This window comes from Schistocerca americana, chromosome 7, assembly GCF_021461395.2.
Source record: "Schistocerca americana isolate TAMUIC-IGC-003095 chromosome 7, iqSchAmer2.1, whole genome shotgun sequence".
Classification (NCBI taxonomy): Eukaryota; Metazoa; Arthropoda; class Insecta; order Orthoptera; family Acrididae; genus Schistocerca; species Schistocerca americana.
In genome coordinates this window covers 573,332,906-573,477,084 of record NC_060125.1, presented here as the reverse complement: position 1 = coordinate 573,477,084, position 144,179 = coordinate 573,332,906, and the positions used below count along the sequence as shown (strand labels likewise).

The window sequence follows — 144,179 nt, the reverse complement described above, 5'->3', positions numbered from 1 at the left end:
AGCTATTTGGGGTTTCTGTAGTATGTTTGTAAATATGGCTTCAAAGTTGGTGTGCTCTTCCACTCCTTTTCTTATTTTTTTGAATGAACTTGCCCCATCGAAGGTGGGGCTGAGCAAGAAGCGCAGTGCATGCTATTAATTATGCGTTGATGGGCAAGTGGAATATGCTGAGGCGACTTCATGTCCACAATCACAGCTACAGCCATCCACCTCTACATCTGGAAACATCCAGACAGTTTTTCAGCAAGCCAAAATACAGGGTATGGTCACACTATAAATTAAAGTATTCTTTCTTAGCTTTCCATTATACTTCGTTTATTCTTGAACTCTAGATGCCATAAGGCGAAAAGCACTTCATGTTTCGTACATTTTACTAATTTTGTAGTTGTTGGAACACTAATTCCATTAATGAAATTATTCAAAATAAAAATAGTTCTTATTGCCCATATCGTGTACTAAAATATTATTTAGATTCACATTTCGCCTTTCAGTGCTTTATAAATCGCTTCACACGTTTCTGGAATTATTTTGGTTAATGTGTAATGTAGTATTAGAGTGCTGCTTTGACAAACTAGAGTAGCGCTCTCACGTATCAAGAAGTCCCAGTGTCAGAGTTTGCCTGACTTCTGCACACATAGCATTTCTCAGGAGAGTATTCTCTTTTGTAACACATGGTGCAATTGTGGTACTAGCAACTGCAGAGTATGATAAGAAGTTGTTGTCTGCCATCTGGAAATTTGAAGAATAATATGACGAAATTGTAATACCCCTTATCTTTGTCAATGAAATTTGACGATAGTGCAGTACCGGCCTATGAAATGTCTTAACTTTAGTTGGCTGTAATTTAGTATGATAGGTAGTTTCGTCACTCGACTGCTGCTGTGAACAGCCATGTCACGTCACGTAACATCGTTGCATTCACTGTTTTCACGTTACTGCCTTTTGATGCAATATTTGTACGTTACATGTCAAGTTGCCATACCACAGATCGTAAATATTCTCTGGAAATGAAATAAATAATCTGTAATCTGCTGTAACAAGGGTTGAAAATGCATGTTATAAATATGCCACATTGGCCAATAAGTAATATAGTTGTGGATGAATCCCAAATTATATATTTTCATGAAACAGTGGAATTTATGGTAGTTAAACTGATAATGCCTCTTTATCGTTTTTGTAGCTACCCACTAAAGATATACTATCTCTTCTGGAGGAGCCTGATGTCAGTGACATAGAAGATTTCAGACTTAGATGAAACAGTTGCAGTTATGACAAGAGACTTGTCAGGAAGTGAACAAGTATCCCCTAATATTCCTTATTAAGCTGAAAATGAAGCTGATCATTGTCTAGCTGAAGACAGAAGAGTCCGTACAGTGGGACGACAGTTTTGCTGAAAATTTTGATAGACTTGTGAGGTAATGGGCGAATTGTGACTCCCTGAAAATATTTTAAGTTCAGAGTTGGCATGGTCACCTTGGCTGCTCGGCCAGCTGGGGCCCGACAGCAAACACGTGGTGCCAAACGTTAGCCATACGAGAGGGGTAGCCCCAGCACACGGTCCAGCCGCGTGGCTGGGAATTCCATTGTGACTCTGTGTCGATGAAAGAGACACGCTGGGAGTGCCAAAGATGGCGGACTTTGTGAAACCTGAATGGCAGAGATTTCACAGTTCGTATAGAAATTAATAGTAGACAGATGAATCGTTATACCTCAAAAAGGAACATGTACAGTACCATTATTTGCACGATGATTCTGACGGTGGTAAACTGATTTTCAATATATTTATTAGTTTAAAGTTTAGTATCTCACGATAAATTACACAAGTAACACCCAGCCACGAATCTCCAAAATCTAAACGGTTCATCCGATTTAGTAGACTTACGTGTCTTTAGAAAGCTGTTAGTGTAAACCTAAATTGGTATGAATTACAGGCATGTAATTTAAATATTACATGAGTTACTGGAGGTCAAAGTGGCCGATTACTATCGATTCCATGAGGCCATAAGTACTCCACACTTACACGAAGAAACGGTAGCAGCATCCTTATAAATACACTCCTGGAAATGGAAAAAAGAACACATTGACACCGGTGTGTCAGACCCACCATACTTGCTCCGGACACTGCGAGAGGGCTGTACAAGCGATGATCACACGCACGGCACAACGGACACACCAGGAACCGCGGTGTTGGCCGTCGAATGGCGCTAGCTGCGCAGCATTCTAGCACCGCCGCCGTCAGTGTCAGCCAGTTTGCCGTGGCATACGGAGCTCCATCGCAGTCTTTAACACTGGTAGCATGCCGCGACAGCGTGGACGTGAACCGTATGTGCAGTTGACGGACTTTGAGCGAGGGCGTATAGTGGGCATGCGGGAGGCCGGGTGGACGTACCGCCGAATTGCTCAACACGTGGGGCGTGAGGTCTCCGCAGTACATCGATGTTGTCGCCAGTGGTCGGCGGAAGGTGCACGTGCCCGTCGACCTGGGACCGGACCGCAGCGACGCACGGATGCACGCCAAGACCGTAGGATCCTACGCAGTGCCGTAGGGGACCGCACCGCCACTTCCCAGCAAATTAGGGACACTGTTGCTCCTGGGGTATCGGCGAGGACCATTCGCAACCGTCCCCATGAAGCTGGGCTACGGTCCCGCACACCGTTAGGCCGTCTTCCGCTCACGTCCCAACATCGTGCAGCCCGCATCCAGTGGTGTCGCGACAGGCGTGAATGGAGCGACGAATGGAGACGTGTCGTCTTCAGCGATGAGAGTCGCTTCTGCCTTGGTGCCAATGATGGTCGTATGCGTGTTTGGCGCCGTGCAGATGAGCGCCACATTCAGGACTGCATACGACCGAGGCACACAGGGCCAACACCTGGCATCATGGTGTGGGGAGCGATCTCCTACACTGGCCGTACACCACTGGTGATCGTCGAGGGGACACTGAATAGTGCACGGTACATCCAAACCGTCATCGAACCCATCGTTCGCCCTAGACCGGCAAGGGAACTTGCTGTTCCAACAGGACAATGCACGTCCGCATGTATCCCGTGCCACCCAACGTCCTCTAGAAGGTGTAAGTCAACTACCCTGGCCAGCAAGATCTCCGGATCTGTCCCCCATTGAGCATGTTTGGGACTGGATGAAGCGTCGTCTCACGCGGTCTGCACGTCCAGCACGAACGCTGGTCCAACTGAGACGCCAGGTGGAAATGGCATGGCAAGCCGTTCCACAGGACTACATCCAGCATCTCTACGATCGTCTCCATGGGAGAATAGCAGCCTGCATTGCTGCGAAAGGTGGATATACACTGTACTAGTGCCGACATTGTGCATGCTCTGTTGCCTGTGTCTATGTGCCTGTGGTTCTGTCAGTGTGATCATGTGATGTATATGACCCCAGGAATGTGTCAATAAAGTTTCCCCTTCCTGGGACAATGAATTCACGGTGTTCTTATTTCAATTTCCAGGAGTGTATATTTATTCAACTATGTTTTTGCTTATATTTGATGCATACTATTCATGAAGAAATTGGTTAAATATTTACTGTTCCTTAGAAAGCACAGAGACATTAGGATGCTGGCCTACCTTTTGTTGCTGTTCCTTTGACATATGTTTATTTAATTTGCTTATGTATATAATAATGTGTGTTAGAGCGTGTTTATGGTCCAGTCATAGGAATATTTATTTAATTTCAAGTTATTTAAATGTAAATGCGGTATTTCGAAAGTGTTTCAGTATGTTTGTGAGTGTACGTTGCCTTGGAGACAAGGAGGGAGCGCTCTAGCCAATCACAGCACTCGTTGCTAAGAGAGACGTATGGAGGTTGGGGAGGAGCATCGTTTCCGGAGAGGACAGGAAGTATGGGACAGGACACGGAAAGTGCTGGACGTGAAGGCGCGACGTACAGTCACCGGAAAGACTAGGAGTGGAGCAGTTTGCGCGTGATCGCGAGAGATAGAAATACTTCAGAGTACCGACTTGTGTACTTGTGAGATTTTCGTGGCTTCTGCAGTGAAGACGTAGTACGTGATTGGAACTGAATATCTCGCGAGCTATGTTGTCGTTCATAACTAATTACGGGCAGTAGGAATCTATTGTTTCCCTGTTACTAAACTTACGCTTTATATAATTGCTGAACCATCGACACCAATACGTGTTCGGCCGAAATATACCGCATTCTCAAAAGTACTTTTACTATCGTACTCATCCTTTAAAGTCATTAGCATAGTACCTGCAAATTTTATTTAACTGCAATCTTTCATTTATAAATTTCTATATTAATCCAAAATCCGCAATTGCTGAATGATAGGAACCTTCGATCATTCGATTCATGTGTGTATTATTATCGTATACAGTAGAATCAGCTGTATTTCGCCTGTAATGCGGCAACTACGAATCCCAGCCCTTAGACAACGAAACCAGCCAAAACTTTGAATGTTTCAACTCTGAGTCGAAAGGTACGTAGTTGAGGGCCACCACTCAGCCCATCACATCACAAGTTATTTGAAAGCCCACAGACTACAGTGGAAGAAAGAGAATTCCGCTACAGTCATTGAGCCATTTGTTCCTCATCCTGTATCGGCTCCTAAAGGAATAGTGAATCCTCTGGAATCCTCTCGTAAATTTACTAGGTGTTTGTCAAATAGGTGTAACTGGTTTAAGGTGTTTGCTAGAAACTGGTCAAACAGTTACTCCTTACCTGAAGTGTCTGGAAGTCATTGAAATTGTAATGTTGGTGTGAGAGGGAGCAATCACCTATTGGCTAAAATCACTGACAGTTAAATCTAAAGGTGGAAATTAAATGGATTTGTGGCGTTTGGCGTTTGTGTGCATGTGTGTTTTGTGAGTGGGGGGGGGGGGGGGGGGGGGAGCGTGGGGGGTCAGGGAGCTACACATGTTTGTTGCCGTCATTAAGCATCTTAATTAAGAGTTGTGACTTCCTGTCTCTGCCTGGTGGTAATAGGTTAATGTTGCACGTATCGTAAGTTATTATAAGCAGAAGGGCCAAGAGACGGACTATTGTAAAGAGGAAGGCCACCAATTGTACTGAAGGACCTACTATTTATAAAATTAATACCAACATTGTGGCGCATAACCCTCCCCCCCCCCCCCCCCCCCGTCCCTAGAAGTTAATTATTGCTGTTTATACCTTGATTGACAATATATTCACAAGGGTCGTATCTGCTGTTTAATTGATTGTCTTGAATGATTTCTGGAGCCAGCGGATGGTTAAATTCTGAGTTGAAATTATTTATTTTAAGGGGAAAAAGTCATGTAGATTTTCGCATTTCTTTGTACATTTGGTTTATTGTCAATATTACTTTACTGTCAGCAATGAAAGCTGTAAAGTTAATAGTGTTGGCTAATATTGGTTATCAGAGTTTGTATAAGGTTTTCTGAACTTATCATCTGTGTTCAAGTGTTTTAAAGTTGAGAACAGAGTAACAATAAATCAGTTTTTAAGGCGTGTCTGTAAAGTGGCTTGGCACCTTACCCCTCCCCTCCCGCTCCTACCATTGCATAGTCTCTGGGCGAACTGTAACCACTGTTGCGATGTCACGTCCAGTCCCTCGTGAATTTAACAGAGGCTTATGTGCCGTAGGTGCTGCATTGTGACTGAGGCCGCACGCCTGCCTGGCCCTCGTTTCGAACGTCACTTTCTATGCAGCCGAGCGGGCGCAATGTGGCGCGGACACGAGAGGTCGCGCGCGAACCAAACATGCAAACAGGGATCTCTTTTCTCACGGTCATGCTGCAATAACGCCAGCTTTCACGCAAGGATTAAGGGCATGTAGCATGAAAACTCCATATTCAAACAAAACATGTATAAAATCTGTGAGTGTGACGGTCTCAACAGAGCAACGCGTTATCATACAAAACGTATGTTCAGAAAACACTTAACATAGTCTGTAGCTGAGTGTACATAAGTTTAACAATTTATTGATAAAATAATTTTTAATTACACACATAATTCGTTGCAGTCTGAATACTTTCAGTACCACTGTAGTGATTAAGCTGATTAGACAAATAAACAAAACAGTGTACATAAACAATAACATTGCGGGGCATTAAACGCCTCTTTTCAGTCTAATGATAACGTCAACTAGCAGTAGATTACTTATCGCTCTTATACATCACTGGATTCTACTCAAATTCCGAAGCTCTAGATCGTCATTTCACTCATACTACGTAGCACATGATGGGCTCTCAATCACCTGTGCCCACGTCTTTCTTTTGTGCACATCTTTCTCAGCGGGCGGGGGTCTCAGTGCAGCCAACGTTGCTGGATCACCGTTCTCTCATACCAGCCAGAACATTCACTAGCAGTGAAACGAAAACTGCACATAAGCCACTCCAATAAAGATCCAATTGCATTCCCATCTTTGGTAGTGCAAACTAGTGCAACGAGTAAACCACAAGGCAATCGGATAATGTACTCGTAACCACCGTGCAGAGAACAAAACATGCAGTAACAGTTTATTACCTTTTCTGTCGTGACCTTGGTCTTAACAGCGAAAGAACACAAACCACACTGTCAACTCCATAAACTGATGCTCGTAGGTGACGTTTTCCGCCTTCTGTGTCAGAAAATCTGTTGTTGATGTTGTTGTTGTTATGGTTTTAAGTCCTCAGACTGGTTTGATGCAGCTCTCCATGCTACTCTATCCTGTGCAAGCTTCTTCTTCTCCCAGTACCTACTGCAACCTACATCCTTCTCAATCTGCTTAATGTATTCGTCTCTTGGTCTCACTCTACGATTTTTACCCTCCACACTGCCCTCCAAAACTAAACTGGTAATCCCTTGATGCCTCAGAAGATGTCCTACCAACCGATCCCTTCTTCTAGTCAAGTTGTACCACAAGCTTCTCTTCTCCCCAATCCTATTCACCACTTCCTCATTAGTTATGTGATCTACCCATCTTCAGAATTCTTCTGTAGCACCACATTTCGAAAGATTCTAATCTCTTCTTGTCCAAAATATTTATCGTCCATGTTTCACTTCCATACTTGGCTACACTCCATACCAATACTTTGAGAAACGACTTCCTGACAAATCTATACTCGATGTTAACAAATTTCTATTCCTCAGGAATGCTTTCCTTGCCATTGCCAGTCAACATTTTATATCATCTCTTCTATCATCATCAGTTATTTTGATCCCCGAAAAGCAAAACTCCTTTACTACTTTCAGTGCTTCATTTCCTAATCTAAGTCCGCAGCTAGTGGTCGTGCGGTAGCGTTCTCGCTTCCCACGCCCGGGTTCCCGGGTTCGATTCCCGGCGGGGAGGGATTTTCTCTGCCTCGTGATGACTGAGTGTTGTGTGCTGTCCTTAGGTTAGTTATGTTTAAGTAGTTCTAAGTTCTAGGGGACTGATGTCCAAGGATGTTAAGTCCCATAGTGCTCAGAGGCATTTGAAGCATTTTTGAATCCTAATCTAATTCCCTCAGCATCACCTGACTTAATTCGACTACATTCCATTATCCTCGTTTTGCTTTTGTTGATGTTCATCTTATATCCTCCTTTCAAGACATTATCCATTCCGTTCAACTGCTCTTCCAAGTCCTTTGCGGTCTCTGACAGAATTACAATGTCATCGGAGAACCTCAAAGTTTTTATTTCTTCTCCATGGATTTTAATACCTACTCCGAATTTTATTTTGTTTCCTTCACTGCTTGCTCAATATACAGATTGAATAACATCGGGGAGAGGCTACAACCCTGTCTCACTCCCTTCCCAACCACTGCTTCCCTTTCATGTCCCTCGACTCTTATAACTGCAATCTGTACAAATTGTAAATAGCTTTTCACTCCCTGTATTTTACCCCTGCCACCTTTAGAATTTGAAAGAGAGTATTCCAGTCAACATTGTCAAAAGCTTTCTCTAAGTCTACAAATGCTAGAAACGTAGGTTTCCCTTTCCTTAATCTAGCTTCTAAGATAAGTCGTAGGGTCAGTATTGCCTCACGTTTTCCGATATTTCTACGGAATTCAAACTGATCTTCCCCGAGGTCGACTTCTACTTCTTTTTCCATCCGTCTGTAAAGAATTCGCGTTAGTATATTGCAGCCGTGACTTATTAAACTGATTGTTCGGTAATTTCACATCTGTCAACTCCTGCTTTCTTTGGGATTGGAATTATTATATTCTTCTTGAAGTCTGTGGGTATTTCGCCTGTCTCATACATCTTGCTCACCAGATGGTAGAGTTTCGTCAGGACTGGTTCTCCCAAGGCTGTCAGTAGTTCTAATGGAATGTTGTCTACTTCCGCGGCTTTGTTTCGACTCAGCTCTTTCAGTGCTCTGTCGAACTCTTCACGTAGTACCATATCTCCCATTTCATCTTCATCTACATCCTATTCCATTTCCAAAATATTGTCCTCAAGTACATCGCCCTTGTATACACCCTCCATATACTCCTCCCACCTTTTTGCTTTCCCTCCTTTGGTTAGAACTGGGTTTCCATCTGAGCTCTTGATATTCATACAAGTGGTTCTCTTTTCTCCAAAGGTCTCTCTAATTTTCCTGTAGGCAGTATCTACCTGACACCTAGTGAGACGAGCTTCTGCATCCATAAATTTGTCCTGTAGCCATCACTGCTTTGTCATTTTGCACTTCCTGTCGATCTCATTTCTGAGACGTTTGTATTCCTTTTTGCCTGCTTCATTTACTGCATTTTTATATTTTCTCTTTTCATCAATTAAATTCAATATTTCTTCTGTTACCCAAGGATTTATACTAGCCCTCGTCTTTTTTCCTACTTGATCCTCTGCTGCCTTCACTACTTCATCCCTCAAAGCTACCCATCCTGCTTCTATTTATTTCCCCCATTCTAGTCAATTGTTCCCTTATGGTCTCCCTGAAACTCTCTACAACCTGTGGTTCTTTCAGTTTATCTAGGTCCCATCTCCTTAAATTCCCAACTTTTTGCAGTTTCTTTAGTTTTAATCTACAGTTCATAACCAATAGATTGAGGTCAGAGTCCACATCTGCCCCTGGAAATGTCTTACAATTTAAAACCTGGTTCCTAAATCTCTGTCTTACCATTATATTATCTATCTGATATCTTTTAGTATCTCCAGGCTTCTTCCATGTATACAGTCTTCTTTTATGATTCTTGAACCAAGTGTTAGCTATGATTAAGTTGTGCTCTGCGCAAAATTCTACCAGGCGGCTTCCTCTTCCGTTTCTTGCCCCCAATCCATATTCACCTACTACGTTTCCTTCTCTCCTTTTTCCTACTGCGAATTCCATTCTCCCATGACTATTAAATTTTCGTCTCCTTTCACTATCTGATTAATTTCTTTTATTTCTGTACCTATTAAAATACTGGTACACAAATTTGGCGTGGGAAACCATCTATACACGTACATCAGCCTGTTAATCGTAACTTAAACAATAATGTCACTCTTTACTTATCTGCTATAGCTTCTGCTTGCATTTTTTTTTTTTTAAATTTGACAGTTGTCACAGAATAAATTTCACTCTTCTTATTCATTGTACGACTGAAAAAGAATTCATGTGGACCACACACAACTAGCTGTGTCTGCCAAGCCGTCCACCTCACAGTCGTTAACTGCAACATTTACTGTGGGCGGAACTTTCACTTCCTGATTCTTTTCCCTTTCTGTTTTGGTAGGATGATCTCTTGCAGTTTCGTTAAAACTGTCGACAACACTTGATATTTACAAAGACATAATTAAGGGACTCAATCCCACGATCCTCGTAGAAAATAGTATTAGAAGTTCCTCTAAACTTAATCTGAATTTCTCTCTCACTACTTGGCTTCCTAGCTGCTCTAAAATTTTCTGTTGCCCACCTAGTGGTACCAGTGTTCTTTCCATTTTTGTCCCCACAATGTAATCGGCAGTGTCTCAGATAGATTCATCTTTGCTAAGGCGAACAATCTGAATATCGACGTCAATAACGAACTACTCTTTCTCGTCTATAGTAACAAACGTTTTAATTTTGCCACGGCAGCCTGCAGCCTTTACATCTAAGTCATGGCGAACAGATACCAGAGTGTCACTCGCTGATTCCGCAACGACATCCCCTGTTGCAATGTGTTGTACAGCGCTAACATTTTCGTCTGCAACTCCATTACTTGCTCAACCTTTGTATTTGCTGCCACAGATTCCACGTCTTGTGCAAGTCAAATTACAAATCTCGACTCTGGAACAACCTCTCTCCATGTCACATCAATAAAATGAACATTGCATTCGCCAATCGTAATTGCTACCAATTTGGTAGTCTGATTGTATAGCTGTAACACCGCCAAACCAACCAAATCACATTCATCACTATCTTCGAGATAACAGACGATTCTATATCTGCCTACATTTTTCGTCTCTCCCACGTTCTGTTGCTTCTGCGCTCCAGCTTTCACCACCGTTTCCACATATCCTCTGTGTCCATTACGACTCCATTGCAAATATCTGCCCCTAATTTCCTTTCTTGTTGGGTCCTGGTGGCTGTTTTTCGCATTTATTTGCCGGTCCTTTTCTTCGCCAAATTAGCCCTTCTCCCTTCTCGGACTGTTGTTGGGAGAACACTTTCCCAGCTGCGGCCTCAATTAGGTATCATTTTGTTGCCCACTGCCCTTGCGGCTATCGTCGAGGGCAGTTCTCATCCACTGCTGATATTTGGGACCGTCGATTGATAATCGTTACTGAAGTAACGCTGGAGACGCTCACTATCGGGATTTGGCACTTCCTTCTAGTTCCTCTCTGCTCGACTGTTCCCATTAGTCTTTTGCGAAACGTTATTTTATTTCGGTGGTACTCTGCATTATCCACGCGCTCCGCGATATCAAGGAGCTCTTCCACCGACTCAGTGGGGATATGCGTAAAATCCCCCTGCAGATATTCTGCTAAGTGCTTCTTCAGTGAGGATATCTTTTCAGCGTTCCTAGACGCTTATAGAAATGCTCTAATTTCTGCAGTGAGACCTGACAAAACTTGTATTTGCTTCCACTACTGCTGTGACAGAATGGCTATTTAGGAGCACATTTCGCAACTGATGTTGTATTCCTAACCCCAACGACTTGCTTAATAGTTGCGCTTCGAATTCTACGTAGTCGAAAAGCAACAAAGAGTTCTGGTTTTCCGCTCCAGTCAACGAACTTTTTTTTGTGGTTCGTCGATCATTCCTTCAGCAAAACACGAGGCAACAAAGTCCACCACATGATACTTCTTTTCACAACTGAAGTACTTTAGCTTAGCTCTGTATTGATATTGCCCCCGTTGGTTCATCACAAAGTTTTTTTTTTTTTACCATAGTTATTCTTTTCTCACTTACCTGTGCCACTATTTAGTGTCCAGTTTTCTTAGCGTCTCTGCCTGACACTGTACCACGTAACCCACATCTTTGGACATTTTATCAAGAGGCTCTTTTTTCTCCTTCCTTTTGTGACCACATTCCACTTGCAAAACCCTCCTCCCCCTCCCATTTCTTTCTCTAACACAATTATCCGATCATGCAGCTTATTTTTAACTTTATTAACTTGAGTATTAATTCCACTTAGCGAGTCCTTTACATGGACTTTTTTCATAATCTCCTGATTTTGACGTTTTAAATAATCTGATGGACTCTATATCCCTTCACTCTGACCTTTTAATCGTTCATTTTGACTTTTCTGTGTCTGAAATCAACTGCTGCACCCGAAAGTTTACTTTGCGTCCCCTTATTTTGACTTTCTATCGCTGGCAGTTGCTGCATAAAAATATACACATGCTGCTTGTATATTTTCCTTCCCCATAGACCTCCTCGGGCTCTAAAGTCATCTTCCTACATGATCAGATTCACATTCGCTGGGGGACTGTTTAATAGCGTCGGATACGGCTACAAAGCATCCAGAGTTCCACAAGAACAATCGCTAATGTTTCTTGCACTTCTGCCTGAAACCTCCGTCTGCTGATGACGGCCCTGAACGTTGCGTGGCCGTTGGTTCGACGCGATCGTGCCTCATACGTCTGCATGTTCTTGTACACGCTGAGCTACCATGTGTATCGCTGTTTCGCTTTCCGTGGCCGTTGCTGTGACGTGATGGAGCTGCAATTCGGTGTGTGTGTATGTCCGCGCAGCGTTGGCGTGATATACCAGCGACATTTTTGAGTCTGAGGAGGCAAAAAAGAAAAGTGGAGGCCCTACTCTCCTAGACATCACTTGCTACTCACGCTTGTTCCAACCTAGCCTTCTGGACTAGTTGCTGCGTGTATTTAATGCTAGACCAAGGCACACAATTGCGACGGTGCGCTAATAAAATTTGTTTATTCCAAGTCAATGCGGTCACTTCTTATCACACGTTGAAGTAATTCTGCATCGTTTTTGACTTCATCTATCACCTGAGAAATTTGTGTTCGACACTATGTTTGTTCAAAATTGTACAATTTTCGAACAAATATTGGTGACTCACGTTTTATAAGTGAAACACTAGAAAAAGGATGGTAGCGTGAGTCACCTTTTATGCCACCGCTATCAGATATTTCTGTGCCTGTAGTTCGACATTGCTTCAGAATAATTCCCTTCACGTTTTCTACGATATCTTCGAATGATGTTGCGCTGTGGTATTCGTGACTTCATCATCTTCAACGTATTTACTGTCTTCTTCGAAACATTAACACCACTTATAAACTCTGTGTTACTCGTAGCACACCCAGTAAAAGCAGTGTTTAAGAATTCTAAGTCTTTTCAGTACTTCATTCCGATTTTATATCAAAATTTAATACAAATTCTTCGATCCTACATGATAAATAGCCGCAGACAATGTCAGAACACATGTAACCATTTTGATAACTAACGATTGGTGGGCATATCCGAAAATTTTTTTCCGAATATAATGCAGAATCATATCTGAACTGCAAAATATACTTCTACATCTGTTCTTGCCTCTGAGTAGATTCCTTAAGTGCCTCTGGAACAGTCTTCTGACTTGCGCGTGTCATTTATCTCTGGTATTAATACAATGATAGTCCTCAGTCTCATTACACGCAAAGGTGTTGACGAAAATCTGTGGATTGCTGCAGTCACATTCCATGCGTCCTTCGTTGGTTATTGGCACATTCTGTGTCTCATCAGCGAAGAAAACCTGCCTGAGGTGGCTAATATCGCGAGATTATTGACTCAGTTAGTGTATCAAAAGTTTAAACACCGAATACATAATCATTCAATGTGAGAGTAGTTTTCATGTGGCGGTTAGTATTTTTCAGAAACCGAATGTCTCGAACTGTCTCGAGTTTCAGTAATTAACTGCTGCGCGTCCAGTCACACAGATAAAGCCGTCAGCTTCAAACTCACATCAATTATGAATGTTACTGTAATTTCCCAGTGGGATATACAGTGTTCTGTTTAATTACTGACGGCTATATCACTGACCATTCTCCAGTCCCAGGTGTTGTATATCCAGTAGTAAAAACCTCCGTGTTTTATTTCATTTCAGTATAACATGGTGACGGAGAGGTAGTAATGGTTGCACGAACCAATATGCTATGCAGTAAACAGTCTCTCTCTTTAAGGACCGCAGTATCGACACGACCATGAATTACAATCACCCGCCATATCATCATCTCCCATGAACTTTGCGATGCTTTCTACAAGTGACAGGAGCCTACTTCTTCAGAACAACAGCTTTAGCGTCTTCTTTGTGGAGTATGTGCAATTAAAAAGAACTAAATGCTCCTGTCACTATACTGAATCTTTTCTATATGCGACGAAGACTTTAACAATAATACCGAAGTGAAGAACAGTGGAATTTCATCAAGAACATCAGTGTGAAAATACAGAGACAAATGTAATATATTTAATTTCTACAGCCAGCTAGATAAGGGGGCGGAGGGGGGGGGGGGGTGAACGGGTGGAGTGACGACAGCCAGACAGTAATCAGTGTGAGAGGTGACAACGTTGCCGAGAGTTTTTTAATGGAGCCGTGTCCGATTTTTCCTATACTGAGCAAATCCACACATCTGAATGAACTTACTACACCCACCATCTGTATTCCAATAAGTGTACCTACTGTGTTGCATCAAGCAGCAATTTAACTATTCTTGGGCAGAGGCGTCCTCTTAGTATCCTGATTCCCTTAGTAAGATCTTCAATTAACTAAATCTTTAGTTCGTACTTAATAAGTTTTATTGGCTGAATATTTGAGTGTATGGTGGAGCTGGTAAGGGAGGATGGAGGAAGAATTAAGGGTTAGTACAGGTCAACGTGACAGTGAGAACTGGCGAGTTTTGCACACAATGTGTGTGTACATTAAGAGCCTAACACTACAGTACAAAACGATAGGTGCAATGATATAGTAATTGCTGGAATTTTAACTGCCGTATTAGTTAACTGACGACTCAATGACAGAGATACGGAGGTTAGAGATTATAAGTAGTCAGGAACATAAATATATCCAGTACGTACACCGTATCTCCAAAGTTTACAGAAATAGAGGCTATTACTATCACAAAACAGTTTGTCAAATAAACTCTTCCAAATAAAGTTCATTCAGGAACATCAGTAAATGTGGCGACAAGCAACTGAATGTCTCATGGTAATCTGATGCTGCTGGTTTAAAACGGAGTCTGTAAACACGATGGGTAGTAAACTTAATTTCATTATCTGTAACAGCAGATACAATGAGAAAACACAAAGGGTAGAGCAGTAGTCGTAAAATCCGTAGAGAATTTTGTCAAAACTGTCCACCTATTTCTACAGCAGGGGATATATTACCAATATTCTTCGAAGAGTCATGCTCAGCAGCATTCTGTCTTCGCAAAATTGTTAGTTTTCGACACACACAAATAACAATGAGCAGTGTCTCCATGGGCACTCCACCACTTACTTCAGGTTTCCGCCACTAGTCATTCCGCAGCAGCGGCTGAAAATCCTAAGAAGATGCTGGTGGAAATTAAAAAATGCAAGATGGCGCTTAGGGGAATTTAAAAAGGGCAAGGTGGTATGTTGGCGGAAAATTTTACAAACGCAAGACGGCGTACGTGGGAAATTTAAAAATGCAAGATGGCGGTGACAGGAAAGTTAGAAATCCAAGTTGTTGGAAATACTCTAGCTGTGATATGCACTCCATCTCACTACCACCTCCCTTTTTGACCTCCCCTTCCTTCTGCACACAATAACTGCATAGTCCTTTAGTATGGATTAAAATGGGGCAGCCATTCACAATGTAGCTGTCAGATTACTTAATCTTCAACCGAATCACTTATGTTCAAAGATATACAGTATATCCGGGTCGAAAAAGTACATATGCCTTTGGTGATGACAATAATGGTCAGCTGACTGGGTGACTACCATTACCCCTGCATACAATGGCTGGGGAAATGACAGTTGCAGACAACGTACCTTTGGCCGCACAGGTGCTGCTCTCTCCCTCTCTCCCGTCCCCCCCCCCCCTCCCTCTCTCTCACCCTCCCTTTCTATCTTTTGCACACTCACACACACACACACACACATACACACACACACACGGCATAACGTTCTTAGTCCATAAATAAAAATTATACGTACTGCCATAACAATTAAATACCATCTGGTTAATGATACACAACAGCACTTCCCTATCTCTATGCAGTACTTTAACGAAGCAACACCATTATAGTACATTACAGAGCACACAAAAAGGAAAAAGAAAATAAAAAACGTTAAAACAAATTGATACAAGTTTCAGTTTTTTTTTTTTTTACATTTTCATATAATAAATCACAGTTAATCTTAACGAGATGATTCAGTGATTTGTAAGGTAGGATACCAGGGAACGAGAAGATAATATAATCCATTGGTTAAAATTAATCCCCCTATAACGAGTTACACAACACCAGATACCAAAATTCTGGTCGATTTCTAAACGCGACCAATGATCATGAGGAAAGTTATTTCTCTGCAAACTATTAAGTTCAAAGGAAGCCTAAAATATACCCGTATCATTAAGCATGCGTTAAATAAAGGCGGTGGTGACTCATTATTGAGAGATGTGACATCCGTACTGATATGGGAGAGCACGAAAATGCCCTTGACGTTCATAGCTGTAAGTATCGAAATGAATTTTTGGTGGAATTAATTTTCTTCCTAGCTTGCAAATTTGTGGGTAATAATTTACATGGTAATGAAATTATACCTGATGAAGCGAAAATTCGCAAACGATTGTTGCTCTAAGTTTACATGGGTTGTCGAAAACGATAAAGTGAAAGACTCAACTGCAAAATGGGAAGCAGCACATGAGAATATTCGCCTCTAGCCACACATATTGAGCACCAATAACAGCAGAACGAATTTTAAACAAATAGCTCTTCTCCAACGTAAATCTGAGGAAAATCACTTTCCTACCAACGACGATGGCCCACCAACGGCAGCCACATGAGTTTTAGGCAACAATCCACTTCTTTAGCATTAGCGCTGGAGTACTTCTCTTACAATCCACTGACGATAGCCCACCAACGGTAGTCCAAGGTTTTTTACCCAATAGTCCCACTTCTTCAGCACAAGCGTGGAGAAACTCCCCTTTACAAGAGGAAGGGACACTGGTCTCTCACAGTGCTCAATCTACAGTGGACATCAGAAGATCCTGAAGAAAATCCCAACGGAAGGGTCGAAACGTCGATCGTTTGAGGAGGAATGAAGCGGCGTAACATCCTAGAAGATATTAACTTCAATTCCTTCAGTTGAGAGATATTCACAAAAATCGTGTTCGCAGATTCAGAAATGGTTCATATATTTATTTCTAGCGATTTTGCAAACTGAGCTACACACATGGGATCTTGGGCTAAGATCGCTGTGGATACCATTCTATTTCAGAGAATAAACGAACATACAGGCGTAACTATAGTTCCAAAATAACGTGTGCACCTGGGCATCCAACTCAGTGGACAATGTAAGGTGCCGCTCAGCGGAGTGTCTTTTTCCCACTCTCCCCCACGGGGAGGCAGTTAGCGACTCCTTGCAGCTGTTTTGACACTTGCGGTCCAACGGCTTGGCTAATCTTGTAACACTTTAGCAGTAGTGGTTAATTCTAGCATTAAATTGTGATTACTGTTGCAAAATATAATCTATGCAACAGGGAGATGCAGAGAGGCAACGTTTGCATTTCAGTTCCTTGAATATACACAATATTTGTTTTTGTCTCGTAAGAAATTTATTCATTATTAGATTGATAATTTTTGATGTTATGTACGTGCATGTGAAACGAAATTTCATTACAAGTTAGTACAATATTTACTGAGTTGGAACATTGCGCACTGTGTGTGTGTGTGTGTGTGTGTGTGTGTGTGTGTGCGTGTGTGTGCTTATACCAATGAAAGCCATTCAGAGGTAAATGCTTTCATCATGGTGTCAATTCGACATGGAAACATCATACTTCTCAAAACATCCAGCTCTTTTTACGCAGTTCCTCTGAAACTCACGTAATATGTGTGTTTTATGGCGATTTGCTCCCTCATTTTGAAACCCACTAAAATGCTACGCAGTTATAGATGGGGGAGAGTGTGATGAGGGGGAAGGGACAGAAAGAGGTGGACGGTTTGGGCTGGACTACAAATCACAGATGGACGAGTCCCAGATTCTAGGATTTTTAGAATTCCTACTACCTCTGTCTTGATTCTTTTTAAATTTCTCGCCAATACTGTAAGTAGACTGTTTATGTTTTCTTATTGGCAACGTTACGTAGCGCTCTGTATGAATATCACTGGCTGTGCTGTGTGCAGTCTGTGGCTGGTTTGCATTGTTGTCTGCCATTGTAGTGTTGGGCAGCTGGATGTGAACAGCGCGTAGCGTTGCACAGTTGGAGGTGAGCCGCCAGCAGTGGTGGATGTGGGGAGAGAAATGGCGGAGTTTTGAAATTTGTAAGACTGGATGTCATGAACTGCCATGTATATTTTGATTTTTCAACACTATTAAGGTAAATACATTGTTTGTTCTCTATTAAAATCTTTCATTTGCTAACTATGCCTATCAGTAGTTAGTGCCTTCCGTAGTTTGAATCTTTTATTTAGCTGGCAGTAGTGGCGCTCGCTGTATTGCAGTCGTTCGAGTAACGAAGATTTTTGTGAGGTAAGTGATTTGTGAAAAGTATAGGTTAATGTTAGTCAGGGCCATTCATTTGTAGGGATTATTGAAAGTCAGATTGCGTTGCACTAAAAATATTGTGTGTCAGTATAAGGACAGTCATCTATAATTGTTCAATGGGGACGTTTCATATGGCCACCGTTCCAGGATACCTCACTGGAATCTTCTGATTTTTTTCTTGTAGTTTGTGTAATTAGTGTAACTATTATTTAGTGCTAGCGCGTAATTGTAGAGAGAATCCCCTTTGTAGTTGCAGTCTTTCATTGTTGTTGTGGCATGCATGTAGATTTGCACCAAGTATTTCGCAGCTGCGCTTGCAATTAACTAGAAATTATTTTCAGTGCTATGTTAATGTGTTTTCTTATTTTGCTCTTCAAATTGTGCTTCTCTGTGTTGTCGTGTGAAAAATTGTGACAATAATGGCGTGTGAAAAACGTAATACTAGGCTCCAAAGTAAACTGAGAAATGACAATGAAGACGAAAGCAGTGTGTTAGCGCCACTGTGTAATGAATTAACTAATGTTCAAACTAGTGATTTGGTAATTGTGCATAGGGAAATGGAGCGGGCGGCAAATAATGGCGTAGACAGTGAAACAATTAGTGAACAGGGAAGCATTATCGATCGATCGGTTGGCAATAGCTCGCCTCAGGAATCCGAAATGACAGGACACAATCTCGCAAATACTGTAGATTCAGGTTTTGGGTCCTCACCGTTTTCTCAAATAAGTCAAGACACATTTGCTGCTTGTCAAAATGTGAATGTTGCCGGTGCAAATTCACTGCTGAAAAGCACTGAGGAACATGTTTCAGACACCAGTGCATTGTTATTACAATTAATATAACAAATGGGACAAACACAGCAAAAGCTTCAAAAGTTAGGCACAATGGGACAAAATCTTCGAAAGTTAGACATAGTGGAACAAAATCAGAGACAAACACAGCAAAAGCTTCAAAAGTTAGACACAATGGAACAAAATCTTCGGAAGTTAGACACCACGCTTCAACAAACACATGAAGATTTTCAACCTATTTTTTCGCGACATGAAAATGCATTACAGAATCACGAAGCAACCATAAAAGAACTGCAAACTATTGTTCATGAAAATCATGAGACCTTGCAAGCTAAAATTGACTCAGGTGCATCTACCGATTCGGTTACGCAACTTGCAAAAACTCAGGAAAACTTGAAGGACTCAGTAGATACTCTGAAAATTGGTTCAGAAAGACACATGGAGGAAATTAGTTCATTATCAGAGAAAGTAGTTGAACTTTCGGATCAGCTAAATAATTTATCTACGAAGGTAGATGATAATCTGAATGATACAAAACTGATAGTCTTTAATGACACAGAAGAGTGCGAACAAATTAGGAAATTCAAACAAAATCAGAGTCAAATTAATACGCAACACCAAAGAGATATCCGGGAAGTACAAGATCAGCTGACACAGGTAATGCAAGAATTACGTATTTCAGAGGACACTCGCGCCCCAATACGGGAAGAGGGACATAGAAATACGGAACAGCCACAAAATAATAACAGAGCGCATTTCGGAAATTATGAAAGATATTTGCAAGGCGCACCGAATTTTGAAATGGAACTCGCCGACATGACGATTTTGACTATAAGCTGTTCATTGCTACATGTAAATTTAAAACATTTAAGAATTCAGGCAACGACATTCATCCACAAGCGTGGCTCCATCAATTCTCTCATTGTTTTCCTCCCAACTGGTCATTAGAGCACAGATTAGAATTTATGTGTGGCTATTTAGAGAATGAACCAGCTGTAAGAATGCGATCGGTCATTCACGATTGTCACAGTGAAGGAATATTTTACCATGCCTTCCTCTCAGCATATTGGTCTCAAGCTACACAAGACCGAGTAAAACATAGCATCATAATGATGAAACATTTTGAACAATCTGAATTTTCCAGTCTTGTGAAATATTTTGTAGACATGTTTCACAAGAATCAGTACCTTTCAAACACACACAGCCCCTCAGAACTCATCCGCATTTGCTTAATCAAATTACCTGAACATTTACGACATATTATTTTGGCAGGACGTTGCAAAGACGACATAGAAGCTTTTCAGGGACTATTACAAGAATTAGAAATTGACACAGACAGTCGCAGGATGCGAAAACAGGAAAACAATCACTACAGGACTCATCCGTCACAATTCCGTGACGACAGAAACAATAACTGGACACGACAAGTCTATTCTTACAACGCAAATCGTAAACAAAACAGACACCACCCATATGACAACCACTGGCAGAGTAATAGTTACAGAGAAAGATCGCATTTCCGTAGTAATGAAAATGACAAAGATAACCATAGAAACAGACAATATGGGAACGAAAATAATAATTATCAAGGGAGATAGAATAACTTCAGGGCCAACGGTCCACCACACAGTTACGACTCCGGGAGAAATTCTCCACCACATGAGCGACAAATAAGAAACTATGCAAACAACCGACTAAACGACAGACCTGAATTGCATCAGAACTGGCGAAATTCAAACAGGGCGGGGCCCTCTCGACAAGGTGAATTTGTAGAAGTTAGGTCTCCAAATCCCAATAATGACGCGCGCCGAACAGAGAGACAATAGGCAATGACTCATACCGCACGCAGCCACAAAACGTACTTCTGAAACTGACGACGCAGCTGCCGTAGCTAGTAATTACGTAAAAGTGGAAGACATTAGGGACATCTTACTCCTGGAACACGACGTAAAACATAACAACATTGCATATCCTGTGATTCACATTACAGTAAATGACGTAAAAGTTACGGCAGTACTTGACTCTGGCAGTCCCATTTCAGTAATTAGTGAAACAGCCTTTAGCAAACGCAACAAATCGAACGATTGCCCTACACATCCGTTACGTAACATTAAATTACAAGGTGCAATCTTTGGGAAAAGTGTAGATGTACGTCAACAAACCAACTTAGAATTCTTTTGTCAAAGCCACAGCTTCCCTACGAACTTTCTAATTGTTCCATCATTGTCGACGGAAATTATATTGGGAGTAAACTTTTTGAATGAATACAAAGGAATCTTAAACTTTTACAATGCTGAAATAAGTTTAAAGAAAGAAAGTAAGTCAATAGCTTTGAAATTAGGAGATTAGCTCTCAAACCATGACGAAGAAATTAATCGGCTTTACCTCCTATTAGACAACAGTTCGGAATTTTCGACGGAACTTGACACTAACAATCACTCTGCAAGTACTCACAGGGATGATATCGACAGCGCACTTGATACTAATGAGTTAATTCAGAATAAAATTCAACCAATTGAGAATTGTAATGACAGTGATAGGCAAGACCTTTTTGAGAGATTCCACAGTTTTTACTCAAAAAACAGGAACAATCAAGGGATTTCAATACCAATTTCGTGTTCGTGAGCACACAAAATTTTGTGTTAGACCATATATAATTCCCGCACATTATAGGGACCGTGTTAGAACAGAAATATAATCTATGCTTGACGAGGGCATTATTGAGCCTGCAGTAAGCTCATACAATAATCCATTACATGTTGTTGAGAAGAAAAATGGATCGATCAGGCTTGTCTTAGATTCGAGACAAATCAATACTATCATCATTCCTGAAACAGACAGGCCGCAAACGTTAGAAGAAATTCTTCAAAATTTTAATGGTGTAGAAGTGTTGTCTTCTATTGCTCTCAGATCCAGCTTTTATCAGATCGAACTTCATCCAGAATGTAGAAAATACACAGCTTTCATTTGTTTCGGCGTTTGTTATCAGTTTCGGAAACTTCCTTTTGGTTTGAACATTTCTTCGGCAGCTTTCATTCGCGGGCTAAATTCCATATTACCTGAGTCTTAAAACGTCACATCACCTTATTTGTGGACAATATTCTGATAGCAGAAGCCTCATGGGAACAACATAATCGCATCCTCAACAGTTTGTTACGTATTTTTGCAGAATCTGGAATTACAGTTAACTTGGGAAAGTCTGAATTCGGTTGGACAAAGGTGACGTTTTTGGGACATATTATTTCTTCTGAAGGCATTCAGCCTGATCCTGAAAAGTTAGAAGCAATTAGAGCCATTCCAGTTCCATCCACAAAAAAAAACCAGCCCACAGTTTTCTAGGTCTCGTAAATTTTTACCGTCGTTTTCTGAATATGCAAATTCCAGTTACACCAAAACTTTGTTGTCTCACTGGAAAAAATACTATTTGGAACTGGGACGAACAAGCACAGTTGGAATTCAATTCTTTGAAAGAATGGCTACTTAACGCGCCAATACTAGCTCATCCAGATCTGTCACAAGATTTCTGCCTTAGCACAGGTTCTTTTAAAGTCGGTCTTGGTGCCCATTTATTTCAAGAAGCCACAGAAAATGACACTACTGCTCAGAAAACCATTGCTTTTGCTAGCCGAGTGCTAACAAAATCTGAAAAAAATTATTCCGTTACTGAATTAGAAGCTTTAGCTATCGTTTGGGCATTTAAGAAATTCCGTTTCTTTCTTTCTGGTAAGCACGTAAAAGTATACAGTGATCATCGTGCATTACTATTTCTTATGTCTTCAAAATTAAATCATGGCAGGTTAAAACGTTGGGCATTTTTCTGCAAGAATTCCACTTCACAACAGTTAACATTCCCGGCAAGGAGAACATTGTTGCGGGCGCACTGTCACGCGCACCGGCTGGGCTTGAGAAAAGTAACACAGAAGGCAACCTCGAGAAAAATTTCAGTGTTCTTTACATTCAGAAAGTCGCCTTTGAAATCTTCATCACCACATCTTTAAAGTACATTGCTCATGAACAAGATAAAGATCCGATTTGGAAAGACATCAAAAGTAAATGGCATGAAAAGACCCACACCCAGATTCGGCATTATTACCTGGTTAGAAACAACACACTCTTCAAACGCTGCACTGTTGATGACAACCTATGGGTACTTTGCATTCCAGACGATTTTGTTAATAGGCTCATTTGGTACATTCATTTCAGCTAGGTACATTTTGGTCCACGGAAATGTTATCATATTCTTCGAACGACTTGTCATTTTAACAATATGGAAATGAGAATTCGAAGAGTCTTGTCTATTTGTAAACTTTGTCAAAAGGCGAAACCATCTACTACCTCACATCGTGCTCCGTTGTTTCCTATTATTCCTTCTAAATTAAAAGAATTTGCTGCTGTTGATCTCTTGGGACCCCTTGTCAGAACATCGAATGGATTTTCGTACATTCTAGTCGCTGTTGAACTTACTTCGGAATTTGTTTCTTTCACTCCGTTACGTAAAGTCACTAGACGGTCTGTATCGAACGCCTTTGTTAAAAATTTCTTACGTGAAGTTGGCCACGTTGCTAAAGTCATTTCAGATAACGGGCCGCAATTGAGATCTGCTGTTTGGTCACGCATGCTTCGGAATCATAAAATCAAACCTGTTTTTATTTCATTGTACTCACCACATTGTAACCCGTCTGAACGGATTATGAAAGAAATCAATAAGCTTTGCAGACTTTATTGTCACAAAAAACATCAGCATTGGGACAGATATTTACACTTATTTCAAAATGTGCTGAATGAAATGTCTCATGATTCCACTGCTTTACCCCCTACTCTTGTACTGAAGAATGAAGAACCATTGAACAGAATCAGAGAGCTTGTACCTTTCCCGAATACACGTAAACTTCGACACAAACACATAATTGATTTGGCTCTTAAAAATATAAAATGTGCAGCAGACAAAAGGAGAAAACTACACGGTAAAGGAAATGCAAAGAAATTATATATTGGTCAGAAAGTTCTCATTAAAGCTCATTCATTGTCACATAAGAAGAAACACTTGAGTCACAAATTCTTTCTAGTTTACAATGGACCTTACAGAATCCGACGTATACCACATGATTATTGCGTTGAAGCTGAAACTCTGTGTACTAGGAAGAGTAAAGGTTTACAACACATTTCACATGCAAAACCGTTTATTGAAAGATAATCTGCTTTTCAACTTTGTCTTTGCCATAAAACTTTTCACTTCACATTTCTAGTATGCATTGTCAGACTTAGAAACTGTTAACATGCAACAATGTTTGAGGTTAAATATCCAATCAAGAACCAAGAGACCTTATTTAAACAGAAATTACGAATGCATTGTTATAGTGGACAGACGTCACAGTGTTATTGTGTGTGTACATTCTTGCTTGTTAGCTGCACGATTACATAACGACTATAAGGCCTACATACATAGAACATATACTGGTACTGCTAATGAGATTTTAATGCAACATTTTGGTTTATTTGAAAATACATTCAGGATTTAAAGTACTTTCTGTGAGATACCAGATGACACAGTGGTTAGTTTATGTGATAGCTACACGATTTTATCACGATGCTACTAATGAGTGACAATTTACAATGTTGCTTTTGCAGTATTTCTGTTTTATATCTGCACAGTTTTCTGTATTATTCTGGAAAGTGAAACATGTTTTAGTAGTAACTTTTGTGGTATAGCTACAATGAGACTGCCTTTTCCATAGCACAACAATACGTTACAGCACAGTACTTTCTTCATCACAGCAATAAGCGTAATAACTAAGATATCTATACCGAAAGCATTTCACTTTTGTTTATCATGAGGTAAGTACATTGGCTTCTGCAGATCTTAGCTTTCGGAGGACAATAACTACAACACTTCCACAGAGATTATCTTACAGCAAGACGCACATTTAGCGCTACAGGACACGTATTTGAGTGATTAATTTTGTACTTAAATCATTTTTTTAAAGATATTTGAAGTACAATGATACAAAGGTTTTCCGTGATACATTTCATTCCTTTGTTATAATCTGTAACACCTGAGGGTATAATTACATTAATCCTAAGGGGGGTACACGCTTACTTTGTGTTCCACGTGTTTGGCAAGCACAAGGAGCCCTAGCTAATATGGTATTTGCTTATACAACTTTACACATCGGTACCGTATTTCTCTAACACATAAATTACACAGCTATCTGATCATTTAACTGGATGAGAAAAACATTTATTTTACTACATCTGTGACAGATGTTTACATAATTACACAGTTGGATAACTTCACACTTATGAAATTGTATTTTGTCTCTACTTTGTGAAGTGTTCATATTTTTTCAGAGCCTTTGTGATACTATGAGAGCTTTGAATGATATATTTGATATGGGATCATGATTTTTATAGTACGTTTTAGGTAGATGACACTATTTAAATTAGCAGAGAATTTTTTTTAGGCTTTGAAATTATTGCAGAAAGCTACGACGTTTTTGAGATTTGACTGAGGTGTTATGATGTTATTTTTACGATGACGATGTGTATTATGCCGGTGAGGTACGTTTATGAACAATAAGCTGATGCTATATGAGAAATTTGGTTATGCTACATTTTTATTATGATGAAATTTTGAAGAAGTGTCGACGAATATGTATATGTGTAATAAGGTAAGGAATAATGAGTAGTGGTTAGGGAATCTGACTTGTGAAAAAGGATGTTGGAAACCAAGAATCGTACTTTAAGAGTTATGAAATGTGTGTATATGCGTAATGTATCACAATGCCGGCAAAAAGTTTTGGACGGTGCTATATTTATAGAATTTTGTTTCTACACATTCTTAACGTAAATTCTCGACCTCTGAAATTTTTTTTATGTGAGACTGTCACTGTAGCGCAAACTGCTGTCGTAAATATTTCGGTAAGGAAGCTAAGTGACCCAGGTGGCGCCCAGATGTGCCAGTCGCCTGGAGAAAAAGCCATTAGTGTGTGCCTTTCAGAGGCACAGGTGGAGAAAAAAAGGAGGTCATTATCCTCGCTATTGACATTCCTTTGTAGAAAGCATTGCAAATACGACACGCTCATTACTTGGAAAGATACTTACATCTGCACACCTGATTATGACAAGCGTCTTTCTACGAGAGTTGAGAGAATTTCTACTAACTTATGAAATGTCACATGACTATAGAATGATATTTTATGCTTTTCTTTTCATAGTTGCTTATTTCATTTGATATCTAGTTTCCAGCTGTGTTGCAGAATTGGTTTTACAAAATAAACTTAAATGCATTTGCTAATGTGAACACTTTCTGCCAACAGATCTATTAAATAATTATTTTATGATCCACATTCCTCGAAAAAGGAGCTCTTGGAATGGAAAGAACAATAAGAAGGGACTAATAACAGTAAATGCATATATAATTTTCTTTTCAAGTACTTGGTAATTTTTTTGTAGAATTAGTTTTTGTGGTGCACCATTTTGATTACGTAGACATTAAGATGTGATTATACATTTCCCTTATCTACATTGTTGTCTTTAGTGTGCTATTTTTTCTGCTTGAGCTTTGTCATGTTTAGGTATAAGTTATTTCATTTGCTGCTGCTGTTTGCCAGGCATAATGTTACTGAATTTGACTTTGTATTACTCTGTTAAACAAGTTTTACTACGGATTTATTTTTCTTGTTTGCTGCACATTGCCTTATATTAGTTGTAATGTTGCAATTGCTTTGCTAATTTATATATACTGCAGCTTGGTTTGCCAATTTGAATTTTTTGCCATTGCTGTTTGTTGTAATTGTTTTGTGCTGCTGCATTGCCTCGTCCCTTAGTTTAGCATCTGAGGTCAGTAGATTTAAGTTAACTTAAGAGGGGGTAGACTATATAAGAAACTAACTATGATGAATTGGAAGAAATGTATTGAGAAGCTATAAGAAAATGGTTTCGCCAAAAAAGTAGTGCACAATGGAGAAAAACTATTTTTGAAAGAGGATGTGAACAGAATACAGAAAGCATACTTGGATAGGATTTTTTTTTATGGAAACAAATGTTGAAATAAGAGGAAAGATCTACAGAATGAAGTTTTGGGTTGGACTGCAGTACCAAATGTCACACTGAAAACAAACCCTGTCCTGTCCTTTTGTATTATTCTGTTATGTGTTTGTATACCCTTGTGTATTTGTGTTCGTCCTGTCTTCATGTGATTATCTGATAAGACTTATGTTGTAGAATTTTTCTAATACTCAGCTGCATTCACTATCATGAGGAATACTGTTATCCTTAAACATAATTTGCATTTATATATTTGTTATTTACTTTGTAAAGATGTTTAGACATTATTTATTCTATTTTGTTGGAAGTCGACATGTTAAGAAACGTGGCTGTTGTACTTCAGGTTTATAATTTATATAAAAAACAGCTACCAGCCACATGTATGGTTTAAAAAGGTTTATTATCTTCAGACCATGACCGGTTTCGGATTTTTCTTTACAAATCCATCTTAAGATGGCAGATTACAAGCATTCTTAGTTGGACCTAGTTTTGTTTGTGTTATTCGTTTGCTGTACTGGGAAAGAACAGAAATACTTTTGTTGTCATATCGGTAATGGTATTTTTACAAAAGATTTACTTCTTTTACAAAATCTAATTGCTCAGGAAATGGTTTTTATAAACATTAGTAAACTTGCAGGTTAGTGTACTTACGAGCTGTGTAGTTCTGCTTGACGCAATATTCGTGCGTTTATGTTTTCGAACGCAAGCTTAATACACTTTTCAATATGCACTATGTGAGTGCTGTTCCAATCAATGGACGTCACTTTATTCTGTTTTGTTTTTATGCTCATGTGTGAAGTTGATGTTTAAAATTTATTCTGATCTTTTATGTATGTACTTGTGTCATAATTCTTGTAACACCGATGTACATGTTTATTTCTATTCTTTTGTAAATCCTGTTTTACTACAAACGTTATCTGTATTGTTATGTTCTTTAACGATGTATTTTGTACCTATGTTATTGTATTCTCATGTTGTAAATTTATAATTGTATAGACACCAGTTCTTCAAATTAAGTTACATTTCACTGCACACATTTCTGTTGGTCATAGCAATGCACAATATGTGAGAAGATGGGACTGTTAGTGTTTGCACGTGTGTTAATAATTCAGCAAGGGACTGGATAACAGCATTGCTGGTTCTAAGGACATTTTTAAAAAAATCTTCGTGAGTGCACAAGTGATGGTTTATGGACTTGCTATATTGTCCGCAAGACTCTACAATGGTGATTGTGCACCTGCACAGTCACAACAGATGGCTGCTGGCCATCTCTACACGGACTACAGTGGGTCTGCATCTTTGATGACCCACCAATACCATTATTTCTACAAGGACTACAGTGGGTCGACACCTTTGCTGACTCACCAGTACCATTATTTCTACAAGGAGTGCAGTGGGTCTTCACCTCTGGTGGCCCACCAATACCATACTCTCTACCAAGACTATACTGGGTCTGCTCTGTGATGACCTACCTACCAATATTCTTCAAAACGTCGAATGACTCTGCTGTGGGTTTTCTCTGTTGTTGCCCATTACCTGTCTGCATGTCGAGAGTCAGCACTCTCTTTCTGTTGGAAGGACAACATTGCTTCTTCTAGACTGCATGGAAATCCACTACTTCCTTGTGCATTTTCTTTTACTGCTCAGCCTTTGAGAAAAACATTGCAATTTTACTGTGATGAATGATCAGGACTGTCTTTATGGACTGTGGGAAAATTTTAGCTTTTGACCAACTTTGTGTCAATAAGTGTGTGCATTTGATATCTTTGTTATTGTAATTATGAAAAATTTTATCAAATCATTATTGTCCACTGCCCAAAACAATTTGTAAAATTTTTTGTGGGGAGCATGGGGGCTATGTAAGTAGACTGTTTATGTTTTCTTATTGGCAACATTACGTAGTGCTCTGAATGATAATCACTGGCTGTGCTGTGTGCAGTCTGTGGCTAGTTTGCATTGTTGTCTGCCATTGTAGTGTTGGGCAGCTGGATGTGAACAGCGCGTAGCGTTGCACAGTTGGAGGTGAGCCACCAGCAGTGGTGGATGTGGGGAGATAAATTGCGGAGTTTTGAAATTTGTAAGACTGGATGTCATGAACTGCTATGTATATTATGACTTTTCAACACTATTAAGGTAAATACATTGTTTGTTCTCTATTAAAATCTTTGGTTTGCTAACTATGCCTATCAGTAGTTTGTGCCTTCCGTAGTTTGAATCTTTTATTTAGCTGGCAGTAGTGGCGTTCGCTGTATTGCAGTAGTTCGAGTAACGAAGATTTTTGTGAGGTAAGTGATTAGTGAAAGGTATAGGTTAATGTTAGTCAGGGCCATTCATTTGTAGGGATTATTGAAATTCAGATTGCGTTGCGCAAAAAATATTGTGTCAGTTTAAGGACAGTCATGTATAATTGTTCAAAGGGGATGTTTCAATACCATCATTCAATTTTAAAATTTCCTACCTGTCAACATCTTGTTTTTCTAAATTTCTGACCAGCGCTATCTTCGATTGTTATTCGACTGAAGCAGCATCTAGAGGCAAAAAAGGGTACTATCTGCTGGCGTGCCATTGATGAGCTGCTCACATCTTATTATAATTACCATATTTCCTCACATTGACGTCTTCTGCTCTATGGGAACATAAAAGATAATATTAACGCAAGCTGTGAGAACAATGTAGTGTTTACTTAAAGACATCTTGAAGGTTCTAATGCAGGGAGCCACAATTCCTAACTACAGTTTCATGATAAATGAAATTTTTCATTAAAAACCGTTACTCTCTGAAACACCAAATCCTTGAATGCCATGCGCTCCGCTTCCCCTTCCATATCCGCCTTGCTTCCCCCACACAGCTCCTGTATGAACTGATCGCCTTCCCCCACCTCCTCCTGTTTCTCCAACATCTCCGCATCCTTTACATCATCTACAGGCTTGATCACCCCCCACCCCCACCCACTGGTTTTCGCCTTCCTCTCCACCCCCCGCTCGTTGCTGTGCCTCTATCGCTGTATGCCTCCCTCTCTCCACCTCCACATCCCCCATCTCCTTCATCAGGGCAATTTCCAGCGCTTCCCCCTCCCGGATGATGAACTTCGCGGTGACATCTACCCTTCCTTCCAACTATAACCTGGTCTTGTTCCCCCCCCCCTTCCCCAGGGCCAACTGTTTCCTCTCCTCTCCTTCTCCCAGAGCGGATTTTTCTCCTCCACCCCACTCCCTGAGACCCTGCAACCCATACTTGCCTCTTTCCTTCCCACCTCCCTACCTACCTTCTTCAGCGCACCCCCCACTCATCTCCCCCCTCTCTTCCCCTCCCTCCTCCCTCCCTTCTTCCGATCTCCCTCATCTCCTTGCATCTGCAGATCCTCTGTTTTGATCATCATCAGTGTGCCATGTCAGTGTTGTTTTTAGTGCTGTTTCTCCTGTGGGTCATGAGGTGTTATTTTAACTGTATACTGTCTTGAGGTTCGCTGTCAGTGTTTGTTATGTGCTACGCCATCCGTTGATACTTTTTATGCTCCGGTCATGCTCTGCCTTGTCTTCTTTTAATTGCCAAAGTGTGTGGCTTTATGTGTGCACTACTTTTTTACAGTTTTTATCTCTATTTTACAGTCGCCCCTATTTTCGTCTATTGCCTTCCATGATGTTCCCCCTTTCCTATATCAATGTTCACCATATTCTCTCCTTTGTATATTTTTCACTGTCTTCTATTGTTTGTTCTATGTCTCTTGGCTGATGAGCAGCGCATATGCTGCTGCCAGCCCACCCCGATGGGGAGCTGAAATACAATAAAGAAAAAAAAAAGCTCTGAAACAACAGTAATTCGATAGGTGCTACATAGGAAGATAAATTATCTCTCAATATGATTCAGAAATACGTTTCATATACAATCAATAACGCCTCATCATTTGCTATTAATATAAAGTGCCGGATAGATAGCAGAGAAATTCTGAATTTGCGCTGAAATCGTTCCTCCTGCCCAACGTCTGTTGTATAGACAAGTCGTCCGTAGCATATGTAATACGGAAGACAGCATGTTAACTTCTATTGTTCAATTTAAGTAATCGTCACTATCAGTGTCAGTTGTGTCAAGCACTAGTACGTCACCGATGTTTTTTTTTTATGGATAACTTTTTCAGTTGCTAAATGGATCACTGTTTAACTTCACGACTGGTTTCCGCTTTTTTTCTGAAGCGATTTTCTAGCGGAATTTGAAATTGACACTGAAAATGTTGCCGAACGAAGTACAAAATTATAAAGAGAATATTTAAATAATTTTTCTCATAGGATTGTAAGAATATCGATATGAAAAAGCATTATGTTTACATATGCAGAGCGTATGTTTAGAAAAAAGTGAAATATAGGCTAGATCGTGCTGTGCCGTATTTAAGTCAAACGATAAGGAAAGTGGAAGTCTTGTAGACTGAAAAGAGATGTGTTCAATAACATCGTAGGAAAGTGGGCGTGACGTGATTATGAAACACCTACATTTTGAAAAATTAAATATTGCCATTGAACTGACTTGTTCAACATAAGTTCGACGGAAAGGTGCTAGTAAGCTATGAAAAACAGAATTAATAACCTAATCAATTTCACCATTAGACAATAATCCAAAGTGGACAGTATTTCATCAGAAGTATGTTTATCGACATCTTTGTGATGCAGTCCAAGGTAAAGTTCATTCATATAATGTAGCAAACTTGCTTGACCCTGAGGTTCTCAGTTCTGTAATCAGTTCTCTACGTTTCCTTTTGGTATAGATTTTGATAAATGTATTCATATCATGTTTGTGAACACAGTTTCTTTTCTTAAATATGAGAAAATTGCATCACTCATTCCATTACTTCTTTCTATCGTCGGATAAATAAATCGGAAGAGTTATTTACAATGTTGTGCTGAAATTTTCGACTAGCAGCTGTCAAAGGATAATGAAGACCACATACAAACAAATGAGTTAAGAATTTTATATTTAAGATGTATAGTACATTGTCTGTCTTACTGTTCTACTGTCATATACTTCCGTCATAATAACGCAATTTTTACCAGTAAGATTTAAGTTCTAAATATTTACAACTATTTAAAACAAGTCGGTGGCATATTAATTATTTCGTTCTTAACTTTACCATCAGAGTTTTCGACATTTCAGTTGGTGTAATGATGGCATCCCTCGCTTACCTAACACACACAGCTGTCTGCACAGTGTGCTCTACCTATTATAATCTTCGAATGTCTCCATCCCCTCCCCTTACACTGTCAAGCTAAGGTTTACGAAATGCTGTCACAGATGTTCCGCAATTCCGTCATTTTTATTGAGTTTCGTCTGCCTACCACGTATCTTTTTTGGTGTTATTAACGTAACAGTTCTTGCACTTTTCCTAGATAGTCTTACTGTCACACAAAGGACATAGTCTTAAAAGAACGTGGCTATTCAGTTGCAGATGTACTCAAAGCTTGCAACAATGAAAAATGTCACCTTCGACGTATTAAGCTAATTTTTTTTTTCTTTTTTTTTTTTTTTTTTTTTTTTTTTTCAGATGGCAAGTTCCAAATCTTCTCCACAGCCTGCTGCCATCCTCGCCCTCCTCCCCTGTCCAAACATTTTCCACTCACTGCCACTTCAACACTTCAAGGCCGTTTTCTTCTTCATTGTGTCTTTCCTTAATTGTTCAAGTGTCATATTCATCTGCCTTTAAAGCAAAATCATTCACTTCTTGCTTCTGCAGTCGTTCACCTACCCAGTGCTCGGAATTATTTTACGTAAATAGTCAATGAAATAATGAAATACTGTATTATATTTGTGGTCAAACTTATTGGTATCGTTCAACATTGTATCCATCTTGTGCAAAACGAGTAGCAATGTCCACATTGAAAAATAACTAGATACAACAATTTAACTTCCTTTACACTTTCTAGAGTGATAGATAGAAGGGTCATAACTGGACTAAGAGTTCATATTTACATTCAATTTGATACAGCCACTCTGTCAAAATTTATTTAATGCATTAGTAGTTATGGTACCTTTCACGTATCACATATAAAAATGCTATGCCTGAAATAACAACATCCAGTTGCAGTGACAAATAATTCTTCGATTATATCTCTTAACGATAGGAAATTCATTTGGAAATAAAAAGTTATTATTCCTATGTTACGTAACTTATGAGAGCAGCGTGGTCGAGTAGTAATAAGACTTAGAGTAAATCCTTTGCCATTATTTTCGAGATTTGCTTAATAGCTGTATACTCGGGTTAGGAATTTAAAGAAGTTTTCTGAAATATCCTTCTGTCTACATGTAGACAGCTGGAAAAATCCACAGGAGTACAACGTAATGTCTTTCTTTTGTATGCTAATTCGGAAAGCACAGCTATCACGCTTTCGCACTAACTTTTATTGTCAGATACTTCTTACCGGGAAGGGATTTAATTCAGTTACTTCGGCCTTCGGAGACAGGGAGAGAGAGAGACCGTAAAATTTTCCCGCCGGCTGCATATTGCATTAGCAGGCGTGCGAAGCCAGACTAAGAAGAACAACTTCTGCAACAGCACTGTGGGAAATCTGGCGTGCGGCGAAGAAGTAAGGCCGGGGGCGGAGTAAGGGGGGCGTGGCTAGGCTGGCCTTGCAGGCCATGCCTCCGCCCGCACGGCCCCTCATGAATAATTGCAGTGGCGGACCGGGGGTGGCAAGGGGGTGGCAGTGCCTCGTGGGCCGGCATGGGCGTCGCAGCGGGCGGCAGCGGCGGCGGGCGCTACCAGGTGAGACCGTGTGGTCTGCCTGCTCTCTGCTTCTGCGTCACCTTTCCTCCAGACGAGCAGTGCAGGGTGCACAGAGGATGGCTCTTAGGGTGGCCTTAGTCACAGGCCAAAGTGACGGAATATTTCCTTGTTACATCGCCATTCAGATCGTTTGCCAAATATGCCATGTAGCATTGCAGAACAAGAGTGGTGGAATAAAGATCATCTTAATCGACAGGCAGTGGAGGCGAGGGTCACGTGTCTAGAATTTGTAAGGGCAAGCAAGTGAAAACGAAACCGATGGAAGAAAAGTAAGGAAACTGTCAATTATTTCAAAAATAATCGCCACAACCTACAACATATTCTTTATCCGCTGTGAAACAAGACGGTCAATCCCTTCACGGAAAAATGTTTGTGGTTGTCCAGCGAATCATGATTGTACTCAGGAATGCACATCTTCGCGGTGGGAGCCCCACTTGTTTCCAAGATTGTTTCGACTACATTACAAAACTTTCGTTGGGAAACAATTACACTTCCTCCATACAATCCAGACCTTCCCTATGCGAATTTTATATTTTTGGAGCCAGGAGAAAAGGCTTTCATGGTGTCGATTTGCTTCGGACGAGGAGGTGCAATCCTGGGTATAATAACGAGACTTTAACATACAGAGTATAGACTGCGAAGTCTATGGATTCATTCCAGGGGATGCAGAGAGAGAGTCATACGAAGTACTTTTGAACATGTCTTCCGAGAACGGTCTTCAGGAGGTAGCTCGGTAGCCCACACGCCAAGGAAATATACCTTGTAGTTACAAACAGCCGGACTTTATCGATGACGTCTGTGTACAAACGGAGATTAGTCATCATGGTGTCATCACGGCCACCATGGTTACAAAAGTTAATAAATCAGTCTAGAAGATTAAGTGAGTATTACTGCTACAAAGAGTGAATAAGCACGTTAAGCATCTCACTTAGACAAACGAATTTCAGTGGTTTAGTTCCAGTATACTGGACATAGAGGAATAGTTTAATGACGCTGTAAATCGTGCTCTGAACAAGTATGTGCCCTGTTAGTGCACTAAGGACGGAAAAGATCCACCGTGGCTTAGGAACGAAATTCTAAAAATGCTTTAGACGCAATGGCTGTAGTACTCTCGGTTGGAAAGAGAACGCGCAAATGACAACAGGCAAAGTGTAGCACAGATTCGTGCGTCTGTAAAGAAGCACACAACAGGTACCACCGTCATACCTTACCAAAACATCTGCTAGAGAACAAGATAAAATTCTGGTCCTATGTAAAATCGCTGAGCCGATCTAAGGGCTCCACACAGACACTCATTAACCAGTCTGGTGTGGCAGCTGAAGACAGCGCGTACGAAATCGTAGAAACATAACGTCTTTTGACCATCGCGCAGAGTCCCATTTGGATGAGAAAGTATTAAGCATCCATGGCGAAGAAAATACCTCAAAGAGTTCAAAACAAGTATGTCGACTGTTCTGGCTCGAATACCATTTCGGTTTGACAAAGAGTACTCTAAAGCACTGGCCCCTTACTTAGCTTGTAATCGTGAATCTCTCGTCCAGTGAAAAGTTCCACGCGGCTTGAATAAAGCGGAGGTGACTCTGAAACATCGCCTTAGAAAATTAATGAATTACTGTGCTGATAAACCTCTTACGTTATTTGATTTTCAAACAGCTGAGCAAAACTGAACGTACTCAGACATTTCTCTCTTTACTTATTCTGATCAACACTTAACTGACACACAATTTTTTTTTTTAGCGCAACGCAATCTGACTTTCAATAATCCCTACAAACAAATGGCCCTGACTAACAATGACCTATACCTTTCATGAATCACTTACCTCACAAAAATCTTCGTTACTCGAACTACTGCAACACAGCGAGCGCTACTACTGGCAGCTAAATAAAAGATTCTAAGTACTGAAGGCACCAACTACTGATAGGCATAGTTAGCAAATTAAAGATTTTGATAGAGAACAAACAATGGCCCGCATCTCGTGGTCGTGCGGTAGCGTTCTCGCTTCCCACGCCCGGGTTCCCGGGTTCGATTCCCGGCGGGGTCAGGGATTTTCTCTGCCTCGTGATGGCTGGGTGTTGTGTGATGTCCTTAGGTTGGTTAGGTTTAAGTAGTTCTAAGTTCTAGGGGACTGATGACCATTGATGTTATGTCCCATAGTGCTCAGAGCCATTTGAACAAACAATGTATTTACCTTAATGATATTCAAAAGTTATCATATATATGATATACAGTATTACAAATTTACTCTTTCTGATGGACACACGTGCAGATTGTCCGCTCACCTCCAACTGCGCAACGCTACACGCTGTTCACATCCAACTGCCCAACACTACAATAGCAAAAATTCCAACAATGCAAACACAGACTGCACACACCACAGTCAGTGATTTTCATACAGAGCGCTACGTGGCGTTACCAACATAAAAACCTAAAGAACCTACCTACAACTCATGTACATAAGAAGAGTGAAGAAAATAGGACCAGGCAAAATTATAGACAAATATCCTTAGCATTGGTTTACTGGAGAATTCTAGAACATATTCTGAGTTCGAAAATAAAAAATTTCCTATAAACCGAAAAGTTCATGTCCACGAATCGGCACGGATTTAGAAAGCATTCCTAGTGTGACCTTCTGCTTGCACTTTATTCACACGATATACTGCGCACTATGGATGAAGGGTAACAGGCAGATTCCATATTTGTAGATTTCTGATATACATTTGATACAGTACGCCGCTTTCCACTTGTAACGATGCTGTGAGCATACTGAATAGTTTCCAGAAATCTGAGTTGCTCATGGACTTTTTAACTAATAGAGCCCAGTTGTTGTCCTCGACGGGGAGTGTTCATCAGAGACAGATGCGTCGTCAGGAGTGACCCAGGAAAGTGTGATAGGACCCTTATTATTTTCTATATACATAAAATTTTTGACAGACAGGGTGGGCAGTAATCTGCTGTTGATCGATGAAGATTCTGTGGCGTACGGAAAGCTGTCGAAGATGAGTTACCGTAGGATGATACAAGATGACGTGTACAAAATTTGAACTTAGTGTGACGAACGGTAGCTAGCTCTAAAAGTAAAAAAAAAAAAAAAGTATGTTAATGAGAATCAGTAGGACAAACAAACCCGTAATGTTCGCATAAAGCATTAGTAGTTGCGTGCTTGACAGATACACGCCGTTTTAATATCTGGAAGTAACCCTGCAAAGCGATAAAAAAGGGAATGAGCATGTGAGGATTCTGCTTGGCAAGGCGAATGTTCGACTTCGGTTGATGGAGAGCGTTTTTGGAAAGTGTATTTCATCTATAAAGGTGACCGCATATAGGACACCGTGCGAGCTGTTCTTGAGTACAAGTCTAATGTTTCGGGTCCTAACCAGATATGATTTAGGGAAAACATGTAAGTGATTCAATAGGGGGCTGTTAGATTTGCTGCCGGTTCGTTCGAACTACACACAGGTGTTACGGAGATGCTCCAGGAACTCAAAAGTGAAGGCGACGTGCTTCTCGAGGAACACTACCGAGAAAATTTGGAGAACCAGCATTTGAAGCTGACATCAAATCCATTCTACTGCCGGCAACATGCATTTCTTCTAAGGACAACCAAGGTAATATAAGAGAAATCAGGGCCAATGCGAGTGGAATAGGAAACTATAGGAATCCTAGTATTACAGGATTGAATACATATGTACAGTGAAGCGCCAAAGAAACTGGCGTATACATGCGTACTCAAACACAGAGTCCGCAGCTCGTGGTCGTGCGGTAGCGTTCTCGCTTCCCACGCCCGGGTTCGATTCCCGGCGGGATCAGGGATTTTCTCTGTCTCGTGATGACTGGGTGTTGTGTGATGTCCTTAGGTTAGTTAGGTTTAAGTAGTTCTAAGTTCTAGGGGACTGATTACCATAGATGTTAAGTCCCATAGTGCTCTGAGCCATTTGAACCAATCAAATATAGAGAGATGTAAACAAGCAGAATATGGCGGTGCGATCGGCAACGCCTATATAAGAAAAGCGTCTGGCGCAGTTGTCAGATCGGTTACTGCTGCTACAATGACAGTTTATCAAGATTTAGATGAGTTTGAACGTGATGTCATAGTCGGCGCACGAGCGAAGGGACACAGCATCTCCGAGGTAGCAATGAAGTGGGGAGTTTCTCGTACGACCAAGTCACGAGTGTACCGTCAATATTAGGAATCGGGCAAAACATCAAATCTCCGACGTCGCTGAGGCCGGAAACTGGTCCTGCAGGAACGGAACCAACAATGACTCAAGAGAATCGTTCAGCGTGACAGAAGTGCAACGCTCCCGCAAATTGCCGCAGATTCAAATGCCGGGCCATCTACTAGTGTCAGCGTGCGAGCCATTCGACGGAACATCATCGGTCTGTGCTTTCGGTGCCGAACGCCCACTCGTGCACCCTTGATGACTGCACGACACAAAGCTTTACGCCTCATCTGCGCTCATCATCACCGACATGCGACTGTTGATGACTGGAAACATGTTGCCTGGTCGTACGAGTCTCGTTTCTAACTGAATCGAATCAATGGACGTGTACGGCTATGGAAACAGCTTCGTGAATCCATGGAACTTGGATTTCAACAGAGCACTGTTCAACGTGGTGATGGCTCTGTAGTGGTGTGGGGCGTGTGCAGCCGGAGAGCTATGATACCTCTGTTACGTCTAGATACAGGTGACACGTACATAAGCCTACTGTCTGATCACCTCCATCCATCCATGTCCATTGTGCATTCCGACGGACTCGGGCAATTCTAGCAGGACAATGCGGCATCCTAAACGTCCAGAATTGCTACTGAGTAGCTCCAGCAACACTGTTACATGCTTAAACACTTCCGCTGCCCACCAAACTCCCCAAACAAAAACATTATCATGCATATATGGGATGCCTTGCAACGTGCTGTCCAGAAGAGATGTACAACCCCACATAGTCTTACGGATTTATGGACAGCCATGCAGGATTGAAAGTGCCAGATTCCTCCAGCTCTACTTCAGACGTTAGTCGAGTCCATGCCACGTCGTGTTACGGCACTTCTGCAGGCTCGCGAGGGCCCTACACGGTATTAGGCAGGTGTACCAGTATCTTTTGCTCTTCATTGTAGATGTAAATGGTTCCATAGGTGACCGCAAACATCACTCCATGAAGGCATTCACCGTCTCGTCTCACAGTGGCATAAATGTATTAACAGGCAACGATCTGCCTCGTGATGACTGGGTGTTGTGTGATGTCCTTAGGTTAGTTAGGTTTAAGTAGTTCTAAGTTCTAGGGGACTGATGACCATAGATGTTAAGTCCCATAGTGCTCAGAGCCATTTTTTTGAACAGGCAACGACGATTGCTGTTGATACATTTAATGGTTTACTTACTTACATTCCATTTGTCACATCACTGCCCCTGTACAGCCAATCCAGGTCAGGTTGGGTAACGGTTACCACGCCCTGTAAAAGTTTGATATTCAACATTTCATACAGTTAAACATTTTAGGTACCTTGTTCAGCGATCTAATAACATTATATTTTTGTTAGTAAACACTGTCGTGACCGTATATAAATAAAATCTTATGTGTGACCACGGTTGAGTTTACTAACTACACCGAGCGAGGTGGCGCAGTGGTTAGACACTGTACTCGCATTCGGAAGGACGACGGTTCAATCCCGCGTCCGGCCAGCCTGATTTAGGTTTTCCGTGATTTCCCTAAATCGCTCCAGGCAAATGCTGGGATGGTTCCTGTTGTGTCTAGGCAAGACAGCCTAGACACAATGAGAGGAAGCCGAAAGGCACACGCTTAAACTCACGCAGGCTGGCGTGAGGTCTGAAACAGGATACGTAATGAATGCTATAAAGAAAAGTACGTAGCTGCTGGAATACTTAACTTTAACCCACAATTGGTGAACATTGGTCTTGTTGATACATTATTATCATCTCAATATAAACTTGGTGATGGCGCCTTGCTAGGTCGTAGCAATTGACTTAGCTGAAGGCTATGCTAACTATCGTCTCGGCAAATGAGAGCGTATTTGTCAGTGTGGCGTCGCTAGCAAAGTCGGCTGTACAACTGGGGCGAGTGCTAGTACGTCTCTCTAGATCTGCCGTGTGGTGGCGCTCGGTCTGCAATCACTGACAGAGGCGACACGCGGGTCCGACGTATACTACCGGACCGCGGCCGATTTAAAAGCTACCACCTAGCAAGTGTGGTGTCTGGCGGTGACACCACAGTTCCTTTCATAGGGCACGGCCGACTTCCTTCCCCGTCCTTCCCTAATCCGATGAGACCGATGACCTCGCTGTCTGGTCTCCTTCCCCAAAACAACCAACCAACCAACTAACTGCATTTCATACAGTTATTGACCGAATGTAAAAATTTAAATTGCTGTCATAATCTGTGTAAATTATAGGCCTAATCTTACGTTAAAGATTTATCACAATAAGTGGTACAACGAGAAATTGTGCGTGCAAATAACCCAGACTATACTTACCGAGTATTTCAAAAGGAGAGCACTTTGCATCTTCCACTAAGTTTTGCACACACTTTAAAACCTTCACGAAATATTTTCTCTCTAAGAACGCACACAAAACGTTGAAAGGAGAAAAATTTATCGCTTATTACCTTTTCGCTGTTCATACAGTAAAATTGTAGCATCAGCAACGACATTTTAATTTATTGCTTCTTTAGAACTGACTGTATTGCCGAAAAATATTACAGACGCTCTCCGCGTATACCACTGCAGGTACCTGCTAAGCTATATCGTTCTGCGACTTATAGCTCATGAGAAAGGACGCCTTTAGCATTAAGATGCGTGAAAAATATGATTCTGCTTAAAACAGAAGGCAGATTCCTCAAACTATACCCATTCAGTGCTTGATAGTTCAAATTTTACGCATGATTTGAAATCTTTAAGTAATTTTTTCTCACTTCCATGCCTATTGTCAGATACTTTACTTAAAACATTACCTCATTCGTAAAATAATCACATGTGAATCTGTTTTACACATGGCCGTTCGTCAAGGAATGGGGTGTTTACTGGTCGATATCAAAGCGGACATGTGTTACCGCTGTCATTGAAAAAAAACCTGTCGAAATCAGTTCCCGGGCGAACATAGTACACAGAACCTTGCGAAAGATACTTGGGGTGTCCGCGAAAGGTCATTGATAACTGTCGCACATGAAGCAGAACGTCTTCAGGTAACACAGTAATTGAAGTGGTTGGAGCCGTGTAGTGTGCTTCGTCAAGTCACATTGTTACCTCTTTTCAAGTTATGCAAAGCGTCGTTTGTATCGAAAGTGTAATGGGACGTTTAACGAGAAGTGCTTGAGAGGTGCCTGGAGGTGATTCTGTGGTGTTTTTTGTATCATGACTTTCTCCCTCCGCATTCACGTCACTGTGGGTATGAACCAAGATGTTTCTTTCATCATTCTTGGTGACCTTCCATCTACGTCTTCGTGATGAGTGTGATGCTCCCATCTTGTCAAAAGTCGTGTTCGCAGGGCTGTACGCATATAGTTCCCGCTCAGATGCCAAGCTGAACCTCGACTGGCCCCCTAAATATCATTACCTTAATCTCATACAAAACGTCTGGGGCTGTTGGGAAGAGCGAGTGGAACATAACTGTTACCTTGCCAGCAGTTTGGTGACACTGTGGGATCTGATTAACAACGTCAGGATTTGGCTGCATGAGACGCCCCTGAAACTTACGGACTCTCATTTTCTCCAACTAAGGGTACATCGCAGCTAGAGGCCGTATTAAACTTTCTGAGGTTGATGCCTCCTGTGGTTGAATTAACGTTTGTGTGATTTGCGAACAGTCATTCGGATACTTGTTTGTCTGTACTATAAACCACTAAAAATTTATGTTACATAGGTGTATGTGGGAAGAAGTATGGCTCTAAATGCGATTGAAGTACGGATTAAAAAATAGTGCAGGTAACTTGGTGTGTGGGGCAACTACAGTTGTGAAGATATTCGTACATTTGAACTGACTGAAAAACAAACAGTTGCGGCAGAAATAACATAACGAATAGTCTCGTGGCATTATAGCTACGGCGCCGATGCTCAGTGTTTCTTGGATGTGGATTGCTAATTGTGCTTATGTGACACCAGTATAAATGACTGGTGCCTGTACAGATGTCTCACGTATGTGTGGGCTATGCCTTTTTCCTGTTATTTTATTCATGACGGTTGTTTGCCATGTGACGTCAATTTCGTGTTGGAAGATTGGGGACTTCATCGGTTACCCTTATGCAGTCTGAAGGACATTATGTAATGAAAGATCAACAGCTTCTTACCTGAAGATGTGACTATAACATCACGAAACTGACAGTAAAAGGCAGCCTGGGTGGCTGACTAGTGCGATAAAAATGGTTCAAATGGCTCTAAGCACTATGGCCTTAACATCTGAGGTCATCAGCCCCTAGACTTACAAACTACTAAAACCTAACTAACCTAAGGACATCACACACATCCATGCCCGAGGCAGAATTCGGACCTGCGACAGTAGCAGCAGTCCGGTTCAGGACTGAAACTACTGGGATAATAATATTATATAGAACAAAGCTGGAATTACTTCAAAATGATAAAATTAGTCACAATGAAGCTACAGTAGCCCATTACAAACGGTATTATAAGATGCTTAAAAATGTTATTAGGAAAGCAAAGCGTAAGTGGTATGCAAATTGAATAGCTAAATCACTGGATGAAATTCGAACCGTATCGTCAGTTGTGAAGGAAGTGTCTGGTCAGCAGCACAAGGTCGCTGATACTAAGCCAGTTCGTAGTAAAAATATGTTTGTTACTAATAAGTCAGATATATGTACAGTATTTAACAATCATTTTCTGAGCATTTCTGGTGGATCAAATAAGAACCTAGTTTCTACAGGGAATCATTTATCTTACTTGGCAAATGCCTTTCCGAGATTGATGTCTGGAATACTACTCTGTGATACAGACAAGGGGGAGACTGAGTCAATAATTAAACCACTGATGACTAAGGACTCTCAAGGATATGATGGAGTGCCTAGCAGAATATTAAAGTAATTTTCTGCACATGTTAGCCCTGTACTTAGTCATATTTGTGATGATTCCTTTAAGAATGGTCAGTTTCCTGAAACTCACTTTACTCAGTAGCAAAGCCGCATTATAAAAGGGGAGATTGGGATAATGTAGAAAATTTTAGACCTATTTCTATGCCGTCACTGTTTGTTCAGTTTTTTGAATAGGCTGTGTATGTAAGGATAATTGATCATTTTAGTCACACCTAATTTGTTATTAAATGTACAGTTCGACTTTAGAAGTTGTTTAACAACAGAAAATGCTATACTCTATTTCCTCTGTCAGATATTGGGTGGATGAAACAAAATGTTTTGAACGCTAGGCATAATTTAGGATTGAACGAAGCCATTTGATTGTGTTGACCACAAAACAGTGCTCCAGAGGGTTGACGATTATAGAATATGGGGAGCAGCTCGCAAATATGCCCCTTCTACGTTAACAGCAAAGGGTCATTATTCACTGTGTTGAGAATGGCTGCGATGTGGGGTCTAAATCGGGTGCGGTCAAATTGGGGTGCCCCATGGATCAGTGCTGGGGCCATTCCTGTTCGTTATTTGTATAAAAGATGTGTCCTCTAGTATTATAGGTAATTCTAAAATATTTTTATTTGCTTATGCCACTAGCTTGGTAGTAAAAGGTTGTTTGTGCAACATTGACCCTGTTTCAAACAGTGCAGTTCATGACATACGTTCATGGCTTTTATAAAATAAACTAACGCTAAATCATGGTAAGACTGAGTTTTTACGGTTTATAACACACAATTCAACAAAATCAGACGTTTTAATTTCATTAATGGGCGTATGATTAGTGAAACTGAACAGTTCAAATTTCTAGGTGTTCAGATAGAAAACCGTCGTCGAAAGCTCACATTCAGGATCTTGTTGAGAGACATAATGCTTCCAATTGTACTATTCGAACGGTGTCTGAAGTAAGTGATCGTTCGACACGAAAATTAATCTACTTCGCTTAGTTTCATTCGCTTATGTCGTATAGCTTTATACTTTGGGGTAGCTCTTTCCATTTTCAAAGGATATTTTGGGCACAGAAACGAGCAGCTCGGACAGTTAGTGATGTAACTTCGCGAACCTCTTGCTGACACCTGTTTGTTAGGCTGGGTATTCTGACATTGGCCTCCCAATATATATATATTCTTTGCTGTCGTTACTTGTTAACAATATCAGATTAATCAGATTATTGCCGAGAATCAGCAGCTTTCACTCAGTTAATACCACTCAGGAAGCCAATCTGTATTTGCATCACATTTCCTTAATTCTTGCGCAGAAAGGTGTGCAGTATACCGCTGCATCTATTATCAGTAAGCTGACGCAGGAACTCAAAAACCTTAGCAGTAATCCATTCGCTTTCAAATCGACACTGAAGACTTTCCTCATGGGTGACTCCTTCTGTTCTATTTAACAGTTCCTTGAAAAACTGAGTTGTTTCCTATGTTATATTGTTGACTGCATTTGCTTAATCTTATTGCTTGACTTCTTTGGGTTCATAAACATTCTATTTTATCTTTTATTACTTCTATGATGTGATTTCATATACAGAAACGATCCATGATCTTGGAGATTTGATCCTAAATTTGGTCTTACGGAACTAGATGTGTAAATAAATAAACAAATAAATGATTTTGACGCAGCTGTTGTGGTTTTCTCCCATCCACTTACAAGAATAGGAAAGGTTCCAATTCTAGTCCGATTCTAGTCTGGTTATGTCGACCGTCCTGTCAGCCGCGCGGTGTGGCCACGCGGTTTGAGGCTCCATGTCGCGGATTCAGTGGCCTCTCCCGCCAGAGGCTCGAGTCCTCCATCGGGCATGGGTGTATGTGTCGTTTAAGTTTAAGCAGTTTGTAAGTCTAGGGACAGTTTGGTACCTTAGGAGTCCACACAATTTTGTCCGTCCAATTATCTTCCGCCAACGGCGTCATCGGATGCGGTATGGAGGGGTGTATCATCACCACACCGTTCTTCCTGTCTTTTTCAGGTTTCTTGAACTTGGAACCACTACTAACCGGTTGAGCACCTCCCCAGTTGTTCTCGCGAGGCTTAGTGCTCCCTGTACAAGTCCTCACACCAAGTAAAAGTCCCTGGTAGTACCGAGATTCGAACCCAGGTCTCCCGCATGGCAGTCAGCCTCGGTGACGACACTGCTACGGAGGAGGGAAATTAAAGAATAAGAATTATGAAATTAAAAATAAATAAATAAATAATATTGCTGTGAAATGAAAAGTTTTGAGGGACGGAAATCTTCTCTACAAAAATCAACAAGGATTCTGCACACAAAGATCTCTGGAACTCAACTCGCTATATTCATTCCTAGGTATGAGGGTTGAATGAAAAGTTACGCCTCCACTTTCGTTAACTGTGTTTGGATGGGAATATTTTAATAATAAATGCAGAAATAATCCTCAGAATGTAATCTTTAGTTACCAATATTCGTTTTTCCACGTAATCATAAACGAGTTGGATACATTTCTGCCAACGATGAACAAGTTTCCTGAAGGCGTCACGGAAGAAGTTGACACCTTGCTTCCACAACCACAGTCTCTCAGTTCTCTCAACGTCTTCTTGAGAAGCATAATGATGTCCCCGCAGATCATCTTTCATTATCTGCTGTCACATTTGAATGGAGAAAGGCGTCACCTTCATTCTCGTTACACGAGAGGAGTTCCTGGAAAATCTCAGGTCTGTGCGCATTCATTTCAGGAGTCAGCATCCAGGGTGTCCATCATGCACAGATCCTCCGATGGCCAAGCAAACCCATAATGTGACACACACGTTCTTGTGAAATGCCAGTTGTGCTTACAATTTCTCTCTTAGTGATAGATCGATCGTCCTGAATCAATCTGTCAAAATTTTGCTTGTGAAATTCAGTGGCTGCTGTCACAGGACGTCCAACTCTTTGTTTGTTACGCAGATCAGATGTTCTCGCCTCAACATCGTTCAACTTACTTGCCCACTGACGCACAGTAGTCACATCAACACAATCACCATAAACTGCTTTCATTCTCTGATGGATCTCCTTTGGGCTGACACCTTCTGCTGTCAAAAATTCAGTGACTGCACGTTGCTTAAATCTCATTGACCGACCGTCTGCGCAGGGTTCCATACTTTACACTGTAACAGCACAAATGTTTGACGCTAAGACTTACAGCCAACTGAAGCTGTAGAGAAGAGGCTACGGAACAAGGGAGTACCTGCCTCATACCAATTCTGCCAACTGTTGAAAAGAGTTACGAAGGTGGAGGAATTACGTTTCAGTTAACCCAATAAGCGCAGGCGTCGACATTGAAGTAGTTTTACTTAGCTTCCGGAATGCAATCTTTTCGCTTCTTCTCGACCATGTTCTGAAGAAAACGTGGGCTAACAGAGCGTCGTTCAGTATTTTCGCCTGCATTTACTTCTCTGCAGATAGAATTCTGCACTTCCTACGTAGAGGCAGGAAATCGACAGATGTAAAGTTCATATCGGGAGGGGAGTGTTATACAGACATTACTATAAGAGCAGCAAAACGCAAACGAGTCAGATGAAAAGAAACTAAGTAAACTATTTATTTTTTTCAAAAGTAATCTCCATATTTGTTAACACATTGTTTCCACTGACATACAAGACGGTCAGTGTCTGCGATTGCCTATGGAACCATGATTATATCCAGACATGCACACATTCGGCCGAAGCTAATTGGGTGTCTTTTTCAGGGCTCAAAAAATATGGAAACTGAATGGAGAGAGATCGAGAGTGTAAAGAGTATGAGTGACTACTTCCAATGGAAACGTCTGCAGCGTTTTCAGAACAACCTGGGGAACGTCTACATCGTTTTCGGAACAATCTGCCAACAAAATGCCCGCCCAGATGTTGCCAAGATTGTTTCCATTACGCTGCATAACTTTAATAGGGAAGCATTTATACATGCTCTGTATATCCCCGATCTGTCCTCGTGAGCCGTATTTTGTAAGCCCTCCATATTTCCATATTTTGGGAGCCCTGAAGGAAGGCATACGTTGGAGCCCTGAAGAAATCCATTGATCTGGTCCGGACGAAGAAGTGCACGCCTGGGAACAATCATGGGTTACGTATGGAACCGCAAGTAGTCTCCATGAAGGCACTAACCGTCTTGTCTCACAGCGTGCGATAGGTGTTTCGAGTTATGGCGATTACATTTGAAATGATAAACAGTCTATTTGCCTTGTTTCCACCTCCCTCGTTTTCATTTGACAGACATCGTGACCACTGCCCACCACGAGACTGAATGCCACGTGGTAATGTTACGATCACTTGACGCGATAAAGAAAGTGCACACATCTGCATCTTCATCGATGCCCCACCGTCGCCTCACCCCGCGTGTCGGAGGGTGCACCGCACCACTACTAGTAATTTCCTTTGCTGTTCCACTCACAGACAGAACGACGGAAAAATGGCTATCATTATTCCTACGTGTGAGCCATAATTTCTCTTATCTTACCTTCGTGATTATTATACGCAATGTATGTTGGAGGCAACTCAATCGTTCTGCAGTCAGCCTTAAATCAGGCTTTCTAAATTTTCTCAACAGTGTTCCTCGAAAAGAACTTTACATTCTCTCCATGTATTCGCATTTTTAAGTTCCCGAAGCATCTGCGTAAGCGTGAAGTTCGAATCTACCGGTAGCAAATCTAGCAATCCGCTTCTGAATTGCTTCGATGTCTCCCTTTAATCCGACCTGGTACGGATCCCAAACACTCGAGCAGTACTCAAGAATATATCCCACTAACGTCCTGTTTTCGGTCTCCTTTACAGATGAATCAGATTTACCAAAATTCTCCCAATAAATAGAAGTCGACCAATCGCCTTCCCTACTACAATCCTCAAATGCTCGTTCCGTTTCACATTGCTTTGCAACGCTACGTCGAGATATTTAAACGATGTGACTACATCAAGAATGGCACTACTAATGCTGTATCCGAAAATTTAATGGTTTGTTTTTTCCTACTAATCCGCATTAACTTACATTTCTCTACATTTAGAACTAGCTGCCATTCATCACACCAACTAGCAATTTTATCTAAGTGATCTTGCATCCTCGTTGAGTCACTCAACTTCGACATCTTGCGTACACCACAGCATCCCCGCATCCCCAGCAAGCAACCTCAAATTGTTGCCCATCTTGTCCGCCAAGTCGTTAATGTATATAGAGAACATCAGTGGTGGTTAAACACTTCCCTGGGGCAATGCTGACGATCAGATATCTGGGAAGCTATTCCGTATGCTCACATCATCGTTAATAGTGGAAAGTGGCGTACAGTGCCAAATGCATTTCGGAAACCTGTAAATATAGAATCTCTTGTTGCCCTTCATACACAGTTTGTAGTATATATTGCGAGAAAAGGTTCAAATGGTTCAAATGGCTCTGAGCACTATGGGACTTAACTTCTGAGGTCATCAGTCCCCTAGAACTTAGAACTACTTAAACCTAACTAACCTAAGAACATCACACACATCCATGCCCGAGGCAGGAGTCGAACCTGCGACCGTAGCAGTAGCGCGGTTCCAGACTGTAGCGCCTAAAACCGCTGGGCCACTCAGGCCGGCGTGAGAAAAGGGTAAGCTGAGTTTCGCACTTTCTGAAACCATGCCGATTCGTGGACATAATGTTCTCGGTCTCAAGTGAATTTAGTATATTCGAACTGAGAATATGTTAATAGATTCTGCAGTAAAGAGATGTCAGGAATACTCGTCCGTAGTTCCGTGGATCCGTTCTTTTCCCCTCTTATATATAGGAGTCACCTGCGCTTTTTTCCCAGCCGCTTGGGACCTTGCTCTGGGTGACCGATTCACGATAAATGTAAGCTACGTAAGTGGGCAATGACGTAGAGTACTCTATGAAAGACCGAATGGGGTTTCCTTCAGGTCCTGGTGACCTATTTGTTTCTACGATTCTCCTGCGTGAACGATTTCTTGAACGTGAAATTTAAATGTTTCGCTTTCGTTTTGCTATCATCACCAGCCATTACAGACTGATCAAGATGGGACTGATAGGATGCCTTAAGCCCACTTACTGATTTCGCTTAGAACCAGAGTTTTCTCGAATTCTCTGGCAGATGTTTCGGTAAGATGTATCGATGGTTGTAATGACCAAGGTTAGTAGAGGTTCGTGCGTCTGTGTAAAGATCTAAGGGCGAAGCAGTGCTTAGATCTTTACACAAACGCACGAACCTCTACTAACCTTCTCTAATCGTCATTTGCACGTTCTCCTTTGAACCGAGAGTGTAGCAGCCTCTGCGTCCTCCGCATTTTTCGAATCTCGTTTATGAAACCGTGCTGGGTCTTTTCTGTCCTTAATCCACTTACTAGGCACATAATACTACAGACCACGATTTACAGTCTCGTTAAAGTTTGCACATAATTCCTCTACGTCCATCGTACTGGAACTATGTTATGTAACTTCACTATCTATGTGAGACGCTTTGTTGATTTGGGGGGGCACAAAACAATGAGGTCATCGCTCCCATCGGATTAAGGAAGGATAGGGAAGGAAGTCAGCAGTGCCCTTTCGCAGGAATCATGTCTCCATTTTGCCTGAAGCAATTTAGGGAAATCATGGAAAACCTAAACCGGAATGACCGGAGGAGGGTTTGAATCGTCGTCCAATGTGCAATCGACTGCGCCACCTCGCTCGGTATATGAGATGCAAACAACTGTTTATCTGGCCTTTTTAGCAGAAACACTCCCCTAGTCTGCTTAACTGATTTATTAACTTTCACAAGCATAGTTGCTATAATGACATCATGATCGGCTAATCACCTTTCCCATACTGACGTTATCGGTAAGGTCCGGCCTCTTTGTGGCTGTAAGATCTACATATCTGAGATGTTTCCGTTGCATGTGGGCTGTCGAATTAACTTCTCAAGACAGTTTTCAGCAAATATGTTCAACAGTACTTCGCATGACTGCCTGTCTGTGTTTCCTGCTACAGGGTGTTTCAAAAATGACCGGTATATTTGAAACGGCAATAAAAACTAAACGAGCAGCGATAGAAATACGCCGTTTGTTGCAATATGCTTGGGACAACAGTACATTTTCAGGCAGGCAAACTTTCGAAATTACAGTAGTTACAATTTTCAACAACAGATGGCGCTGCGGTCTGGGAAACCCTATAGTACGATATTTTCCACATATCCACCATGCGTAGCAATAATATGGCGTAGTCTCTGAATGAAATTACCCGAAACCTTTGACAACGTGTCTGGCGGAATGGCTTCACATGCAGATGAGATGTACTGCTTCAGCTGTTCAATTATTTCTGGATTCTGGCGGTACACCTGGTCTTTCAAGTGTCCCCACAGAAAGAAGTCACAGGGGTTCATGTCTGGCGAATAGGGAGGCCAATCCACGCCGCCTCCTGTATGTTTCGGATAGCCCAAAGCAATCACACGATCATCGAAATATTCATTCAGGAAGTTAAAGACATCGGCCATGCTATGTAGCCGGGCACCAACTTGCATAAACCACGAGGTGTTCGCAGTGTCGTCTAAGGCAGTTTGTACCGCCACAAATTCACGAAGAATGTCCAGATAGCGTGATGCAGTAATCGTTTCGGATCTGAAAAATGGGCCAATGATTCCTTTGGAAGAAATGGGGGCCCAGACCAGTACTTTTTGAGGATGCAGGGACGATGGGACTGCAACATGGGGCTTTTCGGTTCCCCATATGCGCCAGTTCTGTTTCTTGACGAAGCCGTCCAGGTAAAAATAAGCTTCGTCAGTAAACCAAATGCTGCCCACATGCATATCGCCGTCATCAATCCTGTGCACTATATCGTTAGCGAATGTCTCTCGTGCAGCAATGGTAGCGGCGCTGAGGGGTTGCCGCGTTTGAATTTTGTGTGGATAGAGGTGTAAACTCTGGCGCATGAGACGATACGTGGACGTTGGCGTCATTTGGACCGCAGCTGCAACACGGCGAACGGAAACCCGAGGCCGCTGTTGGATCACCTGCTGCACTAGCTGCGCGTTGCCCTCTGTGGTTGCCGTACGCGGTCGCCCTACCCTTCCAGCACGTTCATCCGTCACGTTCCCAGTCCGTTGAAATTTTTCGAGCAGATCCTTTATTGTATCGCTTTTCGGTCCTTAGGTTACATTAAACCTCCGTTGAAAACTTCGTCTTGTTGCTACAACACTGTGTTCTAGGCGGTGGAATTCCAACACCAGAAAAATCCTCTGTTCTAAGGAATAAACCATGTTGTCTACAGCACACTTGCACGTTGTGAACAGCACACGCTTACAGCAGAAAGACGACGTACAGAATGGCGCGCCCACAGACTGCGTTGTCTTTTATATCTTTCACATCACTTGCAGCGCCATCTGTTGTTGAAAATTGTAACTACTGTAATTTCGAAAGTTTGTCCGCCTGAATATGTACTGTTGTCCCAAGCATATTGCAACAATCGGTATATTTCTATCGCTGCTCGTTTAGTTTTTATTGCCGTTTCAAATATACCGGTCATTTTTGAAACACCTTGTATGAATCCATAGACATCCCATTCTACAATCGCTAGTTTAAAGTCACCTCCAACCAGTAACGCATAATCTGGGTATTTACGTGCTACTGACCATAGACATTCTTTGAATACTCTGGAACTGGAAGAGCAGAATCTCATGGCGGGTAAAAACATCCACTAAATTAGCGTGGTCTCACCGACATGTGTCACACGCGACTTCACTGTCACACTCAACTTCGACCTCAATGGAGACAATATTTTTGTCAACTGGGATGTACATTCACCCTCCTATGGCCTCCAATCTGTCTGTCCGATATACGTTCCATGTTTCGCTAAATATCTCAGAGAATCCCACTTCGGGTTTCAGCTAGCTCTCAGACCCAAGAATAATTTAAGTGCGAGAACTTTCTGGATGTCAGTAAATTCGGAAACTTTTTTACGAGTAGAAAATATTCTTCTCCGGTGTGCAGCCGGATCATACCGTCATCTTGACACGATATTTCATCGGTCCACCTGGCCGCCATCTTCAGATGAGAGCGCTGGTACACGATCTAGCCGGAACTGACTTCCCACCGCAAGCGGCGGCCCCTATATAGGGGAACGTGGACGATACATTTATGGTGTGACCTCATGGGAGAGAAGCTCTTGACCGCCTCCTAGATCATTTTAACTCCCTGCATCCTAACATAAAGTTTACCATGGAGGTGGAAAGTGGTGGAATGCTTCCGTTTCTGAATATTCTGGTGCACAGAAAGGATGATGAGACACTGGGACACTGTGTTCATCAAAAGCCTACGCACACGGACCGTTATCTGCATGTTTCTAGCTGTCATCCATCGTTCCAGCGTAAGTGGGTCCTGCGGACGTTGGCAAGAAGAACTTATGGCATTTCAGACGGAGAAAGCTTGACACAAAAAGTGGACCATCACATGGTTGTGTTGAAGCAGAATGGCTATACAGATAAACAGATACGTCGTGCTTTCCAGTTTGGACCTTCGCCTGAACCACCTGGAGATACCTGCAGATCGGTGGCATTTCTACCTTTTGTTGGGAGCATTTCCTCGAAAATAGGAAGAATTCTAAAAAGATATCATATCAAAAGTATTTTTCTTCCGCCAGCCAAGATTAGAGCGCTTCTTGGCTCAGTTAAGGTTTACTTGGGTTTGAGGAAGCCCGGTGTGTACAAGATCCCTTGCCACTGTGGGAAGGCTTATATTGGTCAGACAATCCGGACCATTCAGCACCGATGTGTTGATCACCAGCGGTACACACGGTTCCTTCAGTCTGAGAAATCTGCAGTGGCGGAGCACTGTCTCACCGAGGGACATAGAATGCTGTATGACGAAACACAAATGGTTATCCCTGCATCTCACTATTGGGACTGTGTTTTAAAAGAATCCATGGAGATTCGACTATCTGATAATCTTATTAATAGAGACAAGGGTTACCTTTAAAGTAAAACTTGGAACCCGGTGTTATCAGACATTAAAAAACAACGGTCAGTGTTCCGATCGTCGGAATAATTTTTAATTTTTGATAGCGACATCTCGATTTCCCCTGTTTCAACCACTGGGGCGCTGTATGTTTACTTGCGCTAGAGGGCAGTTACGGCACCTTCTCGCTCACACGTTGTGGGCCTTCTGCGACCTATATAGGAGCGGCCGCTTTCGTTGAGAAGTCAGTTACGGCTAGATCGTGCACCAGCACTCTCACCTGAAGATGGCGGCCAGGTGGACCGCTGAATTATTGTGTTAAGATGACGTTATGATCCGGCTGCACACCCGAGAAGAACATTATCAATTATTACACCGGGAAAGCCTTTGTAGTCATACTTCTTTACGAGTACTTCGACATTATACTGATAAAATTATAACAGTCGAAGCGCTTTCACTCTGATCGCGGTCACACTTCCCTGGCTCCTTATCGATTGGCGAGTGTTCATCAGATTGCCTCAAACCACCGTCTAGCTTAAAAAAAAACCTGTGGGCTCCTCAAGTACTCTGCTACCAGAGTAGCTGGATCCTTTGCGCAGTACACCCCTGACCTATCAAGGGGAGCCTTTCAAATACCCAACCGATAACGCAGGTCATGACATCTGCAGCCAAGGCCGTTACAGAGACGACGAATCCTTCAGCCGAGCCCCTAAATTCGGCTCCAAACAAATGGCCCCGAATGAAATCTGAGAACAATGCTGCAAACTACGAGCTCTGGTTACACCCCATGAGTCAGGCCTTCAGCACGCTCGCCAGCCGCCTGTATGAACTGTAAGGCCTCAGGTACGATGCGACAGACGTCGCTGGTGCCGATGTGAGCCACAACTTGCAGACGACTGCACCCTGCACGCTCAATAGCTGCAGGCAAGGCCGCCTCCACGTCTCGAATGGGGCCCCCTGGCAGACTCATCGAGTGCATAGCCCTGAACGCTATCTGCCTAAGGGGCTCCATGACCCGATTACGTCGGACCTCCTGATAGCTAGTAAACTCCTCATCCCGTGTGCCTGCTCGGACCCTGCTGAAGGAGCGGCTACGTGACCACGCACAGGGTCCATGGGCGAGGCCAGACGGCCAGTCTCCATTGGCTCTCCAATTCTAGCGACGCGGATGGATTACCACCGCAACTCACTGTGCTGTGAGGGCGGATCCACTGCGTCGGGTACGTTAGGTGCCTCGATATCTGAGCTTGAGGGGGAAACAAGCTACACCGGAAGTGTCCCATGCGACCCGCTGCATTCTCGGTCACCGCTACATCCTAAGGAAACAGCCTGAAGGCGTCTGATCGTAGCCAAAAGCGCATTCAGCTGTTCGCGAACTACGGCCCGCTCCTTCTGCATCCACACACAGCATGCACACATCCTAACCATCGTAGTAAGATTAACTGAAAAGTAAACTATAAAAGCAGACAGAATCCTCGATACGCTACCTGCTACCCTACTAATGCGTCACAAATGGACGCTGATGTCTCAGTGAGCTAAGTTGCTGGCTGTTCAGATCAAAAGAAATTTGACCTACGAAACGCCCGAATTTACACTTACAAAATGAGAGCTTACACATCTATACGGAAACACGCACTAAATTTAATAAACATACTACGAGAAAAAGAAAGGCAAAGATAAACACTCGAAACTCAGATGGGTGCGAAAACACGCTTGTCCTCTTAGCAACAAGTAATGCTGAACTAATAAAGAGCATCAAAACAGGTACAGGGGCTAGTGAACACAGGGCTGCCGTAGCGAGACTGAACACCCAAATCCTTCAAAAAGAAACAAAAATATATCTATTCAAGAAAATCAGATAAAAATTCACTTGACGCCTTCCTGAGAGACAATCTCCACTCCTTTCAAATTAAAAATCTATCGGTAAGTGTAGATCAGACGAGGCTTCATTTCAAAGAAATAGTATCGTCAGTAATTCAGCGATTTATACAAAATACAGTAACAAACGACGGAGGTGGCCCAATTGGTACACAAAATAGGTCAGAACACTGCTGCAGAAACGGCGAAAGAAGCATGCCTAATTTTAAGAACCCAAAATCTCGAAGATTGGCGAACTTTCACAGAAGCTCGAAACGTAGTGCTGACTTCAATGCGAGACGCATGCAATAGTTTCTACAATGAAACTTTGTCTCGAAACCGGGCAGAAAATCTAAAGAGATTCTGATCGTATGTAAATGACTCCTGCCGTCTGGGTTCAGAGGTCATCCTCAGTTCATACAGGCGGTTGGCGGAGTTGGTGAAGCGGAAAGCCTCGCTCGCGGGGTGGAATCAGAGCTAACTATTTGTAGTGTCGTTCCCAGAACCGATCGCGGTCCTCTGGTTTGGAGCCAAGTGGAAGGCTTAAACCAGAGGCTCAGACGACCCTGCGGATATCTGGGATGCTAATTTCTCGACCTGCGCTATCGGGTGGAGAAATTTAGGGTCGCCCTGAATATGTCAGGCGTGCACTACACGCAGGAAGCGGCTACAAGGGTAGCGGAATTCGTGTGGAGTGCACGTGTGGGTTGTTTAGGTTAGAGAATTCCCTCCCTAGGTCCGACAAGACGCCTCTTTAGACTCAACATGGTAGCAGTAGGTAAAACGCAACAGGGAATGACAACATTAATGTGGTAATAGTAAACTGCAGGAACGTCTATAGAAAGGTCCCAGAACTGCTCTCATTAATAAACAGCCACAATGCCCACATACACTAGGGACGGAAAGTTGGCTGAAACCAGATGTAAACAGTAATGAAATTCTAAACACACGCTGGAATACATACCGCACAGACAGGCTGGACAGTGAATGGGGAGTCGTGTTTCTAGCGGTAAAAAGTGCAATAGTATCGATGGAAATTGACGGAGATCCGAGATGTGAAATAATTTGGGTGAAGGTCACGGTTAAAGCACGCTCAAATATGGTAATTGGATGTCTGTATAGACCACCTGGCTCAGCAGCGGTTGTGGCAGAACACCTGAAGGAAAATTTGGAAAATATTTCTAGTAGATATCCCGACCAGGTTGTACTTGTGGGTGGAGATTTTAATTTACCAGATATAGACTGGGAGACTCAAACGTTTATAACGGGTGGCAGGGACAAGGAACCCAGTGAAATTTTTTTAAGTGCATTATCTGAAAACTACCTTGAGCAGTTAAACAGAAAACCGACTCGTGGGGATAACATATTAGACCTTCTGGTGAGAAACAGACCCGAACTATTTTAAACATTTGCGTATAGCCCAGGGAATCAGCGATCATAAAGCGGTTACAGCGTAAGTGATTTCAGCCGTAAATAGAGATATTAAAAAAGGTAGGAAGATTTTTCTGTTTAGCAAAAGTGACAAAAAGCAGATTTGAGAGTACTTGACGGCTCAACATAAAAGTTTTATCTCAAGTACAGATAGTGCTGAGGATCAGTGGGCAAAGTTCAAAACCATCGTACAATATGCATTAGATGAGTATGTGACAAGCAAGATGGTAAGATATGGAAAACAGCCACCGTGGTACAGCAACCGAGTAAGAAAACTGCTACGGAAGCAAAGGGAACTTAACAGCAAACATAAACATAGCCAAAACATTGTAACAACAAAAATTACACGAAGCGAAATGTAGTGTGAGGAGGGCTATGCGAGAGGCGTTCAACGAATTCGTAAAGAAAGTTCTACCTACTGACTTGGCAGAAAATCCTGCGAAATTTTGGTCTTATATCAAAACAAAATGTCCAGACACTCTATTACCAAAATGGTACTGAAACAGAGGATGACAGACTAAAGGCCGAAATGCTAAATGTCTTTTTCCAAAGCTGTTTCGCAGAGGAAGACTGCACTGCATTTCCTCCTCTAGATTGTTGCACAGATTTCAAAATGGTAGATATAGAAATAGATGACAGAGAGATAGAAAAACAATAACAATCGCTAGAAAGAGGAAAGGCCTGATGGGATACCAGTTCGATTTTACACAGAGTACGCGAAGGAACTTGCCCCCTTCTTGCAGCGTACCGTTCCAAAGGATTGGAAAAGGGCACAGGTCAACCCCGTTTTCAAGAAGGTACGCCGGACAGATGTGTAGAACTATAGACCTATATCTCTAACGTCGATCAGGTGTAGAATTTTGGAACACGTATTATGTTCGGGTATAATGATTTTTCTGGAGACTAGAGATCTACTCTGTACTAATCAGCAGGGGTTTCGAAAAAGACGATCGTGTGAAACCCAGTTCGAACTATTCGTCCACGGGACTCAGAGGGCCATAGACACGGGTTCCCAGGTAGATGCCGTGTTTCTTGACTTCCGCAAGGCGTTTGATACAGTCCCCCACAGTCTACTGTAGTTGAAGGTTTGTGTCTTTACTATTTGACGTGCTAATCATAACAAGCAAAGCTATACACGTTATTCTCTATTGTGTTGATATTATATGCCCCTACCGAGAGAAGAAGGATTTAGAATTCCATAAAAACCATACATGATCTGTATTTATCCATTCCGAGAAGGCAGGAATTATTTTTGTATCCCAACGGTTTTCCTTCACCATATTATGGATGGTAATGTGTTGTACCAGTGGTGAACCCATCATTTTGTTTGCCCATGTATGCAAATACTGACGAAATTTTCCATGACTATTTCGTGTCTCAAATGGCTCTGTTCCTTCAAAATAAAATCGGTATGTTTCGTTAGTAATAAGGAAACTTCTCATTTCTTCCAAAATATTTTGCAGACCATCTTCCACTATGGTGTGCCAGTTTTGACAGACATTATGTTATTACACGGGCGGTGCCTTTTCGTTCGTTCGGGAGTAAGGTAAATGAAAACAGGATTACGTCATTGAGATTTAGATGTTCTCTGAATCTCGTCATAAAATTTGTTCCTGTCCGTCTTATGTGCACTATCCCATCAGTAAGCAAATAAATAAATAAATCTCTGATTGAGCGTTCCCAAATCGGTATAGTGAGATATTAGATTTATCGACACGCATTAACGGGGACACTGAAATCGTTCTCATGTACCGCATTGCCACGCTCTGCGCTGTCTGCTATCGCAATGCAGCGGCACTACTCGTTCATTTCGGGGCTACAAAACTGGGGTTTTATAGAGTCGTTATTGATCACAATCTACAGGTACGATGTAGGATAACGTTGGATGTTCAACGCATAGGAAAGTCACAAACGTTTGAGAACGGAATAAAAATGTAGGAAGGCATACAGAGGGTCGTTTATCGTTCAGTTACAGGCAGTTGACACTCAGCGCAAGTAAATGCGACGTGTTGCACAAAAATTGGTGAAAAAATCAATCATTCCTCGATTATACTACAGGTGGTAAATTACAGGAAACAGTAGTACCGGAACATATCTGGAAGTGTTTGCAGGGAGTGATCTGAAGCAGAACGAAAATGAAATTCAGATTTTTTTTCGTTTTGAGAAGACCGATGGAACGCACTGTTTTAGTTTCTAAATACATTCAACAACCTAGGTCGCTAAAATGCTTCTTTATTTAAAACAACCGGTTTCAACAGGCTTTGCCGTCATTTTCAGCTCTTACAAAATGGTTCTAATGGCTCTGAGCACTATGGGACTTAACTTCTTAGGTCATCAGTCCCCTAGAACTTAGAACTACTTAAACGTAACTAACCTAAGGACATCATACACATCCATGCCCAAGGCAGGATTCGAACCTGCGACCGTAGCGATTGCGCGGATCCAAACTGTAGCGCCTAGAACCGCTCTGCCACTCCGGCCGGCTCAGCTTTTACAAACTCTTTCGTTGTAAAACCTGTTCATTTTACGTTGGCCCGCACGCCAAGTTGCCATGCGGACAATAAAAGGTTTGTAATAACTAAAATACTAAAAAAAACATAAAGCACCTTGTGCAAATGGCCATGTCCATATATCCAACTCAACACGTCGCGCTTAACAGAACTAAATCGACAGATGTAAAATTAATCTCCGGAGTAGTACAACTTGCTGTTTAGAATATACACTCCTGGAAATGGGAAAAAGAACACATTGACACCGGTGTGTCAGACCCACCATACTTGCTCCGGACACTGCGAGAGGGCTGTACAAGCAATGATCACACACACGGCACAGCGGACACACCAGGAACCGCGGTGTTGGCCGTCGAATGGCGCTAGCTGCGCAGCATTTGTGCACCGCCGCCGTCAGTGTCAGCCAGTTTGCCGTGGCATACGGAGCTCCATCGCAGTCTTTAACACTGGTAGCATGCCGCGACAGCGTGGACGTGAACCGTATGTTCAGTTGACGGACTTTGAGCGAGGGCGTATAGTGGGCATGCGGGAGGCCGGGTGGACGTACCGCCGAATTGCTCAACACGTGGGGCGTGAGGTCTCCACAGTACATCGATGTTGTCGCCAGTGGTCGGCGGAAGGTGCACGTGCCCGTCGACCTGGGACCTGACCGCAGCGACGCACGGATGCACGCCAAGACCGTAGGATCCTACGCAGTGCCGTAGGGGACCGCACCGCCACTTCCCAGCAAATTAGGGACACTGTTGCTCCTGGGGTATCGGCGAGGACCATTCGCAACCGTCTCCATGAAGCTGGGCTACGGTCCCGCACACTGGTAGGCCCTCTTCCACTCACGCCCCAACATCGTGCAGCCCGCCTCCAGTGGTGTCGCGACAGGCGTGAATGGAGAACGAATGGAGACGTGTCGTCTTCAGCAGTGAGAGTCGCATCTGCCTTGGTGCCAATGATGGTCGTATGCGTGTTTGGCGCCGTGCAGGTGAGCGCCACAATCAGGACTGCATACGACCGAGGCACACAGGGCCAACACCCGGCAGCATGGTGTGGGGAGCGATCTCCTACACTGGCCGTACACCACTGGTGATCGTCGAGGGGACACTGAATAGTGCACGGTACATCCAAACCGTCATCGAACCCATCGTTCTACCATTCCTAGACCGGCAAGGGAACTTGCTGTTCCAACAGGACAATGCACGTCCGCATGTATCCCGTGCCACCCAACGCGCTCTAGAAGGTGAAAGTCAACTACCCTGGCCAGCAAGATCTCCGGATCTGTCCCCCATTGAGCATGTTTGGGACTGGATGAAGCGTCGTCTCACGCGGTCTGCACGTCCAGCACGAACGCTGGTCCAACTGTGGCGCCAGGTGGAAATGGCATGGCAAGCCGTTCCACAGGACTACATCCAGCATCTCTACGATCGTCTCCATGGGAGAATAGCAGCCTGCATTGCTGCGAAAGGTGGATATACACTGTACTAGTGCCGACATTGTGCATGCTCTGTTGCCTGTGTCTATGTGCCTGTGGTTCTGTCAGTGTGATCATGTGATGTATCTGACCCCAGGAATGTGTCAATAAAGTTTCCCCTTCCTGGGACAATGAATTCACTGTGTTCTTATTTCAATTTCCAGGAGTGTATGTCGCTAACACATGCTTGGTACGACACAAAACGCAGTACACAGTAGTACTTCTGTTTACATAAGCCGTTTCGTAACAACAAGATACAGCCATGGCAAAAGCACCACAGGCGCAAAGATGCGAGCTCGTGCCTGTGTCATAGAGACTCCCCACTTGGGCGAGTTCCACCAACGCCACAGGCGGCGCGGAGGACGAAGATATCGACTTCGCCTTGGCCTACTGTCGGCCGACTACAATCTGTCAATGACGGGATGACAACGAAAAGAAACCTACTCGAAAGACAGATGAGCAGCTCTCGCCCAACTCGTTAGAGATCATCGTCCAGGGCTGACTTGCACACGAAACGTCGTTTAGTCAACTCTTAGAAGTGAACAGACAGTTGTAAACAGCATTTGGTATCGTTGTTGTTGATGTTGTTGTGGTCTTCAGTCCTGAGACTAGTTTGATGCAGCTCTCCATGCTACTCTATCCTGTGCAAGCTTCTTCATCTCCAAGTACCTACTGCATTCTACATCCTACTGAATCGGCTTAGTGTATCCATCTCTTGGTCTCCCTCTACGATTTTTACCCTCCACGCTGCCCTACAATACTACCAGTACTAGATTGGAGATCCCTTGATGCCTCAGAATATGTCCTAGCAACCGATCCCTTCTTCTAGTCAAGTTGTCCCACAAATTTCTCTTCTTCCCAATTCTATTCACAACCTCTTCATGCCCCTCGACTCCTAAACTGCCATCTGGTTTCTGTACATAGCCTTTCACTCCCTGTATTTTACCCCTGCAGCCTTCAGAATTTAAAAGAGAGTATTCCAGTCAACATTGTAATAAGCTTTCTCGAAGCCTAGAAATGCTAGAAATGTAGGTTTGCTTTTCCTTAATCTATCTTCTAAAATACGTCGTTGGGTCAGTATTGCCCCACGTGTTCCATTATTTCTACGGAATCGAAACTGATCTTCCCCCAGGGTCGGCTTCAACCAGTTTTTCCATTCGTCTGTAAAGAATTCGTGTTAGTATTTTGCAGTTGTGATTTATTAAACATCTGGAAACACCTGCTTTCTTTGGGATATGAATTATTGTATTCTCCTTGAAGTCGGAGGGTATTTCGCTGTCTCTTACATCTTGCTCACCTGAAGGTAAAGTTTAGTCAGGACTGGCTCTTCCAAGGTTGTCATTAGTTCTAAAGGAATGTTGTCTACTCCCGGGGCCTTGTTTCGACTTAGGTCATTCAGTGCACTATCAAACTCTTCACGCAGTATCATATCTCCCATTTCATCTTCATCTATATCCTCTTCCATTTCCACAACATTGTCCTCAAGTACATTGCTCTTGTGTAGACCCTCTACATACAACTTCCGCCTTTCTGCTTTCGCTTCTTTGCTTAGAACAGGGTTTCCGTTTGAGCTCTTGATATTCATGCAAGTGGTTCTCTTTTCTCCAAAAGTCTCTTTAATTATCCAGTAGGCAGTATCTATCGTACCCCTAGCGAGATAACCCTCTACATCTTAACATTTGTCTTCCAGCCATCCCTGATTAGCCATTTTGCACTTCCTGTCGATATCATATTTGAGACTTTTGTATTCCTATTTGCATGCCGCATTTACTGCATTTCAATTTTTTCTCCTTGCATCAACTAAATTCAATATTTCTTCTGTTACCCAAGGATTTCTACTAGCTCTCGTCTTTTTACCTGCTTGATCCTCTGCTGCCTTCACTACTTCCTGCCTCGAAGCTACGCATTCTTCTTCTACTGTCAGTTGTTTCCTTATGCTCTTCCTGAAACTCTGTACAACCTCTGGTTTAGTCATTTTAGCCAGGTCCCATTTCCTTAAATTCCCACCTTTTTGCAGTTTCTTCAGTTTTCATCTACAGTTCATAACCAATAGATTGTGGTCAGATACCACATCTGCCCCTGGAAATGTCTTACAATTTAAAACCTGGTTCCTAAATCTCTGTCTTACCATTATATGATGTATGTGATACCTTGTAGTATCACCAGGCTTCTTCCATGTATACAACCTTCTTTCATGATTCTTGAACCAAGTGTTATCCATGATTAAGTTATGCTCTGTGCAAAATTCTACCAGGCGGCTTCCTCTTTCATTTCCTAGCCCCAATCCATATTCACCTACTACGATTCCTTATCTCCCTTTTCCTACTACTGAATTCCAGTCACCCATGACTATTAAATTTTCGTCTCCCTTCACTATCTGAATTATTTCTTTTATCTCATCATACGTTTCATCAATCTCTTCGTCATCTGCGGAACTAGTTGGCATATAAACTTGTACTACTGTGGTAGGTGTGGGCTTCGTGTCTATCTTGGCCTCAATAACGCGTTCACAATGCTGTTTGTAGTAGCTTACTCGCATTCCTATTTTTTATTCATTATTAAACCTACTCCTGCTTTACCCCTTTTTTATATAGTATTTATAACCCTGTATGTACCTGACCAAAACTCTTGTTTCTGTTGCCAACGAACTTCACTAATTCCCACTATATCTAACTTTAACCTATCCATACCCCTTTTTAAAATTTTTAAGCTACCCTGCATTTGGTATGTACTGTGAAATTTGCCTACGATTATTTGCTCTTAGCCGTTCACGGTCTTTTCGTGGCATATTATAAGCAGTGTTGCAGACGTGATTATTCAAATAGTCACACAGATAAGGACACCTTTTAACTCATTTGTGCGACTTTCTTACTAATTTGTTGGAGTGTTGTAGAACCTTCGTTCTCCTATCCTGTCACCTGACCCTGGGGCATCGCTGTGTAATAGTGGCCGGGAGAAATTGTCTTAGCGGTGCACTGCGCCAGAAGCCATTTCACGAACTCACAAACTCAGCCTACCGTAACAACAGTGGCAACTCGGCCTCCATACCAGTAGCGACAAGGCCTTTTCCAAACTGGCGACGAGGAGGTACAAAACTGGCGACAAGGGTTTACGTAAACATAAGCTGGACGTATTCTAAACATTGAAAATCCGCCTTAAAGGGCATGTAAGGTGAGTTGTACCTTATAAGGGTTTTAGGGTGGATTCTCGATACATATAAAATATGTTGTAAGAGAAGCAGATATCAGATTGAGATTCATTGGGAGAATACGCTACTGGATAATCAGCTCTCGAAATGCTCTTTCGGGCGGTTCTTCAGTTCAGCTCATCAGTCTAGTATCCCTACTGGGTGGCTTCTATGAGGAGATAGAGAGAATCCAAACGGGAGTGGCGCATTTCGTGATAGCTGAATGTTATATTACGTACTGGACTATATCCAATGTTATAAGAGTATATCTTTTACAAGATCTGCCTACAGACAAGATATTATCTCCAACTGTTTTTATGTTCCATGTTTTCATTTATCTGCAACAAATATTCAAAATGCTCTTCACTGGACGCTTCCAGACGATAGACTAAATTTTCGCATGGTTTTGAGGACGTGTCTGGAGTTACAGAATTCACTGTAGTTGTTGTTATGGTGCACTACAGTGCTTACAAAGTTGTTGGAAGGGGAGGTCAATAGACGCAGCCTTACACCAACCGCAAAAAAATAATGTGACACCGTGAAATTAGAGCAACAGTGAGATGCGAGATTCGTACAACTTAACGGCCGATCCATGTTTAGACTTCCGTGCTCTCGACGAAAATCATGCCACACAGTTCGCCCTGTTGAAAGGGAGAAAGCAAAACGCGCTTTTTTGTAGTATTACTGAAACCGGAAGGGGGTAAAAACCATAGTGCCCCAGAAATACCCTCAGCTACTCATTGGAAGGTATATTTCGAAGTGTATATTTAGATATCAAAGTACCGGGTGATCAAAAAGTCAGTAAAAATTTGAAAATTTAATAAACCATGGAATAATGTAGATAGCTAAAAATTAACACACGTGCTTGGAATGACATGGGATTTTATTAGAACCAAAGAAAACAAAGTTCACAAAATGTCCGACAAATGGCGCTGGACAGCAAAACGTCAGTGACTGCGCATGACAATCATGTATAAAAGGATGTGTAATGAGAGAGAGAAGCAGATGAGCCAGCAGTCGCAGCATGTTGACGCTACCTGCAAAGGCACTTTTTGTGAAGCTCTATAATCAGAATGGGGAATGTGCTAGTTCAGCGTTACGATCCTATATCCATAGAAAGGGGATCCGAATGGGTAAAGGTCCATTGACAAATACAGCTGTGGCGAGAATGATTTCGAAGTTCGAAGCCACGGGTTTTTTAGACGATAGACCCCGTAGTGGCCGACCGAGCACAAGGCGTAATGCTGCTGAGACAGTTCGGGACGAAATGGAGATTGTAGCGGGTTCTTCTATGAACGGGGGAGTCAGTCACACGTCGCACCGACATTCCTTATACTACTGTTTGGTTGGCACTTAGGCGTACCCTCCGATGCTATCCGTACCAAATCCATAGGCATCATGAACTGTTACCTGGCGATTTAGTGAAGCGGAGGGAATCTGCGGTGTGGACGTTTCAAAAGATGGCGGAAGATGACGATTGGCTCTGTAACGTGTTGTGGACCGACGAAGCTCATTTCACGCACCGAGGGTCTGCAGAATTTGGGCTATCGAAGATTCTAGAACTGTCGTGGAAACTCCATTGCACGACGAGAAAGTCATAGTATGGGTTGGATTTACCGCATCAACCGTTATCGGGCCTTTTTTCTTCGAGGAAATGTGTGATTCTGGTTTTGTAACTGCTACCATGACGGGTGAGAGGTACGCCGATATGTTACAGAATCGCATCATCCCCAGCCTGGCTGATAAACACCTGCTGGAACGTACGATATTTATGCAGGATGGCTCTCCACCTCATATTGCTAGACGCGTGAAAGACCTCTTGCGCGCGTCGTTTCGTGGTGATCGTGTGCTCAGCCGCCACTTTCGTCATGCTTTGCCTCCCAGGTCCCCAGACCTCAGTCCGTGTGATTATTCGCTTTGGGGTTACCTGAAGTCGCAAGTGTATCGTGATTGACACTGAAAGACGACATCCGACGCCAATGCCTCACCATAACTCCGGACATGCTTTACAGTGCTGTTCACAACATTATTCCTCCACTACAGCTATTGTTGAGGAATGATGGTGGATGTATTGAGCATTTCCTGTAAATAACATCATCTTTGCTTTGTCTTACTTTGTTACGCTAATTATTGCTATTCTGATCAGATGAAACTTTTGTATTTTTTTGGTTCTAATAAAACCCCATGTCATTCCAAGCATGTGTGTCAATTTGTGCCACTCTATTTACATTATTCCGTGATTTATCCAGTTTTCAAATTTATACTGACTTTTTGATCACCCGGTACATTATGGTACCTGCGAAATGGTTTCTTTAGTAGAGGCTTTCAGTCACCTCCTCACTTTCAACATTTGATCGTAAGTGTACTGTTAAAATTTTTTGTCGATCGTTTGAGTGGACGGAGAACAAGACTCCCTAGACATTATACACAGGCTTTTCTTCCAAATTTTCAGAGCCAAAACTAAGAGTGGGAAGAGGAAAAATAAGGCAGCGAACTGACCAGGGCCAGATCTGATTAATTACTTGTGTGAGGCAAGAATTATACAATGGTTATTCTTCCTAATTTTTATAGCAAACGAGTTGTCTGAAATGGACAATTGTCGTATCAAACTAACGAGTGAACAAAAAGATTTAAGAGGAATCAGGGTACGTACAAACTATATGAGTCATTTGTCGAAGAGTTAAAATATTTCACCAATAGTTGCTACTGAACTGAAATGAATAAAGCAAAAAATAAGTAACCTCTAAAGGGCAATAAAACGTTACATTTGTGTCGAAATTTTGTTCTCTTTTTCATGTTGAATAAATAAAATTAATACCAAAGTATAGTACAAATAGAAACTTCTCTGATTTCTCTTGATCTATATACCCTTAATAATAATAGACTGCCGTAGTGGCCGTGCGGTTCGAGGCGCTACAGTCTGGAATAGGGCGACCGCTACGGTCGTAGGTTCGAATCCTGCCTCGGGCATGGATGTGTGTGATGTCCTTAGGTTAGTTAGGTTTAATTAGTTCTATGTTCTAGGCGACTGATGATCTCAGAAGTTAAGTCGCGTAGTGCTCAGAGCCATTTAAACCATTAATAATAGACTCCTGGCCATTAAAATTGCTACACCAAGAAGAAACTCAGAAGATAAACGGGTATTCACTGGACAAGTATATTATATTAAAACTGACATGTGATTACATTTTCACGCAATTTGGGTGCATAGATCCGGAGAAACCAGTACCCAGAACAACCACATCCGGCCGTAATAACGGCCTTGATACGCCTGGGCTTTGAGTCAACGGAACTTGGATGGCGTGTACAGGTAGAGCTGCCCATGCAGCTTCAACACGATACCACAGTTCATCAACAATAGTGACTGGCATATTGTGACGAGCCAGTTGCTCGGCCACCATTGACCTGACGTTTTCAATTGGTGAGAGATCTGGAGAACGTGCTGGCCAGGGCAGCAGTCGAACATTTTCTGTATCCAAAAAGGCCCGTACAGGACCTGCAACATGCGGTGGTGCATTATACTGCTGAAATGTAGGGTTTCGCAAGGATCAAATGAAGGGAAGAGCCAAGGGTCGTAACACATCTGAAATGTAACGTCCACTGTTCAATGTGCCGTCAATGTGAACAAGAGGTAGCCGAGACGTGTAACCAATGGCACCTGTTACCATCACGCCGGGTGATACGCCAGTATGGCGATGACGAATACACGCTTCCAATGTACGTTCACCGCGATGTCGCCAAACACGGATGCGACCATCATGATGCTGTAACCAGAACCTGGATTCATCGGATAAAATGACGTTTTGCCATTGGTGCACCCAGGTTCGTCGTTAAGTACACCATCGCAGTGGCTCCTGTCTGTGATGCAGCGTCAAGGGTAACCGCAGCCATGGTCTGCGAGCTGATAATCCACGCTGCTGCAAACGTCGTCGAACTGTTCGAGCAGATGGTTGTTGTCTTGCAAACGCCCCCATCGGTTGACTCAGGGATCGAAACGTGGCTGCACGATCCGTTACAGCCATGTGGAAAAGATGCCTGTCATCTCGACTGCTAGTGATACGAGGCCGTTGGGATCCAGCACGGCGTTCCGTATTACCTTCCTGAACCCACCGATACCATATTCTGCTAATAGTCATTGGATCTCGACCAACGCGAGCAGCAATGTCGCGATACGATAAACCGCAATCGCGATAGGCTACAATCTGACCTTTAACATAGTTGGAAACGTGATGGTACGCATTGCTCGTCCTTACACGAGGCTTCACAACAACGTTTCACCAGGCAACGCCGGTCAACTGCTGTTTGTGTATGAGAAATCGGTTGGAAACTTTCCTCATGTCGGCATGTTGCAGGTGTCGCCACCGGCACCAACCTTGTATGAATGGTCTGAGATGCTAATAATTTGCATATTACAGCATCTTCTTCCTGCCGGTTAAATTTCGCGTCTGTAGCACGTCATCTTCGTGTTGTAGCAATTTTAATGACCAGTAGTGTAGAATACTCATCGATATTGAGTTGTATCATATTTCATGCTTACTGATCAAAATTTGAAAATAAATGAATCCGAAAAACACAGGGAAATGGTTTTTTCTAAAATTTGGAAGTAAAGTAGATCAAAGAAACATTTGCAGTGGCTTTTTGGCTATAAATGGTGTCGAGCCTCATTCGAGGACACGTAAGATATTTTCCCATCCCACTTCATTGTTTTTTCTTTTAGAAAAATCATTTCACTAAACTTTGGATGGATTTTCCTTTGTATTTTTGTCTGTCGTGAATTGGCATGAATAAAGTTTCGTTGAGACGTAATTAAGGACACAGCGTTTGGGTAAGATCCTCCAGAAGTGACATTCCACGAAAGTTGAGTAGTGTCGGCCGTCAGATACCGAACAGGCTGGCTTCCCCCACTTGGCTCTGCAGCAGCCTCGTCTCTGCTAATTAATACAAATCGGATTCCACTGTGGCGCCGCTGGAAGCGACCGCATACCCTGCCTGCCTGCTGCTGCCGACACGGTGCAAGGTGAGCGAGTAACGGAGACGGCCGGGGCGCCGTCGGAAGCCAAGCAGCAGCAGCAGCCGGACGAACCCCTCCAACTCTGCAGGAGCTGCAGAGGAATATTGGCGGTTGCAATCAGAGCCGGCGGCGCGCTACGGCTTCCCTCCAGACTTCTGCGCCGCGCGCCGGCAAAGATTGCCGGCCAGTCAGCCAGGGGGCGAGGCCAACTCCAGCGCCGCCCCGCGGGTGAAATCGGGCCGCCAACTTCCTCCCGCCGTCCTGCGCTTGGCAATATTTTCATGTTTGTTTCCCCTATGCTTTTGTTCCATACTCTTTGAGTTCCACAAATTGTTTTCTGACAACTTCTTGTTATTAGACTTCAGACTTCGTGAGTGGAAACGTAACGTAGAACTACTTTTCCAGAAATGACAGCCTTCAGGCTGCTGTTAACATTTTTATCAGCTCTACGTCGTTTAAGGAAAGTTTGGGATACAGTTTTCCAGCATAAGTAATTAAATCTTCTCGGGCATCCATCTGGATGGAGTCGTTGAAGTTCGGCAAGGTTTCAGTCTGTCACACTCATCACTTCACCAAAAGAGGATTAGACTGACACTCATTGAAACGTCACGGAATTTCCACGCAGCCACCCCTACGGAAGATCGAGAGGATATCATCAGCTGTTCCTTTAAACTTGTGTGTCTTTTATTTTACTTTTCCTAAATTATGTAGTATCCATTTCGTACCGGCGACATGCGTAACCATACTGATTCACAAGCACGTTGTTTGAAAACGAAGAGACGAAGAAATATTTTGGCGATCTAACTTCATTGGCACACACAACAGCAAAAGAACCACACTTACGCAAATTTTATCACACTAAAGAACGACGGGCTCCCGATGATGCCTCTTTCCTGCCGAATGTGTAAAACTAAGCATTGATGTTAAAACATGAGTGAAACAAAGAGTGTGTTGTTTAGAAATTAGAAATAACACCCACTTGACTGTTGCTTACAGAAGCATCAATCTCAGTCAGCTAATAAGATGTGTCATGTGGAAGGATACACGAGATTATAATTCTAAAGAGTAATATAATGTTAGGAATATACCGCCTACATTCTTATGTAACATTGCTAAATCCTTCTTATTCATACTTATAATCCTAAACTATGTAGATGAGAAATTCTATTCCTAGCAACGTGTAGCTTGAGAAGAGAAAAAAAATGGCTATCAACTTCCTACGTAATATTACTTATAAGTTAACAGCTTGGTAAATCAGAATGTAGAAGCAAACTACACGACAAAATAAACGCTGTTTGTGCCAATTTCCTTAGTAAGACTAAACATGATTTTCGACTGTCAAATTACGTCGCTGGAGTTTTGATCTATGGCGCTGGTACATACTGTGATGATTTTCCTAATGATTTTTAAATAAACACACTGCTATTTGACCTATTGTTGTTTATATAATTATGACCCAGATTTCGGACCTTTATGCCATTTCCAAGTGATTGAGTTTGTCAGTAACATATATTGCAGGATATCAATGACATAAACTCAGTAACTTCAAAATGGCATAAAAGTCCGAAACCAGGATCGTAATTAAATAAACAATACAGTCAAGTGGCGGTGTATGCATCTAAAAATTATTGAATGACTAGAATGAAATTTTCACTCTACAGCGGAGTGTGCGCTGATACGAAACTTCCTGGCAGATTAAAACTGTGTGCCGGACCGAGACTCGAACAGGGGACCTTTGCCTTGTATGACTGCTGCTCAGAAACCTCAAAAACTGTTTATATCTTAATGAACTAATGACCTTAAAAAATACCGTAGTGAATGGACACATAGTCTCAAAGTGAACTTTAAATCATTTGCCTGTTTTTCATGACCGTAGCCCTATCACGTAAATGGAATCTGATTGCTCAGTAAGCTCAGTGTGCATATCTTAATTTAAGTATACGTCTGGGTTCACTGGCAGTTATGAGTACGTCACTCGTATCAGAAAACGTCGGTTGAAATAAAATATGTGGATGTGTGCTTGTACTGGGATGCGCCAAGTTACAGGTTCATTCATCAGTAACACAGGCCACAATCTCTCGAAGAGGATTTTAAATCCTTACGAATAGTGAAACTGTAAAATGGTCGTGTCTGTTTCAATACACGAAAAAAATAGACGAATTTTCATTGTGTTTTCACAGGTAACTTGGGCTTAGTTTGGGACGACGTAAATAATCTAATAAAGCACTTTATGTACTAGTATAAGGTGCCTTTAACTGTCTAAAAAAATGTTGTTTACAAAGTTAGAGATATTTTTTGAATTTTTTGGATTTAGATATGTCCTTTTACTTAAAACTTCTAGCTAAGAGGCCTTGGTCGATATGTTAAGACATACCCTGACGTTTCATCCCCAGGCAATCGTGGAAAGTCATAAGCAAAACAAAAGTTGGCCAACTGAGAGCTCTTAGACTCATCACTTACTCTTTTTCCTGGTCTAGGGATTTAAATACTTCTTCTTTACTCCTCAGAATATTGGTGGTTATATAGAATCTAACTGCCTGACTAGTCTTTCTGTTGTAAATTTGCCGGTGTCCTGATGGAATCTAGTGGAGTTGGGTGATATTTTATTCACCTTACTAATATTGGTCGTGTTGATGACTCGTTCCCCGTTGACCGTGTCTAAAGTTTTTGTTGCAACTGAATGAAAGACAACATCTACACATCATCTACATGATTACTCTACTATTCACAATAAAGTGCCAGGCAGAGGGTTCAGTGAACCACCTTCAAACTGTCTCTCTACCGTTCCACTCTCGAATGGCGCGCGGGAAAAACGAGCACTTACATTTTTCTGTGCGAGCCCTTATTTCTCTTACTTTATCGTGATGACTATTTCTCTCTATGTGGGTGGGTGCCAACAGAATGTTTTCGCAATCGGAGGAGAAAACTGGTGATTGAAACTGCATGATAAGATCCCATCGCAACGAAAAACGCCTTTGTTTTAATGATTGTCACTCCAATTCACATATCATGTCTGTGGCACTATCTCCCCTATTTCGCGATAATACAAAACGAGCCGCCCTTCTTTGTACTTTTTCGATGCCGTCCGCCTGTCCCACCTGATGCGGATCCCAAACCGCACAGCAGTACTCCAGAATAGGTCGGACAAGTGTGGTGTAAACAGTCTCTTTAGTAGACCTGCTTCATCTTCTAAGAGTTTCGCCGAGAAATCGCAGTCTTTGGTTCGCTCTACCAACAACATTTTCTATGTGATCATTCCCATTTAGGTTATTTATAATTGTGATCCCCAAGTATTTAGTTGAATTTACAGCCATAAGATTTGTGTGACTTATCGTGTAATTTAAATTTAGCGAATTTCTTTTAGTACTCATGTGAATAACTTCATACTTTTCTTTATTCGGGGTCGATTTCCACTTTTCGCACCATATAGAAGTCTTATCTAAATCTTATTGCAATTCGTTTTGGTCATCTAAGAGGGCTACTCAGATTGTCTCGTACATCGTTAATATAGATCAGGAACAATAGAGGACCTATGACACTTACTTGGGGACCGCCGGATATTACTTCTGTTTCACTCGATGACTTTCCGTCTGTTACTACGAACTGTGACCTTTCTGACAGGAAATCATGAATCCAGTTGCACAACTCAGGAGATATACCATAGGCACGCAGTTTGGTTAGAGGCTTGTGAGGAACGATGTCGAAAGCCTTCTGTAAATCTGAAAATATGAAATCAATTTGACATCCCCTGTCGATAGGACTCATTACTTCATGAGCATAAAGAGCTAGTTGTGTTTCGCTAGAACGATATTTTCTGATTCCGTGTTGACCATGTGTCAACAAATCGTTTTCTTCTAGGTACTTCATAATGTTAGAATACAGTATATGTTCCAAAACGCTACTGCAAATCGACGTTAGTGATATGCAGCTGTAATTCAACGGATTACTCCTACTTCCCTGTTTGAGTATTGGTGTGAGTTGAGCAATTTTCCAGTCTTTAGGTACGGATCTTTCTGTGAGCGAGCGGTTGTCTGTAATTGCTAATTATGGAGCTGTTGTATCAGCATACTCTGAGAGGAATTTAATGCATATATTAATGCATACATGAATTTAATGCATAGTGGAAATTAATACATATATACCGGCAATTTCAAGGAATTGTCAGTTTATTGCGTACGTTCGTGACACAAATACACTTCCTCTGATCTAGAAATAACTCGATTTATAAAAGCAGAAGTAGTTGCGTTTGAGAAATTTGATTGATAACTGCGTAATGCACCAGGTATTCAGATGATAAATATAAAATTGGAAAAAATATGAAATCTTGAGAGTTTACATGCACTCACATTTTCAACGGTAGAGAATCTAATGTCTGTGTGAGTAGCTTGAGTGCATTGTCTGACTTATTAAGGAGTGTGGCAAAGCTCTCTGCGAAGTAAATTTGTCACGGCCGCGCGCTGGAGCCCAGCCAAGTGCGTGAAGGGTGCTTCTTTCTGGGCGACGTTCTGCGTCCCCAGAGTCTCGTCCATAAAGCTGGCACACGCGGGGCATTCCCGCAGAAAATGCGCGGCGCGGCGCAGCGGCGTTCAGGCACGCGGAATGTGGCCAGTGAGGCGCCGTGCTTTGCGACAGGTGGCGGACGCAGCGGGGGCGGCGGAGGCGGGAGGCGCGCCGCAGCGGGCGCGGGGGCAGCGGGCGCCTGGGCTCCTGCAGACGCTGCGCGGCGACGTCACGACGCCGCGCCACTACCTGGGCTTCAACGTCTGGCTGTGCCGGCTCGTTGGGCTGCTGCCACGGCCAGGTGAGCTCTGTCCCCGAGAGCTTCCAGTGCGCGAAACCTGAACTGGAAGGAAGCCTTTCACATGGTGCCGGCAATGTCAAAAGCGTCCCAGATCTATAGCAAACCTACATCTTCCGACGTAACTATTCTTGCCGCATCCTAAGTCATCCTGAACACGAAAAGGCTTTCTTTCGTTCTGCAATAAACAGACCTGATGAACTGCCACTACAGGGTAAAAAAGAAAAGGAACTCCGCTGATTCTGAAACCTTCTTCTCCCATCTGTAAGAAAATCTTGACACAGCTAACATAACGATCAAAGTGTTCCCAAAAACTGTAAGGTGTCAGGCAAATCCAACACTTTCCATGAAAACCCTGACATTATAGCAAATTCGGCAGTATGTCACATAGCTCCTAATAAATCCTGACATTAAATTTACCAAAGTAATACGATCAACGAGTGAGCAAATGGAATATCACAGACTAACACAAGAACGTCTAAATGCATGTCATACCTTCCCACCATGAAACAGACGCAGTTACGAGGGGAGAAACGAGAACAGAAGCCGAGAGCAGTGTAGGCTATAAGCCCCTACGATAGGAGCAGGACAATGGGACACCCGCATTGTCAGCACGCCGCCAAGAGGTCCATCCCCAGCCCATGTTAAAAGATAGAGCCCTCCAGAAGAGCAGTATAGATCTTATGATAACACGAAAAGGGCCACACCAACTGCAAGTTTTAGCATGAGACTATATGCGTCTCTGTTACGTAGCAAACGTTAAGAGCATTGCCCCACCACAAAAAGTATAACATTTCTCATTGGATAGACAGAACTTTTGTAGGCATAGCTTAAGGTTAACAATGAGACGCTGATTGGTCAGTTGAAAACACAGCCAGATACCCTTTTCTCAAACCAACTTTGGTAAACAGTAGTAAGGATAAGTTCGAGAAAGTTGCTACCGAGACGGCGAGGTGTGTGGAGCTGCGCCGCCAGCCGCCCCTGACGCTGCCTAACCACCAACAAGGTAATGAATGCACGCGATGCTGCATAAGAGCACATAAGGCTTCACTCAGAACTGCAGAAGTCTTATCTGTTACATCCCTTTTTTACGTAATACTAGTGTTGATCGTCAATTAAACTTCGTGGTATTCGCATTTGCTACTAGATGTTAAAATCTGAAATGCGATGATTTTTCTGTTATATAATTATTGAGAAGCCACATCAGCCACTGGAATTTATGACAAGTTAAATAAGTAATTAAAGATAATTGAGGGTCACTATAGACCATTTTTGATAGTTTCCCCTTTTATGAAACTTAAGTTAAACCTAGATTATAGATGTGATATGGCATATGTCATCCTTCGATCCATTAAAGATCTTGGAAACCCATTCAGGGAATATTCGTTCACTTTTTTGTTGAATGCAGTTGGTTTTTATCATCAAGTATTAAAATAATTCTTTTGATCAATAGTACAATTTATCAATAATAATAATTCCAATGGTAAACTTAACCGATTTTTCGACGTTATTTTACCAGCTAACTAAAAATAGAAAAGCATAGAATCATTTCCACTAAATTTATTTGGTATTAAAATTCTTGTACAGGGAGTGCAGTGGAGCTGACGTTGAAATCATTAAGTATTTGATTATATCATCGGTAGTCTCACTGAACTCTTCTGAACTCTACATGTCACGTGTGGTCTGGCGTCTCCTTAGCTGCAACAGGTCCCAGGTTCAAGCTTGTCAATTCCCTAAAAAACACGCTCAGAGCGTCGTTGCGCGAAAGTGGTAGGGAGACACGACTTAGAACAAACAGACACCACGCAGAATTTTAGAAAACATCAAAAATATATTTTCAGTTCGTTGAAGATCCACGGAGAGCGTGGGCCATGGAAGGACTTCCGGGTTACGATCGTTCTCTTTCGTCACTTTACATCGTATCCCCATTCGTAAAGTACTTAATATATTACTTACTCAATTGGATGTCACGCAGGCTGTTTGGAAAGTAAGGTTCGGTCGGGTGCAAATTGTAAGCCACAGAGGGAATCCGATGTGTGTGTGTGTGTTCGTGTGTGTGTGTGTGTGTGTGTGTGTGTGTGTGTGTGTGTGTGCGTGTGCGTGTGTAAATTCGTAGGGGATCAAACTGCTGAGGTCATCGATTCCTAGACTTAAGCAGTGCTTAAGCTATCTTCAACCAACTTAAAATAACGACGTACACACCCATGCCCGAGGGACTCGAACATCTGGCGGGAGGGCCCACGCAATCCGTCACATGGCGCCTTTAACCGCGCAGCCACTCGGGGCCGCGGGATCCGATGAAGCTTTGCACAAATCTTTTGGGCAGTGTCTTGAGTATGTCGGTTCTGAGCGCGCAGTGGCCGCTTGAAGATGCCTAGCAAACAGTGATTCTTTCTACTGTTTAAATAACAGTCGTAGGTTGCAGAATGTGCTTTATTAAGAACGATGTTTACGCTCGGATAGCTCGTCGTCAGGTCATCTGAAAGTAATGGCTACAGCCCCTCCATCACTGACAAATTATACGTGCACTAGACATCGCCACGCGACCGAGAAAGCACCCTCGGTCCTGCGCCTCAAAATAAAAGGTCAGCAAAGTTTCGATTTTTAGGTAATGTGTCCTATGCCCGAACTAAACGCTTTCGTGGTCAGAATATAAGAACAGTTCATACCACATACAATAAAATCCCGTATCAATATATTCAAAATGGTTCGAATGGCTCTGAGCACTATGGGACTTAACATCGGAGGTCATTAGTCCCCTAGAACTTAGAACTACTTAAACCTAACTAACATAAGGACATCACACACAACCATGCCCGAGCCAGGATTCGAACCTGCGACCGTAGCGGTGGCGCGGTTCCAGACTGAAGTACCTAGAACCGTTCGGCCACACTGACCGGGTCAATGAATTCACAATAGGCGTCCACAGAAACGTAAATATGCTGCCTCTAGCTTATATATTATCGAGTGCTGTGAATATCAAGCAGCTGATAAAGGCCAATCGGGAGGGGCTTCCAAGATTAGGTTTCAGGAGCATTTACTCACTAAGAAGGAACAGGTTAAGCATAATTTCGCCTTCGCTAAGCAAAGTAATCCAGTGGCCATCAGCCACATATGCTCGGAAACGTACGGGTTTTGCACCACGTTTCCAAATGTAAGAGCCTCAGTCTGCTTGAAGAGATCGAAATTGTTAAACATTCACGCGCTAAGAAGGATACATTACTCAATGATTAGTTATGCAGCAAGAATCATGTTTTCTATTATTGCATGTTTCCCATTTATAGACAAATTTATTAGTTTTTAACTGTTCATTACCAGGGCCTCGGTCGCTTGTCACGAGCATGCAGTTGTATTTTACCTTTTTGGCATTATTATCGTTCAGCTACAGATTTGTAGTCTAATCTTCATTTTATTGCTCTACGTATTGTATTTCATTATTGTCGTACAACGCATTTGACCATAAGGGTTTCCTATGTTTCAGTGCACAGTTTCCGGTCTAGCATGTTCTACAATGTGTACGATATATTCCCTTATCATCTATTAGGTTTTATTTGTTTTCTAATTCATCCATTACAATTTGAATTTTACGCCGTTATCACAATGTAAACCTTACGACGGCACCGCATGTCAACTGTTATTTCAAATAGCCCAATGTCTTGCATGAGCTCGTATCTTCCGTGCGTGTACTCCATATGAAAACGGATGGGCCTCTCGGGTCGTTGTAGAGTGTGGGCTGTTCACTGTTTGCTCGCAAAGTCCTGTACTGCGCTGCTAAGCCTGCCGTCTCCTCCATGAGGGAATATGCACTTTTTGGTTTCTCCTTCACTCTCTACTAATGCCTGATCCCAGTGATTTTATTGCACTATTTTTAAATATTTTTCCATATAAGTTCTTACTTAGTATTTTTTATGCGGTATTATGCCTTTTTGACGAATGATTTTGGGAAGACAATTTCTGATCTTTTACGTGAGGTAATTACGTTTCTCTATACTATTTTATTCGGTCGGTTTTCGAAGCTTATTTTGCTTTTCAGTAGTCCAGAATAGGACCACGCCGGATGTGTTGCAATATCGGTGTCCCTTTATATTTTCCAGGAAAGCTGATGATGCCCTACCTGAGCGAAACGTGTCGTTCTGAAGTTAGTAGTGAACATACTGCAACCTACAACTGTTTTTTAATTAGAACCAATAGAAGGATGGTGTACCACCACGCCAAGATGGGACAGAATAATCTTCAGCGATTTTTGTTGTTGTTGTTGTAGGTTTCGCAGAACCAATACTACCTTGTTGCTGGACTTTTTTAGTGTAAAGGGTGTAGGGGTAGTTTTCTGTTCATTTCCACTAGAAAGGATATTAGGTACTATGTCCTTTAACCCTCCTAAGGAGTTTGTTTATATTTCTGTCACATTACGTTACATTACTTTTTCTCCTTTTTTGCTTATAAACATGCGTTACTTCGTTATGTCTTTGGGCTGTCTCGATGATGGTGCGGGGGACTCTGAAGCGATGCCACCTCTCGGGGACGACAAGATTCCACATAATCAAGATGTTTCGTACTGGTCCTTGAAGCCTCAATGGTAGCGAGCAACTTTTGTGTCTATTATACGATTATTTCACTGATGGTCTCCACGTGCAATTCCTGACTGAGACCCTGATCCTTGCCCATCTAAGTGCTCCAAGCATTAACCGTAGGCATCGGTTTTGTATAGTTTTCAGCGGTTTGAGGTAGCATCCATATGACATTGGTGGCAGGTTTGTTGTTCGGTAGAGACATAGCTTGCCCATCACTTTCAGATGTTGACTCGACAATAGAGGGTATAATTGGTGAAACAAGTGCATGATGCTGTTGCAATTACCCTGAACGTCGTCGTTGAAGCTGAGTTTCCGGTTCAGTATCACTTCCAGATATTTCACCCGATGTGTCAAAGGAAGTGCGATGGTGTGCAGTGTCAGGTACTCTCTTAGTTGGGGCTGACGTCAAGTAAACATAAATGCCAGCAAATGCTGAGTTCCGCCAACTATGAGTGTCAGGAGAGAGACGACGCCTCATGTATTGCAGACAACGACATGTTTACATTTTCATGGGAATTCTCGGCAATGAAGATGCTCATGCAGCGTTTTCAATGGAAAGTGTACAATCACCTACAATACAGCCCGTAAGTGGCTCTCCCTGAGCTTCATCATATGAGACGCTGGCTATGAGGACAATTTTCTGGCTCACACAACTAGCTGTGGACCAGCGTGGAGAATTGGTGGAAAGCACAGGCTGCTGCCTTGTATGATGAGAGTGTTGTAAATTTGGTACACCTCTACGACACATTTCAAAGTCAGAACAACGCCTACGTTGAGAAGAAACAGCGAAGTGTAGGTAACTGTTGAAAAAAGAAAAGTTTTTCAGTGTGTTTTCGAAATCGCGATCGATCAGATCTGCTTTCCTCAATAATCCTCGTATTTCCAAGGAATAATTTATCAATCGCGCATTCTACATGGATTATTGGTCCTGAAGCAACCCATGAAAAAAGTGCTACCACCGATTATTTTTCAAAAGATTCTTAAATCACTGATGTTATTCGTCAATGTTGCGGACGTCGATCCATCCTACGATGCACAAATTAGGATGCTCGTTGAAAACTGTCAAATTTCCCATTTCACTGTAGTCGAGTAAAACCTGCCGCCGATGCATTTTTTTCTCCAAGTCTTTCCTCGAAGACAATATTATGACTCGACAACAATTGAGAGTAGACCGCTTTCCAATCTGGACTCACTTTTGCGATATAATAGACCCAGAAAGGAAGCTGTCAAAATAGGCGATCAGCAGACCAAATCGATCGCTGTACAGCCAGAGTGAATAGGCTGCATCCGCGACATTACTAAGCTGATCAACGTCGCTTTAGATGCATCTTCATCAAAGACTTATATCTTAAGACACTACCGGTTCATTTAGCTAGAATACGGAACTCTGAGTGATCCAAATAACGTACTTTCTTGACCACTGGAACCACGTGTCGTGCCCGCGATGGAATAAGACCTGTATACTACTCCACGGACTGAAAGTTACAGCCGGCCGCTGTGGCCGAGTGGTTCTTAGTGCTTCAGTCCGGAATCACGCTGCTGTTACGGTCTCAGGTTCGAATCCTGCATCTGGCATGGCTGTGTGTGATGTAGAAAACCGTCTATTACAGCTACAACTAACACCAGGTAGCTGGGTACAAAACATAAATACAATGTCTTTAACATACAAAGTCCTATGTGGATCCAACCCAAAGCCATTTTTTGCAATTTCAGTCTACGACAATTATTTCAATGCCACTGTTTTCCATATTGAAAATTCAGTGATATTACTACAGCTCTTATCCGACGGAAATGCTCACAGGTCTGCTAAATTCAGTTTTGAGCAGTGAAGTTATATGATACTTTAAATGTAAAAAGAAGGATCTGGCAGACAATTCCTAAGTTCTGCAGTTCTACAAACTTCCGGATGTGGCTGCCAGACGAGAGAATCATTTTAATTATCGCTCGAAACTACCTTCGTCAACATGCTGAACCAGCACACAGCAGCTGTAGAGCAACTCTTACATCTAGCTCCGTGGATCCGACTCCGATAGTTTGTTACCCCATTTTTCCATGCAGTTTCAACTGAAAGTAAAGTACATCCCTGTGCATCCGGCATTTATCATCAATGCACAACCAACTTTTAATAGACAATTCTTCACCGTCTAAATGAAGTGTGGGACCCAGGGGAAGCAGCTAGGGGTATAAAACAGCTCCACCATTCTTAAAATTCTTCCATAATTTTGGAGAAAGCAGTGATATAGACCAGTCAGGAAAAAAATTTTTCATACAACAACTCAAATGTACTGAGGAGAGTACAACAAAGTTTCTTTAACGATTTACATATTCTTGTGTTTTAATATGACATTCTAATTTTTCTTTGTTATACACTGAGAATTCCTAGAAAGCCGACTGTTCGCTGCAACGTTGATGTTTGGCTAAAACTCGAATATTTCACTGAATCATTAAGTCCAAATCACATATCTTGCAACATTTGGCTAGCCAACTTTCCTTAAATAAAATAATATTCATAAAAGCCTTACTACTAAAAACAAAAACCACTTCCATGACTAAGGAGGTGCATTAATTTCACCAAACAATGTTTTTAAGTTTGGTTAACCACGTTGATAATGAAAAATATTCATAAAACCGTTGCTACTAGAACATAAAAATGTGACAAATAGCCCCTAACATGAGGCCGCTTTAATTCTGCGTATGAATCAGATAGACTCGAGCACATCAAAGGATTTTAACCAAAACAATAGATCCACGGGACAGAAAATGATATAGAAATGTACTCTACTTTGCACTGCAATTTAAACTTCAGATACCGTAACTCTTCACCGGAAAGATGTATTCACAATACAGTAACAACGTAACCCGATATGCAAGTGGGCGGTGGGCGGGGAGGGCCTTAAATATCACGCTGCCACCGTGGTACTGGGATCAGTGATTGCTAGCGTCGACCACTGCCAATGATCTGCAACATAAATCACACCAGCGGCACACAATATTCTGAGGCATGAGACACGCAATCTTATCTAGAGAACAGGTTACCAATAACTTTCAGTGATATACGTCACAACTAAATGCAACCACAATTAACCTCCATGAGTTTCTTGGCCAGTCACCGCCCATACAATTTAATGAACCAATTGTTTAAAACCACCAATGAAAAAATGGCCTATACTTTAAAAAGACACACAATTATCTCGGTGCATATTTAAACGCCAGACTACAATAATGAACTACAAGGTAGAATGGGAGAAACATCCCGGCGTGGCTTGGAAAGCCATACACCGACTTACGCACTAATTGTTGCACTTCTAGCTACGTATGCAGCCATGCGTCGTGTCTGTTTGTTGGGCGAAGCTACACTTCCTTAACTGCCGTCTAGATATCAAGTCACGACACCGAACTGAGTGGTAAGCAGCTAGAACAGTCCCTAATAGTTTTAGTGCATTGGAATATTCAGTTAAGATGCACACAACCCACCGAAGCAACTCGACGACTCCAATTGTAACAGACTCAAAGGAACTTGTCCTTCCAACCTCTAGGAAAACCCCATCACCATGGGCAATGGAGGTGCCTTGCACGATTAAACACGTCGTAGCGGCTGGCCACGCTCCTTCGTGATGCCGACTCGGCCTCTCGGCGTGCTACATACGAACACAGTGTGACGTCACTCCACCTCACACCGCGGATACCCGCACCCGCCTCTCACAGAGCGCGCGCGCTGCCGTTAAATCCCGCCGCCAGAGATGTGAAGAAGGCAAATAAGCATCGAAGTCGACTCAAGGATCTAGATGACAATCGTTGGAAACTGGCGTCAGGAACGCACCAGCTCGCTCGTAATTTTCCCCAAAAATTAACTTATAAGGATAGCTGTCTCAATCGAACACTAAATCAAATGCTCTAAATTACTCCTGTCTTACCTATTTGCTCTTACCCTATCGCAGTCAATCACGCCTCTTTGTTTTCCCTACTCTTTATTCTTTGTGTTCGGTACGTTCGTCTTTCTTTCCTACTCCGCCGGCCGGTGTGGCCGTGCGGTTCTAAGCGCGTCAGTTTGGAACCGCATGACCGCTACGGTCGCAGGTTCGAATCCTGCCTCGGGCATGGATGTGTGTGATGTCCTTAGGTTAGTTAGGTTTAAGTAGTTCTAAGTTCTAGGGGACTGATGGCCTCAGTAGTTAAGTCCCATAGTGCTCAGAGCCATATCTTCCCTACTATCCCACAACTTTTGCAACGACATTTACTATCACCGCTCTCAGTTCAAATGTACCAGGTGGCTATAATTAAAGTGCAGCTACTTACAGAGGTTTAGTGAAGGTTGTAATTGCCATATGACAGCGAAACTCGGTAGATATTCTCATGCGTTAATGTGGAATTTATGTACGCTGGAAAAAAAATTAGTTCCAATTTTAGCCACCAAGTGCATATCTGGCGCTGTTAATACAGGAAAGACGTATAGAAATTTTTCCATGTGTAGTGGATTAGGAACGAGACGTGGGCGGAAAAAGTGAAAGGAGTGGGAAATACATATCGCCGATGTCATTATTAACTGCCGCTTACACAATGTGTTCAGTATGAGGACCGGCGACATGGACAAGTTGCTCTATTGCATCAAATTTCCATATGGTGGTAAGAATTGGAACCATTTTTTTCCAGCGTAAATCGGTTCCGCATTAACGCATTAGCATGTCTACCATGTTTCACTGGCATATGGTAATTACAGCTCCCACTGGGCCCTGCCTGCCTGTAATTTATTTTCGTTGACTTTCTTTTCTTGAAGAAATATAGATTTTTGCCCTTTACAGCCATTACTGTTTTCACTTTACACAGATTAAAGCATCTAGCAACGGTGCTGTAGCACACAGTCCGATAGTAACTGTGCGCCTGACTGGGTCTCGAACCCAGAGCCATTGCCTTTCGTGGGAATTGTTGTACCTACTGAGATATCCAGGAACCGTTTACGAACCACTGGCGAGTATCTTCCCTCCTACGTGCCGAACTCGTAGAGGAGGGTCATACGTGCTTGACTTAAAAGTAGAGGTATTGGCTGCGAAGGCAAAGTTTCTGGGTTACAGCAACAGTCCGGCACACAGTAGCCATCGGTTAGGGAGTTTCGGTTTAGTGCTCACTCCGCTGGCTAATGGAAATTCATTTCACATTATTATCAGATTATTATAGATATTAATCAGGTTGGACCGTTCTGGAACATGTCATTGACAACATGGGACATTTTCTGATTATTATCTAAACCTTTCGTTGTGAACTTATTACCTCCATTCTCTCAGGATGGAATCCAAATCGCTCACCAGATCAAGTTGTTCCTGCGTTGCCCAGTTTTTCCGCCATGCGAAATGTCCATTCGTGAATTTTCTGCATAAAAATGCTTATTATTCGATTTTAGCTTTACAGCATGTTCCGCAGAATTACACAATCTGAACAGTTAATCTGAGTTTTTCCATTCATGTATTATCTAATGAATTTTATCCTGCACTCGCATGGATAGCTGTGCATTTTAAAACGGTGCTTCAGAGACGGGGAGATGCGCCAGCCCAGACCGAGTCCGCCCGGTGCTGCGAATTAACGACGAGGGCTGGTGTGTCGGCCAGCCTGAATGTGGTGTTTAGGTGGTTTTCCACATTCAACTACGTGAATACCGGGAAGGTACCTAGGTCCCGCTTCAGTTACACGAATAACAAACAATTAAAAATTTCTTTCAGTTTCGCATGAATAACGCAGCAAGCAGACAAAATGGCTCTGAGCGCTATGCGACTTAACTTCTGAGGTCTGCAGTCGCCTAGAACTTAAAACTAATTAAACCTAACTAACCTACGGACATCACACACATCCATGCTCGAGGCAGGATTCGAACCTGTGACCGTAGCGGTCGCTCGGCTCCAGACTGTAGCGCCTAGAACCGCACGGTCACTCCGACTGGCGCAAGCAGACAGTTGGCGTACACATATTCCCTCCGGAGGGGTACAGAAGCGGTGGCTTGAGGGCATCTGGGCAACCCTTAAATTGACCATCCTACCTCCGTTAATAACCGTCCCGAGCCTATGACAATTCGGGTGAAAAGCACAAGAAAAAGAAGGAGAAACATTTTAGCCTGTTTTTCTTTTTCCGTATCCAATTATACGGCGGTGTACTTTTCACTTCGAGACTATTGCATTTACAGTATAATTTGGGTTTAAAAGGTTCCTAATTACTTTTCGTTCTGCCTTTTGGACTTCTTCAGTATATCTCTTTCCGTTAAAAATTGTTTCAGGTCCATAAAGACACTCGGGCTTGGTGAATGTGATGTAGTGTCTACGTTGTGTATCTTAAGATAAATTTCTTGTAAGAGTCGTCCCTTGTGAGTCAGAAAGCTGCTTCAGATTTTATGACAAAGAGTATCGTAATCACTATTTCCCTTCACAGTTTCCTGAAGAGTTTCAACTAAATATTTGAAGTGGAAAACTCTCTATTTTTCCCGTATTTAGTATTACGAATTTTGGGTCCCACTTTGTTGCTAGACGAGCACTGACGTTGCACTTACATTTGGAGGAACACTCTTTTTACCATTTCCTTAAGAGTTTTTAATGTTGTTTAAGTGTGCTGTCGTAGAATCTCCAGTCCATCTGCAGTAGGTTGGAGAATGTCGTAATATTTTTTCTTTTCTATTTCATTGGTTCGCCAATTTTAAGCCCCGATTTTAGTTTTCGCCTCTCTTGGACCACTTTCTCTAAACACAGTACAAGCGCTTTGGTAGGAGTTTATCATCTTTCCTCACTCCTCTTCTAATTACAAAACGATGCGACATTCCACCTTGATTTCTTTTTTTTGCAATTTGTACGGTTAAGTGTTTCAATATGATTGTGATTGCTATTATTTTTATCTTTCTTTCTTTTCTCAGACGTTATGTCTGGTCAAAAATGGAAAGCGACGCGGACCTTGCTCTAGCGTGACTTCCTTTTAACTGTAAGGTATATGTTACATTGCATTTAGGAACTTTCTGGTAATTGAACATGTATCAATAATTACAGATTTCTGTAGCTGTATATATAAGTTTGTATGTAGCTGTATTGCGTTGATGTACTGGTGGATATTGTGTGGTATGACTCCTGTAGTTGATAGTATAATTGGTATAATGTCAACTTGATCCTGATGCCACATCTCCTTGACTTCCTCAGCCAGTTGGATGTATTTTTCAATTTTTTCTCCTGTTTTCTTCTGTATATTTGTTGTATTGGGTATGGATACTTCGATTACTTGTGTTAATTTCTTCTTTTTATTGGTGAGTATGATGTCAGGTTTGTTATGTGGTGTTGTTTTATCAGTTATAATGGTTCTGTTCCAGTATAATTTGTATTCATCATTCTCCAGTACATTTTGTGGTGCATACTTGTATGTGGGAACATGTTGTTTTATTAGTTTATGTTGTATGGCAAGTTGTTGATGTATAATTTTTGCTACATTGTCATGTCTTCTGGGGTATTCTATATTTGCTAGTATTGTACATTCGCTTGTGATGTGATCTACTGTTTCTATTTGTTGTTTGCAAAGCCTTCATTTATCTGTTGTAGTATTGGGATCTTTAATAATATGCATGCTGTAATATCTGGTGTGTATTGTTTGATCCTGTATTGCAATCATGAATCCTTCTGTCTCACTGTATATATTGCCTTTTCAAAGCCATGTGTTGGATGCGTCTTGATCAATGTGTGGCTGTATTAGAAGATACAGGTGCTTGCCTTGTAGTGTTTTCTTTCTCCAATTTACTTTCTTCGTATCTGTTGATGTTATGTGACCTAAAGGGTTGTAGAAGTGGTTATGAAATTGCAATGGTGTAGCTGAAGTATTTGTAAGGGTGATTGCTTTGTGTATTTTGCTAGTTTCTGCTCATTCTAGAAAGAATTTTCTTAAATTGTCTACCTGTCCATAATGCAGGTTTTTTTATGTCGATAAATCCCCTTCCTCCTTCCTTCCTGCTTAATGTGAATCTTTCTGTTGCTGAATGTATGTGATGTATTCTATATTTGTGGCATTGTGATTGTGTAAGTGTACTGAGTGCTTCTAGGTTTGTGTTACTCCATTTCACTACTCCAAATGAGTAGGTCAATATTGGTATAGCATAAGTATATACAGCTTTTGTCTTGTTTCATGCTGTCAGCTCTGTTTTCAGTATTTTTGTTAGTCTTTGTCTATATTTTTCTTTTAGTTCATCTTTAATATTTGTATTATCTATTCCTATTTTTGTCTGTATCCTAGATATTTATATGCATCTGTTTCTTCCATCGCTTCTATGCAGTCGTTGTGGTTATCCAATATGTAATCTTCTGGTTTAGTGTGTTTTCCCTTGACTATGATATTTTTCTTAGATTTGTCTGTTCCAAAAGCCATATTTATATCATTGCTGAATACTTCTGTTATCTTTAGTAACTGGTTGAGTTGTTGATTTGTTGCTGCCAATAGTTTTAGATCATTCATGTATTGCAAATGTGTGATTTTTTGTGGGTATGTTCCAGTAATATTGTATCCATAATTTGTATTATTTAGCATGTTGGATAGTGGGTTCAGAGCAAGGCAGAACCAGAGAGGACTTAATGAGTCTCCTTGCTATATTCCACGCCTAATCTGTATTGGCTGTGATGTGATATTATTTGAATTTGTTTGGATATTAAGTGTGGTTTTCCAATTTTTCATTACTATGTTTAGTAACTGTATCAATTAGGAACTACTTTGTATATTTCCAATATTTGTAGTAACCATGAGCGGGGTACACTATCAAAAGCTTTTTGGTGATCAATGTATGTGTAGTGTAGCGACGTCTAGTTTTAGCTTGATATGCCACCACTGCATCTACTATCAGTTGATCTTTACATCCTCGTGCTCCTTTGCAACAGCCTTTTTGTTCTTCATTTATAATTTTGTTCTGTGTTGTATGTGTCATTAATTTCTGTGTAATGACTGAAGTTAATATTTTGTATATTGTTGGTAGGCATGTTATGGGGCGATCCTTAGCTGGGTTTGCCGAGTCTGCTTGATCTTTAGGTTTCAGATAAGTTATTCCATGTGTAAGTGTATCAGGGAATGTGTATGGGTCTGCAATGTAACTGTTAAATAATTTAGTTAAATGTGAATGTGTTGAGGTGAATTTCTTTAGCCAGAAATTTGCTGTTTGATCTTTTGCAGGGGCTTTCCAATTGTGAATAGAATTAATTGCTTGGGTGACTTCAGGTTGCAAAATTATCACTTCAGGCATTTGTGGTATTATCTTGTATGCGTCTGTTTCTGCTTGTATCCACCGTGAATTCCTGTTATGCTGTACCGGGTTTGACCATATGTTGCACCAGAAGTGTTCCACGTCTGTTATGTTTGGTGGATTGTCTATTTTAATGTGTGTGTTATCTATTGTCTGGTAAAATTTCTTTTGGTTTGTGTTGAATATTTGGTTTTTTTTCCTTCTATTTTCACTTTTTTTGTATCCTTTACGTCGTTTAGCCAATGCTTGTATTTTCTGCTTCTTTTCAACTAATTGCTCTATCGCTTCTTGTTGTGAGATTTTACCTAACCTTCTTCGTTTTTTGTGTGACATTTCATTTCTTATAAATTGTGTTAGCTGTCTGATGTCTTTTCTCAGTTTTTCTATTCTAGTCTGTAGCCTGTGTTGCCATGCTGGTTTTGTGGGTTTCTTCTGTGTGTTGTTTGGTTCTGATCTCTGCCTAGTGTGTATATTTAGTGTAGTGAGTGCTCCTATATAAACCAGTAGTTGTAATTCTTCCATAGTTGTATTTTCATTTATTTTGTTGTGTATGATAGTGTTGATAGTTGTTATTGTTGTTTCGACTTGTGGGTTATTTGGTGGTCTATGCAAGAATGGTCTAATGTCTGTATTTGTGTCTTTGTATTCTATATATGTCAACTGAAATTTTTCTTCTATATCTAACATGTGTGTCGTTTCGTGTTCTATTTGTGCTTTTTCTGGTGGCTGTCTTAAGATTTCGTTTTCCTCTGATTGTTTAATTGATGCGTGATGTTCTTTGTTTGTTTGCTCTGGGATGTTTAAGTCCATTACTGTATTTTCTTCTTCTTCTTCTGATTGCACATTATTTTGTTCCAGTATTAGTTGTACTTGTTGTTTGATGTTTTCTAATTCTGACTGGGGTATCCTGTTATTTTTGATTATTACACGGATCTGATCAGCTAGTCGTTGTTCTGGTAAAAATTTTAATTCTGGGTGTCTGGTAATAAATGTTGTGCATACTTGTGATCTGTATCCAGTTGTGTTGGCTCCTAAGTTTGTTGCTTGGTAATAACAGAACATGAGGTGTCTGTTAACTTCATCTGACCATCTCATCTTCTGTCTTTGTTTTCCTCCTAGAGTGTTTGCAGGAAGCATATCCTGCAAAACACCTCTATTTGGATTTATATCATTTTCCGTGTGGCTAGCAGTGTCGTTACCATTGTGGACGGGCATAGGGTTCAAACGTCGTCCCCGACCATGACAGCGCTTGTCCGAGGCTTCATTAGCTCTGTCCTGAACCAACTAATCACACTAAAAGGGGGGTTAGCCCTATTAGTGGTTTGTTCTTTTCGTCGCCTTTTACGACTGGCAGAACATACCGGAGGCCTATTCTTTGCCCGGGCCTCCACGGGTATTATTATTATTATTATTATTATTATTATTTGTATGTAATACTGTTTCCCATATTACTTTCAATATGACAGTATCGTAATTCAATTTTAGGAATTTTCTGGACTTTTTTGTTATCTGTTACAATCTGACGATTTTTCCAGAAGCCAACAATGCTAGATATGTCCAGTTACACAAAACTGAAATAAAAATGAACACGAATACGCGGCGCTCGCATGCCTGACGCTCTTTCGCAGCTGTATGCCGCTTAAGAGGTGGCTGGTTTCGCAGGCCAGCCGCTGTGGGCCACTATCCAGCCGCTGGTGTGGTCGTGCCTGCTGATGCACCTGCTGTGCGAGCTGGCCGACATCGGCCTTAACATCGCGGACGTGCAGCAGCTGGGCAAGAACCTGCCCGTCTCCAGTCTGGTGGGCGGCTCCTGGTACCGGCTGTCCTACTTCACACTCCGCAGGGACGCCTACTGGCGGCTCGTGTCCAAGGTCACTCGCTGTCTCGCATGTCTGTAGGGCTAACGCATCTGGACGACCCTTGCTGTACCTTGATTATCAAGAGATCCTCTAGTCCGAAATGTGATTTCTAAAGGTTCCTGGGTTCCAGACTACATGAGGTAGACCAGCAACGATCATGTTACCAATACAGAAAAGAAATTGCTTGAAAGCGACCGCAATCAGTTGAGGATATTTTATGAATAAATACATCCAGATAGCTTAATACAAGCCGCTTGACAAAATAGAAAAGTTGCTGAGGAAACGGAAAGAAACTTCATGCTTTGAGTTACGCCGATGATTGCAAAATCGGATCAACAAGAACTTGGCAGTATGAACGCAGCTATGACTTCGACGTTACCTCTTCTGTGTCCTACGGGCATGTACATTTTGTTAAGAAGGGTACCACAAAGCATTTATATCCTCTCTTGAGGCAAGCTGGCTTACTGCTGTTCTTCCTCTGCAGAATACAGCATTAGGACGGTGTTGACTTTCGCACTGGTGCCACGCAAGTCCTGTCGGGGCTTGAGCTGGAGATCTTACCCATCACTGGAGATGAGCATCACTCACACAGTTCATAGGCACACACGTGGCGTGTGTCCTGCAGAAGAAACGGCTCTACGTTTAGTGTCACATCAGAGATAACACTCGAGGGAGCAGGACATACGTGGTGTAGCGTAGTGAAGTCAGAGTTTACTCGGTCAATAATAGGTGTGGTCTGAAATCATACCCTTTGGGTCGCCATTCTATAAGACCAGGAGTAAGACTGCTGCGCGTCACCAAGACGTTGGATGGATGGGACCTACATCTACAACTACAAAAAATTTTCGGAAGCCACCGTACGGTGTGTGGCTTAGGGTAACCTGTACCAGTACTAGCCATTTCCTTTCCCGTTCCACTCGCAAACAGAATGAGAGAATATCTATTGTCTCTCTGCCTCCGTATGAGACCTAATTTCTCCCATCTTGTCTTCGTGATTCTTTCGTGCAATGTACGCCGGCGGCAGTACAATCGTTTGGCAGTCAGCTTCAAAAGTCGGTTCTCTATATTATCTGAACAGTGGTTCTCTAAAAGATCGTCGCTCTCCTCTAGGGACTGCCCAAAGCATCTCCGTAACACTGAAGTGTTGCTTGAACCTATCGGTACAAAATCTAGCAGCCCGTCTCTAAATTGCTTCGATGTCCTTCTTCAATCCGACCTGGTACGGATCCCAAACACACAAGCAGTACTCAAGAATAAAAACAAATGGTTCAAATGGCTCTGAGCACTTTGGGACTTAACATCTGAGGTCATCAGTCCCCTAGAACTTAGAACTACTTAAACCTAACTAACCTAAGGACATCACATACATCCATGCCTGGGGCAAGATTCGAACCTGCGACCGTAGCAGTCTCGCGGTTCCGGACTGAAGCACCTACAACCGCTCGGCCACCACGGCCGTCTGTACTGAAGAATAGGTCGCGCCAGTGATATATATGCGGTCTCCTTCACATGTCAAGCATTCATTCCTATAATTCTCCCAATAAACCGAAGTCGACCATTCGCCTTCCCAACCACAGTTCTCATTTGTTCGTTTCATTTCATACGTCCAGACATTTAAATAACTTGACTGTGTCAAACTGGACACTAGTAATAGTGCATCCGAATATTATACGTTGGTTCATCCTACTGATCCCCATTAACTTGCATTTTTTGTAACTGCCTTTCGTCACACCAACTGGGTGTTTTATCTAACTCTACGGTCACTCACCTTCGACACCACACCGTACACCACAGCCAAACAATTGCAGATTTCTGCCTACCATGTCCGCCAAAACATTTATGTCTATACAGTACAACAGTGGTCCTATTACACTTCCCTGGGCACTCCTGACGATACCTTTCTCTCTGATGAACACTCGCCGTAGAGGAAGACCACTGGGTTCTATTACTTGAGAAGTCTTCGAGCCACTCCCATATCTGTCCACTTATTCCACTTGCTCGTAGCTTCGTCAGCTGCCTACAATGGGGCACCGTCTCATATGTTTTCCTTAGGTCGCCGCCATACTCGTCGTTGATGGTCTTTGGAGGTAGTGAGTGCAGAATCGCGATTCGTCACCGACCACGGTGTGACACCATTCATCTGCGGACCACTCTTCCTGGTCACACTGAGCGGTTCCCGTTGTGCTGTTCACGGCAGCCTGTGCATGGGGCGGTAATTCACTATCGCGGCTGCTCCTTTCCTCGGAAAAATGGTTCGGAATGACATAGCATGTGTCAAGTAGTTCATTACGTATTCCGACATGGCAGGCGCATATCTGAAGGCACTTCGATGCGCTTGGTGCGCCACACAGCGGACGTCTGTGATGGTGGTCAGACATTGTCGACCCTAGCCTCGACGAAAATTATGCCTTCCCTTGAATTCCCATACAGTCTAACAACGGGCCACTGTCGCATCCAATTTGCCCCCAAACAGGGAAATTGCACGATTCGACCAACTGGCCCAGAGCCTTATCAAAGTCTGTCAGCCACTTATCACGCTGTGTGACATGTGACATCTCTATGCCCTCCACAGTGATCATTCGACACGTGAATCCGTGACGTCTCTTTTATACCGTAGCACGTCTTGATTTAATACTGAAATAGATTTACACTAATGCAGTTTGGAGGCAGTTGTACGATTCCCACAGAACTGTCATTCCAATCGTTTGCATACCCGCAGTAGGTGGCTACGTGTACGAAGGTACACTGACATACGATTACGTCTTTTGGGTGCTTCTCTGGTGCCTTCACTGACAGGCGTTCACACAAACAGTGAATAACTATGTATAACACTGTTTCAGCTACTGTCATTAGATTGAAACAGAATTTGGAAATGCAATTGCAATGTCAATATCGATAGTAATTTTTTTACATCATCATCATCATCATTTAAGACTGATTATGCATTTCAGCGTTCAGTCTGGAGCATAGTCCCCTTTATAAAATTCCTCCAGGATCTCCCATTCCGTGCTAACATTGGTGCCTCTTCTGATGTTTTTTTTTTTTTTTACAATCTGTAAATTTTAATCTGGACATCGCAGTAGCCGAAACAATGGTACAAATATAGCAATATATTAAAAGATATTGAGGGCTTGATTTGCTAATCAACAACAATATAATTTATGTAGCTGTGGTTGCTTCGGTGAAGGGAAGGCCAATAACGCAGACCCACACACGCATTAAAAGAAAAGCTTAGTTTTTAACTATTTTCAATGAATCAGAGTAAAGATTATGCTATGGAAGGCACTATGAAGGGGTGGTAAAGTACTGGGCTAACATTAATTCAGACATCCTTTAAAACAAATTTATTAACAAACAATTCTTACTCAACCGTTATTAAAAACATATCGTCCTATCCCTTTTATAATTTTTTCTTATTTTAAACGGTAGCCATCGCAAGGCTTACTTTTAATTGTTAATATTTACACTGATCCAATATCAAGGATAAAATACCGGTGATGCAGCAGTGTCAAATTTGAGCCCAACCCAATTATAACATCTATTAAAAGTTTCAACTCAAACTCGAGGGCTACTTGTGATAAAAAATTAAAATCCTCAATGGTATCTGAAAAATACATGTAGTACCTCTTAAACAAATTTATAATAACAAACTGACAGCAATTCAAACCTAAAAATAATCGCCAGATAAATCCAATTTCACAAAAGCACTTCAAATACATAACAGCAAATTACAGCGAGACCCCCTTATCACAGGTTTGAATACACCAGTTTTTCTCGTGCCACAGTTTATGATTTGCACTCTTACTGGAGAGAAGTAGCGAACAATTTCAAAACAAATGTGGATGCGAAAGTGCTTCAGATAAACGTCTAAGTAAGAGATGCGAACTGTTCAGTTACAAAATGTAATTACTTAACTCAAGAACAAATGAGCAGGACTAAAATTCACCCGATGATAATTCAATGGGTTTACAGAGCCGAAATCTTGCAATCTTATTTTATTTCACATATCAGTCTTGCACACACTTCCTGGCAATACATTACACACATCATTAAATGAGCGTGATATGATCTGAAACATAAATCAGTTACCGCTGCAACCATAAAGCATACAAAATAATGGCACCCACCAGAGGAAATACAGTCACGGTCTTGTGAAATGAACAGTTAAAACAAACAAATGACCAGTCTATAAGAGTGGAAATAGTGGCACCTGACAAGGGCAAACTCAGTTACAATTTTGCATGACGAACAACTAAAACGCACAAAATGCTAAATTCTTAACAACAAGGTAATTCAGCTTCATGTGGAGTTATCCAGTACTCGTGTGTAAATGAAACCAGGGTGCAACGACAGTATAGTGAAGGCAGTAGAGAGTTCAAAACGTTGCTTTAACCGCCGATCTCCTGCACCAGTATTGTGCAACTGAAGCGCTCTTTCTTGCCAAAGGCGTGCTCCTTTCCAAATTACAGCTTTCCAACAACGGCTCCCAACTAGAACTAGGCCGCGCTATCACACCAGGTGCGATCAAGTCGTTTTCCGGCACGTACACGGGCTGCTCCCAATACAGGGACCGGCTCGCCACTTTCCTCGTGCTCAAAAAATGGCTCTGAGCACTATGGGAGTTAACTTCTGCGGTCATCAGTCCCATAGAACTTAGAACTACTTAAACCTAACTAACCTAAGGACAACACACACATCCATGCCCGAGGCAGGATTCGAACCTGCGACCGTAGCGGTCTCATAGCGCCTAGAACCGCTCGGCCAGCCCGGCCGGCTTTCCTCGTGCTGCTGCGAACTCAAGACTCCCGTCGCTGCCCATCAACTCCGGCTTGCGGGCCTCATCCGCGCCAGAAGTTTCTCTGGCAAAGATTCTACACAACCAGCGATTACACCAGAGGGGTAAAAAGTTGGAAAAATACCAAAACTTTACGGAAAGTTTATACTCACGGCACAGATGTCCATGTTTGAAAATCAAATGTACATAAATTACTCTTTTCCGGCCTCTGAATACTACAAGACAGAACAAAATATAGGTCACTCACAGGTGACATCGAGCTAATATCGTGTAACACTGCCTGTAGCCTCGATAATGGCTTGAATTGGGTGTGGAAGACAGTCCACAGGTTCTTCACGTGATTCAGGATATTAGTGAGCTTTACGGAGGAAAAAGCTGTTGTATACGTTGTGTGTTAAGAAACTCATGACTCTTGTTCCCGTCCGCAGCTCGTGGTTGCGCGGTAGCGTTCTCGCTTCACACGCCCGGGTTCCCGGGTTCGATTCCCGGCGGGGTCAGGGATTTTCTCTGCCTCGCGATGACTGAGTGTTGTGTGATGTCCTTCGGTTAGTTAGGTTTAAGTAGTTCTAAGTTCTAGGGGACTGATGACCATAGATGTTAAGTCCCATAGTGCTCAGAGCCATTTGAACTCTTGTTCCCAACGATGATGAGAAGGTAAAGGCAGCAACCCTTGCCTCACCTGCTCGAACAGCGGTTGTTCGTTCATGAAGGCAGCCATAAGAGGGGACTGCGAACAATTCAGTGCATAGTACTCACTCTCATGGGACTTACGGTCCTCCAAGGGAAAAAATCCAGCGGGGACTCAGTGAGTGACGAAAGAAAAATTCCCAGGAAGGTGAAAGAAGTCATCTCAGGAGCAGTCGAACGCGCAGGTCGTAATCAATTACGAAACTCCAACGATGTCAATCGCTTTTGAACTGAGACTGCTTTTAGATTATCCGGGAGACAGGTGTCATGGAGAATGCAGCTACCCTCAATTAATTGCGTCTCAAAATTGGTATTAATTCACACGAGGCTCCCAAGGAATGATTAAGGCCTTCTGGTCTGCTGCCGCTAGAAACACCGTATGAGAATTATAAAGGATAGATATGGTGAATTCTCACCTGGAGTTGGGGTGTTTACAGTAAAATTCAGAAACATTTAGTCTACCGAGATCATGAACGGATACATAGGAATCAGAATAAATAACAATGATAGACGTTGTTTACTTGTCGTTGGTAGGATGCTTCTGTCATCGGCTTCAGGACGTCAGTCGTAAAATTATTCACAGATGGTGTACATTCCCTAGCACGGAATGAAAAGAAAATCGCTCATACAATGTCGGTGCTAATTACAATCTTTCGGAGCACTGATCAGATGTTATCAGACAACAGCCCAACTTCTAGGAAGCCCTGTGCTGCTAAGAAGAGACTTGATCTTTTTTAGGGTATTCTCAAGAAAAAAAAGCTTTAGCGACGATTCTGGTATTAAAGCAACGAATGCTGATAAATAATTTGTAATAACCCGCTTTAAACACGGAATGTGAACGTCTAATCCACGTACGACGGAGAGGGTTATGATTTTAGCACATCTTAGACGGCGTTTCTGACAAATATACATATATGAGCAAAATAATAATAAAATTTAAAGAACAACCTATGTTTATAGTACTACAGAAAGACTGTTGCTGCAACCCAAGTTTTACACTTTCCCTGCTTAAGGAAATGTAGAGATATTAATAACGAAACTTTAATGCTAACTGGGAATTCCTAAGATGGGTTATGTATTAAGTCTACAGTAGTTTATACAGTCACAGCTATGCAAATTATGTGTCAGAAGATGGCAGAAAATGTTAGCCCCTTCACATTCAATAAAGAGGTCAATAATTTCCACCCGGAATGACGTGCATCTGAAATTGGATCTGAAGTCTACAAAAAGATATACAATAATCCTACATCTAAATTCGTATCCACTTGGAACGATGCTGCTCTGAAATAACTGATACTGAAATACACACACGCGCACGCTCGCGCGCTCGCACACACACACACACACACACACACACACACACACACACACACACACACACACACTAAATACAGAGGGTGGTGAATCAGCTGCCCCTACCAATGGGTTTACTGTGACTCACAAGGCCTTCAAAAACTACTTCAGAGATTTTCATATTCTCTCTCTCTCTCATTATGTACACACTATTAATCCTACAGAAAAAATGAGCAGGTCCTTTTTGTATGAAAAACGAGAGGAGCATCAGGTTGATAAGTGAACTCCATATAGTCCTTGTTGGCGAACTCAGAAATGCGAAAGATCTTGTACACAGCTACATCTCTTTCTTTAAAACTCTTAAGTCCAGCCATTGGTGCAGACACTTATCGCAGCACAGCAACAGCACAAAAAACTCCTTTCATTATCGCTGTAGAGAAGCTAATGGTTTGCCCTTAGTGAGCAAGAGAATATGAACATTTTGTGCATGGTGTTTGAAAGCGTTGAGGGTTGCATTGAATATGAGGGGGGTGGGAGGTTGTGGGCGGGTGTACGCAGTTATAAATATTGAATTAATCGACACAGATGGTGGAAATATTTGTTATTTTGTGAGCCAGTTATGCCTTATCCTTTGGTTCATACACATAAAAAGTACGCAAATGATAAGAATTTGTGTATATTAGTTTATATTATAGGACATATGATTCCTTGTAACAACTTTACTTCACCTTATGACCCACGTATTCAAGGGCGCTGTATGATACAGGGGTAAATACAGTAAATGGTGGAAATGTAGTCGTTTGTACCTGCGGAACTCCTCATTCGTGTCTGCTGCCGTACAGTACGCAAGCTCGTTCAGCTGCTAACGGCTACAGTCCGCGTGGAGCGAAAAATTACGACCCTATCGAAGGGGACAACGATCCAGTGTACGCATGAGCAAAGTAAGACACGCTAGGACATTGGAGAAGCTGTACACAGGAATCCGTCCACTGTGTACTGTATCATCCAACGCTATAACGCGAGTGATACCACACTAAACCAGCCTAGGACGGGTACTGCGCCAAAATTTCCTTATAGAAGTAATAGGGAAATGATGAAAATGTTGAAGCAAAATTCCAGAATAGCAGCAACAGAAACTAGATCATATGTATAAGCACGTCTCATTTTTGGGTGGAAGGCGGTTCGTGAAAGAACAGTTCGTAGATCTCCGAACATTAGTGGGTATAATTCCCAGAAAAAACCTTGTGTTAGTAACGGAGTCAAGGACAAGTATTTAGACCTTACCAGTGAATAGGTAACGAAGAAAAATGAGTTCTGGGTTCGTGTCTTATGGTCAGATGAAAGGTAATTCATTGTATACCGCAGTGATGGACGAATAAACGTGTGAAAGCTGAAGAATACTGAGTAGAATCCTAAAAATATGGAAGCTACGGCCAAAGATGGGAACGGCAACGTGATTGTATGGGGATGTATAGCGTCAGGTGGTGGGGGTGAGCCTGGTTTCATTGGTGGCAACATAAGCAAGTATGTTTAATAAGAATATACTGAAACGGTACAGTAGTTTCCGCTCTATAAGCAGCAGGTTTTGCTGCTCGTTCGCACCGGGAAATAGAAACTGAGGCGGGTCCGCAGCCAGATTTATTACACGACGCGGTCGGCTGCGGGTGCAACAGAACCCATGAAGACGGGTGGAAAGACATGTGTCAGGCTTCATAATTTGTATGTGTCGTGTGTTATGCATTTTTGGTACGTGAATGTGAATCTGCACATGATCTTTCCTAATCCTCCTCACACCTTTCCGTAAAGCGTGGCCAAATCTTTGTTGGGAAGTAGTTCTGTAGTATAGTAGTGCCAACTTTACTCCTGGGTAGGGGATCAGAGAGCCAGCACAGGCAGGTAAAAGTCAAAGACTTTCCAGTGTCACAAGATTTGGGGTGGAGAGGTTGGTCACAGCCAAGTGGTTCGACCACCCCCTCCACCAAGGCCCAGGAGGACCTGCGGGTGCCCGCCATATTCTTGGGGTGTTACAGAAGGGGGCTAAGTGAGCAGACGTGCACTCAGTGCGTCTGTCTCAATGTTCACGCATGGAAAAGAGGTATTTGAATATTTGTACTAATTCTTTTATTTACAGCTGCGGATTGTGTAAGGAAGTGAATGTGCTCGTTTAATTCCGGAAATTTGACCCCCTGTGATAAAGTATCTGGTCCCAAGTTTGCCCGTTATCCTCCTCACATAGTGAATGTCCTACGTAAAATATTGGGAGACTTTGTGTGGTATACATTTGGCCAAAGCAATTCCATCTTGGCTCTGAGCACTATGGGACTGAACTTCTGAGGTCATCAGTCCCCTAGAACTTAGAACTACTTAAACCTAACTAACCTAAGGACATCACAAACATCCATGCCCGAGGCAGGACTCGAACCTGCGACCGTAGCGGTCGCGCGGTTCCTGACTGTAGCGCCTAGAAACGCTTGGCCACACCGGCCGGCATTCCATCTTGCCTGTATAAATGTGCGTGCAGATTAGTATATAATATACCCGAGCTATAAGTTGTAAAATTGTAATATCTGAAAACTGAAACAATTGCTGCAATCGCTGTAAAGTCGAGTGATAATGATTAAAATAAATAGGTAATCAACTGTCATCAATCTTTAACATACCTTAAAAATCACAAAGAAATCAAGTTAAAGGAATTTATTTTCAATAAAAGCTATAGAATGTAGGGACCCACACATCAGCGTGTGAGCCCTCCAGCTCCTTGCTTAGTATCGTACAGAAAGGGCACGCTCTCTTGGTAGAGCTCTCAAGCTCCTCTCCCCAGTTATCCGTTACGCAATTTTCATTCAGGGCTTGACGACATCAACTTTCATCTGGCGTCCCTAGGCAAGGAGGTTAGACGGTAAACTTTCAACACTACAAAAACATCAACGCAGACGCACTCAAAAACTAAATCTGGGAAATAATTTTAATTTCCAGCCGCTGATCGTATACAACACACCACTTATACTCAAAACATTAAATGATTCACCTGTCTTGTTCCCGATCGAGACCATCTGGTAAGAATTAGAAGGTAGGATCAGTAAACGCCACATCACAACTAAAAGAGACTGAAAGACAGTATTTTGCAGGAATGGAATAATATTGATTAGAAATTAACTAGCAAGCACGTACACTCAATGCCAAGAAGTTAGGCAGCATTTATTCATAGGAAAGGTACGATAACGAAGTACCAGAGCGCTGTGTTTTGTTTATTTGAGAACTTACGTCCAAGTATTGGGAGAACATAGTTCTGTTTCCATCACGAAAATGTGTTTATGTGTAATTTAAGTAAATGGATGCGATATTCTGAATGAAATAAATGTGTGTTAAAAGTGTGTAATAGGTTTCTTTTAGTGCGTATGTTTTCGCCTTTAAACGTTCTCTTTCTGCAGCATACACGGTACATTTGAATGCTTCTCTGCACCTCTGTATGTAGAATCCGTAGCACTGTGAATGGAAGACATCAGAGGCAGTTGCTGTGAAAAAACGGTATGAATAGACGCAGAGCATAAAAGACCATATACCCAACGTTCGTCTGTCAGAGCACCTTTGAACTTATTTTAAGCTGAAACACAATGACGTTCCTGGAAAATGACTCTCGCAAACAGTAAGCGTTCGTATCGGAAACACCATTTACGGAAGACACAGCTCGTCCTTTTCGCATTCGAAAATTGGAAAACATTAGTCACAAGAGAACAACTAAGTTATGTCTTCATAAATCTCCAAAGACATTCAAAATTATAACACATGCTCGAGTGATATCAAAATTCTATCATTGAGAGCATATTTATAAATTATTTATTTCGCCGAAGAATTTGGGCGGACTGACACAGCTCGTGCTTTTCGCATTCGAAAATTGGAAAACATTAGTCACAAGAGAACAACTAAGTTATGTCTTCATAAATCTCCGAGAGACATTAGAAAACGTAACACATGCTCGAGTGATATCTAAATTCTATCATTGAGAGCATATTTATAAATTATTTCTTTCGCCGAAGAATTTGGGCGGACTGACACAGCTCGTCCTTTTCGCATTCGAAATTTGGAAAACATTAGTCACAAGAGAACAACTAAGTTATGTCTTCATAAATCTCCGAAAGACATTCGAAACTGTAACACATGCTCGAGTGATATCAAAATTCTATCATTGAGAGCATATTTATAAATTATTTCTTTCGCCGAAGAATTTGGGCGGACTGACACAGCTCGTCCTTTTCACATTCGAAAATTGGAAAACATTAGTCACAAGAGAACAACTAAGTTATGTCTTCATAAATCTCCGAAAGACATTCGAAACTGTAACACATGCTCGAGTGATATCTAAATTCTATCATTGAGAGCATATTTACAAATTATTTATTTCACCGAAGAATTTGGGCAGACTGACACAGCTCGTCCTTTCCGCATTCGAAAATTGGAAAACATTAGTCACAAGAGAACAACTAAGTTATGTCTTCATAAATCTCCGAAAGACATTCGAAACTGTAACACATCCTAGAGTGGTATCTAAATTCTATCATTGAGAGCATATTTATAAATTACTTATTTCACCGAAGAATTTGGGCGGACTGACACAGCTCGTCCTTTTCACATTCGAAAATTGGAAAATAATAGTCACAAGAGAACAACTAAGTTATGCCTTCAGAAATCTCCAAAGACATTCGAAACTATAATACATGCTCGAGTGATATCAAAATTCTATCATTGAGAGCATATTTATAAATTATTTATTTCGCTGAAGAATTTTGGGCGGACTGACTCAGCTCGTCCTTTTCGCATTCGAAAATTGGAAAACATTAGTCACAAGAGAACAACTAAGTTATGTCTTCATAAATCTCCGAAAGACATTCGAAACTGTAACACATGCTTGAGTGATATCTAAATTCTATCCTTGAGAGCATATTTATAAATTATTTATTTCGCCGAAGAATTTGGGCGGACTGAACCTAGTACATGGTACTCGTCTACGAATATTTGACGGAAATAACATTACAGCTGATAATTTCGGAGATATACGATAGAAACATCAATGTTAAAACATTGATACGTGTAAATGATCGGGTAACCGGGTCTGTCACATTTTTTGTTCATGACATTCCTACTTCCTGTGATTTAGTACAACATGCTTTTAAAGTATAATATTAACAACAACAAACACAATAACTTGACGAAATGCGATAACGTGGTGAGCGGTAAATAACTGGAACGCGTCATGTGCTGTAAATGCGGAATGTGATGAGCCAGCGAAATCAGTATTAGAGAAGACGAATGACAGACTTACTCGTTAGGTTTGTTGCGGAAATTATGGGAGAATGCGAAATCTGTAAAAGAAGCGGAATACCACACTCTGAGGCGACCAATTCTGAATTACTACTTCGTCTTGAGAGGTCATTGTTAAGGAGGTATGGCAGCTGTCATGAAAAATATCTATGACACGCTCCTAGGCTCGTAACAGATGGTACAGTCCGTAGAAAAGAGTATCAGTGACGCATAAGGAATTTATATGGTAATCTTTGGAAGAATGCCCATGCTTATGACGTGGCTCAAATGGTTCAAATGGCTCTGAGCACTATTGGACTTAACATCTATGGTCATCAGTCCCCTAGAACTTAGAACTAATTAATCCTAACTAACCTAAGGACATCACACACATCTATGCCCGATGCAGGATTCGAACCTGCGACCGTAGCAGTCGCGCGGCTCCGGACTGAGCGCCTAGAACCGCTAGACCACCGCGGCCCGCTTATAACGTGGAATACGAAGGATGCGCAACCATTCTTTCGCACCCGTTACAAACTCTCACAGAGATAATTAAACCAAAATAGAATCGGATGCTTGCACAACTTCACAATTTATACTTTGCTACGTATGAACTCGGAATACAACAGAATAGTGACTAGCTCTGACAATCAACAATTGCCCGTCAGGCGTTGCTCATTCGGTTGCAACTTACGAACCTAGACGCAGTTCTGAACACACAGTGTTTAGTCAACAGGAAGCTCTAACACCACTTACATGCATTAAGATTAATTACGTCGTTGCTGTTCGAAGGTAAATAGAAGACAATCGTCAAAAGAGATGGATGGAGCTTGGATAATGGTATACGAGAGCCTCGTTAAATCGTGTGCTGAATTGTAAGTATTCTGTCTGAATATTATAAACAACCACAGCGACGAATAAGTCCACGCTACGTCTACGATATGAGTACAGGATATGTCACCGATTATAATGCTTCCAACAAAGATGGACAGGAAACCTCTTGGGATCTAATCAGAGTAGTAACGTATCAGTTAATACAAAGAAATAGTAACGTAAACAAATGCAACATGGAATGCTACAGGAGAGGAAATTGCTGACGAAATTGCGATAAGTTATCGTTTCGAGTAGAAGTTATTAAAAATAGCTATAGTTACATGAAATCTCATAAAATAGATAAAAGCTGAAAGGACAGATTGGGAATATACCTTCAGTGAAAGAACCAGGAAGGAAAAAAAGAATCGAAGGCTAGAAGAGAAGTGCTCGGATTAAAAGCGTCGTAATATACGGTTGCAATAATTCACCCCTATTGTTCAATTTTTACAGAGATGAAGCAATGGTCTTTTTGAGAGAAAGATTCAAAAATTTAATCAAAATGCTGGGTGAAATGATATCAATGATAAGATTCGCGTATGACGTTTTGAATAGAATGTACCGTCTGATGAGCACAGAAATTGGAAAAGTGGACTGGGAGTAAGCAAAAGAACAGCGGAATTATTTTGGAATAGCTTAATTAGGTCACTGATAACACTCAAGCACGTAGTAGACGATGTTTAGGAATTCTGCTACCTTCCAGGTAAAGTAACCCATCAGGGACGAAGCAAGGAGAATATAATAAGCAGGCGAACGCAGCTTAAAGATATCAAACATACCCGTCTCCGTATTCGATGGCGATAACGCACCCTTGTGCGATACCGCTGGACTTGGAGGTATGCCTGTTCGAATCCTGGCGGTGTATGAAACTTTCACTGCAAGCATTTGGCCAGCAAGAGGAGGATAGGTGGTGGCGTAAGGTTGCTGATCACCAGTCTTTGCGCCATTAAAGTCCAGACACATCCGTCATCCATCACAAAAGTGCATTTGACACTGCCGACAGTGATCCATCCGACATACACTGACGTTAAGCTCAGCGGTTCCATTTGCGCAATTGGAGAGAAGTGCCCTATGTGCTGCCAACGTGCTCCACCCTCTCCCTTCCCTTCATCCATAACAGCACAAACGCAGGACAATACAGTATAAAAAGTGAACGATAACATTCGTACAACACAAATACCTACTGGACTGTTCATAAAAGGTCAGAAAGAGGTAACGGAAAACTACCCGGCTAGCAACTTATCTAGAACGGCAATGCATGATTCCTGCATCTCCTACAGTCATTCCCCGAGTATGGGACCACTTGTACGTCGAATCTCAAACATAGGTGCTTGTTTGAAGAATACATTCTGACAATTGCGCATCTGGAGCAGAGTATTTAACTGAAATGAATCATGGATAGTGAGAAAACTTCAAAAGCAGAAAACTGAAGTGTTTCAAAGATACGGTGTTACAGAAGGGTGCAGAAAACTGAGTCTTCTGACGAGGTACGAAAGCAGGAGGGAATGAGTGTATGGGAAACTCTGATTAGGAGTAGGGACAGATGAGAATGGACATACGAGGTAACGCGTGTTAGGAATCGGGGAATGTCTTCCACGGCAACAGAGGACGAATTAGAGGGCAAAATCAGTACGGGAAGGTGGAGACTCGACTACATTCAATAATAGAGTATATTTCTTGTACTTGCTACGCCAAGACGAAGAGGTTAGTGGAAGAGAGGAATGCTTGGTGGGTGGCATGTAACCAATTAAAAGACTGATGACCCCAAAATTGAGGCAAGCCGGCCGGAGTGGCCGAGCGATTCTAGTCACTACAGTCTGGAACCGCGCAATCGCTACGGTCGCACGTTTGAGTCCTGCCTCTGGCATCGATGTGTGTGATGTCCTTAGGTTAGTTAGGTTTAGGTAGTTCTGAGTTCTAGGGGACTGATGACCTCAGAAGTTAAGTCCCATAGTTCTCAGAGTCATTTGAACCATTTGAATTGAGGCAAAAGTAGAAACATGCTTGTTTGAATACAAAATGGAAGTATAAAACTTGAATTCCTATGGCCCAGTCTCACTTGTTCCTCGTATTTCGTTCTGACACTTATCGCTTCTCTCACTTTTGGTACTGGTTTGCTTACGTGACAGACGCCGAGTTGTAACGGGGTTCCGAGTCAGCATCACGCTGTAGTTCCCATCCGTTTCACTGGGTAAGTCACTTCAAATGTCAGAGGAAGGCTAAGACATACACTCTGCAACACTATGCCTGTTAAAATAGTGTGGTATTAAAAGTGTTCTTCCGCATTATGACAGTTTTCCCCTTACTTTATGCAAATACAGTTAGTATATCGACTAGTGCCCATACTTTCCGCAAGTGCAGCAAGAGTAAACCTCACATTAGGGAAGACATCGGTTCAGTTTCATTTCTGGTCTTGCTAGTTGCGGGTCTATAGTAGCTCCATAGATCCCTTCCAGACAAGCTTCCAGGGCGTTTTCACTGTTATCCATGAAATGCAATCACAGTTGCGAATACGAACAATCATCAGCTGTATAAAGGAATGACGACAATGAAAATTTCTGCCGGACCGGGTCTCGAAACTGGACTCCCCGCTTTGCGCTAGCGGTCGCCTTAACCGCTTTGGCTATTAGTGTATGACGCATGGACATGCATGCAAGTCCGAAGGAACGTTGCATCGTTCTCCTCAACAGCACACACAGTGCAATAAGGTATCCACTGTTATCGACGTTGACAAGGAGATGAACTCTATTCGTCCACATTTTTCGACACTGAAATGATAATGAAATCAAGACCATACGCTGTCGACAGGCGATGATATTCATCAACGGGGACAGTTGAAAATGTGTGCCCCGACCGGAGACTCGAACCTGGGATCTCCTGCTAACATGGCAGACGCTCTGTCCATCTGAGCCACCGAGGGCAAAGCAAATTGTGCGACTGCAGGTATTTATCCCTTACACTCTCCCCGTAATACCAACATTCCCAACTTAATGTCCACACACTACATTCGTAGTGCCCCTTCCCACTATACTCATTAATTACGGCAGACACAGACTACGAATGTGGTGTGTGGACATTAAGTTTGGAATGTGGGTCTCACTGGGAGAGTGTAAGGGATAAATACCTGCAGTCGAACTATCCTTTGCGCCTTCGGTGGCTCAGATGGATAGAGCATGTGCCATATAAGCTGGAGATCCCAGGTTCGAGCCCTGGTCGGGGCACACTTTTTCAACTGTCCCCTTTGATGTATTTCAACGTCTGTCGAGTGTATGGTCTTGATTTAATCATCATTTCTTTGTAGAGTGCTGCATGGTCGAACATATACCATCTCCATACATATTTTCCTACACTGGCAACCGGAGCGAGTGGCAGACGTGAGCAGACACTTAGTCGTGCGTCACTGTGCTGACGAAGCACTCCGGCACACACTGCGGCACGCGTTTTCCAGCCTCGCCGCCAGACACCGTGTTCCCCACACCTTGCTGAAACCGCTTTGCCCTCTCTGCGGCTAAACCGGTGAAGATGACACCGCGCTAATTGTTTCGCGCACGCTGGTGTCTCTTTGTGCTCCGCTTTTCTCGGAGCCGTGGATGTGACAGTTTCCCTATCTGGCGGGCGTATCTCTCAGTATTTTGCGGTTGCCGCTTTTGCAATGGAAGGTAGCAGCTATTTCTTCCGCTTTTATTATCCGCTGCATTCAAAGCACCTTTAAAAGTTAACTTCCAAAATAGAACCTCTTTAGGAATATTTACTTCAATATCATATAGTGAGTGATTCTTAGAAAAGAGAAAGACTGCAATTAAGATGTATGTTTAACGGTAAGTCTGCTAAATTGTTAAAATATCAAAGACTCGGTTGTCCCCTACTTCTCATTGCACCAGTATACACTTGTGAGCCAAAAAATGAATCCTGCTCGATAGCTTGTTTTTCAGTCTTCACAACAAAATAGATAAATGATTATGCGTATCACGGATCCGAAGGTTTGTGGAGGTACGTATCATTAGATGTCTACGCACATGTATGTAATTCTGTTAAATAACGGGCTGCTGATTTGCTTACGTGTGGTTGGCGCCCGAGAGCGACCCAAACGCGTTCCATAGGATTTACGTCAGAAGAATTTGGTCGCCGACACATCAACGTGAGTTCACTATAATGCTCCTCAAACCACTGACCACGGTTATGGCTCCGAGGCAAGGACAATTATACTGCTGAAAGACGACAAAGCAGTCGGGGAACACGGTTCGCAGCTGACAACATCTCTCCGATTAGTATAACACATCTTATACAAGCGCGGGAGAATGTGTCCCATAGCATAACACTGCTGTCACCAACGTGCGCCCATGGTGTGCTGCACATTTCGAGCCGCAAAAAAATGGTTCAAATGGCTCTGAGCACTATGGGACTTAACATCTATGGACATCAGTCCCCTAGAACTTAGAACTACTTAAACCTAACTAACCTAAGGACATCACACAACACCCAGTCATCACGAGGCAGAGAAAATCCCTGACCCCGCCGGGAATCGAATCCGGGAACCCAGGCGTGGGAAGCGAGAATGCTACCGCACGACCACGAGCTGCGGACTTTCGAGCCGCCATTTACTTTTACGACTGTGTTTGTGGAGACAACTATCCATCAAGGTAGTGTAACAAAAACGTGATCACCAGAAGGGTCGATACGTTTCCATTAGTCGACGGTGGAATCCCGATGGTCCGGTGCCCACTAAATTGTATTTGGGTATGTCGTAGAGTCACCATGTGAAGACGTGGGGATGGTCTGTTGCGGAACTCCATGTTCAACAACATACGGTGAACGGTGAGCTCTTTCGGCAGAGATGTCACACACCATCATGTATTCTATTTTACAGATCAGACAAGCCTCCGGAAACCACGTTCTGTGAATAGTCGTGGAAGACTTGCTATTTGGCACCTAGTAGTAGTTTCACTATCCTTCTACCTCTTTCCGTATATGCTCATGACAGTAGCACGTGAGCATTCGACCAGCTTCGCCGTTTTCGAGATCCTTGTTCACAGGCCTCCGTGACAATAATCTGCCCTTTATCAAAGTGGCTTATCTCAGTAGATTTCCGTATTTGCAGCCCATAACTTCGCTTGGGTGATCCCCTTCCGTGTCTGCTTCGCTTACATACTTCCGCTACCGCATCACCCGCCCGAAACGCTACCACACGACATCCTACGTTGCGATGGGCAGTGGTCAACATTTTGGCTTGTCCGTTGTAAGGACATTGCTTTCTCCGAAAGTCGATAATATTTTCTTTCCTTTGTGCATTACCTTGTCATAGTACGTATGTATCATTTATTTCAACTATTCTTTATTTGTTAATACGTCACATTGTTTCTTCATTCATTTTGCTACTGTTTTGTATTTTATATCGTACGAATATGAATGTTCTGGTTTTATATGCTTTGTAAATCTTTGGTTGGGCTAGGGGAAGTACTGTGTCAGAGAGAGAGCGAACGACTATCGATAGAGAGCGTGCGAGCTATTGTGGTATCGTGGCCGGTTCGCGGGTAGAGAAACGTTGCAAAGTTCGGCATGAAAGACGGTGATACGCTTAGGAACAATTAATTACAGTGCGTCCGCTGTGTTAATAGAAGATCGTGCAGTATTAAGTGAACAGTAAAACCTGAAAAGTATACCGAGTGTTTGCGGTGACGAATTTACATACTGTGTGAACTTGTGACAATTAGCCGTGAGCTAGACACCATTGTCGTGTGGAGACACTAACTGTTAGAATTGCGCGAAAGCGTAACGACAACGCACACACTGGAACTATTATTATCGCGCCAGTGCTGCCAGTTGATTCGACAACAACGGAGACGTGGACCACCGCCGTAACTGGAATGTTAATGAAACAGGAGGATCCATCATTATCTTCACGCCACGAACCAGGATTAACTTCACACATCGTCCGCACGGACCACCGCCGACGTCATCGCACTGCCTGCAGCCACAGCTAAGACAATAAAAGAAAGTTATTACGGTCTTCTCATTTCAAAATCAAAGACAATTGCAGTTAAATTATCTATTTTAAAAATCCTGCACACTATCAAGGTTCAATTTTGTTTGGTCCCAATAAATATTCTTTCCATTATTTCGTCTTGTTGGCAATGCTGAAAACCCGCCAAATTAAAGTTCAATTAATAATTTTTTTTTCAAAATTCTTCTCAGACATTTTGCTGCTCATCATAATTTTATTTTAATGTTTGTGTGTAACTTCTTATAGACGGAGTACATTTTATTTTTTGTGCAATAAAATTAGCTACCATAAAATTACATATGTTACCAGCTGATGCTGTCCGCCATTACTGCTTGAAAACTGACCAATAGTGTTTTTGCACCTATTTTCTCATTGGCTGTCAGCTTCAAAACAAAATTACTTATTTCGTGGGCATCTAGCAGAGGCACGATGTCTATGTAGGCTCCTACATTTTTATTTATTTTTTTACTTTTGCAGGTTTACTGGAATTATATTGACTTTAATTGTTCATTTGGCCCCCATTAAAGTGATTTATCGCATCTATACAATAATTGTACTGAATTACCTAATTTTTTACGTAAACATTGGCATACCATATTTAGATTAAAATTGGCGTCTTATTGGTTCCGCATAAGATTCTGCACGTTCTGAAAAATACTATGCCAATTTTTTTGTCCACGACTAACAGGGGTAGTCAGATTCCTTGTGTAGATCATGTTTCATTACTGAAAAGGTTTTTTTTCAGATGTAGAGAACCAGTTTGTTTGCGCCGTATAACCTTTCATTGCCAAGAATCGCGTATTTTCAATGACAGCGAGGTCTCTAAGAGTGACGAAACTGGTCGATATTTATTACAAAGGAACACTGTGAATAAGAATCTCCAGTGCATGTGGCAACGTATGGAATACGTTTCACCGGCAGCATTAGTGTAGATGATTCTGCAATACGTTCAGGCTCAAGTTATGGAGTACACCGCTTGAACTAACTGTCTAAATGAAAATATTTTAGCCACTATACTGCTATTGTACATCCCTGTGGACATACTATCGAAATTTTGGGTTTCTAGGTTCTGTCACGTGACTTACCGATTATTCTTCCGAAATCACTTTCACTGCATCTTTAGTGAATACCAAGTTACCGTATTCACTATTTGACCATTCAGGGACCATAATTAGACGCCATGTAAATGGTACATCACATAACATGTGTGCTAGTTGGTGACAGAAGTTATAGAGAAAAATATTCCGTCAGTATGTCCCGAGGGATAGACACTGAGGAAACAAAAGTCATGGGATATCTCCTAACATCGTATCGGACCTGCTTTAGACCGGCAAAGAGCAGCAGCTAAATGTGGCGGAGGCTCAACAACCCGCCTCGGTCGTCTACTACCAGAGCCCATCAACGCCATTTTTTTGTCCGCAGTGTTCTAACTAATACATTCTTCATGCGTCCAAAATTGATTTCTGGGGTTGTTTCGCGAAGTGTTATTTGTCTGTTAGCTCTGACAATTCACAGCAAACGCCGCTTCTCTCGGTAGTTAAGTGAAGGCCGTCAGTAGGCCTAGTATCAACCAAGGGTTAGCAGGGATTCGTCAGTCTCTCAAAAGATCCATGCGCGAAGCATACAGCTACTAACACCGTCATAACTTAGCAACAGATCTGGCAGAGAACCCGAGAACATTCCGGTCCTCTGTAAAATCGCTGAGTGGGTCTAAGGCTTCCATCCAATCTCTTTTTCATAAGTCTGGTGTGGTAGCTGAAAATACCAAGACGAAAGCCAAAATCTTAAATGTTACTTTTAAGAAATCGTTCACGCAGGAGTCTAGCACAAACGTACCATCACTTGACCATTGGACAGACTCCCGTATGGACGATGTAGTAATAATCATCTCTAGCGTAGAGAGCCAGTTGAAGGCTTTGAAAAAAACTAAATCACAAGATCCAGACGTAATCCCAATTGAGTTTTTCAAAGAGTACTCCTTGACATTGTTCTCTTACTTAGCTTGGATTTGTTGTGAATCTCTAGTCCAGCGCAAAGTCCCAAGTCACTGGAAAGAAACGTATATAACTCCTATGTAGGCCTGTAAGAAAAACAATACAAGGACACGCTAAATTACAGACCAACATCCCAGACACCAGTCTGCTGCAGAGTAGTTGAATATATTCTAAGGTCGAATATAACAAATTTTCTTGAGATCCAGCAACTTAAATCCACGAATCAGCATGGTTTTAGAAAGCATCGCTCTTGCGAAACTCAATTTGCCGTTTTCCGTCATGATATACTGAGAACTATGGATTCCACATTTCTAAACTACCAGAAAGCGGTTGACATGGTGCCTCATGGCAAGCTATTGAAGAAAGTACGAGCATACGGAATAAGTTAACAGATATGTGAGTGGCTCGAAAACTTTTTAAGTAACAGAACCCAGTTTGTTGCCCTCGACGGCGACTGTTCATCAGAGACAAGTGAATAGTCAGGAACTCCCGAGGTAAATGTGTTAAGCCCACTATTATTCTCTAGATATATATGAACGATTCGGTGGACAGTGTGCTTCCTAATGATGATGTGGTAAAGGTAAGGTGTCCAACTTGACTGACTACTGCAGGAGGATACATGAAGACTTAGACCAGATTTCTTGTTGGTTTGATGAATGCCAGCTAGCTCTGAATGTAGAGAAATGTAAGTTAATGTAGATAAATGTAAGTTAACGCGGCTGAATAGGAAAAACAAACCGGTAATGTTCGAATACAGTATTAGTAGTGTCCTGCTTCTCACACTCAGGTCGTTTAAATATCTGGGCGTAACGTTGCAAACCGATATGAGTTGGAGCGACCTTGAGATGATTGTTTAGGAAAGGTGAACGGTCGAGTTCGGTTTAGTGAGAAAATTCAAGGAAAATGTGGTTCATCTGTGGAGGAGACTGTATATAGGACGCTAACGTAGCGTATTTTTGAGTACTGCGGGATCCACAATAGATCGGATTAAAGAAAGACATCGAAGCAATGCATAGGTGAGATGCTAGATGTTTTACTGGTAGGCTGGAAAAGCAAGCAAGTTTTATGGAAATGTTTCAGGGAATCCCCAGAGGGAAGGTCACATTCTTTTCAAGGAACACTACTGAAAAAATTTAGGGAACCGGCATTTGTGGCTAACTGCAAAACGATTGTGTGGCTTCCAACTCGTATTACACGAACGGACGACGAAGTTAAGATCTGAGGAATTTGGCCTAATATGGAGGCATATAGATAGTCATTATTTCCTCGTTCTGTTTGCGAGTGGTACAGGAAAGGAACTGACTAGTAATGGTATGGGGTGCTCTCCGCTAGGTGGATTGCGGAGTATCGATGTAAATGTAGATGTATTAGGGTGAAGCCAATACGAGGACACGTTTGATATCATATTGATATGCTATCTGTTTAAATTGAGATATTTATTACCCCCTCCGCCTCATGACGTCATGGGTTTCCCGTAGCCGGCATATGTCCCCTTCCGCCACCCCTCTGGGATATCTCAATCCCTCCCCCTCCTCCATCCACCCACAGCTGGAAAGAAAATTGTGGGATAAATCACTCAGTCTGTGCTGAGCTGCAGGACTGGGAGGATCTCACGACAGTAATATTTTGTCAATTACGTTCCATTAAACAGATGAGGAAACTGGAATATTGTTTAAACAAACTGTGGGGTGGTTTTTCTATTGTACATTTAATAAAGGTAAACATTTTGTTTGCACTACCAAGCATTGTCAGTTTGACGGGGAATGTCTTTGTGTGCTCCCTATATCGATGTTTATTTTCAAGAGCCAAGGCAGTGTGGAATATTATTTAAACAATTTGTGAGAGGATGTCTCACCACCAGAGTCGGTGGGCATGTCTTTGTGTGCTTCCAGCGGGTGCATATTGATTGGAGAGCACATAGTAATTAAAGTGGTATTCTGATCACACATGTTAGATACTGTAATTACAGTTGCCGTTAAATATTTCTGAGAAGCACACATCTAAAACAGATAATTACAAATATTTTGTAGCACTAATCATGTATGAAGTCATCAGAAACGAGCACTACACACTCATGTCTTCAGACTGCGAAAGAAAGGTAGATAAATTCTGATCATGAATATATCGACTGGTCCCTTTTGAGACTACTGACCCACACCAATAATACACTAAATAAATATACATAGCACCTCGAACACAGCTAAAGATGCACATTGGAGCCGCATGTTACCATCCACTGACCTCATGAGTGCGAGTAACCACAGCTGTGCCAGGTAGCACATCATGTATTCCCGTGCATGTTGGCTGGACATGTCTGGAGGATTGCATGTGCATACGACCCTCTCAAGCGGCTACTTTACGTCGAACAAAGCATCAGGTAGTGGCAACCTTTTGATATTTGATACCTGGAAAACCACCTCCACCCCAGTGGTTACTTCCTGTGTGTGTGTGTGTGTGTGTGTGTGTGTGTGTGTGTGTGTGTGTGTGTGTGTATGTGTGTGTGTGTGTGTGTGTGTGTGTGTGTGTGTGTATGTGTGTGAACCAGCGTCTCCAAACATCCTTCCTCACCATATTCCTATCGGCTAATGATGGGAACAGAGGGAAATAATCCCTTTGCACTATCCTACCAAATTAATTGTTGACAAATTACAGGAGTCAGAAAAATCGCTTAAAACACTCACTACCACCTAACGATGATTCTTCCTCATGATAAAACATATTCTAAACGCTTGAGAATCACATGCAAACATTGTACAAATCAAGTACTCAAATTTCCGCCACAAATAGATCACGGTGCTAAATATGTCCAATGTCTTGTATGCACTGATGTTTGACGACTCAAGCCCACTCCTCCACCACAACGTTTGTGAAATGGGTGCAGTTACCCTAATTCAGCTTAATATTCTTTTAAGTGACAGGGCTCGGTCCGAACCAAGAATGCAGCGCCCACAGTTGATAATATGCGGTATCATTTGTTTATATAACAGTCAAAAACCTTGTGCCCTCAGTAAAATAGTTTTTTAAATCAATCAAGAAATTAAACAACTTGTCAAATATTAACGACGAAATGATGTTATCAACTGATGTCAGCAAAAAGTCTTTTAAACAATTACGAAACTAAGCAATCTTTCGAACATTAACAGGTATCTGAAGTCAGCCAAGCTGCATTTAGTAATCAAAACCTTAATATTTACAAAAAATTTCGATAGGCTTTTGAGTATAAAATCTTAAATAACTGCAGCAGATTTGGTAGCACTTAACAGTAGCCGCACAAGCCAACGTCCATTGCAGACAAAATCTCAGAACCAGGAGAAGTTGTAGAGGTAAGATTTAGCCTCATGTTAGGCAGGATAACCTGATGGACAAGGTGGGTGGTGTGAACTCCCCAGCCATGAATGTGCTGGTGGATGGGGCGGGCCCCACACAACGTGAACTACAATACACAAAGAAATACTCTTAGAGAACTATTAACAGCGCACAGCTTTACAAAGGGTGCCACATATTTCATTATATTACCATTTAAGAGCCGAACACGAACGAATGAAAAACAAGCCTCTGCCCAATCAGCGAATATATTGATAAGCAACAAAGCGCTTAACAACTGGGTAGCACTCTTGTTACAGGAATGAGAAAACTAATAAAGCATACACGCCCCAAAAATTATTGACAAACAGCTACTTCTACTAATTATACTGCAGGAATACTCATCAAACACTGTTTTGAAGTGGAAGAAAATTCTAACTCGCTGGCCTCTGACACGTTTTGCAGTAAGACGCTAGCCGTAACTAACGAATCGGGCAGCTCTTACCAATGGGCACGCGGAGTGGCCGCGCGGTTTAGGGCGCCATGTCACGGAACGTGCGGCCCCTCCCACCAGAGGTTCGAGTCCTTCCTCGGGCATGGGTGTGTGTGTTGTTCTCAGCATAAGGTAGCTTCAGTTAGTTTAATTAGTGTGTAAGTCTGGGGACCGATAACCTCAGTAGTTAGGTCCATTAGATATTCACACACATTTGAACAACATCTTACCAATGTAAACTCCACTAGTTGAAGTAGCTCAGTAACCGAATGCCATATATGAAACTTTGTTCACCGGGTCGCCTGCAACGGCTACAGTGGGAAAGTACATTCTTATTTTAGCAGAATCTGCAATAGAAATTCTCAGGGCGGATCAACTAACACCTCAATTAAATGCTTTACAAATACTTAACTAAAATGATTGCGATGAAAAGACACTAAGCAGTTACACTTTACAGTATTTAAAGAACAATACACAGTTCAGCCCTCAACACTGTCCACAGTTAGACACTTGAAATATGAGCAGTTTAACAGGCAGTTCTGATTAACGTAACTCCACAAGATCTGTAACATAGACCACGCAGCTTCTACACACTTCACAAACAGTGGCGACTAACGTCTGCATTGAAAACCATTTGCTTCCATTAAGGTAAACTTTAGTTCTTTTGAACGAACTCCCATAAACAGAAAACACAGCAGACCTTCCGTCAAGGAGAAACCAGTCACAGGACTATGACTTTAAACAATGAAGGCGGAGAAGCCATAGAAAGAGTCTCACTAGAGTATCTTATGAATGGGCAGTGAGGCAGCCCTCAAAATCTCCATACGTTCGGCACAGCCTAATTTACAGAGTCCCATAGCCACCACAACGAGAAAAGCCATCCGACTGCTCACGCTCGCAAAGGCTCGCCAGCTGCCGGCTGCCAGAGAGCCGTGGCCACGCCAGCCATGCCAGTGGTTGCAGACTGACCTCCACATACGCACACGCTGGCCGTACGAGACATTTCGGGGCCAGAGAGACTGTCATCCTGGCTGCTCAGCTGTTAACCGATCAACGTGGGGGAATAACCGTCCAGCAAAAACACACCCCATACTGAATCTCCTCACGCCACACACACGCCCGCTTCTGTCGGCGGTCTACCAGAATACTGACTTGTCCATTATTCAGCCATCCAGAGGGCGACGCCTCCGGGACCTTCCCTTGTCGCAGCGGGCAAGATCCAATAGGTTGGAACATTCTTTGTACCCACCGCTCACGTGCGGGTAAGCCATGGCTTTCGGTCGGTTGCTGGCTTCGGACACTGCGATACAAGCACGCATGGCTGGGACGTATAGTTCTAACTGCCATACCACCCCAACATAGGCACCCCGGTTTAAAGAATCCGCTTTACCAATCCGAAATGCCGATGTTGTTGTCCATACATCCCGATACTCTCAGGCGAAATGTAGATTCGCTATTTTTTCTACTAGTTATTTTCGAAGACAGACGAAATCAGATCATACACGAGTTTTCAAATCGCTGTAGTATCGTTACTTGTGAAAATCCAGTCCAACAGTGTGATATAGGCTGTATTTCCTCTAAGAATTCTCTCAGCTGATAAAAAAGCATTAAGCTTAATGTCATTAACGTCCTGCATCAGAGGCCGAGAATAGTAAACTTATTTTTGGCTCCTGATATAGTCCTAGCAGCATGGTCGACTATCAGGTTAATATTAAGTATCACTTTGTTTATTCAGTAATGTAGCTGATTTTACTACGATAACCGCATCTCTCTGCCTAATTTCGTTAAAAGGTCTCCGCGCAACGAAGAAACATTTTATTATCACTCCTACTCGTGAAATATGTGAGTGGCACTTTCACCCTCAGTTCCACACGTCTGGCGGCACGTCATTGATATTAAATTGATTGCCTAAAAAATTAAATTGATAATGAGAGCCCCTTTGCATGGGCAGTAATTCTTTTATTTTCAGTCTGATTACACGCAACTTCTAACACAAATGGGAAGCCCTCGAGCGAATGCGATGTTCTTTTCAATGAACACTATTGGAAACAACATTTGAAGCAGACAGCAGAAGGATTTTACCAATGCCTAAACACATTTCGCGTAAGGACGACGAAAACAGGATAAGAAAAACGAACGCTCGTACAGAGGAATATAGACTGTCTTTCTTCCCCTCTGTCTATTGGCGAGTGGGATAGGAAAGGTTGTGACAGCGGGGTACCTTCCCCCATGCGCTGCGTGATGGCTTGCGAAGTATGCATATAGATGTAGACCTATTAAGATGTCACCCCATTCGTTTATAGTCAAACGAAACTCACAAAAGAATATTGTCGCTTATCTGTCGTGGAAACAAAACATGGAATTTGAGCCGCTGATTGACCTTCGGTAAAAACCTTCGTATCACCTCCTAACTGTCTCACTGCAGTCACTTCCCGAGACGTATGAAGTATATGTTTCTCCATAGTACTTAGAAGAAACGGTATAGAGCCCAACCCTGAAGTCCCTTTCGTAACAGTATTCTTGCATAGATCCTGAGAAATCAGTACCCAGAACAACCACCTCTGGCCGTAATAACGGCATTGAGTCAAACAGAACTTGAATGGCGTGCACAGGTACAGCTGCCCATGCAGCTTCAACACGATACCACACTTCATCAAGAGTAGTGACTGGCGTATTGTGACGAACCATTTGCTCGGCCACCATTGCCCAGACGTTTTTCAATTGGTGAGATATCTGGATAATGTGCTGGCCAGGGCAGCAGTTGAACAATTTCTGTATCCAGAAAGGCCACTACGGGACCGGCAACATGCGGTCGTGCTTTATCCTGCTGAAATGTAGGGTTTATCAAGGATCGAATGAAGGGTCGTAATACATCTGAAATGTAACGTCCACTGTTCAAAGATCCTTCAATGCGAACAAGAGGTGACCGAGACGTGTAACCAATGGCACCCCATACCATCACGCTGGGTGATACGCCAGTATGCCGATGATGAATATACGCTTCCAATGTGCGTTCACGTCGATGTCGCCAAACACGGATGCGACCATTCTGATGCTGTAAACAGAACCTGGATTCATTCGAAAAAAAATTACGTTTTGCCATTCGTGCACCCAGGTTCGTCGTTGAGTACACCATCACAGGCCCTCCTGTCTGTGATGCAGCGTCAATGGTAACCGCAGCCATGGTCTCCGAGCTGATAGTCCATGCTGCTGCAAACGTCGTCGAACTGTTCGTGCAGATGGTTGTTGTCTTGCAAACGTCCCCATCTGTTGACTCATGATCGAGACGTGGCTGCACGATCCGTTACAGCCGTGCGGATAACACGCCTGTCATCTCGACTGCTAGTGATACGAGGCCGTCGGGATCCAGCACGGCGTTCCGTATTACCCTCCTGAACCCTCCGATTCCATATTCTACTAACAGTAATTGGATCTCGACCAAACCGAGCAGCAATGTGGCGATACGATAAACCGCAGTCGCGATAGTCTACAATTCGCCCTTTATCAAAGTCGGAAACGTGATGGTACGCATTTCTCCTCCTCACACGAGGCATCGCAACAAAGTTTCACCAGGCAGCGCCGGTCAACTGCTGTTTGTGTATGAGAAATCGGTTGGAAACTTTCCTCATGTCAGCACGTTGTAGGTGTCGTCACCGGCGCCAACCTTGTGTGAATGCTCTGAAAAGCTAATCATTTGCATATCACAGCATCTTCTTCCTGTCGGTTGAATTTCGCGGTTGTAGCACGTCATCTTCGTGGTGTAGCAGTTTTAATGGCCAGTAGGGTATATCATCTGAAACCACCTAATTACGACAAATAAGATATGTTCCCCTCCACGTCACAGACCCGTGATAATTCTCATGAAAGCTCATCACATTCCGCCAGCACTGTTCCATTAGTTACATGACTGTCTAGTCCCTCACTCGTCACTGACTAAATAGAGAGCTACCACGAGGAGAAAGGTAGACCTCTAACGTACAGGAGGATATTAACAACCATGTAGAGAATACGTGTACTGCACAAAGAAATTCAAAAGCGTAACACATACAATTCATTGATACTGAATGACTGTCTATAAATATCCTTCTGAACATGTCCTAATCCCCTTTAAGTATACCTATGATTAGCACGACAGAAATACGACAGTGTAATGGTGTTTACAGCGCAGTCCGTCTATCTCTGTGCTCTCTCCTTGTTACTTTTGTAGCATCCAAGGGAGTGAAACTGTGAACTATAGAAACTTTGCTAAGTCACCTAGTAGAGAACTCTAAGATTTTACCGCGTCTCTCTCTTCCAATATGCCGAAAAAAATATCTGCGTGTAGACATCGACCATATGTGGCAATCCCATTTAATATACCTGCATTGGTCCATTGGAGCAGGCGGCCAGTAATCGAGGGCACTTGCGCCGACTTCTGTAGGATTTTGTCGCCTGTATGAAGACCATGTACCTCACACTAACAGTCACCACAGAGAATTATCCTGTTGTTTCATAAGCGGTTTGATACATTATTTTTTGCTGAAATACATTCAATAAGTGTGTGACTACATCTGCATACACAGCCACACATTTTGTTTTTGTACCATGACTTTGAGGTCTTCCTCAGGTGCTAAACCAACATTAACACATTTCGATCCGTTGGCTTTCACTGAGAACGGGATGTGGCATGATGTGAGCTAATCTGCTACCACAACACACAGGACGGTTGAAAAAAAAGGCAGATACGGTGTTCCTTATTGACAAAAATATCGAAGACATGACAACATATGGAAAATGTATGAATTTGCGGCATTGTAGAGCTTTCCAAATAAGTTTTCGAAGGTGTTGACATTAAAACTCATCTTCCACAGTGACAGGGTAGCAGAGGTATCGGTGTTCCACTTTCGAAGAGACCAAGAGATTTGATTCCTCACACTGGTGGTGCAAACTGCGCCCAGCACTAGGATCGTTGTTCCGGTGTTCTAGCTGGTGGTTATCCTGACCGCCAAATACTTGGACACTGTATCTTTCGATCATTGTACGGAGGGTCGCGGAGGGTACCCTGTACAACGTCTTGTCGTTTCCTTTCCTATTCCACTCGCCAGTAGAGCAAGGAAAACGAAGACTGTCTGTATATCTGTGTATGAGCGTTATCTAGTTTTTGTCGTCCTTATGCGAAATGTATGATCGCGGAGGTGGAATACTTCTGCAGTTTGGTTCGAACGTCGTTTGACAACAGCGCCCTCCGAAAAGTATATCGCCTTTTTCCAGGGATCCCCATTTAAGCTACCTGCTTAGTATAATCTGACTGCAAGAAAAATAATTGCTCCCCATACGAAGGGGCTCTCATGATCTGTTCAATTGATTAGTGTATATTTTTATATCAATGAGGTGCCGCCAGGCGTATGGAAGCGAAGGCAAGTGTATCACCTTCACGAGTAGGAGTGATAATCAAGCGTTGTTTCGTTGCTGCGAGAACTTTTAACAAAATTTCAATCTCCCACAAAGGGGCACACGGCCATCGTAATAAAATCAGCTATATTACCGAATCAATAAAGTGATACTCTGAGCACTTTGTCATGAGCCAAAAATGAGTGTAATTTCCAAGGCCATGGATGTAGGACATAACGGGTATTATGTTGATAAGAACAGACTTTTTACCTGATGAGACAATACTTAGAAGAAATATAGTCTATATCATACTTTTGATATGTATTTTGAGATGTAACGCTTCTTTAGCGATGTGAAAAAGCCTGTATGGTTCGATTTCTTCTGTCTTAGAAAGTAACTCGCAGAAAAAGAAGGAATCTACATTTTTACTCGAGAAATTCAAGGTGTATGCATAACAGCATCTCCATTTCCAACAGGTAAACTGGGTCTTTTAAACTGGGGAATCTGTTTTTAGGGTTGAACTGCAGTTACAACTATACATCCAAGCCCCATGTGCTTGTCTTGCAGTATACACAGAAAATGACTGGAAGCCGCAGTTTAGCCTCAAGCAACTGGTGGGTACAAAGAATGGTTTGATCTAACGTCTCATGTGACAGGGACAAGTCTCAGTGGTGGCGCTCTTTGAATGGCTCAATAGTGAACTAGTCAGTATGCTGGTAGATCGGCGACTGAAGTGAACGTTTGTGTTGCGTGTGAAAATACAGTATGGTGAGAGTTTACATTGGACGATTATTCTCCCCTTATGTAAGTGATTTGTAGGCAGCTATACGGCAATGGTGACAGTCTGTCTAGCCCCAGAGCACTTCATGTGGCTGGTGTGTGGATACCTGGAGACAAGCTGCCAATGCCACCAGCACAGCCGTCACTCTCTGTTAGTCGGAAGGCAGCATGTGACCCATGATGGCGAGTGTGTGCGATCAGAAGATTTCTTTCGCCAGATACGTTTTGTGCCAACGTTGTAGAGGGAGAGAGATTGCTTGTGTTCTTTAACGTCAGTGCATAGAAGACCTTGGATGTATTTATCCCTGCGAATAATTTGTGGCATATATTTATTTCCTTCATTTGAATGATGTTTGCATGTGGTTCTCAAATGTTGAAAATATGTTACATTATGAGGAAGGATCATCGTAAGGTGGTGGTGAGTATTTTAAGCAATCTATTTGGCTCTTGTAATTTTTCATCAATTAATTTGTAAGGTTAGTTGTTCACTCACAAACAGGAAGTAGCCAGTCGAGAGAGATCAGGGGTGGTTTGCCAAGTATCAAATATCAAGCGGTTACTACAACCTGATGCTTTGTTCTAGAACAAGTAGCCACTTGATAAGGGGTTAACTCGCAAGTGGTTTGTGTCGAAATATGCTATTTGCTGGCCAAGTGAGTAAATGAGTGTGACTGCCTAAGGGACCAAACTACTGAGGTCATCGGTCCCTAGACTTACACCCTACCTAAACTAACTTAAGCTAAGGAAAACACACACACCCATTCCCAAGGGAGGACTCAAACCTCCAGCAGGAGGGGTTGTGCAGTCCGTGACATGGTGTGTCTAACTGCGTGGCCACTCCGTCCGGCCGATACGTGAGTGTAAGACATATTTAGCGAGAAAGTGTAATTAAAGTATTCCACCATGTGCGATTGGACTAATGATTTCTTTATCTTGTTCCCACCAACCACAGTCCTCCCAGTCCAAGCTCACCATGACATTCCCACCAAAACTGGTAGTGAGACATTCACCCACTAGTTGTTTAAATAAAGAATATTCCATACTGCCTTAGCTCCTACAAATAAACATCGATATTGCGACCACACTGAGACGTTCCGCTTCAAATTTCCAATCCTTGATAGTGTCAATAATGTGTTTGAATAAATTGAATAAACAATGTGAAATCCACCCCACAAATTGCTTAAACAATATTACAATGTCTTGAATTGTGTAAGAGAATTTGATTGACATTGTGTTAGTGTCGTGAGATGCTTGCTGTCGAGCTGTGCGACACGGACTGAGCGATTTTTAATGCCATTTCTTTCATGGTCAGTGGAGGCAGGAGGGGAAGGGGGAGGACGGGAAGGGAGGGGACTTCCCAGAGGGGCTACTGAAGGGGACATATGCTGGCTGGGGAAAACCCATGATATAATCAGAGGGAGGGGGAAGTTCATTGATGAATGTAATTAATTAGCATATCAATTATGTAACAATTTTATATCGAAATTTTCCTTATATCAGCATTACCCTACTACTGCCATCAGCCAATGTGTTGTCCTTAGTAAGAGGTAATGCCTGAAATGTGGTGTTCTCAAAATACTCTTAACACTGTAGATCTTAGAATACTGTATTCCCTAACGAATTACGAAACTGAATGTCCCATGTGTCTAGCTTCAACTACCAACGCACACGCAAAATCTGTTAATTCCCATCGTGCAACCACAATCACTTGAGGAACATTTCCACGTGAATCACCTATCACAGCACAAAAAAGCTACTATGTTTCTCTTTATTAAAGGACTCTGAGCGAAAATTGGCGTATCAGCAGCGTCATTCTAGGTCCCTCAGCTCCTTTGAAGTTTCTCTTAAATATTTTGGCATTCAAACAAATAGACATACTTTTAAAATGCAACTAACCTCATACTCGCTCCAACTTTCCTAATTTTAACTCAGTCACACTCACTGCTGTATATCGCCCATATGCCCATTTCCACTCACTCATTCAGCACAAGGCATTGTCATCATCTCTTTGGGCCTCTCTGTCACTATCTCCTGTCTCACAGCCACTGTCTCCTTCGTTATGTTCTATTACTAACTTGTCTCCTCTCATTGCCACTGTCTGTATCTTGCACTCCATTACTGATTCTATTATATCCCATTCATTCTTCCCCATTGTAATCGTCTCTTCTCACTGCCACTTCCTCTCTATTCCTCATTGTCCTTGTCAGAGAGGCTCTCCTAACGTTAACTCGTTAACGCCAATTACTCCATTGCTGTAAATCGCTCGTACTCATCCACGCCCATTTGTCCTTTCTCACACGCTCATTCAGTCCAAATCATCTTCACTGTCTCTTTAAATTTCTGTAACTGTCTCCAGTATCAGAGCCACAGTCTCCTTCCTTGTATTATACTACTATTTTCGCCTCTCGCTGTTACTGTCTGTCCCTTGCTCTCTGTTACTGCCGCTGTCTCATTCATTCCTTCCCACTGTTACTATATCTTCTCACTGTCACTGTATCTCGGTTCCTCACTGTCATTGTCAGAGTCTCTGTATCTCATTATTACTGGCTCTCCACTACTTCCACTGTCTCCTTCTCATTATTTCGCTCTCAGGGTACTGTCTCCTTCACTCTTATCCTAGGAATATTCTGTCGTTGTCAAATATGTTTCACTGCCACTGTCTCCCACACTTTCTCTTTCACTGTCATTGTCTCCTTCGCTCTTTATCCACGTACTATCTTACAGTAAGTACTTATTACTTAAAAAAAACAGAATTTTTGGCGAATATTTGAAGGTGCTGAAGAAAGTGCCTTACTTTTAAGTCAGAGTCTTTTAAAACTGGAGCATACTTTTCTGTGCTATGATACGAGTATTTTTCCGCTCGTTCCTTACTTTTTCCTGCTACATCAGGGCATGTAACTCATATAAAAAGAACTTTATTTGTCAGTAGAATTTTAATAGCATAATTCGATCAATGTAAAGTATCCCAAAACTAATTTTACATCTCAGGTCATATTTTACGTACACAAACATTTTACATGTGCTGAAGTACATGGTGTTCCCAGAACCCTTCTGATGATGGAGGAGAGACTTTACAGCATATTTCTCCGTGGTACGTCACTTTATATAATACATTTTGGCCTCACATCGGATATTATGTGCCTTTCTTTCATGTAGAAGTCGGATAACTTTGAACCTTTGTATGTCGAATGCAGATAGAGACACCAAGAAAATACTTTCAAGATTGTTCGCAATCGGGATCTTAGTAATGTATCCAAAAAAGCTCAGGCTTTTGCTGTGCATAGCCACCTTCAAATCGTAGATCGGTTTTCGTGACCAAAAACTCTGTTTTTCAGTTTTTTTAGGAACCTCCCACGAACTAAATGTTGCCTGTTAAGGCATATAGTAAACCATATATTTGCTGTATTTGCACAAGCTGGAAGAAGAATGTACCTTTCAAATTTTTATACAGTAGGATCGTTACAATAAGACGATCACTATGCTGGATATACAAATGCTCCCCTGCCCAAGGACTACCCAAAACCCCTGACCTAACAGAACCCGAAGTATGAGGCCTGGAAAAATCTTACTTTTATGTACGTCGTTGTGGAACATTAGGTAGCGCATGCTGTCCCAAGTGGACCAAATATAATTCATCTTAGGCATATATTTTATTGCCAGCCTATACTAGGCCCCATGTGAACAAGAATCAAAGAATCATTGGTGTAATACTATAGTAGGCAAACTACATGCAACTGGCCCTGGGTAAACTTAGATTCTTATATCGTCCGTTTTTGTTTCGTACTTTTTTAAAATGTGATAATGCTACTTGTGTGTCAGGATGGCTATTACAGGACCGAAATTAAAATTCACTTTTTAAATTTAACAGACATTGACGAAACAGGTCATATTATTAATGTAGGATGCTTATTTACTCTCCTACTCGTTGCACCACTAAAACATAGTACGTTTGTCAAGTCCATTAATGTTTTTCTGTACCTATTTCTGTCCACCTAGTATGTCACTGATTTCTCCATTTTATAAGAAACTGTTGTTGTTAGTAATGCGTTTGAACATACCTTGCGACTGTCGTGAATCAATCTAAAATGCTTCACTATATGCTGGTGCCTCATACCCTCTCAGTGTTATGTACACATCCTCGGAAATAAGCATCCGTTTCAATATTAGGCATGTGCTTTCTCAATAACTGATCTTGAAAACGTTTCTTAAGGTTTGTCTTATAATAAACACCTAGTTAATGGAGTTCTTCAGAATTAGCAGGCTTTAAATTACAGTGGAATTGAACCGAATATTGTTTCAATACTGCAAGATTGCTTCGGCTTAAGATGGAAAAGTATTTGCGTGTGTGACGAATGTGTATTAGAAATGAGAATCTGTTGATTGAACGCTGAATGGAAATATGAGATTTGTGTGTAGAATTTACGCTGATTATAGAAGTGATGAGCTCTGGATAAATCGAATTAGGGAACTTATGCGGTACCTATGAACAACGTGGCAATTTATCTAATGAGGGGATTGCGTTTCCAATTTATTGCGGTTAGGTGGACTGAAAATTATCGGTTCATTGGTACGGTATCTCGAAACTTCAGTTTCTCGCCCAAAGACACTTTGCAGTAATATTCGAGTCCATCACACTGGATTAATACGCAGCAGTGAAAGCTACATCCATTGCCACCATATGCCTGGAACTTTCATACACCTTTAATTTTGAAAATTGTTGGTACTTAAAAGATATAAAAATTTACGCAGGGAACGTGTTTATGCTCCTTTTTGTGACGGGACTGTGTCACATAGATGAGTGAAATTCACCGAATAGAATGTATTATATGGATTAAGGATGGAAAAAAATTTTATTTGGTTTAATAACTTTCAAAAGTGTCGTTATTCATTTTATATTGATTTCAAACTATCTACTTGTTATTCTAGGTGACATGACTCAGTGGTAAGTATCTATTTTATATGCCGAAGAGACGACGTAACACACTTGATACGATGTATATCACGATTTTTATCACTCCAGCAATGTTATGAAGGCATGTAAACTAAATTCCTGAAAAAATATGATTCCGGTTTCATCAATGTCAAGACATTGTCTTCAATGTAGTATCATCATGGACTGAGCTACGTGAGGCGACAGTTAATAACTTCTCATTGTCAAGTTGCTATATAAACCAAAGTCGTGTCTATCATGAAGGCCACAAATGTTATGAATATCGTCATACCACACTACACACTCTTATTTCGTAGTATATGTAGGTAATACCTTACGGAAATACTTTTCTGTCTTACAGTGTTAGCACTAGCTTGGCGTCTAAGAGGAGAGGCATCAGAGCCATACACGCCATTAAGAACACTGTGTTTCTTAATAGCTAAAACAATACAGTTCACATTTTCCAGTGAACTATAGAGTCTAAGAACGCTTTTCGTCGCATAGTACTTAAATAGGCTTATGAATCAATATCTCTTCAGTCAGATTTCCGACAACATGAATCTCATGTTAAATATTTTTCAAGATGTTTTAGTTGCATAAAACATGGTATGTAAATTAGTTATGCATTCAAATAATTTTGAAACGTAGGAAACTTGTTTTGTGTATCAAAGGTCACATATATGAAAAATGTGGCAACCCGAGCAGCTGCACAATCATTTTGTTACTATTAATGGGTTTTATGTATCACGACAGGAAGTAACTGTCATGAGACTGTCAAACTTGCCTTTATCGTAGCTAGCACATATGTAGGAGAGTTGCTAGAACTCAGTGTGTAAGTCTTCGAGTTTAGACTCAGGTGATAAAACAGAGAGCTAAAGAAACATAATCTACATGATTAAAATCGAGAGTTCGAGCTGAAATACTTAGCAATTAAATTGTTCGCCTATAACACGGTCTCTCGGCGATCAGTCACTGTTTCACGGTCAAAAATTTACCTACCGCACCTGTATGACGTGCAAGTGACCTTATTTTTGTACAGAAGACGTAACTTTCAACTTGTAAAATTACGTAGGCTTATAAATCTATAAGGACTGACTAAAAAATTTCTGTTATAAGGCCGAAAAGACCATAATTGAAACGCCAAGCATGAAGGGAGGCAAAATCGCCGTGAACATTGAGGCAATGATGCCACCGCGCATGCGCTTGAAGACAACCGTCTTCAACCAGCTATTCTGCTGAGCAAGTAAGTCGGTAACTGCCAGCTGCACATCCTCGTCCGACAGATATCGTAGGCCTCACAAAGCCTTTTATATGGGACCGAAGAGGTGACCACCGCATGTGGAGAGATGAGGATTATTAGTCGGGCGCTTGAGTGTCTTCCACGTGAGTTGGCCTAACTTCTGCGTTGCACTATTTGCGATGTGGGGACGCGCGTTATCATGAAGCAGTAGCGCAGAACCTGGCACATCATTCCCCAACGATGGATTTCGACAGACGTCGTGTCCCATACACAATGTTCAATATCCGTTGGATGTCTACCGGTGTTTGTTCAATGACAGCCAAGAAATGAGTAACCGCACGTTGGTCCTGTTTGAACGCATTTGGTAATAATGGCGCAATAGGTCATGTTGCTGCATTTACCGCACGCACGGCCGACAGATACGAATGGCGTGCCAATCCCTTACCTACGTATCATTACCTATATATCTGCATAGGAGTAGAGTTACGTTGCATACACTCTACTTAACCGTGCATCGTAGAAATTCTTTCTGAGCAGTAGGCACATCTTTCACTAATATTTCATGGATTCAGGTTTTATAAGACATCAAAACATCTAATATGTTAGTTCCCTTTCTTTAAATGGAGCTCATCTGTGAAGAAATCGGTCCTCGATTGATTTACAACAGAACATTTACTCGGTGAGACTCGACGAATGATCTTTCTTTGATGAGCGGTGAGCCACAAACATTCCTCCTTCGCAGAGTCCTCTGCACAGCTTACATGAAGGAACTTCGGTATCAGCTGTCGTACCTAGCCAGGGAGATGCGTGTCATCTACAAATCATCATCTTTAGCCGCCAGTTCTTGTTCACACCGAATTTGTAGCTGAGAGCCACAGTCACAGTGTTTGAATATACGAAGCATAAGCTTTTTGTGACCAAAGTACAGGTAGTTTTAGCTCACAAGGGATATAAATTAAGTGAATGGTCTGGATTTTCCTGTTGTGAAAAAGAGAATGACATTTATGCCTTGCATAAATGCAGTAAAAATTAACTTATCGTCGAAAATCAACATCACAGCCTATGTCACGTATTTCTCTTAATTAGATTATGGAGTGTTGTGTGTCATTCTGTATCCGTAAGTTTGGATCTCCAGTGAGAAAAAGACGGCGATACCCATCACTGAGAATGTTCGCAGGAGAACATTAAAATTGGTTACTAGTTTTTGCAGAAATAATAATATAGCAAACCTTTTATACCGGAAGTGATACGTACCATTTACGAATTTTGCCAACGTAGTTAGTCGTAACCGAGTGTGACTCATAACAGCCAAAACAGCTTACACATAGTCTGAACTAAAACGGAGAGAAACTTTAGTAGTAACATGAACTGTGGGAAGTGGTGGTCGTGTTAGTAATTTCGTAGTATTTCGTTGTTAGGTAGCTATCACTGCCCAATTCAACTTCGCTAATTAAAAGAGCTATGGAAGTTTCAGTATACTACTTCGACCTCAAAGGGAAACTATGTACCCCACTTCTTTACAAAATCTACTGTATAGCTATAGTGGATATACATTTACAGATATCAATCAGAAGCAATTTAACTTTTAATTCAGGCTAGGGGACAGACTAATCGAGAAACTAGTCACGTCATTTATAACAATTATAGAACGCCTGGGATAATCAAAATAGTCTTCTTTATTACTGGTCCTATTGATCGAGCCTTTCAGCAATGTTTCCATAGCGAAATACTTTAATTAAAGATAGCCCATTTCATATAATTACATTTAATTTTAACAGAAATATGTGATGTAGTACAATGACTGGTGAACGCAAACATACACCGTGAAAGTTGGAAAGTTTTACCGTATGATAATCTCACTGGGACAGTCAGTAAAATGTAGTTGAAACTCATCTCAAATTTTGGATTTTGAGGTTGTAACAGCCTAAGACAAGATACGGAAGTTGGAAAGCCAAGCGTGGCGGAGATGACATGCAATACGTTCATTTAAAGACAGAAAAAAAGTACAATAACAGTAGACGTTGCACCCATTAAGTCACATTATTGCCATATTTGGACCTATCGCTTCACGTTCCTCGGCGACCTGACGTTGTTATCGAGTACAGAAGCGGTGTTGCACTATGTGTAGCATGACGTCTCGTGGGGTAGACAAATTATTTGGTGTAGCTGCTTATTTAGCTGAAAAAGCTGGCTGTACAATAGACTGGATCTTGAACAACCCTCGCCTCTGTCTTCGGAGAGATATGGGGACGTGTAAGAACACTGAAAGTAACACTGCTTCTTTAGTCAGAGACAGCACTAGTTTTACGCACTGCCAACACTTGAAGTACTTGTAATATAGTGTAACATGGATGTAGTACTTGAGTGGTAAAGAGATTAGAAAAGTAGAGAATGTAAGATTATAAAATCTGCTACTACCGAAGAAAGCTACTGTAACGTCTCTTAGCAAAACGCATATTATTTGTGGTAAAGAAGGAGTAAAGAATAATTGAACTGGGTGATTGTAATTGCGTGGACGATTGTGTGAACTTTATGTAATAAAGAGAAAGCATTATGTGTCATGTTTTATACTTGTATAGAATTATGTACAGATTTTTTTAAGATAATATCTGTGTCGTTTTGAGATATTTAAATATTATTCGTGGTGCAGAGCTGCGCTACGAACGAACAAGCCGCTGCAGCGGCGCATTCAAACTCCATTAAATGAAAGCAATCATACCGCAAAGAAGCGGACAGGTAATAGTGAACTAAAATTACTTCTTTAAGCTTTCGGAATTACATGGCAGAGCAGCAGATTTTATGATACGTTTTACAGGTGGACGCGGGCTACGGATGATATATTAACAGTGCAAAAACATAATTTACCTTCATAACATAAAAGAAATCTTGCTGTGCGTAGTTCTGGTCTCGCAAACATTATAGTAAAAACATCTTTTTCTCTGATAGTGGTCTCATGTTCTCGTGTTAGTCGTGGTACTTATTGGTGTTTTACTCTTCACAAAAATCCAGTGCAAAATTTTGATGTTGAACAAACATTGCGTACTATAACATCAGTATTGATAACGAAATAATTTTCAGTAACCTTTTCAATAACTTTTAAGTAAGGAAGATATGTTGAACTTTATAGCGACTTACAGTAACGAAACAATGTTCCTTTAATAGAAGCCCAATTCCAGAATAATAAGAACATAATATATTTTGTTTTGTCGAAAATTAATGATCCAAAGAAAGTCACCGCACAACAACCCTAAAAAGAATTTCAGGGCTCTTTTCGTAGCAACATATTTTATCTAATACACTCCTGGAAATAGAAAAAAGAACACATTGACACCGGTGTGTCAGACCCACCATACTTGCTCCGGACACTGCGAGAGGGCTGTACAAGCAATGATCACACGCACGGCACAGCGGACACACCAGGAACCGCGGTGTTGGCCGTCGAATGGCGCTAGCTGCGCAGCATTTGTGCACCGCCGCCGTCAGTGTCAGCCAGTTTGCCGTGGCATACGGAGCTCCATCGCAAACACTGGTAGCATGCCGCGACAGCGTGGACGTGAACCGTATGTGCAGTTGACGGACTTTGAGCGAGGGCGTATAGTGGGCATGCGGGAGGCCGGGTGGACGTAACGCCGAATTGCTCAACACGTGGGGCGTGAGGTCTCCACAGTACATCGATGTAGTCGCCAGTGGTCGGCGGAAGGTGCACGTGCCCGTCGACCTGGGACCGGACCGCAGCGACGCACGGATGCACGCCAAGACCGTAGGATCCTACGCAGTGCCGTAGGGGACCGCACCGCCACCTCCCAGCAAATTAGGGACACTGTTGCTCCTGGGGTATCGGCGAGGACCATTCGAAACCGTCTCCATGAAGCTGGGCTACGGTCCCGCACACCGTTAGGCCGTCTTCCGCTCACGCCCCAACATCGTGCAGCCCGCCTCCAGTGGTGTCGCGACAGGCGTGAATGGAGGGACGAATGGAGACGTGTCGTCTTCAGCGATGAGAGTCGCTTCTTCCTTGGTGCCAATGATGGTCGTATGCGTGTTTGGCGCCGTGCCGGTGAGCGCCACAATCAGGACTGCATACGACCGAGGCACACAGGGCCAACACCCGGCATCATGGTGTGGGGAGCGATCTCCTACACTGGCCGTACACCACTGGTGATCGTCGAGGGGACACTGAATAGTGCACGGTACATCCAAACCGTCATCGAACCCATCGTTCTACCATTCCTAGACCGGCAAGGGAACTTGCTGTTCCAACAGGACAATGCACGTCCGCATGTATCCCGTGCCACCCAACGTGCTCTAGAAGGTGTAAGTCAACTACCCTGGCCAGCAAGATCTCCGGATCTGTCCCCCATTGAGCATGTTTGGGACTGGATGAAGCGTCGTCTCACGCGGTCTGCACGTCCAGCACGAACGCTGGTCCAACTGAGGCGCCAGGTGGAAATGGCATGGCAAGCCGTTCCACAGGACTACATCCAGCATCTGTACGATCGTCTCCATGGGAGAATAGCAGCCTGCATTGCTGCAAAAGGTGGATATACACTGTACTAGTGCCGACATTGTGCATGCTCTGTTGCCTGTGTCTATGTGCCTGTGGTTCTGTCAGTGTGATCATGTGATGTATCTGACCCCAGGAATGTGTCAATAAAGTTTCCCCTTCCTGGGACAATGAATTCACGGTGTTCTTATTTCAATTTCCAGGAGTGTATATTAGTTGTTACGCGAGCAATAACAAAGCAAAGAGAGACAGCGAAATTACATACTGTAATAGTTGACTAAGTACGTAATGAGGTAGTGAACAGAATTAAGAGGGAGGATGCCTTGGGGCTCAGTTTGATTAGAGGAAAAAAGTATTCATTGGTGATGCACATTCTGAAGCACCAGACAATAGTTAATTTGGTCGTAGTAGTAAGTGTAGAGCGCGAGCAAGGTTTGTGCCCGCAGGTGGGGGACAGCTTTCGCCGAGGCGCTCCCGGGCGCATGCGTCGCTGGCTGCGGCGGTCGCGCGCCTACACGCTCATCTACTTCGTGTACGGCACCGTCGTCTGCCTCTTCTGGCTGGGCCACCCGCTGCTCATCCAGCAGACCACGCACACCATGTTCAGCACCAACAGCACCAACCACAGGTCAGCAGCGCTCCGCCTCGTCCCTCTCTCCAAATACAAACCCAATATAACAAGCACTCCACACGCAGCAACCTGCATTCGTCGGATTGAGAGTACCGGAATCGTACGAAGCTGTTCCAGCACCGTCTGCTTCAATTCACCACTGATATTACGTTTCTTGTTTCAGCACAGTATAAAACATAACATTTACAATCAGCACACACTCCGCTGCTGAGTGATAATTCGTTCTGGAAACAATCTCCCTGGCTGTAACTAAGCCGTGTCTCCGAAATACCCTTTCTTCCAGAAGTGTCAGTCCCGCAAGGTATACAGAACTTCTATGAAACTCTCAATGTAGGAGATCAAAACAAATCGTTTAAATGGCTCTGAGCACTACCGGACTTAACATCGGTGGTCATCAGTCCCCCGTAACTTGGAACTACTTAAACCTAACTATCCTAAGGACATCAGACACATCCATGCCCGAAGCAGGATTCGAACCTGCGACCGTAGCGGTCACGCGGTTCCAGACTGAAGCGCCTAGAACCGCACAGCCACACCGGCCGGCTGTAGGAAATCAGGTACTGACAAAGTAATTCAGTGAGAATGGGTTGTGAGTGGTGCTTGGATTGCTCAGAATGTAGGACACACGCACACGAAAGGTGAGGGCCCCAGGTTCGAGTCTCCTTCAGGCACATAGTTTTAACCTGCCAGAAAGATTCATCAGCTAGTGGTTCTCGTTTCGTGGTACTGTTTAACGTTGAAGGCCCAACGGTATCGACCGATCGCAGTGTCTTCCTCAGCACACAGGCGTCACGGGATGCGGATACGGAGGGGCATGTGGCTCTGCCGTTTTCAGTTTTACGTGGCTGGAACCGCAACTTCTCAGTCGAGTAGTTCCTCAATTAGTCTCACAAGGGCTGTGCGCACTCCGCTTGCCAATAGCGCTCTTACTTTCACTAGAAAAGGAGTGCCTTAACGGTAGCTAAACGCTCCACATATAAGTTTGCACACCAATACTTGAAGTTGTAGAAAAAATATTTAACGAAATATAGATTTTCAAAAGGCATTTTTGACAGTTCGTTACAAGCGGTTCATAATGAAATTGCGGACCTGCTGATAATCGCCTCAGGTCTGCGAATGAATACGTTAATTGAGAGGAACCCATGTAATGAAACGAAATACACATCTGGTGTTCTTCAAGGAGATGCTAACTGGGGTGTTCTCTTTGATTCTTTGACGACAGTTGAACTAAATGAGGAAACAGAGAAAGTCCAACGAAAAGTGAGGCCTTTCGTCATGGGACCGTTTAGTCGGCGAGAGAGCTTTACAGAAATAGTCAACAAACTCCAGTGGCGGATACTACAAGTGAAGCGTTATGCATCACAGAGAGGTTTACTATTGAAATTCCGAGAGAGTGCCTTGAGGAAGCAGTCAACAAATTATAGCTTCCGCCCATATAAGTCTCGGAATAATCAATACGATAAAATTCGAGAAGTTAGAGCTTATACAGAGGTTTACCGATAATCGATGTTTCAATGCGCCATCAGTGACTGGAAAAGGGAAGAGGGGATCGTTTAGTGGTTCCTGAAGTACCCTCCGTTACACGACGTAATATGGCTTACATGGAACAAATGTAGATGACGCTGTTAGCTATTGTTTAGTCAAGTTGTCAGCAGACCAAATGCTTTGAAATAGTTTAGACAACATAGGCAAGGACCTTGTCGCAGCTGTCACACCGGTTCCCGTCAGACCACCGAAGTTAAGCACTGTCGGACTTAACTAGCACTTGGATGGCTGGCCGCCAGCGTCTGCAGAGCGCTTTTGGAAAGCGGAGTACACACAGCCCTTCTGAGACTAATTGAGGAACTACTCGACTGAGAAGTAGCGGCACCAACCACGTAGAACTGAAAACGGCACAGCCACATACCCCTCGATATCCGCATCCAGTGACACCTGTGTTCCGAGGATGACACGGCGGTCGGTCGATACCGTGGGGCCTTTAACGTCTGATCGGACGGAGAGAGAGAGTTTGGGACAAAGAGAGAGAGAGAGAGAGAGAGAGAGAGAGAGACGTCTGATCGGACGGAGAGAGAGAGTTTGGGACAAAGAGAGAGAGAGAGAGAGAAAGAGAGGGAGAGAGAGAGAGAGAGAGAGAGACGTCTGATCGGACGGAGAGAGAGAGTTTGGGACAAAGAGAGAGAGAGAGAGAGAGAGAGTGAGAGGGAGAGAGAGAGGGAGAGACAGAGAGGTGAGAGAGAGAGAGAGAGAGAGAGAGAGAGAGAGAGAGAGAGAGAGGGAGGGAGAGACAGAGAGAGAGAGAGAGAGAGAGAGAGAGATTTGGAGTTAGACAACATATATTCATCGTGCAAAAAGCAGCTGATGACTCTAAGCAATTAAAAGTGTGACTTCCTCAGTTATATTACCGTTATACTACAAATAGTAAAAATTACCAATTGTCCGCTCAACTGAATATTCAGCGATTACAATCACAGGAATCACAAGAGAGAGCGATTTTTGTCTTCTGGAGGAATGATAATCAGTGATGGATTCAGTCTTTCGATTCTGAGTCAGACCACTGCGGTTCAAAATGATTTTTTGTCGTGACTTTCTTACATACTCATTTTAGATCCACGTCGAATGGGCAAATCGTTAAGCAACAATAAATTTCCTTTGTTGGCCTCAGCCTCCTAATATCATGCTACGCCATTTCTGCGATACAGTTAACGCAGACATAGTCGTCAGGAGCCCGAGGAGAGCAACACCACGTCGGCCGCCGCTGAGGTCGCTGTGCCTGTTACCTCACCCGCCATCGGAGAAGGAATAACCGACTCCACTCACGGCGTCGTCCGTAAAGCTGAGAACACGAAAGATGAAAGCGGCCATCTGTCAACACGCTGCCACATAAACAACAAGGAGTGATAGACACATGCCAAAGTCCTTTCATCATCCTCACACGCCTTCATGGAAAACTGACTCTATCGAGTTTTTCTATGAAATAGTCCTCTCCCACCCTGTGGCCCTTATTTGCTCGGTTGCTGTGTCACATGTATGTCCAGACAAATTATCCTTGAGATTTGTATTTGTATTGATGATTTAATAACAACTGTAAATATTTTAACATTATAATCGTTCAAATAATTTGTCTTACTGAAGTCATAATGCTTAGTTATCTTGAAAAAGGTATTGACTGCAAACGTTCTAGAATAAATGGTCCTCTAGCGTCAACTACATGTTTGTAGGACAGTCTCGCGGCATAGGGACCTACGTGCTTTTAATATTTCTAAAATTTAAAGAACCTCTCTCACACCGGCCTGATTTAGCTTCACTGATCAGGATAGTAAAAACATGCGTATATTAAGGGAATTGTCATTGACAAAGCAGGCTTATCACATTCACACAGTTCAATACTGTTCTGTCCTGATTAAATTAAGCTTAACTTAAATTCCATAAGGCAGTGAAGCAATTTCGAAGTCTCGGTGCGACGAAAATTGTCAGTCGATCTCCTGGAAACATTTGTAATAATTATTATTTTTCGGTGATCTGCTGGTGAGACCGTGTTAGCCTATTTATTTAAAGTAACTGGATATCTTGAGCATTCAAAACGGCAGGTTCGTCCAGTGTAAATCAGACGTTCCCCACTGATCCCGTGCAACACGGCGTAGTAAGCTGACAATATAGATCCTTCTTTTACGACTCATCGGCAAGAAGTTCCTATTCTTTTCATAAGAAAAAACATAGATAGCAGAGAAGCTATTCCATGGAGCAAATGGGCGCTCCAAGGAGTAATTGGGCTTGAAACTACTTTGCATTGATAATCGGTAAGGTAAGAAGAGATATTTCGAGATATGTACTGAGTTATATAATTTATAAAATTGCTGTAAATATCGCGGAGAGACCGCTGCAAGAGACATTACATGCTGACAGAGGTTGACTATCGAAAACGGTTACAAGTGTACGTTTGGCAAATACCATCAGTCTGTGTCCCCTTCCCAGCATATTATAGAGCCAGTTCGTTGACTTACACCAGGAAATTTAGAAAACCAGTCGTTCCCAAAACATTGTATTTGTTCTGAGTGTTTTACCGGCAACTGTAAAACTTAGACGTGATGTATCAGAAGACGTGTTGCTGGCTGGATGTGCCACGCCGTGCAGTGCTGTGACGCGTGCCCACAGCCGGATGTCGGAGACGGCGGAGTTCCCCAGCGGCGCCTGGTACCCGTTCGACGTGCGCCAGCGGCGGGTGTACGGCGCCGTGTACGCCTTCCAGTGCCTGGCCATCTACTTTGCCGGCATGCTCATCATGGTCACCGACATCATGTTCATCACGCTCATGCTGCTCACCTGCGGCCAGTTCGAGGTACGGCGTTGAAGTACATGCTTTCCTAAATAGTCTCCGGCTTTGTTATCCGCAGCATGCCACGCATCTGCTATCTGCTGTAAAATAATAAACAATGCCTAGTTCTTAAAAAAACTACACATCATCTGTGGAAGGTTGAAACTGTAAGACTCATTTTAACTTTTAAATTTATATTTGCAGTAGCTACCTCTCTTACACATTGCGCGATTCAGCTTTACAGTAGGCTCTAACCCTACAACAAGTTAGCGGTCCTAAACTGCGTTTAGGTTGACGGTTGCTAACTAAAGGATGTACCACCTCCCATAGTATGAAACATAAAAATTTAACACTTACCGAACTATAGGTGAAAAATCATCTCAAGAAATGAGGACTCAAACGAATAAAATAACACTCAGGCAACAATGAGCTACAAACTGTATAACTCTAAACTAAAAAACAATGCCAATGGTCGCACTTTGTGCCTAAAGCAAAAATAATATAGGGCCTTATCCAAGATTATTAGCAACAGCCATAAAGCCTACACTTAAAGTTTACAGTAGTGTGGCGACGAACCACCAGCCAACGGTGATAATAAGGGGGAATTTTCATATGGTAAAATGAAAATCGACTTTTTAAATTACAGGTTCGGTCAAAAATCATCTGAGATAGGAAAACAACACTATTGAAATGTACACACACCAAGAATGTTTTGCATTATCTCGGCTCTGAGAGTTCCGGAACCTGTACAGAAAATTGGAATAGAGATCAATATAAACATCATTTTCGCCTTTTTATTGGTCATAAAAACCTCACCTTGCATGTTGCTCCACCATACAGCATGACCTTCAGAGGTGGTGGTCCTGATCGCTGTACACACTGGTACCTCTAACACCCATTAGCACGTCCTCTTGCACAGATGCATACCTGTATTCGTCGCGGCATACTATCCACAAGTTAATCAAGGCACTGTTGGTCCAGATTGTCGTCAACGGCGATTCGGCGTAGATCCCTCAGAGTGGTTGTGGCGTCACGTCGTCCATAAACAGGCCTTTTCAATCTATCCCAGGGATGTTCGGTAGGATTAATGTCTGGAAAACTTGCTGGCCACTCTAGTCGAGCGATGTCGTTATCCTGAAGGGAGACATTCACAAGGTGTGTACTTTGGGAGCACGAACTGTCGTCCATGAAGACGAATGTCTCGCCAATATGCTGCCGATATGGTTGCACTACCAGTCGGAGGATGGCATTCACGTATCATACAGCCGTTACAGCGCCTTCCATGACCACCAGCGGCGTACGTTGACCCCACATAATGCCCCCCAAAACAGCAGGGAACCTCCACCTTACTGCTTTCGCTGGGCAGTGTGTCTAAGGCGTTCAGCCTGACCGGGTTGCCCCCAAACACATCTCCGACGATTGTCTGGTTAAAGGCATATGCGACACTCATCGGCGAAGAGAACGTGATACCAATCCTGAGCGGTCCATTCAGTGCACCGCGTTGCGTGGTGTCGTGGTTGCGAAGATGGACCTCGCCATGGACGCCGGGAGTGAAGTTGCGCATCATGAAGCCTATTGCGCACAGTTTGAGTCATAACACAACCTCCTGTGGCTGCACGTAAAGCATTATTCAACATGGTGGCGTTGTTCTCAGGGTACCTCCGAGCCATAATCCGCACGTAACGCTCGTCCAATGCAGTAGTAACCCTTGGGCTACCTGAGCGAGGCACGTCATCGACAGTTCCTGTCGCTCTGTAACTCCTCCATGCCCGAACAGCATCTCTTTGGTTCAATCCGAGATGCCTGGACACTTCCCTTGTTTAGAGCCCTTTCTGGCACAAAGTGCCAACGCGGACTCGATCGAACCGTGGTATTGACTGTCTAGGCATGTTTGAACTACAGACAACACGAGCCGTGTACCTCCTTCCTGTTGGAATGACTGGAACTGATCCGCTGTCTGAACCCGTCAGTCTAATTGGCACTGCTAATGCATGGTTGTTTACATCTTTGAGCGGGTTTAATGACATCTCTCAACAGTCGAAGGGACTGTGTCTGTGATACAATATCCACAGTCAACGTCTGTCTTCAGGAGATCTGGGAACCATGGCGTGCGAGACTGAATCTTTGAATTTCCCTTTTCAGATTTTCTGGCGTCCCTGCCACGTTAAAACTCTTCATAATCCTCGCCCTGATACGTAGAGCGTGATCCTTTAATTGGATATTCAAGCTTTACCTCATGGTCAACTCCCCGTTGGACGTCCCCTCCTAGATATCGACATGAGGAACCATCTTTTGCCAATATCGAGATTCTGACACTTTTTCAGTTACATGACACAAGATACGTGGATACGTCATGTGCCTTTAAGGCAGGGGCTTCCGTTGCCCTCTGCATAATCGTGCTGCTGATTATTGCTGATTCTTTCGTCTTAAGGGCAATTTCCTACCCAAAAGGAAAGAGAGTGTCCTGAACCTCTGTCGCTCCTTCGACCTCTCTGACAAGTTCGTTGGCTGAAATGAGGGTTACTGATAGTGAATTGTTATGCCGGAAGTCTTCGGCCGTCAATGCTGATTTTTATTTAAAACTTGAGTGGTGGCGTGGTTGATTACTATTCAAAGACGCTGCTCCTGGAGCTCAGATTACCTGCCAGTGGACATCAATGAGGAGTGTGCCCGAGCTTTACGTTTATAGAGACTTGATGTTCTGAAGGACATAATCTAGGTCGATGAATTTCTGTGGTGAAATGGCAATTCCTCAAGAGCCGAAAACGGAGAAGGCAGTGATCTGGGACTCTCTGGTCTGGAGCGAAGCCGATGTTCTACCTAATCCCAAAGAATTTCCATTTGGTTCAGTTCGGGACTATGCGCAGAACTGTCCACATGGGGAATGTTATTGTTCATAATAAACGGCCTCCGAGATGCTGGTTTATAGCAGGGTGCATTGTCGTGTTGAAACAATCATTCTCTCCGAGCTGTTCTACTGCTGTTAGCAGTACACAGTGCGTGTGATGTCAACATTTTTCAGAATGTAACGTTACCCTAACCGTAAAAAGTGGGACGATAATCTAACGATGGAACACAATCCCATACCGTAATACCGCCTTCTCTGTTATTTATTTTTGGCACTATGCATATCCGGAGGTACCGTTGTTAAGGAATTTGTCACACTCAAACCGTTCCATCAGATTGCCACAGGTTACAGAATGATCCATCACTACCAGCCATTCGTCACCTGGCATCCACTGTCCGGTGGTGTTGCTGGTGACACTAGCTCTTAGCATTGACTGTAGACACTGTGTTTTACGAGGAGCTGCTCGATCATTGAGTTCCATTCTGTTCTACTTCCTAAGCACTGAAATTGCGCAAACTTGACTGCTAGTAAGACTTTGAAACTCACGACGGATCCCTTCAATTGATTTCATATGATTTCTGATGACCGTTGTAACGGAACTGAAATGATGGTGGGCTGACAGTAATTTGGAGCCCGCGCGTCGGAAACGGGCGCGCTGGTGTGAGACTGCCAGGGAGTGTACCCTGATACCATCTATTGGCGAAACTGGGAATTAGCGCTGCCTCTCAGACAATGCACTAAGCTCTCGGAGTCAAATGTATTCTTTTTCTTGGTAATTATAAGTTATTACTGTATGATTTAATGTTATAAAGCGCTAGTAGTAAATTATTATGACTGGTATGAACTCCAGGGTAATAAATATAAATATTCTTAAATACTAAATGATTTCGGTGAAAAGGTGGTAGGGGAACGCCCCCACTCTTGGTGATACGAGCGTGGCTAGAGGTAGCTGGAGACACAGGGACTGAACAATGCAATGGCCTGGGGAGTGTTGACGTGACCGGACGTGCGTAACTGTGCTCACGCAAAAGTGATTGTGCAACAGCGAAGAGGCGAATATCGTCGCCGTTTGTGGAGTAGAACGCGACGAATGGTTGTCGAAGCCGTCTCTATGCCACTGGGGCTGAGTATAAGAGTTCCTGCGCCCAGATTTTATGGCGGACGTGCGGTAGCTTATACGAGTGCTACAGCTCGTAGTTCCAGCCGCCATTGAGGGCATGAGGAGTGAAGAGCTGCGTTAGCCACATGCATCTCACCACCAGCACTGACACGTCTACCCAAGGCAAGACTGCTTGCAATTGTTAAGTCGAACTTTGTATACATGTAAAAAGAGAATACCAGTTTTCTTTTGTGGAAGTGCAGAAGACAGAATATAGTAATGAGTAAAATTACGACGCATGTTGTTCATTGTAAAGTGTAGTAACCTGAAACATAGTGTAGTGAAATCAGACTGAGGCCACCATCGCCTCTTTCATTTACAATTCTTTTGGGTGTAGAATACTTTAGCGTATAAGAATGTTGAAAAGAGCAATGGTCACACCAGAATGAGTCGCCTATTTATAGTTACTTAAATTTTTCTGAGTAACCTTTCAAGTAAAGTCACTGAACTAATTCTATATCAATTGCCCAAAGAGTAATATCCAAAATCATTAAATAAGTTGAAGGATAGAATTTTGTTAACCTAAGTTGCATAAGTTGTCTTGGTGGTAATTACCAAGCCAACTCACAGATATTGAAAGAGTATTTGCTTTGTAGAATCACCTAGAATGATCAGAAATAGTAATATTCAGAATTAAGTTTAAATTCAACTCAAGCCGTTTCACTTTGAAACGAGCCAAAAAATTGATTTATTCTTTTGCTCCTTCAGAGCTGGCGACCGTAGTTATAAGTATTTTCAGGAGGATTCGACGGTAAGTCTGCTGCTCTCGTCGTGCTGATAGGATTATCCACTGCTGCTAGCAGTGGTGATTGGATACATAAGCTCACTACCAAGTTAAGTGGGTCAGGTAGGCAGTGTTACCGTGTGAATGTAGGGCACTGTAGGCCGTGGATCGAACCCGTTCAATCATCACAGCTCTTTGGGAAATAGTCCGGTTAGGAGTGTACTAATCATTAGGTAAATTCTGGCGAGTAACGGTCAAAAATGTATACGCAAGTGAATTTAGCAAGGTCCATGTAGCACCTAGTTAACGTGGTGCAATGGCGAGGGTAGGAGTGGAGTAAAGGTGAGCTGAGCTTGCGGCAGCTGTGCTGTATTCAAAGATTAACAACGTGAATTCACTACTACCTCTTACCATTAGGACTGAGCTATTTACGGTTAAAATACGTAGCAGTAAACGCAAAGGCGTGACAGCTACAAGTCCGTATTGGCTTTATACATACGGAATTAGGAAGCGGGTCATTCCGTCAGTGGAGGGGGTTAAAACAACCAAGTCAGTTGAGAACATACCCCATTTACTGATGGAAAGATTCGACGGTTCGGTCGCACCGTGTTACATAATGCTCGACGGTCTCTGCCCGCCATTGCATCAGGTGTTCCTGGTCTTGTCTTAGCTGCGGTTGGTTCTTCGCGTTTCCACTTCACGATACAGAAAGCTACTTGGGCAGCTTTAGAAGGCTTGTAACGTTCCTGATGGGTTTGTTACACTGGTGACATTCATGTCCGTTGTCGATGAGCTTTCCTGACCGATCCACTCTGCTGTTCTTGCTTCTCTACAAGCAACGCTATACTCATCGCCTCCCTTTATACAGCGTCCGTTTATCGTGACGTCTAATGTTCAATTTCGCATTACATATTGATGTAGGGGTACTTCTGCTAATATGGTGCAAGAATGCGGGCGAGCAGAATGCAAATATGTGACAAATATTTCCTGAGAAAAATGTATGCAACATCAATCTACAAACGTAAATGAAGATATAAAATAATACGTAATACAACGAAGTAATTCAAAATTTCTTATAGATATTTCCTCCTCAAGCTGTATAATAAATGTTAAGGAACGCGTTTCGTTTTACAGGGATAACTCGTACAGGAACAGAAGAACACAAATTATGACATAAATACGTATTTGGAAATTTGTGGTAAGATCGTATGGGACCAAACGGCTGAGGTCATCGGTCCCTAAGCTTCCACACTACTTAATCTAACTTAAACTATGTTACGCTAAGGATAACACACACACACATGCCTGAGGGAGGACTCGAATCTCCGACGGAGGGAGCACATACCTGCTAATCTCATCTATATAGAACATCATAATAGAACTCACAGTCCTTTCGTCGCTTTCAGTACACGAAAATTTCTCTCTGTATCCATAAAGAACTCTTATTAGTTTATCGTTTTATCATTCCATGTTGAACGTCTAAGGACTTTCACTTCTGACTATACACAAAAATCTCCTTTGAGCTAACATTCCTTTGCACGTATTGCACATATTTCAACTTACATATCCCTTTCATTAGGCACTCTCATATAGAAAAACGTGCTATACTCATCCGTTGCATTACGAATTAGTTTAGTAACCAATCCTGATTTGCCAATATGTGAAGTAGCTAACATGAACTAAAAATTTTTCTCATCAGAGTCCCGAGTGCTAATGACTTTTTCTCTGAACTACACTTGTCTGTTTACCAGCAGATGAATTAGGCAACATGAACTCAAAATTTTTCTCATAGGTGTCCTTGGTGCCAATGACTTTGGTTCTGAATTACACTTATAGCGATATATCTTGAATTATTTGTTGTACATATTCGATTCTCTGTCTTCTTCTAAATGTGTTAGCCGCAAAGTTTCCCTCTAACGGCATAGTAGTTATTACCATATGTGTTAACAAATGTTGTATGGTTCCAGAATGAGATTTCCACTCTGTAGCGGAATGTGCGCTGATGTGAAACTTCCTGGCAGATAAAAAATGTGTGCCCGACCGAGACTCGAACTCGAGACCTTTGCCATTCGCGGGCAAGTGCTCTACCATCTGAGCTACCGAGGCACGACTCACGCCCGGTACTCACAGCTTTACTTCCATACTGGTAGAAGTAAAACTGTGAGACTGAATAGAAAAGAAAAATCGCATCCCGACCTAACACCCCTATAATCCATGCATATCTCTCTTGGTCTTCCATTTTTATTGATCCACCTTTTTTCTTGAACTTAATGCATATTACTCTCGCCTTCCTACAGTAAAAGCTTTTGTGAGAATATAAACCTATTGCACCAATGTGGACACGTAACTGATTTCAGAACACGGAGACGTATTACATTCATACAGTGTAACGTTGTACACATTGTTGTTGTATCCTGACGTCGGTAAAGCATATCTCTTTAATGTCTGTGGTCAGTAAATCGTTGTACTAAAGAAGTGCTAGCATATATTAAACACCTTTTGAAGAGCTGTATAGGGCAATATATCTTCATGCACTTTTTCAACTCGAGAGAACTGTGCCCACAGGAGCTGGGAGATAAGCTGCGAAACTGCTGGGAGATCGCTGCCGCCAGGACACTGCGCCGTGCAGGGACCACGCAGGAGAGAGAGCTGCACAAAGTGGTGGCGCACTGCGTCCAGTACCACGACATGCTGCTCAGGTGAGCAAGTGCTGCCACTCGTAAACACTCTGCTCACAGCGCCGATTACCATAACATACTTCTCACGTAACTGACTCCACTCACAGATACTCGACTCAATCTGTGCAGTACCCTGGAATATACCCACTTAATTGCTGTCACTCATAAACACTCTTCTCACTGCGTCCAGCACCACGACATACTGCTCAAGCAACTGCTGCCATTATGTCAACAGTCCAGAACCTCCTAATGTGTTCATAATCCAAACGATAGGTACCTCACCCACAAAGATCCTAGTTCCTGCTAAGCTCTGCATATTTCATCTGCGCTAATCGTCATTGTTCATTGATCGATGAAGTTTTAACTATGGTACAACGGGCAGCCTGAATGAGACGAGTTCGCATATCTGTTGAGGAAGATGTGGTATGGATTCTGCTGTACTGCACCGAGTGCGGAGTTGAGAATGCTTCCTCAACAATAACAACTGTTATTTTGCTGCCTTCGACACGGATTGTCAACGGTAGCATTGCAAGCGATGGCTGATACTAGGAATGAGTTTGCAACATATGCTGAGTGGTAGCTTTCCATGGGCATGTCCGCTTGGTTATGTATGAATGGGGCAGCGAATACTACTGACTCTCTTTTACGCTGGAGGAAAGTGTACATGCCGCAGGATTCTCGGAGACAGTCGATGTCACGCGCTGCATGACCACTTCTACGCAGATCCACCACAGCACGGAACCTTAGCGCTAGCTGGTGGCGCATAGATCAGCGGCTTCGCCTAAATTTATGTTCCACATATCGTTAGTACAGTTACTGACATGGAAGAACCTACAAATGAAGGACTGGAGACGCACCATGCATTGGTTGCCTTAGACAAAGCATCCGATAATGCACCCGCCAATAAACTGTGCAGAAAGTTGAAAGAGATAGAGTAAGATCAAAGGTTACATGAACACAACACAGAGAGTAAGGGCTTGGAATAGCTGACCAGAAAAATACGAGATGAGTGGTCTGTAGCAGGGATGAGGTCTTTCACCAGCCCTCTTTAAGCTGTGTCTAGGAGCACTCCTGCAGACTTGCGTAGAAAATATCAGGTTATGGGAGTGACAGTAAGGGCTGTCAAGATATTCAGCCTGTATTTTGCAACGACCAGATAGTAATGGCAGAAGATGAATATGATGTGACCTGTATGATAACAAAGCTTAAAGAGGAATGCAGTAAGGTTGGCCTGAAGAGAAATATGAAGAAGTGTGAGTGACTGGCTACTGGAGCAGAAAAAGTAAATAATTTGGAGGTCGATGCAGAAGTAATTGTAAGTAAGGAACAGGCAAAATATTTTTCGGAAATATTTAATACAGGGGCATTATTTAATAAACTATTTTAATAAAGTTGTAGATTTAATAAAGTACGAGCTGTGATTAGGGCAGTGAGCTCTGTTCTGTGCAACAATAAGAAGTAGGACAACGAAGGGGAGAATCTATAAGACTCCAGTTCTGAGAGTAGTTTTGTACGGAGCAAAATCCTGAGACTTAAGCAAAACATAATGAGAATAATCTACTTGCCACTGAGAGGGATTAGTTAGACAAAGCGCAAGCTATACTAGAATCGGCAGGATTATATATGACGTAATCTGACAAAGGATGAAAATGGTTGGGGATATATGTGGTGACATCCAACAAAATAGCTTATGTGATTGGGCCAAGTGAATAGGATGAA

At 42.4% G+C, this 144,179-nt stretch overlaps 1 protein-coding gene across 1 annotated transcript; it reads left to right on the top strand.

Moving 5' to 3' along the window:
- Positions 1–33,508: 33,508 nt before the first annotated feature.
- On the top strand, positions 33,509–142,485 carry LOC124623099 (odorant receptor coreceptor-like). Its single transcript, XM_047148890.1, has 7 exons — positions 33,509–33,635; positions 68,209–68,357; positions 72,720–72,888; positions 88,354–88,562; positions 130,555–130,736; positions 134,892–135,075; positions 142,348–142,485. The coding sequence occupies exons 1-7, from the start codon at positions 33,509–33,511 to the stop codon at positions 142,483–142,485; spliced, it is 1,158 nt and encodes a 385-aa protein (XP_047004846.1).
- The last annotated feature ends 1,694 nt before the right edge of the window (positions 142,486–144,179 follow it).

Bases quoted from the DNA above. Each gene is read 5' to 3' on its own strand.
- LOC124623099 (XM_047148890.1), top strand. From the start codon at position 33,509: ATGCCTCCGCCCGCACGGCCCCTCATGAATAATTGCAGTGGCGGACCG. The intron at 130,737-134,891 runs GTCAGCAGCGCT...GCGTGCCCACAG, and splicing joins ACCAACAGCACCAACCACAG to CCGGATGTCGGAGACGGCGG. The intron at 135,076-142,347 runs GTACGGCGTTGA...CTGTGCCCACAG, and splicing joins TCACCTGCGGCCAGTTCGAG to GAGCTGGGAGATAAGCTGCG.